General features: G+C 41.9%; 1 protein-coding gene across 1 annotated transcript; it reads right to left on the bottom strand.

Annotated features, from left to right (window-relative positions):
- Positions 1 to 24,616: 24,616 nt before the first annotated feature.
- LOC132893358 (sodium- and chloride-dependent creatine transporter 1-like) lies at positions 24,617 to 124,496 on the bottom strand. The gene is made up of 13 exons (XM_060932408.1): positions 123,415 to 124,496; positions 81,815 to 81,946; positions 78,588 to 78,852; positions 71,731 to 71,863; positions 65,664 to 65,798; positions 62,979 to 63,082; positions 61,875 to 61,999; positions 45,703 to 45,815; positions 40,875 to 41,003; positions 40,570 to 40,672; positions 38,665 to 38,765; positions 35,043 to 35,213; positions 24,617 to 30,323 (listed from the first exon to the last, which is right to left on the bottom strand). The coding sequence occupies exons 1-13, from the start codon at positions 123,650 to 123,652 to the stop codon at positions 30,183 to 30,185; spliced, it is 1,890 nt and encodes a 629-aa protein (XP_060788391.1). The 5' UTR covers positions 123,653 to 124,496; the 3' UTR covers positions 24,617 to 30,182.
- Positions 124,497 to 134,057: the final 9,561 nt, after the last annotated feature.

Genomic DNA, 134,057 nt, shown 5'->3' with positions numbered 1-134,057 from the left:
TTGGTGGATTTATGGACTGCTACTTGATTGGCTAGAAAGTCAATAGTCACACTCGCAGATAGGAAAGAAACATTTCAATATCCTTTCTAAACGTATGAATTTCAACACCGGTGCTGACAGCACGATAGTCAGAAGTATTGAGAGAATCCGACCCATCATGTCCAGTCAGATTGACTTGCCTTGAGGTTATAAATGATCAAAATAGCTCTTAAGATGTTGCCAGGGCTTCCTTGTTCCTGGATTGAGGTGAACTTTTCACAAAATATGATCTGCGATTGATCATCCTGTTCTCAAATTTGCACTCAGGGCTCGATTAGTTTAAAGCTGATGACATGGTATACGGCTGTATGCGGGGAAACCACAAGCAATGACTAAGGACTTGAATGAAAAAGCACTTTATACGAACAGTGCTTATGTGAGAAAGGAAGTTGTAACGCTGAGACAGTGCTGCTTGTGTAGGCCCAAGTGTAATAGTGTCGAGTAAAGCCAAGAAACGATCTGTTCATGACGAGCTAAACTCTCTCAATTAGAAGTTTGTTCTGTTGATTTTTATAATGAAGAATGAATATTTGGTGCTTGCTGTGCTCTAAAGTGCATCAGCTCTGAAGTGCTGAAAGTTTATGTCCATATTTGGGCTGGTGAAGAACCCTGGGGTAATAATGTGTCCTCTACCTCTGGACTACTGTGGAGAGGTTGTTCTGTTTATTGCTGGTTATTTAATGGAGTTTGTACTTTTATGGTTTGTTTACTCATTTTATAGCCTACATTGTGAAATTTTAAATGATCTTTAATTTTAAGCCTTTAATGTTGGTTCTCAGTCACAAAAAAATCTTCCTTTTTTTTGGTCTCCATTTATCTACCATGGGCTTGATGTACTGCTCATACATCATATGATAGCTGAGAAGATTTTGGAGGAGAATCTTCACTGAGGTAATGTATGCCAATGTGTTGGCTACCAACTTATTAATCTACATCAAGATGGGAAAATGCCATTTCTTCTCCAAACAAGAGAGCAGGGGTAATTGAATTACACTTCTGGCCCTGGTTAGTGCAGTTATAATGCACAAGACCGTTGTACCACTTGGAAGCACTGTTTATCGTCCTCTTGTATGAGTGATTGCTCAGTGATTTTAAGACGTTGGACTCCGGATTGTAAGGTTATAAACTGAAGGGCCAAGATCACCAAGCTGCCACAGTGGGCTCCTTGAGCCAAGCCAAGAAGCCTTTATTTGTCACACGTACACTCAAGCACAGACTTAAGCACACAGTGAAATGATGTCTGTCTTAACTCTCAGTTGTATCCTGTCTCAACTGCATGTCAATTTGGACCAACACCTCAGCTATTTGAGTAAATGAAATAATTAAAGGCTCAAGAGAATTTCCTTGTCTGATTTTATTCTACTACAGAAGATGCTGACCAAACTGCAAACCGTTCTTCATGCAAGCCATTCATCTTCATGCTGTCTAAAATGGAAAATTAATTTTACCCTACGGAACAGTACATCGGCTGTCCATCGCTAACGATGATGACTGCTTCATCAGGATGTGCAGAAACGCAGATGGGCCGCAAGGCCCACACCAGAACAACAGCGTCGTCTGCAGTAGTGGCATGAATGGCCTGGTTGAGCTGCTATGGAATGTCTGGTTTCGTGAGCTCTCATATACTCCCTTTGACACTTGTCTTCAGTTGTAGACACTGAGCTTTTAATTATGCTTCGCCATGTTGCTCTATCCAAGGCATCCCTTTCCAACGTCTGGTCAATAACTCTTGCATTCATGTTCCTCTTCAAAACATCTTTGTACCCCAGTTTCTGTCCTCCTTGTCTCGTCTTTCTTAGGCTCCGTTCTCTGTAGAAAACTGCTTTGGGTAGTCGCGTGTTAGGCGTGCGCCAGATGTATCCAACCCAACAAAGTTGGGGGGCTCTGTTAAGGGCTTCAATGCTGACTGTTTTGGCTTGCCTGAGGACTTCTACATCGGAGACCTTGTCTTGCCATCTTATTTTGAAGATTTGATGCAGGTGTCAGAGATGTAGCCTGGTCAGTTTCTTGAAGTGTTTACAGTAGCGCGTCATGCATTCGGTGGCATAAAGTAGAGATTGTAAGACTGCGGCGTTGTATACTTTCAACTTGGTGGTTCTCTTGATGTCATGGCGAGACTATAGTTGCTTTTGTAATGCACTGAAGGCTTTAGTGGCAGCTTGAATCCGGTGGTCTACCTCCAAGTCTGGTAAGTACAGTAGATGATGAAACTCTCAGAACGCCTAAGAGTTGTTCCACTGATCAAAACAGCATTGTTTGACATTGCCCATGGCTCAGATGAGGGTTGGTACAGGAGTTCTGTTTTGTGGTATTGATTCTCAATCCAAAGAGGGTTTCAGCTGTGGCAAAGCGATCAACGATTTCCTGCATGTTGTCCAAATCTGTTGCTCCAAGTGCAGAGTTGTCTGCGTACGGCAGTTCTCGCATGCAAATTTGCCAAGTTTTGGTTGAGGACTTGAGTCTGGCAAGATTGAAGAATTTGCCTTCTGATCGAGTCCTGATGTAGACTCCTCTATCTAGGCTAGTGCCCATAGTCTCTAGGACTGCTGTAAACGCATCCCTGTTTGACACCATGATTGACAGGAAAAGCTTCACTAATGTCTCCTTCGATCAAAATCTTCCCAGACATGTTCTCATGGAAGAGCTTAATGAGTTGTACCAGTCTTTCTGGGCACTTCTAGTACCTTCCGAAGCATCTCTCGGTCAATAGTGTCAAAGGCCTTTGAGAAGTCTACAAAAGCCACGTACAGAGGTTGGCGTTGCTCGATGGCTTTCTCTTGGAGTTGTCTCGGGGTAAAGATCATATGTGAGGTGGATTTGCCAGCCCTGAAACTGCACTGACTTTCTGGAAGTACATCATCTGAGATTTTTAACTCTGTTTAGAACCATCTTGACCAGAATCTTGCCTGCAATGGAAAGTAGAGATATGCCACAGGGGTTTCCACATTCACTCCTTTCTTGTTGTAAATGGTCACAATTAGTGCATATTTGAAGTCTTGGGGAAGACGCCTGTTCTCCCAACATGCATTGTACAGTTTTAAGAGTGCAGCTGTTAGGCTGGGGCTGCCTCGCTTCAACACATCAGCTGGGATGCCGTCTTGGCTGGGTGTTTTGCTGCATCTAGTATCCTTGAGTGCTTTCTCAAGCTCATCTGATGTGATGGGTACACACACGTCTCTTGTTGGTCTTCTCTCAAGCCAGCAACATGCCTCAGGATCAGCTGACCCTTGCTGGTTTAGGAGATTTGAAGAAATGTTCTTTCCACCTTCTTTTTATGTCTTCCAGATTTGTGTGGAGTATACTTCCATCAGCACTTTTCACTGGTGCCACTACATTGCTTTTCGGTCCTTAGAGAGTTGTGTTTGGCGAATAATCCATGGCAGTCCTTCCTGTCTGCCAGTTCTTGCAGTTCCTCAGCTTTCTTGCACCACTATCTGTCTTTCATGGCTCTGATTTCTTGTTGCACTTTCGCTTTATCTTTGAAAGCTTTCATGCTTCTATCGGAGTTCTCTTTTAGATGTAGTTTATAAATTTTTTGCTTTTTTTCTTCTAACAAAGCTTGGATAGAATCAGCGTTTTCTTGAAACCAGTCTGGTGTACTTTTATTCTGCTGTTCAAATATATTACTTGCAGTTCCTTATTGCCCTTGCCAAATTTCTCAATAGTACCTCTGTATGCGACGTGATTTACCTACTCTTGCTTTAAAATCTCCTTGGAACAGAAGCTTCTCTACTTGAGGTACCCTGTCTACCACATCAGCTAATTCATAAAAGAAGGCTTCTTTTTCTTCATTAGGATAGGCCATGGTAGGTGCATACATATTGATCAGGTTTAGAGAGTGATCATTCCCTGTGGGTACTTGTAAATATGATTCGCTCAGATATTCCCACTGGTGGTAATGGCAGTTTGCCAGCTATCTTGTTCGAAATGGCAAAAGCGATTCCTGGATTTTTTTTTTTCCTTTCTGTCCATACTCCCACTCCAGAAGGTGCATTTGCTCTCTTGCACTTGTCCTTGGCCTTCAAGCTTTGTCTCTTGGAGTGCGTCAATGTTGTAGCTATCTAGTTCCTTTGCAGTCAGAGCTGTTCTATGCTCAGGTCTCTTCTCATTGTCCAACATATTGCAGACATTTCAAGTTCCAACTATCAATTTCATATACTTCATCTTTCTGCCACTATTATGGAGACCCGCTGGCCATGGTGAGCCAGCCAGGTAAGGACTGGGCAAGCTTTCTTTACCCCACCTTTTCTAGGGGCTTCCCTTTCCAGGATGGGTAGTGCTCTCCCTAAATAGGGCTGCCTGGACACCTGCAATGCTGCCTCAGCCCGCTGTTACCCAGAGCTTCAGCTAGGCTGCGACCATCAAATGCGAGCTGCCTGTGTTCTTGCTAGCAACTTCCAGCCTCTCAGACCTGCTCCCACCGCATTTACTTCATTGCCACAGGGCTTTCCTATTTTCTTCTTGTAATAAAGCACAATAAGGTAAGACAAACAATGATGTGCCCCATCATGTTGTCTCTCTGGACCTCCAGATCTGATGCCAAGTGGTGCACAAAAGTGCCACAGACCTGACAGGTATGGAAGTTGCCCTGCAATGACCACTGACTTGCCGAGTGATGCCATTCATTGGCAATTTGAGTGACTCTTCCGCATGCCATCTGGGTGTGCCATTGACCCTGTTGGGTTCTTCTGCCACATTGTTCCAAAAAGCACCCTGTTGCCAGTGCCTTATTGCTGATGTACTATTTAACCCATAGCTGGAACCCAGGCAGGTGCTACCACTCCGGGTCAGAGCGGACCTGGGAGCAATAGTGATTAAGGGGTAACTCCTACTTTCCCCAATACTCAAGTCCTCCTGGACCTGAGACTCCCCACCAGTTGCAGTTTAAAGTCCTACCCAGGACTAGAAATGACAGTATAATGCATTTTGGACAGGAATGTAGGATGGACCAGGATAAATTAGGAGAGAATAGAACATGGAGAATAGAATGTATGGTCACAGAACAGAACATGACAAAATGGTATAGGATGGACAATTAGGACAATATAATATAATACATTATAAGAGAAAAGGTGGCAATATGACGGAATGAGATAGAAAGCATTTTGAAGATGTAGAAAAGAATATGACAAAATACTGTACATATTCCTATGTAGTTTGTAGAATAGCATAGACGGTCATGACAATACAACAGAATAAATTAAAAGAAAAAAGAAGGGAATATGACAGAATAGAAAGTGTTATGAAGATACAGAATAGAATATGACGAAATACTAGACATTCTATATAGAATAGTTATGCCGTAACAGAATACATTATAGGAAAAAGAGTGGAATATGACAGAATGGAATAGAACAGAATAAAAAGCATTATGAAGGTATAAAATAGAATACAACAAAATACATATACATGTATTGAATCAAATGAAAATAGAATTATCACCTGTAAAGAATAGAAAGCACTGTGGCCATATGGAATACATCAAAATACTAGACATTCTATATAGAAGAGAATGGTCAGTTATGATAATACAGTTTAGGAGAAAAGAAGGGAATGACAGAATACATATTCTGTACATAATTCTATGATATTGTCATCCAATTATCACTGTATAGAATAGGATAGAAAGCATTATGAAGATATAGAATACAACAAAATACTATTGAGGTATTTTACCTGACGTCACAGGGTCACGTGACGCCCCGGTGTCCACCATTTTGGACGGCAAGCTAGCTAATGTCAACAACAGTAGCTAGTATGTTACTGTAGCAATATTTACGTTCAGTCATTTGGATGACTGTTAAAACCTTTCAGTCTCAAGTTTTTCCTTTACTGGATTTACTAGTTTACTGAGCTAGCGCGCGATGGCTCCCGGCTCGGCCGGAGAGCGCGCGATGGCTCCCGGCTCGGCCGGAGAGCGCGCGATGGCTCCCGGCTCGGCCGAGCGCGCTAGCTCAGTAAACTAGTAAATCCAGTAAAGGAAAAACTTGAGACTGAAAGGTTTTAACAGTCATCCAAATGACTGAACGTAAATATTGCTACAGTAACATACTAGCTACGATGTTGTTGACATTAGCTAGTGCTAACAGCTAGCTGCTAGTACACTGCTACAACACAGACACCGACCCTAATAATACAGTTCTTGGTCATTGCCTGGTAACAGCAAATTTATAACGGGCCATGTCTCAACAGACTAAGAAGTTATTTCAATGACATTTAATAACATTTTGTTTATCCTGAGGACCGAAAGTAAATGAAAATGTGAACAAACCTTAGCTGTAATAAGATGGCGACCACCGGCTCCAGGGACGACCCACTGATGTAGGCATGTTACCCAGCCTGACAAAATATTTGTAGGCATCCAAACTCTTATACGCTTTCAGATCAATACCTGTGTATGGCAATGGGTTTTTAACGACATAGGTATACAGATCATGTGGGCCGAAGTCAGGTAAAGACGAGGGCTTCGTGTACTTCCGTACGTCAGTGAACAATCCTGGTGGAAGCAGGTAAACGTCGTTCTCTAAGCCTGCTAACCTCAATTTTTGCAAATACCTCTCCCTCTGCTCGCCCTGTAAATGCCCTACGTCGCTGGATAGTGAAGGTGTTTTCTGCATCTCGCTCCTTTTTCTTTTATGTTTTTCGTTTGTCGCCTTCCTCGCATTCAAACTGATTCGAGCCGTGCCGTCCAAAATGGCAGCATCACATGACTTGGTCACGTGAGTGAAATACCTCAATACATATTCTATATCGAATAGACAGTTATGACAATAGGAAAAAGAAGGGAATGTACAATTTCCTTCACTGGAACTATATTGCCCAAACCTGTTCCAGCATGACAATGCCCCGAGGCCTTTACTCCATGCAAGATGCCATAAAAACCTCAGTAAGTACACACTGTTTTTCCTGTCACTCTGGCGTTCCTTTTCTCTGAATGATTCTGTTCAAACATGAGTCAGTTTTTAATAATGGTGTTTCAGTGAAAGGCTACTGTCCAAACATGAGTCAGCTTTCAACAATGAACGCACCATTGGGTATATTTCTTGATCTGTTTGACACTAAAACACAACCCATCTTGTTCACTGAGCATAACACTGTTTCTAGAAGCTTATTTTCACCATCTGTAGTGATGCAGCAAAGTGTCTCGAGCTCATATGATTTGAATCTGAGATGGTATGGAGTACAGACAGGCCTCTGCTTAAAATATGAAAGGGGCAGTGTGTTGAGCACTCCATGGCAGCTGTATTGCGAAAATAGCCATGCTGGTTAAGGTGTAAGGAGAAAAATAATGATAAAGGTGATACAGAAGAGATTTGGTTTACTGTAGATTAGCTGCATGGATTTAATCTGTGATCACGGATCATCGAAATACTGTATGATTCTGCAACAGAGACTATTGAAAGTCAGCACTCTGGCTAATACTTTTACCAATACAGCTTTCACTTGAGCCTGATAGAAATGATTGATTTGTGAAATGTTGGGGGCGGCTTAGCTTAGCTAAAGTGCAGGGAACTCCTCATCTGGAGGAATCCTGAATGGGCAAAACACAATGGCTACTCTACCCTAAGCATTGCTCTTCATAACCACTCTAGTGTAAATGCATAAACTGAATTGATTTGATTTAGCTTCTCCATTTCATGACACACCTATCCAACTTGATCGAAGAGTGACCTGCACGGTGTGAGGAAATCAAGGTATTAGACACTTTTTAATGCAGATTGACTGTTTTTACCACCACTTTTGTTAATCTGACTCCTTACCCAGTATGATCTATCCATGAGCCATCATTCTGATTTTTTATTTTAATTTTTTTAACCATCTTATTTGGCTTATTCAGCCATAGTGGTGTCCGATTGCGTTGGGTTTTCCCCAGACCACCACGAAGTAACTGAGAGTCAACACAGGATTGGCTTGCTCAACTCTTCCTCATCAACTCGACCTTATTGGTGAAGGATTTTCATAAAGTCCTAACCATGATCGTTGAAAGATTCTTTGGATTCATAAAGCTCATTAGAAAACTTCCTGCTGTAGATTTCTAAATCCAACCATTAAATGTTCCCCACAAGGAACAAGCTAAAGAGCTCTTTCTGGTTCTTATTCACGAAACCAAACAAACAAGGTTAACTGTTTTTCTAGGAATGTACCTCGTCTTCATGCTAGCAACATTATATTACTACAACACCAGGGGTGCCGATCCGATGTCAGGATTGGGGGGGGGGACACAAAAGCAATTTTTTTTTTTCTCCTGTATGCAACTCATACCATGCAACCATAAATCACAACCTCGTAGAGGCTTGCCACATCATTCAAAAAGTACTGCACAGGGAATAATTTGTCTGGAAATACATTTGTTTGTACAATTTTGAATAATTTAGGGGATTTTTATTGGGGGGGACAATTCATGTTTTTCAGAAATTGGGGGGGGTGGGGGTTATGTGTCCCCCCCCCCCCCCCCCCCCCCCCCCCCCCCCCCCCCCCCGGGATCTGCACCCATGAACAACACGTAGAACCATCATGCTTGATGTATTTACTCTGAGTACTTTTAGAGAGCTTGCTCTCTGACATTTACTTTCCCAACAGTGTTCCCTGGACTGGATTGTCACACTGATAAGCAAAGTTAGTTTTCAGATGTGTTTTTTGCTTGGGCAAGGTTAACTCGAGCCCTAAAAATATTTGGTTGGTACCTTTTAAGGCAATGCTTCCTGAAGCATTTTGGCCAAATGTATATTATTCAGAGAACCCCAAGCTTGGACGTTTTTGATTCTTTATTTCCTGTCCTGTTGTTTCTTGTCTGTTATTTCCACTGAACTAGTCATTCCATGTTGTCGAGGCACCTAGTGGAGGTCATATTTTGAGAAATTTGTAGATTTTTATCGCTACTAGTAGTACAGTGTGTAATGATGGTACAAAGGATAAGCAGAATGGTGCACAGAAGTTGCATTTCAGAACAGTAACGCAGTCTTCATAGTCATGTGATAGCAATATTAATTGGTGAAATAAATGAATAAAACGGAGGAGACTGTGTTTCCCTTATGACACTATTTGTAAATCAAATGACTCCACATCTGGTTGAGAGCCCTAGTTTGGGAATCCCTGCTGTATTAGAAGATCTATTTAGGACCTTATAAGATGAGCGTTTTCACTGAAGGATCCAGAAGCCAAAACCCCCTAACTTTCCACAGAATTATTAAACACTCAGTTATGAGCTGCTAGTTGTTCTCGAACACTTGCTGTACTGGAGACCTAACTGTCTGTACAGCTGCCACATTGGTGATGAAACTGAATCCCACCAAATGATTTGGCACATTTCACATCACAAATGTGTGGCCTTCTCTCTTTCAGCTCTCGTTCCTCTCCATGATTGATTTCACAGCATGTCTCTAATGGCAAATAAGTAAAGGCTCTCACCTCACCGTGTCATCTGGCTTACATATCGCTGTGGAATGTTTGAGGGGAACCCGGCCAGAACGCAGCCAAAACTCAGCTTGGATTGGACTTTTATTTTATTAAGATGAAAATGCTAAATATTTTTAGCCCAGGTTCAAGATTTTTAAATGTAGCTGAAGAAACACTGTTGGCCCACAATGCCACAACAGGCCATTATGTACTTAAGCTCAGTCATGTTTGGCTATCTGGCGTTCAGAGAAATCCTTAAGATGGCCAGTAAATGTGTGCGTATGCCTCATATAGCATGTACAGTGTGGTGTTCGAATGGTGGAGATGGTGGAGTCAGCATCAGCTCAGGGTTTCAGCTGTTTGTCTAGAGATCCACTGTGGTTCAGAAATAGAGCAGAGTGAGAAAGCTAAACATAGACTTAACAGACTGTGTGACAGTGGGCCAGTTCCTGAGCTTAATATGGCAGCTGCCTTCCTCTTACAAACAGCCTTTATCTGGAAAACCAGTTTAAACTGCACCAGGCGGAGTGCAATGCACAACCAACCACCAGGCACATCTGCATGGTGAAAGGAATTAATTCAATATTCTTGTGTGTATGATAATTTGTCATGATTGCTTATACTTGAGTGCTTCCCAGTTCTCCAGGCAATGCCTCCTCAATTCTTTAAACACACAAAAACAGAGGAACAAGAATCTGTCTTTTAGAAAGGATACAAACTCTACTCACCCCTGTTAAAATCGCAGGGTATTGTAATGTAAAAGAAAATACAGCCAGGATAAATAATGTCATTTTTTCCCCACCTTTAATGTGATAAAGCAACCAAAAAAAAAAAATTACAATGTATAAACCAGGTTAAGTATGCACACCCCTTAACGAATACTTAGTTAAAGCACCTTTTCCTTGTAATACACCACTCGGTCTTTTTTGGGTAAGAGTCTCACAACAACTTGGCACATTTTGATTTAGAATATTTATTCCCCTATTCTAAAATGCTCCTGATCTATAAAAATTGCAAGGTGATTTCCTGTGCACAGCCCTCAAGTCACTCCACAGGTTTTTGATAAGATTTAGATCTGAGATCTGACTGGGACATTCCAAAAACGGTATTCTTTTTCCGCAGAAGTCATTCCCTTGTTGACTTTGTGCTTTGGGTTGTTTTCATGCTGGAAAGTGGTTATTATTTTTTATTTAATCTTTAGCTGTCCAACAAAGGCCTATAGAATTCTTTCTATCTTGACTAGAGTCCTAGTTGCAGCTGAAGAAAAGCAGCCAGGGAGCATGATGCTGCCACCACCATGCTTCATTGTGGATGTCAAGTCAACTTTATTGTCAAATATGCTATACATGCTCGACATACAGCACAGATGAAATTTCAGTCCTCTCTGACCCACGGTGCAAACAGGCAATGCAATAAATAAAAATAGAATAATTGAAAAAACAAACAATATAAACAGTATAAACACTCTAGATAGGAACTAGACATAAACTAAACACTCAGACAAACAATATAAACAGTATAAACACTAGATAAGAAGAACTAGACATGGACTAAACACTCAGACAATATAAACAGTATAAACACTCTAGATATGAACTAGATGTAGACTAAACACTCATACATACATATATACACACACACACATAAATTGGTTCAAATAAACAAACAGTCAAGGGCACTTGAGGTATAGCAGGTAAACATGAAATAAGCAGTATAAACAAACTAGCAGCTGTTAAGATGAGGTAGTGTGGAATAGTGCAAATGAGCGAGGTAAAGTGAGATGTGCGGTCCCTGAGTTCAGTGTGTGTTTGGCGGGGGGGAACTGTGAGGATGACATGTCAGATGCTGAAGGGGGGCAGGGGGGTGTGCAAGCAGAATCTGTGGCAGGGGGGGAGGGGGGCCAGAACAGGGAGGGAGTTGAGCCTCCTTACTGCCTGGTGAAAGAAACTGTTCTTGAGCCTGCTGGTTTTTTCCTGGAGACTCCGCAGTCTCCTCCCTGATGGCAGCAGGCTGAAGAGGCTGTGAGATGGGTGGGTGGGGTCACCTGCAATCCTGATGGCTTTGCGGGTGAGGCGGGAGTTATAAATATCCATTAGAGAAGGGAGAGAGACACCAATGATCCTCTCAGCTGCTCTCATGATGCGCTACAGAGACTTGCAGCAGGACATGGTGCAGGCGCTGTACCACACGGTGATGCAGCTAGTCAGAATGTTCTCGATGGTGCCTCTGTAGAAAGTGTGCATGATGGAGGCTGGGGCTCTTGCTCTCTTCAGTTTGCAGAGGAAGTACAGACGCTGTTGGGCTTTTTTGGCCAGTGATGCGGTGTTGTTGCTCCAGGACAGGTCTTCAGAGATGTGCACACCCAGAAACTTGGTGCTGCTCACCCTCTCCACTGCAGCACCGTCGATAGATAGTGGAGCATGCTGGGTGTGCTCTCTCCTGAAGTCCACAACAATCTCCTTCATCTTCTCCACGTTCAGACGGAGATTGTTGTCCTTGCACCACATGGCCAAGTGGCTCACCTCACTCCTGTAGATTGTCTCATCGCCATTGTTGATGAGACCCACCACAGTCGTGTCATCCGCAAACTTAATGAAGAGATTTGAGCTGGATGTTGGTGTGCAGTCGTGGGTCAGCAGAGTGAAGAGGAGGGGGCTTAGCACACATCCTTGGGGGGCCCCCGTGTTCAGTGTGATGGTGCAGGAGGAGTTGCTGCCAACCCATACAGCCTGTGGTCTCCCCGTCAGGAAGTCCAGCAGCCAGTTGCACAGGGAGGTGTTGAGTCCCAGCTGGTCCAGTTTATGAATGAACTGCTGAGGAATGATTGTGTTGAATGCTGAGCTAAAGTCTATGAACAGCATTCTGACATACGAGTCTTTTGTCTCCAAGTGGGTGAGGGCTGAGTGGAGGGCAGTGGAGATGGCATCATCAGTTGAACGGTTGGACTGATATGCAAACTGGAAAGGGTCCAGGGCGGGGGGGGAGGGCAGACTTGATATGTCGCATGACTAGCTGCTCGAAGCACTTCATGAGGATGGGAGTGAGTGCGACAGGGCGGTAGTCATTGAAGCAGGAGGGAGACGGCTTCTTTGGGACTGGGATGATGGTGGTGGTTTTGAGGCACGTGGGGACAACAGCCTGGCTCAACGAGATGTTGAAGATGTCTGTAAAGACATCTGTGAGCTCCTCAGCACGGTCTCTCAGGACACGACCAGGAATGTTATCAGGAATGTTATCAGGACCCGGGGCTTTTCGTGCATTTGTCGTCCTGAGAGCTCTCCTCACGCTGTCTGGGGACAGCGTCAACACCTGGTCGCCGGGAGGTGGTGGGGTCTTCTGTGCCGTGGTGCTGTTGTCTGCCTCAAAGCAAGTGAAGAAGTCGTTCAACTGATTGAGGAGAGACGTGGAGTTGTCACAGGTCTGCAGCGAGGGCTTGTAGTCTGTGATGGTCTGAGTCCCCCACCACAAGTTTCTGGCGTCTCTGCTGTCGTTGAAATGGTCAGCAATGTGCCTGGAATACTGTCTCTTGGCCACCCTGATGCCTCGTGACAGATTGGCCCTAGCTGTCCTCAGGCCCACCTCGTCCCCAGCTCTGAAGGCGGCGTTCTGAGCCCACAGGAGCCTATGGATGTCCTCTGTCAGCCATTGCTTCTGATTGGCCCAAATGGAGATGGTTCTGGTGACCGTAACATCGTCCATGCACTTCCTCATGTAGGCAGTGACAGTCTCCGTGTACTCCTGGAGATCTGTGGAGTTGTTGTAGGTGGCCGCCTGTCTGAACATGCTCCAGTCAGTGGTGGAAAAACAGTCCTGGAGTGCCTCTGAGGACCCCTCTGGCCACACACGTCTGTTTTGTAGCTGGTTTGGTGACTTTAACCAGCGGCCTGTATGCTGGCATTAGCATAACAGTAGAGTGATCTGAGGCCCCAAGGTGGGGGAGGAGTAGGGCTTTGTAGGCGTCTTTTATGCATGGTGTAAACATTGTCCAGAATATTGTTTCCACGTGTGGGAAAGTTGATATGTCCATAGAGTTTTGGAAACACGCTTTTGGGGTTTGCATGATTGAAATCCCCAGCCAGGATGAGGAAAGCATCTGGGTGGGCTGTCTGCTGCTCACTGATGTGCTAATAGAGTTCATTCAGTGCTTCACTCCTGTTGTTATTGGAGCCAGGAGGGATGTATAATGCTACCAGCAATATGGCTGTAAAGTCCCTCGGCAGGTAGAATGGCCGGCACTTAATCATAAACTCCACCAGTGGTGAGCAGTGTTTGCAGACCACAACAGCATCACAGCACCAGGCATCACTGATGTAAACACAGAGTCCTCCGCCGCGAGTCTTTCCCCCCTCGACTAGCGCTCTGTCTGACCGGTAGCATGTTAGCCGGGCTAGCTGAATGGCACAGTCCGGGACGCTGTCATTTAAGCCATGTTTCCACAAACACAAGGACACCACACTCACTCACAGACTTAAAAGATGAGCAGAGAAGGTGGACATAATCCAGCTTGTTGTCCAGCGAGCGTACGTTGGCCAGAGTGATGGTAGGGATAGCTGGCCGGTGAGGGCTAGTCGCTAGCCTAGCTTGGATACCTCCGCGCTTGCCTCTCTTCTGCATGTTCCGCCTGTGGCGCTTCCACTGCGGGCTGGATGCAGGAGTGGGGGTCGGTGGTTGAGCAGGCCTCCGGAGCAAACCGTAGCCGCATAGGTGTTCACCGTAGGATATGGTGTTTTCAGTGATGAGCACCAAACAGTGTTTTTTAGAATTGTGCCCTAAAAGCTCTACTTTAGTCTCATCAGACTATCACACATTCTGCCACACATTTTTGTATTTTTGGCAAAATTTAGGTGGGCTTGGATTTTTTTTTTCCTCATGAAAAGGGGCTTTCTTCTAGCCCTGAAGAACACAAAAGATTGTTGTTTCAGCTCCTTTAATGTTACTGTAGGTCTCTTGGCAGGCTCCATGATGATTTTTTTTCATCTTGTCCTTTCATCAATGTTGGAGGAATATCCTGTTCATGTTAGTCACTCTGGTGCCCCATTTCGTCCATTTGTTTTTCATGGCCTTCTTGGTGTTCCATGGAACATCTAATGCTCTGTTTTTTCATAAAACCCTGCAATTTTAACAGTGGTGTCTCAGTCTTTTTGGTGTATTTAATGGTGTGTAAAGGTATTGTGATGGCCACAGCCACACAGGATAATATCATCTCACATTCTACCTCTGCATTTTATTAGTTTGCTGCAGTTTATCATTCATAGTCATCTATACGATCATACTCAAATAATTGACACAACACAGTTTGTTTGATTTAAGGAAAGGAGCAAAGTCTGTCAGACCTGGTAGCCATTCTCTGTGCACACATGGGACAGCAGGAGGCCTGAGATGAGAAGCACAAAGAAGTAGCTGCAAGACAAAAACAGCGGTTTTGGATGCTTCAGTTAGAGGTACAAGCACGAATGTCCCCACTGTCAGATCCTCCACCAACCGATTCTAATCCAGATCCAGAGGCCCTTCCATCCAGCAGATCTCATTCTCATGCCCAGGTTGAACCTCCCATCATGACTGATCCAACTATGGCTGCAGCAAGTCAGGTTCACTCACACCATGTGCCTAGATTGGAAAAATTAACTGACCATGATGGCACTGAGCATTTTCTCACTGCATTTGAATGTATTGCTGTAGCCTGCAGATGGCAAAAGTAAGATTGGGTTTTTCACTCGATGCCTTTACTAACTGGCAAAGCTAGAAATGCTTATGTGCATATGGACATTTGATGAGTCCCTCAAATATGACAAGGTTAAATGTGACACCCTCTCCAAAATGACCTTAACCCTGAGAATGACAGGCGAAGATTCCGCTCTCTAGAAGTGAACCCTGATGAGAGCCCCAAGGAGTTGTATGTGAGACTTAAAGGTCGTAGGCAATGGTTTTAATTTTATGCACATTTGAAACTTTATATGTTGTTAAACCCTCTGTAATTTTCTTCTGGTTCCAAAAAGTATTGTTAATAAGTAATAATTAAAATAAGTTAGCGTGGATCGTGGCGAATTTCTGTTCAGCTATTTTTGTGACCACTCGGCGCGTGACGTCATTTAAGACTAACAAACCGCTTGAGTTGAGTCCACTTCCGTTTGCTTACATTCCCGTTCAGCTTGAGTGTGGACGTGCGTTCAGGAATTTCCAAAAAAAAACCATGCCTTATTGTTGTGCAGTGAACTGTAACAACGGGACCGGTTCAGGAAGAAGTTTTTGGCTTTTTCTGAAAAAGGAGAAGAGGCAGAGCAAGTGGGTTGGCTTTTTCAGGAAAAGGCGGAGAGAGTGGATTGTGTGTGTGAAGCCAGAGGGTTGGCTTTTTCCGGAAGAGGAGACGAGGCGGAGAGAGTGGATTGTGCGCGTGAAACAAAATCAAGCAGTCAAAGAAGAAACGGAGCAGCAATGCTCAAGCAAAAAGGAGAAGGTTGGAGGTAAACATTTTTACTTTTGCTTGCAATTGACAAGTCAAGAATCCTGAGGGATCCTGGACAGTCATTGTGTAAATGAGACAAAGGGATATTTCCTCGCTTAGAGTCGGCTATAAATAGTATAATGGCGCGGATGGCAGGCTAATGTGGCCTACTGGCGCACTGTCAAGTAATCGTTACCTATATCCACTAGGGAGGGCGGTTTAATTATTCTTCAAAAGGGCTCTTATTTAGTATTACGACAAAAGTAGGAATTTATCATAACTACCAGGATAAATCGTTTGGGTGCGAGTCTTGTTGAGATCCGGGGTCACCGCGATCAGGGTCGGCCGAGTCGCTGTCCGATTCCGAGGCCGCACGGTCAAACCAGTGAGTCACATTCACCGATTGCTTCACAACGGCCATAGGTTCATACGTATATGGTTTCACCTCTTGATATTCAATTTGGAGAGTTCCTACTTCAAAATCACTATCGCTTTCAGACATTTTACACAATCTCTCATGACCAAAGTCCGTACACGTGTGCTCAGTTCGCAGGTAAACACAGAACTGCTCCCAGTCTGTTTGGCTTAAACGATGTCATGACAACTGTCCCCTGGCGGTGAAAGTGCGCATAAGCGAGATGTAAACAAACCTTTGGAAATTGGACAAAACAGTATATTTTAACCGTTTTATTAAATTGTAAGGTGCAAATTAGACACTAGGAAGATTGAAGTCGCTTTTTGGGTCGTTCTTCTAGACAATAAAGTTGATATTCTACATTTCACCTCCAACTGTTACCTATGACCTTTAAGGAGCTCTATGGAAAGTGGATACAGCCAAAAGGTACAACCCCGATTCCAAAAAAGTTGGGACAAAGTACAAATTGTAAATAAAAACAGAATGCAATAATTTACAAATCTCAAAAACTGATATTGTATTCACAACAGAACATAGACAACATATCAAATGTCGAAAGTGAGAGATTTTGAAATTTCATGCTAAATATTGGCTCATTTGAAATTTCATGACAGCAACACATCTGGAAAAGTTAAAGATACAAAAAAGGAACAGCTGGAGGACCAAATTGCAACTCGTTAGTCAATTGGCAATAGGTCATTAACATGACTGGGTATAAAAAGAGCATCTTGGAGTGGCAGTGGCTCTCAGAAGTAAAGATGGGAAGAGGATCACCAATCCCCCTAATTCTGCGCCGACAAATAGTGGAGCAATATCAGAAAGGAGTTCGACAGTGGGCGGCACGGTGGTGTAGTGGTTAGCGCTGTCGCCTCACAGCAAGAAGGTCCTGGGTTCGAGCCCCGGGGCCGGCGAGGGCCTTTCTGTGTGGAGTTTGCATGTTCTCCCCGTGTCCGCGTGGGTTTCCTCCGGGTGCTCCGGTTTCCCCCACAGTCCAAAGACATGCAGGTTAGGTTAACTGGTGACTCTAAATTGACCGTAGGTGTGAATGTGAGTGTGAATGGTTGTCTGTGTCTATGTGTCAGCCCTGTGATGACCTGGCGACTTGTCCAGGGTGTACCCCGCCTTTCGCCCGTAGTCAGCTGGGATAGGCTCCAGCTTGCCTGCGACCCTGTAGAAGGATAAAGCGGCTAGAGATGATGAGATGAGATGAGATGAGTTCGACAGTGTAAAATTGCAAAGAGTTTGAACATATCATTATCTACAGTGCATAATATCATCAAAAGATTCAGAGAATCTGGAAGCATCTCTGTGCGTAAGGGTCAAGGCCGGAAAACCATACTGGGTGCCCGTGATCTTCGGGCCCTTAGACGGCACTGCATCACATACAGGCATGCTTCTGTATTGGAAATCACAAAATGGGCTCAGGAATATTTCCAGAGAACATTATCTGTGAACACAATTCACCGTGCCATCCGGCGTTGCCAGCTAAAACTCTATAGTTCAAAGAAGAAGCCATATCTAAACATGATCCAGAAGCACAGACGTCTTCTCTGGGCCAAGGCTCATTTAAAATAGACTGTGGCAAAGTGGAAAACTGTTCTGTGGTCAGACGAATTAAAATTTGAAGTTCTTTATGGAAATCAGGGACGCCATGTCATTCGGACTAAAGAGGAGAAGGACGACCCAAGTTGTTATCAGCGCTCAGTTCAGAAGCCTGCATCTCTGATGGTATGGGGTTGCATTAGTGCGTGTGGCATGGGCAGCTTACACATCTGGAAAGACACCATCAGTGCTGAAAGGTATATCCAGGTTCTAGAGCAACATATGCTCCCATCCAGACGACATCTCTTTCAGGGAAGACCTTGCATTTTCCGACATGACCATGCCAAACCACATACTGCATCAATTACAGCATCATGGCTGCGTAGAAGAAGGGTCTGGGTACTGAACTGGCCAGCCTGCAGTCCAGCTCTTTCACCCATAGAAAACATTTGGCACATCATAAAACGGAAGATGCGACAAAAAAGACCCAAGACAGTTGAGCAACTAGAATCCTACATTAGACAAGAATGGGTTAACATTCCTATCCCTAAACTTGAGCAACTTGTCTCCTCAGTCCCCAGACATTTACAGACTGTTGTAAAGAGAAAAGGGGATGTCTCACAGTGGTAAACATGGCCTTGTCCCAACTTTTTTGAGATGTGGTGTTGTCATGAAATTTAAAATCCCCTAATTTTTCTCTTTAAATGATACATTTTCTCAGTTTAAACATTTGATATGCCATCTATGTTCTATTCTGAATAAAATATGGAATTTTGAAACTTCCACATCATTGCATTCCGTTTTTATTTACAATTTGTACTTTGTCCCAACTTTTTTGGAATCGGGGTTGTAAAACAATTCATGAAATTGGTGAAATGATCATATTGGAACAGTATTTTGAGAGTGGTGTCCCCTGAGCTTTAGGTCTGGATCCAAGAGCATGACCCAGGTTCTGCAATGGAGGCTGCTAAGCTTGCTGATGTCTTTGTGGCAGCATAGAAGAATGGACAGCCATGGAGTTACAACTCCTGGAAGACAAGACAGCCGTAAAACCACCCAGAAGTACCATCAGAAGATGGTGGGGGTAAGCCTCCCACATGGGAGAATCAGTCTGCTAGTAGGCTATTGAAACCCTCAGGTAGAAAGCTGATCTGGTATCTTTGTGGAGTAGAAGGCCATATGAAGCCCATGTGCCTTAAAAATACAACCCCAATAAAACCGGTAGTATTTGTCGGCGTAGAATTAGGGGGATTGGTGATCCTCTTCCCATCTTTACTTCTGAGAGCCGCTGCCACTCCAAGACGCTCTTTTTATACCCAGTCATGTTAATGACCTATTGCCAATTGACCTAATGAGTTGCAATTTGGTCCTCCAGCTGTTCCTTTTTTGTACCTTTAACTTTTCCAGCCCCTTATTGCCCCTGTCCCAACTTTTTTGAGATGTGATGCTGTCATGAAATTTCAAATGAGCCAGTATTTGGCATGAAATTTCAAAATGTCTCACTTTCGACATTTGATATGTTGTCTGTGTTCTATTGTGAATACAATATCAGTTTTTGAGATTTGTAAATTATTGCATTCCATTTTTATTTACAATTTGTACTTTGTCCCAACTTTTTTGGAATTGGGGTTGTAGTCAAGTTAACCCACATGTGTTGTGCCATGCCCTCATGCAGAATCTGTTCTAAAGAATGACCAGGCTATTAAAATGATTGATGTTGAAGTTAATGGAACTGCTCTCAAAGGCTTGATTGATACTGGGAGTGATCAGACACTTGTGCGCAGGAAGGTTGCACCATCCAATGTTATCTGTACCAGAGACACCATCCCTATCTGTTGTATACATGGAGATGAAAAGAGCTATTCAACAGCTGTCACACACATGTTTTATTTATATATAAGCTCAAACATATCTCTTAAACATTGTGGTTGCTGATAAATTGCTTTATCCTGTTGTGCTAGGACGACACCTCCCAGTACTCTTTGATTTGTTGGAGCCAGACAGGAGCCAAAAATGTTACACTGTTATTAGGGGGCAGGCTAAGAAGACTCATGGGCATCTGGAGATTCTCAGTACTATGCCATTCTACAATGATGAGTTGGAGGCAGCACCCAGGAAGTTTTGGAAAACTCAGGCAGAGAAGGTGGGAGAAATTCCTTCATCAAGTTGTGAAACCACCAACAAATACTGAGCTAGAGTTGCTGTTAGGATTCTAGATGCCAGGCAAAATTGCTGACATGCAGAAAACTGATCCATTTCTCTTTCAGAAAGCCAAGGAGAAGGAGCCAGGAGCTGAGCTTGGATGGTAACAGAGAGGAGTACATACTGCAAATTGGCATTCTCTACCATCTGCAGGGGTCAATTTTGCAGCTAGTGGTTCTCCAAGCAGATAGAGGCACCATACTTGTGTTGGGGCATTCTGTTCCCTGGGGTGGCCACTTAGGTAAACACAAAACCACAGCTTGCATTAGACACCACTTTCACTGGCCTAGACTGCACAAAGATGTTGCACAATTCTGAAGAAGTTATCCTCAGTGTCAAATGGCATCTGCTAGTCTTCCCTCCAGAGCTCCACTCCAACCACTCCCCATTATAGGCACTCCATTCAAATGCCTCGGAATAGACATTTTCGGTCCTGTGGAGAAGAATAAGGCTGGGAACCATTACATGCTGGTCATAACAGATTACGCAACCAAATACCCAGAGATTTTTCCATTGAAGTCTATAAAGGTGAAATCTGTTGCTTTTTATCTCGTGAAGTTCTTTTCTAGAGTGGGTTTCCCTCATGAAATACTGTGGAACTAATTTTATGTCAACTCTGTTGAAGCAGGTCTACCAGTTGCTTGGCATTAAGAGCCTGAGAACCATGCCTTACCACCCCCAAACTTACGGGCTGACGGAACGCTCCAATAAGACACTGAAGCAGATGCTGCGGAAGTTTGTGAACAACAGTGATACAGACTGGGATCTCTGGCTGCTGTATCTCCTGTTTGCATATAGAGAAGTACCCCAAGCCTCCAGGGGTTTCTCTCCCTCTGAACTTCTCTATGGGCATGAAGTCCAAGGGCTTCTTTCTTTGCTGAGGGAGATTTTGGGAAGGAGACCAGGGGAGAGGGGATTCTGTTAATGTTGTATCCCATGTTGTGCAGATGAGAGATTGGTTGGAAAGGATGAATGAGCTTGCCCATTCACACATGGCAGAGGCCCAGCAACAGTAGAAGTCCTGGTACGATCAGTCAGCCCGCCAAAGATCCTTCAGCTCAGGACAGAAGGTGTTGGTGCTTCTCCCCAGTGATGACAAATTGTTGGCAAAGTGGCGTGGACCATTTGAGGTTCAGAAGAAACTTGGGCCTACTGTGTACCTGATATTGACCCCAGGTCAGTCACGCTTCAGTAGGGTACTGCATGTAAACCTCCTGAAGGAATGGGTGCAGTGACCTTAAAGAAAAAAAGAAGTATACTGGAAGAGGAGGAATTGGATCAGCAAAACCCTTGCTGCTATTCCAGTGGACTTTGACCTTGGCCACCTCTCTGAAGACAGACAGCTCCAGGTGAGGTCGATCTGTAGTCTTGAAGTATTCCAGGAGAATCCTGGGAGGACTGAGCTTGTTGAACATGATATTGTCCTTCAAGAAGGTGCTTCTGTGAGACAACTTAGTTACAGGGTCCCTGAGTGCCTGCTGACTGCACTGAAGGAGGAGGTGGATCTGCTGCTGTCCCAGGGTATCATAAGCCTTCAGAAAGTGAGTGGTGTAACCCAGTAGTCCTTGTGCCGAAAAATGATTGCAGCATAAGATTCTGTATTGATTTCACTCTCACTCTCCTTTTAACGTCTGCTTCCACTTCTAGTGGGTAAGATGCTGCATAGTATTTCTTTAGCAGTCTTCTCCACTCCTTTCTGTCAGTTACGTCCATAGCAGTGAGGTCTGTTAAACGCAGATTGCCTCCATCCAAGTTTTTCGAGGTCTCCCTCTACACCTGTGACCATCCACCTGGAAATCTTGGATGGTGTTGACACAGGTTGACCTACATGGAGTATGACCAAACCAGCACAGGCACCTCCATCTGATTTCTGTCTCAAGATCTGCTAGTTTAAGCCTTGAACACAAGACGTTTGAGCTTACGTCATCCGTAGGCTTCATGCCGCACATCCACTACAGCATTACTCAGTCATTCCTCTCAAGGCATGCCAAGTCTGTCTTTTTCATAGGCCAACACTCACTGGCAAAGAGCGTGGCACCTCTGATGCAGCAGTTGTATACTCTGCCACATGTATGGAGAGATGGGGCCTTGTTGGTTAGCAGGGGCAAAAGTTCTCTAAACTTGCCCCATGCAGCTCTAACTCCTGTGATGGTGGCAGTTTCACAGCCCACACCAGCACAAAGAGTGCCATCTAGATAACAGTAAGTGTCCACCACATCAAATGGTGTTCCTCAACCATCAGTCATTTCAGGTACCTGAATTCAGTTTCTCAGTTTGACTCCTATCCAACACTAGGGATCAATGACTTGCTTGAATGACTAGAAAAGGTGAAATCCTTGACCACAATTGATCTCTCTAAAAGTTACTTGCAGTCCAGAGAGCTGATGGGCTTTCAGACTCCGTGGGGCCTATTCCACTTCACCATGCTACCATTTGGACTTCATGGGGCCCCAGCCAGTTTCCAGAGGCTCATGGACCAGATATTCTGTGATTTTTCTCTTGGTTTGCAGTGGCTTATCTTGGTATTGTCCTTTACAGTGATAGCTGGGATAAGCACCTGGAACTTCTGCGCATTGTCTTGGGCCATCTCCATTCTGCTGGGTTGACTGTAAATCCTGCGAAGTGTGTCTTTGCCACATCTGAGACTGAGTACCTGGGACACATCATTAGCAACAGGATGATATGACCACAGGTCAGTAAGGTCCAGGCTATTGAGTCATGTCCTTTGCCACAAACAAGGAAGCCACTCCGTTCCTTTTTGGGGATGGCGAGCTTTTATCACCGTTTCATTCTGCAGTTCTTCACCAGGGTGGCTCTGCTCATAGACTTGACTGGATCCCAAAGTCACAATCAGGTCCAGTGGACAGAAGAGGCCGTGGCAGCTTTCCATGATATCTGACAGTCATTGAGTAAGCAACCAGTTTTATGTACTCCAAACTTTGATCCCTTCATTGTGCAAACTGATGCTTCTGACAGGGGCTTGGAGATTGTGCTTCTTCAGGAGCCACCTGATGACTGCCATTCTGTTGCCTGTATCAGCAGGAAACTGTTTCACAGGGAGGTCCGATATTCGATGGTGAAAAAGGGGGTGCTGGCTTTTAAGTGGGCCCTTAACGCTTTCCATTACTACCTCTTGGATAGAGAATTCACACTGGAGACCGACCATAAAGTGCTGCAGTCAGAAGCTAGATGGAGAAGATGAAGGACACCAATAGAAGAATTACCTGGTGGTACCTGGTGCTCCAACCATTCCGTTTCAGTATCCAGCACATCCCAGGGAAAGAGAACCTAACAACTGATTACCTATCTTTCTGTGTCAGCAAGAGTCCTGGGGGGTGACGGCCACAGCGGGTAATATTATCCCACATTCTACCTTTGCACTTTATTAGTTTGCTGCACAGTTTATCCTTTACGGTCATCGATACAATCACACTCAAATAATTGACACAACAGTTTTTGATTTACAGTTTATTTGCTTTCACCTTACATTGTTTTATATGGAGTGCACACATTTTAACACTGTAGGGTTGTGAAAGCTATGTTTGTCACTAATCATATGTTTCTTTGTTTGAGTTTTCTTTGAGTTACCTTGAGCATTGTGGGTGGTCCCTTCCTGGTTGGGCAAAAGGCGTGGTTGAGAGCTGAGGAGATCCAAATCTTGGAGCCCGCTCATTAGGCTGTACCACATCTCACCATGTGCCCGAGGGGGATTTTGGCTTTAGTTAGTTTTGCTTTATCTGCTTGTAGTCAGTGTTTATTTTTGTTTACCCCTTCGGTGTTGTTTGATTTGGCCAAGCCACTATATATGTTCCCTTTTGTTTCATTGTGTCAGGTCAGTTTGTTCAGTTAATGTCATGTCTGTCTCAAGTCAAGCTATATTTTATTTTGTTGACCTCTTTTGTAGGCCTAGTTATTATTAATTTTGGTCTTTTTTGTCAACGTTTTAAGGCTTTTGGGTAAATAAAACCCTGCTTTTTGAACCAAAAACTCCTGTGTCCTTTTGCCTCATCTTGCCTTGGTTCCTGTCAGGTATATAAAGTTTGTAGAGGGTTCTTAGCTTCATGAACTGGTTCTCCTGAATAACCTTCTGTTTTTGGGTTTTACAAACTCTGTCTGTATGAACAGTACAATCAAACATTATGGCTGAAAGTTAATTCAAATAAGATGCTTTTACAGGGGGTCTGAAATGTCTTGTAGCTTAGGACACCTTCCAGTGTCCAAAAAATAAAAACTTCTCATGATCCCAACACACATTTATTTAATGAATGTAATCACTCAAATTAAAATGATCCAAATATGAAGCATATACACAATCTGGTGTAATCTGAACCTCAAAATCCTCAATTAATACCTCAAGAAAAGAAGCAAGCTGTAAATGATGTCAACTTGAAAATAATGAAAATGGATAGGAATATGAAAGTTCCAGAATAAAAAGCACTAAGGCATCAATAGAGTATTATAATACACAGTTATAGAACACCTGTGTTGATATTAACACTATATTATTGAATGAGAGAGCTGAGAGCTCTATCACGCTGTTGCTACATTCACTAATACAAAGGAAAGACGAGACGCGAGCGTGTTGCCATGGAGTTAGTTTTATTGCCAGTTGTTGCTGTGGTATGGGTGAGTGGATCTTCAGCACACAGTCACAGTGGTATAAAGCATGAAGCCCTTTATACATCAACATCTTCAATGATCAACTCCTGCATGAGCAATGACTTTTACAGCATGAGTCGTTATGTTATTACTACTTCAGCTTACGAATGGAAGACTGTGGTTACAGCTCACAGCATGTCACAAAGCACAACGATGAAAGAGTTAATCACTAAGTTATCTATGTTAATAAGCGAGAACCTTCGAGACAGTAACCTGACCCAAAGCTTTAGTGTTTGTCTACCTCTAAGATAATATGCTCTAATATTGTTTAATGAAAAGTTCATTTCTCGACTTAATGTTTCTTGATTTAGATTCGAATCGAATCAGTACACTTTAAAGAGTTCACAAATTGAAAAAAAACCCCATTGCTTTGTTAGATTATACATTTTTTTATTTAAAAAATTGTTACTGCTGGTTAATTTAACTTCAAAAACGTTTGACAGATTTTCATTACAGATTTATGTTTAAGTTTTCAATTTATAGAAGAGTAAAAGTTATAAGTTCATTTCAAAATAGATTTAATTCACTGATACTTGATTTCTTTTTAATCAATTAATTGATTAATCAATTCATTTAGTAATGCAAACAATTACTGATTAAAGAAAACATCTTTCCATACTTTTCTATATTTTCTACAAGCCTCAGTTTTTCTAATTTAGCATTACTTCATCTAATTAACTAGGCCAAACTCCAGTTCGTTTGCAGTGAGCAAGTCTTTGGGACAAAGCTACTGTCAAGAACAACTTTTTTTTTTAATGTTCATGTGTCTTCTTTTCTACATACAATGACTAAACATTTTATCAGCTGACCATCCCAGGGTGCTGCTGGATGAAGAGGAATTCGAGAAACTCAAAAAAAAAAAAAAAAAGGGAAATAGTTCAGATGCTAAACCTGTGATCAGTGATCATCACTGGCAGTTTTGTTGGGCTTGGTTTTTGGTTTAATTTGAGAAATGAGAACCAGATTCTCAACTCAAAACTAAACTACCAGAAGGTGCTTTTGGTTCTGGGATCAGCCAATCATGTGGCTGTGCGTAAAATCGTATAGCTCTGGGTTAACAGCTTCAGTTAATGTTCACATCAGAATGAAGAATAAATGTGATGGTGACTTTGACTGTGGCACAAGTGTTGTAGATGAGCTGGTTTGAGTCTTTCAGAAATTGAGTGCCTCTTGGGATTTACATGCACAACACGTTTTATAGTTGTAACCACTCTTTACAGCCATGCTAAGCAGAAAAGTATCTCAGAATGGGGTCCACACCTGTTCCTAATAAACTGATCATTAAGTGTACGAATGTTTTCTTTTATAAACCTGGTTAACGCATTACATATGTGACCTAGAACACTTGATAATTGCAGGCAGTTTTGCTGGTTTTGGTCTCATGAAGTTAGAAGTCTTTGGGATTAATACTGCCTGGAAGGTGTTTTCGAATGCTGTCTGCTTCAAGCAATTAATCAGATTAATTTGATTAATCCAAAGTCACTGGTTCCATTACAATATATTATTTTCACATAGATTGAACGAGCTCTGAATGTGTCGTAATGAGCTGCACGTGTGATCTGTGATCAGCTTCACTGCTTTCAGTTTGATTAAAAGGTTTTAGGAAACGAGCACGAACGTCACAGAAGCTGCTTCAATATTCTGAGTTACTCTGAGAGATTCTTAGATCGGATTAATTGCTGTGCATGCAATGCTCAAGGGGGTAGAGTGAAAAAGTTTGCATCCCCTGTGTTTTCTGGATGAAAAAGAAGGCTGGAGGCAGTTACACAATTTACCAAGGAATATTACAATCACAAACTTTTGAATGGATCATTTTGGGGTTATTAATATCTTAACATGCACTTGAAGGACTTTTGTTACGTTTCTAAGGAAGGGATATCTACAAAACCTAACACACTATACAATTACATACAATGAAGTTGTCTTAGTCTTGTTGTTCCAAGGGTGTACAAACTTTTGCACTCAGCTGTACAGTATCTTGTGTGTCTGGACGTGAGATATTTTCACTTTTATTAATAAAACTACAGGTAGATGAGATGATCATATAACTACAATACTGTATTGGTCCCTGGGTGGTCAGCTGACAATATTGAAATCTAACACAGACACACACACACACACACACACCCTTGATACTTATAACAGACAACATAATGTGCTGTCTTAACATTTCTCTCTGTAACGCCGTTGACTATCATTAATAACTATCGGTCCACAGTCATAGCTTTATCAAAAATTCATCCTGCAGCAAACTTTTAAAATATACCTCACAGATATTCAGTATGGATATTTATACTTGTGTATCACACAGACACACGTGTGCATATACATGTACACACGTATGTGTGTGTGTGTATAAACACAACCAAATAAAAGCCTTCACAAAATAAATCTCTGGCTTCTTTCACGTTATGTAAAACAAAAGTTAAGATTAAAATTTAACATCTATTTTTTTTTTTTTAATTCTCATGGTATGTACATGTTGATAGTGTTAGAAAGGCTTAGAGTAAGGTACACTAGAGTAAGGAAAGAAGGGCAGAATTCCCACAGTGCACTTGGACTTAATATACATTTAGAAATTAATGGGCTCTTACAGTGAAACAAACAATAAAAGGCAAAGTTTGGCAACTGTAACCCGTCAACTCAGGCTGTACATCACTTCCGCACAGACCTTACACTAACAATCCATTATTCACTACTATTACATGACTGGAGTGTTCTCTCACTCCATTAGTTAACACACTAAACCTCAATGTTAGCAAAAAGCCACTTGCTGTGGTTTTTCATTTGCGTTGAAACCCAAACCATTTATCAAAATGTTAAAAAATCCTGCATATCAACCAACCTCTATAAGGTTTCTAGTGTAATCATTTTAGTTTGATATTTAAGGAATACTCTGCTGTTTTTCAACCTAATTCAAATCCACCACAACTGTATTCTATGTGTCATTACCATGAATGCAATTTTTAAATATTTACTTTTAAATGTTTTCTACTGAGGAAAAAAAATTAACTAGCTGGATAATAAAAGTCTAAGGGCAGATGTCAAAGGGTGGCAATAAACATTTTGAGTATAAATATGCCAGCGATTATAGGAAATTATGTGCGCTGATTGGTGGAGAAATTCGGACTATTTCTCGATAATCAGCTTGAGCGACTCAGCAAAATGGCGGCCAATCGCTTTGTCACTGTGAGTGAGGACAAACTATGAAAGAAAATGCTGTTCCTAAAAGCACCAAAGATGCTATGAAGTTTGGTTGAAAACTATTCAAAGGTAGAAGTGTGATTTATTTTTATTTTCAAAACAAAGTATTTTATGTGACACGGCAGAGATAAGTGACAAGTCGGTGCCACGCCTTTATTACATTTGCATGTCACTTTTGAAGTTTGAAATACATTTTTTTTAATATGATTTTTAAAATTTTTTGAGATAATCACCCACCTCAGGATCAGTGAATATCGGTGAATAATAACCTTGACTTCATCTCGGTTATTATTCACTGATATTCACTTCACCTTCAGTGAATAATTTTAAATACCAAACATTTTAGCACGGGCGGCACGGTGGTGTAGTGGTTAGCGCTGTCGCCTCACAGCAAGAAGGTCCGGGTTCGAGCCCCGTGGCCGGCGAGGGCCTTTCTGTGTGGAGTTTGCATGTTGTCCGCGTGGGTTTCCTCCGGGTGCTCCGGTTTCCCCCACAGTCCAAAGACATGCAGGTTAGGTTAACTGGTGACTCTAAATTGACCGTAGGTGTGAATGTGAATGGCTTCTATGTGTCAGCCCTGTGATGACCTGGCGACTTGTCCAGGGTGTACCCCGCCTTTTGCCCGTAGTCAGCTGGGATAGGCTCCAGCTTGCCTGCGACCCTGTAGAAGGATAAAGCGGCTAGAGATAATGAGATGAGATGAATGAGATTTACATCTGAATAAATTGTATGGGTTTTTTTTCCAAAGAGAGAGACACAGTAAAAACAAAAACTTCAGAAAAACATTGATAACCAGAATGTGTTTTGCTATACTGCACCAATTTGCAGAATTGAATGAAATAATAATAAAATTTCACAACTAAATAAGTCTCGTGTCCATCTCATCATCGTTGGAGTGTCCTGGCAGTTATTTTAAACTTATTCTATATACGTTTTACTATAAACACAGTTTACTGACTGCCCTGACAGCTGCCCTTTAGATGCCTACTGTAAATGAAGTTTGATTAAACAGGTTCTCTCATCACAGGGAAATATGATGAAATCCGTCTCCATGGTAACCAGACATAATGCTCCAGATATGATAGAAAAAGCTGATGTTGAGAAAAGGCTGAATTACTCCTTCTTTAAGTCCTCGTCCTCACTGTTATCACTTATTTTCTGAGTACAGTATCGAGTTTATTCAGCATTACAGTATAACTGTTACAGACTGCTTTCACTCTTTACCCCTTAATGACGACCCCGTGTATATCCCATAATGACGACATATGACGCCTTGTCTAAAACCTTGTCTTTAGACTTTTTTTCTTGTAAATATGTTCTAAGGGTGAACAGTATATACATATACAAGGGCGGCTGTAGCAACTGCTTTAAGGGGTAAAGAGTTTAAATGAAGCCAAGTTTGAATTTAGTGTTCAAAAATCTTATATTTATAAAAATCTGATTTTTTTTAAAGAAAACAAAACAAACAAAAGCAAAATGCAGAAGTTTTATGGCAACGAGTCCTTCCTGTCTGAGTGAGATGAAGGAAGCATTTGTGTTTGGCACACAAACTGAGTTCTATTTTTTTTTTTCCAGCGAAATAAAAAGCTGACATTTTGTACAATTAAAAAAATAAATGAATTGTTCAATGCACATCAGTGGTCAGTTAATAAAAAAGATGAAAGAAAGACTATTTTCTATTCTCATGTTCAAACTAACACATTAATATATTGATCTAAATATACACCAAATACATTGTTTTATACGTAGAGTAATACTAAATGACAGAATAAAGAAGGGAGAATGCAATGATAGAGCATCCATTTTGGCCTTTAGTTTCAAATACAGTGGACCCAATTGCTATGTCTAAACAGGCGTTAATTACCATGGAGTCAAATGACACATCCATATTTATCCTCCACATATCGAGCACACGCATAACTTTTATCCGTGCCAAGCTGAACGAGGAGGATTGTGGGAATTCTGCCCTGAGGAGGTGATGGTAAGAAAGACCTACTCCAAGCTAGACTCCCTCTCATGCTGTGCATCTCTATCTGAACCAAAGACAAGCTAATAGTGTGCTGCTGAAATGGAGTGAAGTAGAAACAGCAGCGATTTCAACCCACGTCTTCTGCCTGATCAGATGACATGATTGAGTCATGGACTTCTTGTAAACTCATTCTCACAGCTAGTTGCTATTGAATTGCGGCTTTTAATTCAGGCAAGTGTAAAACTGAACTGGAATAAAGGCAGCGGCATTATCAGCTTGTCTTCAGCTTCAGTGCGGATCCGCCATCTTCACGGCTACATGCCGGTCTCGAAGATGATGACCATGTTGTCTTCGGTACCTGGGGAGAGCGATGACAGACTTCTGTTGTCTGCGTTAGGTTCCATGTACTCCAAATGATGCACACCCCACACGGGTTTGGTAAGACTCTCCCAGCGCTACGGATCAAGAAGAAATAAACACAACTCAGACGCTTGACTTAGATGTACACTCTGCCTCTAACTGTTTAGTTCTTCAAATATTTGTATATGTATTGAATTTAAACCAGAAGTCAGCGTGGCCTCTCTCTTTTTTTTTAACCACAAAACTGTAAAAGTCCCAGAAGTAGAAATGGTAACACTATCACCATGGTGTGTGAATTCTAGCTCTGACAGTTCCTCAATCATCTACATCACTCCAGGACATGATTGGTCTCAACTAGTGATATACCGAGGACATTTTTTAAAATCTCGCTCACGCAGTTATTATTTGTCTGTGTATCTGCTGGAGATATTTTCTTCCAATTAGTTGCTTCTGTTTCTCAAAATATAAACAAACTTAGCCGAAGTAAACCATCGCAACCCTGACCAGGCGGTTACTAAGGATGCTGTAGTGTAAATTCAAGTCACTCGGGTTATGCCGCATGTTCGTTTCTTCATATTAATGAATGCTGTCTTTATTTGTCCCGCAAGCTTCATATCTAACCACTCACTCTCCGGCCAATGTGGAAGTAAAAAACCTTTCACTCATTCAATCTTCCAGCCTCAATCCACACCTCTAATATACACCATACAGTGTACTGCATGTCTATTTCTGATAGCTCAAATCTGTAACTATTTCATCATATAGAAGGTGGGAATCTCTGAGAGATTAGGTGCCATTTAGGTTGTTTTGTCTCATGGAACAACGGGGAGTCTTGGTGTTTTGAGAATGAGTTTTCAGAGCTGACAAATGGAGATTAGTGACTCTGAGAACTAGTTGAATTATTACCATCCTAACAATCCTCCCCACTACATACTTTTCCTCAAAACAGCTATAAATTCTACTTTATCTCCAGGCATTGCTCAATAAATAAACCAGGAATGAACAGTGAACAAGCAGGAGCTCGCTGTATTCAAACCTCTCTACGAAAGAATCAGCCTGAAAGAAAATTCTCTCTTTGTGAAATTTTTACACTCGCGCCTCAACCTCGAGTTTTTCCTATTCCTAATCTGGAAGGATCAGAGCTAATGAAAAATTCCTCCTTCCTCCATTTTTTCAAAACACGCCTGAGGTGAGCGAACAGTTCGAACTGTTCTCAATGCAAAAGGAGAAACTTTGGACTGCTGTACCATTTGGAAGCCTTGTCGAGTTGGTTTTCACCAAGAGTATTTACCTGACATGCTTCCTTGTGCATTACTCTGCGTCCCTGGACTGAAAAGTCGTTCTGTCCTATTTCCAGTGCAAATCAATGGAACGCCATTAGCCCATTTATCAGAATTAAACACGCTGCTTTCCTTCTTATGGCATTGAGTCAAAAGGAAACAGCTGACCCAAATGCAAAACTCAACCAAATGGCTCAGTTAGAATGGTGGCTCTGTGATGATTAGTGTACATTAGGATTTATTGTGTTGAGGATTTGACTTTATCATTACAAATAATGACAGTTTTACGATAACTGAATTCTCTTTTAACGTGCCAGATTTTACCCAATACACTCAGGCCACTGTTCTGTCCAGGAATGCCCTACTTCTTTGTCTGTTACATTGCTTAGCAACTAAAACTTACTATTAACATCATATACTGTATGGTGAATGATATTAATAACAAATTAAACAATTTATGAAAGGGGATACACTACTGTTCGAAAGTTTGGGGTCACCCAGACAATTTTGTGTTTTCCATGAAAAGTCACACTTTTATTTACCACCATAAGTTGTAAAATGAATAGAAAATATAGTCAAGACATTTTTCTGGCCATTTCGAGCATTTAATCGACCCCACAAATGTGATGCTCCAGAAACTCAATCTGCTCAAAGGAAGGTCAGTTTTATAGCTTCTCTAAAGAGCTCAACTGTTTTCAGCTGTGCTAACATGATTGTACAAGGGTTTTCTAATCATCCATTAGCCTTCTGAGGCAATGAGCAAACACATTGTACCATTAGAACACTGGAGTGAGAGTTGCTGGAAATGGGCCTCTATACACCTATGGAGATATTGCACCCAAAACCAGACATTTGCAGCTAGAATAGTCATTTACCACATTAGCAATGTATAGAGTGGATTTCTGATTAGTTTAAAGTGATCTTCATTGAAAAGAACGGTGCTTTTCTTTCAAAAATAAGGACATTTCAAAGTGACCCCAAACTTTCGAACGGTAGTGTATAGACCCCTTTCACTGACGTCACCCGAAACCGGAAGTAAACAGACCCTGCGCCATTTTGGAAGACCAACAAACTCGTGATTAGGGGGAAATAATGGCAGCGGTATGTGAACCCACGAGAATAAAGTGGAGTGGCAAACGACTTAAACAAACAAATCTGAGCTGTTTTATTTATGATTTATTGGCCCAACAGTAGACTTGAAAGAAACCTGTGTGAGACTTGGCAAAAAACTGTGGATATAATGGATAAGTCTGTGCATGATCTGCGGACACTTTGAGGTAAGCAAACGCAAGAAATTCAGATTTAAAACATGCTAAATTGGCCCCAAGTTGATAACTGTATGAGGAGCAAGCCTCCCAGACTTCTACAATTTAATAATAATAATAATTTAGGATGGTTTGGGGCTTGCTCGCTGCTGCCAGGTTGGTTGTTGAGTAGCCTGACTGTTTTTTTTTTTTCTTGCATGTGGTATCATTGTTGACACGAGGTTGTTTTATGAACATGCCAATGCGGACACGATTTCCCCTGATGAGTTATGACTTCAGACGCGATGCGTGTGTGGAGGTGTGGAGTCCGCGTGATATGTGCGTAAGATAGGCTTCTCATGTGTTTGGAGATCCACGCTCCAAGACAAGCGCAAGCGCCCCCCCCAAGGGAAAAAAAGGGACCCCCCGAAAATATCGGCATAGTTCGAACACTGAGTGTAGGCACTGGGTGTAAACAACAAATAGTTTACAATGTCTGGGTAGCAAACAGATGGCAGAACTGGTGTCAGGTCCTCCTTATGTTTCCATTCTCCCTTGCCGCGAGTCTTATCATATGGGTCAAACCCATCAATCACAGCCAGTTTCTCCACATACCGTGCCCTTTCTGCAGCTGGTAATGTACTCACATAACCCGAATTATCATCCATCGTGTCACTTTACTCTCGCTCGTACTTTGTTTTATATTGTGAGTGCATGTACTTGGTCTTCCAATATGGCGCCTAACAAAATCTCGCGGCGCGGTGACGTCATGTGAAAGGGGTCTATATTGTGAGAAAACTCACCTTTTCAGTATTTATACACATACACTCACCAGCCACTTTATTAGATACATGTGCTGTTTTATGTGGTTATCGATGTTCATTTCAAACATCAGAATGGGGAAAAGTTGTGATCTCTGTAACTTTCACTGTGGCATGGGTGTTGGTGCCAGATGGACTAATTTGAGTATTTCAGAAACTGCTGATCTCCTGGGGTTTTCACACACAACAGTCTCTAGAGTTTACACAGAATAGTGTGAAAAGCAAAAAACATTGAGTGGGTGACCGTTCTGTGGGTGGAAACAAATGCCTTGTTGATTAGAAAGGTCAGAGGAAAACGGCCAGATGGGTTCGAGCTGCCAAGAAGGATATAGTAACTCATATAATCACTCTTTACAACCATGGTGAGCAGAAAAGCATCTCAGCATGCAACAGAAGACGACCACATTGGATTCCACTCCTGCCAGCCAAGAACAGGAGTCTTAGAATCAAGAACAAGTTCTTATTAAAGTGGCCGGTAAGTGTATATTTATGTATCTGGAGCCTACCAACCCACAAACTCTGAAATAAGACATCCAGTCAGTTTGTTTTGTTCTGCCCATTTCAGAAAGCATGTGCTTCAACAAGCCGTTCAGATTTGGCTCCACCTTCCATGTCACAAGTGGAGCTCATTAGAATAATCCCACCTCCTCATCTGAATGTCTCCACTCATGGTTTGAGAACTGCCCTTGTGAATGAATATTCATGATGAATATTTTGATCAAAACTTCTCACAGAGATTTCATTAAGACCTCAGGGAACTGTATCAACTTGTGGAAAAAGGGTAGAATATGTCACCTTTAAATAATCACTTATTCTGAACATTTCGCTCAACACCTGCCATAAGGATTTCATTATTTTGAGTCCGGGGCAGCACGGTGGTGTAGTGGTTAGTACTGTCGCCTCACAGCAAGAAGGTCCTGGGTTTGAGCCCAGCAGCCGGCAAGGGCCTTTGTGGAGTTTGCATGCTCTCTCAGTGTCCGCGTGGGTTTCCTCCGGGTGCTCCGGTTTCCCCCAAAGACATGCAGGTTAGGTTAACTGGTGACTCTAAATTGACCGTAGGTGTGAATGTGAGTGTGAATGGTTGTCTGTGTCTATGTGCCAGCCCTGCGATGACCTGGCGACTTGTCCAGAGTGTACCCCGCCTTTCGCCCATAGTCAGCTGGGATAGGCTCCAGCTTGCCTGCGACCCTGTAGAACAGGATAAAGCGGCTACAGATAATGGATGGATGGAAGTTTTGAGTCCAATACTTTTCACAAAAGTGCTGAAATTCTTGCTCATGATCATCACAAATTACGGTATAAACGCAATATATTAATATGACCCTGAAAGCTGCTGAAGTCCACCTTCAACTACTTCATGAAATCTTGAAGTGTTCACAAGGGTCTACTGCATTCTAAGAGTTTATTGAGCTCTAATCAGAGAGAGAATGCTGTGTACACAAAAAGTAGAAGCCTTGCGTGGGCGGTACCTGTCTGAAGGATCCTTTGGCCATGATGAGTTTGTAGATGACAGTAAGAGGGATGCAGAGCATGGAGGAGAGAGCCATCCACCATCCGATCATCTCCCCCCACCATGGGTACACGTACGTATTGTTGTAGGTAAGAGGCTTGTAGTTCACCAGGTGGAACACGAATATTCCCTGAGATGTGGAGAGAGAGAGAGAGAGAGAGAGAGAGAGAAAGAAAGAAACAAGTCAGTTTCAACCATAACATCCACCCATACTGTGTCTGTGTTTGTGAGAGATGTGATCTCTGTGCACACTCTCTACATGAGCATGCTTTAACCCTTTGATGCAAAACATATGCACACCCCTTCTAATGCACAACATGGGTCAAAAATGACCTGCATTCATTTTCCAGGTTATTTCATGCTGACTGGGTTTTTCTTTGCTCTATCTTTTGAAAATCAATTTATTTTATGATTGAATATTCCAAGTATTCTTTAAATATCTTGTCTTTAATTACCACAAATCATTAATTTAATTTTTTCTTTCCTACATTATGAACAAAAATACTTTTTATATTAATACACATGGGTCATCCAAGTGCGATTTAAAATTCTCATCTCATCTCATTATCTCTAGCCGCTTTATCCTTCTACAGGGTCGCAGGCAAGCTGGAGCCTATCCCAGCTGACTACGGGCGAAAGGCGGGGTACACCCTGGACAAGTCGCCAGGTCATCACAGGGCTGACACATAGACACAGACAACCATTCACACTCACACCTACGGTCAATTTAGAGTCACCAGTTAACCTAACCTGCATGTCTTTTGGACTGTGGGGGAAACCGGAGCACCCGGAGGAAACCCACGCGAACACGGGGAGAACATGCAAACTCCGCACAGAAAGGCCCTCGCCGGCCACGGGGCTCGAACCCGGACCTTCTTGCTGTGAGGCGACAGCGCTAACCACTACACCACCGTGCCGCCCGTGATTTAAAATTAAATGTCTTAATACTATAATAATAATTTGTTTCAAGTAATTACTTTGGCAGTGAATGGGGCCAGTTATTTATTTATTAACTATGTAGTTAGCTAAGTCAACTACAATAAAATTAGCTAACTAAAGTAGAATATGTCAACAGCTAGGTAGCTAATAGTAATTACTTGTAACTTTCTGACAAGTAATCTACTCACTCTCAAGGTAACCTAAACATCATCAATTTTTTTCTAAGGTAATGTTAGAACAATTGAAAAACATTACTTCCATGTATTAGATGGGCAAAGGGCGCTGTGCTGAGCTGTGAAATGTCTGACACAAGCACAATTCACAGTTCCCACCAAACGCTGTAGTAAATGCATGCGGGTCGGTTCTGACCCATGTGTGTAAACTTGATGTAGAATTACAAAAGCTGTGCTTGTTCATAACTTAAAGGAACAGTCCACCGTACTTCCATAATGAAATATGCTCTTATCTGAATTGAGACGAGCTGCTCCGTACCTCTCCGAGCTTTGCGTGACCTCCCAGTCAGTCAGACGCGCTGTCACTCCTGTTAGCAATGTAGCTAGGCTCAGCATGGCCAACGGTATTTTTTGGGGCTGTAGTTAGATGCGACCAAACTCTTCCACGTTTTTCCTGTTTAAATAGGTTTATATGACCAGTGATATGAAACAAGTTCAGTTACACAAATTGAAACGTAGCGATTTTCTATGCTATGGAAAGTCCGCACTATAATGACAGGCGTACTAACACCTTCTGCGCGCTTCGGCAGCGCATTGATACGGAGCTCAGATATCAATGCGCTGCCGAAGTGCGCAGAAGGTGTTAGCACGCCTGTCATTACAGTGCGGACTTTCCATAGCATAGAAAATCGCTACGTTTCAATTTGTGTAACTGAACTTGTTTCATATCACTGGTCATATAAACCTATTTAAACAGGAAAAACGTGGAAGAGTTTGGTCGCATCTAACTACAGCCCCAAAAAATACCATTGGCCATGCTGAGCCTAGCTACATTGCTAACAGGAGTGACAGCACGTCTGACTGCGTCTGACTGACTGGGAGGTCGCGCAAAGCTCGGAGAGGTACGGAGCAGCTCGTCTCAATTCAGATAAGAGCATATTTCATTATGGAAGTACGGTGGACTGTTCCTTTAAGAAAGGAAAAATAAAAATGATGATTTGTGCTAAACAAAAACAAGATATTTACTGCATATTTGGAAAAGTAAATGACAAAATGAATTTATTTCAAAAGTATATCATAGAAACACTCAGCCATACATGAAATAACCTGGAAAATGAACGCAGGTCGTTTTTGACCCATGTTGTGCATTAGGAGGGTAGTGATACAAAAAGGGGTTTTATTCAAAAAGTAAGAAAGGAAAAAATAAAATAAGGATGTATGATGATCAAAAACAAGTTAATTGAGGAATACTTTGAATACTGAATGATGGAATTAATTTATTGCAAAGATATAGAAGATAAAAACTCAGCCGGGTCACTTTTGACCCATGGTTTGCATCAAAGGGTTAATAATTAAACAAGACGGCATTATGGGTGTTATCCCTGTCCTTTACACACCTTATTGAACTTCTCTGCTAATGATCGAGCGTGAAAGGAGCAGGTTCAGGTGTTGATAAAGCAGGGTCATGTGCGCTGACATGCTAAATGTTTTTGCTCTCCCAGGGACTGGATATAGATGGTTTACAGTATCTGGTTGACTGGGAGGGTTATGGCCCGGAGGAGAGGTGCTGGGTGCCAGCACGTTTCATCCTCAACCCTGCGCTCATCAGGGATTTCCACCACAAGAACCCAGGAGCTCTGTCTGGGACACCCAGAGGCGTCCATAAGGCGAGGTACTGTCACGATCCAGCCCGGAACTTCCAAATCCTGACCTGCGCCTTTGCGCTCCACTTTGCGTCTTCCCTGTGCTGCGCTAGCACATCTGCTATGCATTTGCTGTTACCCACTCTATATAAACACTACGAAGAGAATTACATGACGTGGATAAATACTCGCTACTACATTTAGTCAAGCTCACGTTCAAGGTTTTTTTTTTTTTTTTCCCTTCTGCTGTCCTTATCCGGTTTCCTGACTTGGATTACGTTTTGGATCATGATTTTTTGCCCGCTGAGTTTTGGGATTTTTTTTGACTGGGACTTTGACTCAGGACTCTGTGTTTTTCCGGCATCATTTTTTGTTGGCCCTTTTTGGATTTCCCCTGGGATTATTGTGACTGTTACACTGTGTCTGCTCTGCCGCCCTTGGAACTGGCCAGGATATTTCAGACTGTGCTGCTGCGCCTGCTTCCTGCCTGTTCACCTCACATTCCTACTCATCAGATATGCCCAGTTCTCATCTGTAGTTTGGTATCTGCTCATTGGGTTTAGTCAGCACCCGTGGCCTCTGGGCTGTGACAAGTAGAAGAAGCAATAAAATCATTTTTAAATCAATAAAATCATTTTAAATCAATATTTCATAGAGTTTTATGAGAATAGAATCTTCAGAATTCTCCTATGGTGCTGAATGATGTATGACAATCTCAGGATTGCGCATCTAAGACAACAACATCACTACGGAAAATTACGGCACTGTATTTTCCAGCCACTGCAGTATTTCTGTAAGTTCAGAAGCAGAAAACAGATTCTCTCACCATGCAAACACATGGAGTAAGAAACGACCAGCACCACTTCATCATAGGGAAAGGCCGGTAACCGATCATACGGCCAATGTCATCCATAAACCTATCAGCACCTGCACACACACACAGGGTACACACTTTAATACACAGGCTTCAGATGAGCTTGTATAGCCTTTAATTTACTATACAAATTGTGGATAATGTGTGATCTTCATAATTATGTAATAAATAGAACAAAAAAAAGATGTGCTGTCATTGAACAATAATCAGTGTGATGCCAGTGTGATGTGAAATCTATCGTGAAGTTCATTATTTTCCACCCTGCAGTGCTTTTAATCCACTTACACCGCTTGCCAATGCTTATGATGTTTTATTAAGTAAAGAATGATAGGTTGGACAGTTACATATAAACACGTGTTAAAAACAAATTAGCTCCTGCGTTAGACTTATCTATTTCTCTCTCGACCTTAGTAAGGGTGTATTCAGACCAGGATAGTTCGATAGTTCACTTGCTTTGGTCCGAACCAAATGTTTTTTTTATTTTTTCATTTTGGTGCGGTTCGCTTTCACACTGTACATTTTAGTAAGCGGACCAAAATCTGTCAACAAAGCCACGCGCCCTGAGGTCGTTCAGCTATTGGTCAGAGACGACACGCGCACAAAGCGTCAAGTTCAAAAGTAGTCATGGAGGCTTTCCGTGCTGTTATTCTTTTTAATGTCATCAAAGCTATATGTTTTTTCCAGTTTTTATTGTTTTCACAATTGTGCGATTACTATGCTGTTGTACAAGTAATTTATCAACGACGACGACAAAGGGCAAGGCGGCTACGGAGGATAGCGCTGATGAGCGCACATCATGTTGTGACAGTTCTGGCTCTTCACGCAAGACGGAGGAGGTATGTGTTGGGATATTCGCCTTATCCATCGGAATAGATGAATTTCTTTTTTGTGTCGCGAGTACCGCCACTTTTTGAAAGAATGTCGCTGATTTTAATGTAGGTCTGACGGAGTTTCTTCACTTTTAGCCGACATTGTTCTGGGGAGCGCGTGAACCCCTACTCCTTCATTTTCTCACTGAATACAGCAAACACGTCGGCATTTTTGTGTGTTCTCTCCAAAAGCTCAGATATGTGGACATCTGCCCATATATCCACAAGGGTACGCGTTTCTTCCTCGGCCCACGTTTGCCCCCTACTCATTTTTTGTACTCTGTAGTCTAGCCTACCACTGGTCTGAATGACTGAACGACTGTTGTAAGGTTCCCTTGACAACCGAAACAGTGTTTGCACTTTGCGGTGGAGTGTCAAGACTCTGTTTCCCATAATGCTCGACAAACGACGGAAGCTCCCGAGGTACAAAAAAGCAAAACTGTCAGATTAGGTCCGGTCTGCTTTCACACCTCCAAAAGGTCCGCACCAGGGTTCCTTTGGTCCGGACCGAGTCCGACCTTGCAGCTCGGTCTCGGTCCGCTTGTTTGGTCCGGACCAGAGTTCGGTGGTTTGTATTCAGACCAACCCAAAAGGTCCGGACCAAGGGAAATTTGGTTCGTTTGGTCCGGACCAAACAACGTAGGTGTGAATACGCCCTAAGACGCATCTTGTCATGTTATCGAGAATCTCTGAAGCACAAAGTTCTCCGTCCTGAAGACACTGCAGACCCCTTTCCAAAAATCCTTACATCTTCACACACCAAACCTTGTGGACCATGTCCACAATTTAAAACTCCACGTTTATGTGGAGCGTCTACCATACAAGCCCCTGTCTAAGCTGTTACTATGGAAATGTATAACAATGAGCACATTAATTTGGATCCTGCAGCCAGAACTACTATCAGAGCTACTGTTATAGAAAACTACTGAGCGTTAAACAGTGATGTGTTATACAGCATTACAGAATATGTGGTGTTGGTGAGTCTTACCATAAACCCAGGCGACAACCACGCATTCCCAGAATGCCTGCCACAACAGGGTCATTCCACTGGCTGAATAATAGTCAAAAATCTGGAAGACATACATCCCTCCCTACACACACAAATGAACAGTGAGGGTCTACTGTAACAGCCTGCAATAATAATAATAAATTCTTGTGCAGCTTTAATGAAATGCATATTAAATACCTTGATAAATTATTATAATAATTTGCTGAAGATGATCCACAGTGTTCTTCTTTCAGTAACAGTCTATGGGAACTAAGAATGTTGGCTAAAACATTTGCTCCACTTACCTGTGTAACCATGGAGAGATCAATAACAAAGCAAAACGTGCAGCAGATCGCCACAGTGATTTCTCGCTTGCAAAACTTCTGAGGGAGCAGATCCAGGATGCCAGTTATAAAGCCTTCCACGCCAACAAACTACACGAGGAGAAGCAACACATCAAATTACACATGATTCTGACTGCTGGTGCTATCTCTGGCTCACTGAGTGATGCCTCGCACTTGAGGCATCATTGGGTTCATAACTGAAGCGCATAACATCACAGATTCAAAACACTGCTGAAAATTCTCAGTACTGCATTCACCATTAATGTTCTGTCAGGCTTTCTGGCCTGTTTCACAATCATGGTTGTCCTTTTGAATTACACCAGCTAACTCCTGCTACTAGGTCCAGTATATGCTGGAAAATATGCTGGAGTTCTTCTACCTTATTTTACAGGGACACACCAGCCCGACCTACAGCACTAATGTCTCTTATAAACTCTTATAAATATGTTTGTAAGAGTCAGATGTGAGCTCAGTTCTGACCTTATGTTCATTTCATTTAATTCTACTTTTATTATTCCACTTAGATTTTGCTGGTTAAATTCAGAATTGTATTTTTTAGCACTAACTAGGTTTTACTTTGGGCGGCATGGTGGTGTAGTGGTTAGCGCTGTCGCCTTACAGCAAGAAGGTCCTGGGTTCGAGCCCCGGGGCCGGCGAGGGCCTTTCTGTGCAGAGTTTGCATGTTCTCCCCGTGTCCGCGTGGGTTTCCTCCGGGTGCTCCGGTTTCTCCCACAGTTCAAAGACATGCAGGTTAGGTTAACTGGTGACTCTAAATTGACCGTAGGTGTGAATGTGAGTGTGAATGGTTGTCTGTGTCTATGTGTAAGCCCTGTGATGACCTGGCGACTTGTCCAGGGTGTACCCCGCCTTTCGCCCGTAGTCAGCTGGGATAGGCTCCAGCTTGCCAGCGACCCTGTAGAAGGATAAAGCGGCTACAGATAATGAGATGAGAATGAGGTTTTACTTTGGGATGTATACATACTTTCATTTGCAATAGAAAGCTATTCATCTCATCTCAACTCATTATCTCTAGCCTCTTTATCCTGTTCTACAGGGTCGCAGGCAAGCTGGAGCCTATCCCAGCTGACTACGGGCGAAAGGCGGGGTACACCCTGGACAAGTCGCCAGCTCATCACAGGGCTAGAAAGATATTCAAGTGGAAGTTAAATTTTTTTTGGTAAACTAAGTGCCTCTGATGGTATCCTTTATCTGTCAAGAATGTCCTCTCCGAAACGCATTGACCATATGATGAGGTTGTAAATGATGTTTTAAGAAAATATTTGTCTCTTTTGAAGCAGAATATATCCTCTGTTGTTGCACAGTAAAAAACAGGACTTGAAACAGATGTGACACATTTACAGCGGAGCTTCACATGTGATTGAAATGTGAGTCTGTCAAAAAGTGTCCTCTCTGGAAAACCACAAGGATCATCACCACTTCAGTTGCTATTACAGTTACCACAGTGTACGAACACCGCTGCACAGTATGTACTTGAAAATTTGTACATAAAATCACATCCATTTCAACAGTTTTTCACTTTGTATCCCTTATTCTTGTGGACTACAAGAAAGTAGGTCAGTTTTAGAAATACACTATATGCTGTCTTCTCAACACAAGTAACACGCCCAGTATATGACCTGTAGCTCTGAAATTCTACGCAGTTCATTTCCATTTCAAAAAGTCATTTTGGGCAGCAGAGAAACACAAACATCTGAGGTTGGATTTTTGGACTATTGTGGACCCAAAAAGTATACCCTGATTGTAAAACATCCCTTTTATGAACTCATCTGGCTGACAGGTGATGAACTTATGCCATCGTGTGTTGTCTGTCATCCATCCAACATCGTCCACCTCTCACGCAAATCGCTTCTTCTCTCTTAATTCTTCACTGATTTTTATTCTTTTTGGCAGGAAGGTAGGTCTGCCTGGGGTGCATATAGCTTCTACCCAAATTTGCATAATTGCAATTAATAATGCAGATATGGAGCAATTAAGCCTTAACGAGCAGTTTCCACACAAATCGCTTCTTCTCCCTCAAATCTTCACTGATTTTGATTCTTTCTGGCATGAAGGTAGGGTACCTAGGGTGCATATAACTTCTACCCAGATTTGCTTCATTACAATTAATAATGGAGTTATGGACTAATGAAGCCTTAATGAGCAGTTCAACAAAAATGGCTTCTTCTCGGTCAATTCTTCACCATTTTGGATTCTTTCTGGCAAATAGGTCGGTATTCCTACGGTGTGTATAGCTTCTATATATAGCTTGTATATAGTGCATATAGCTTGCAACATTTATTGCGCAAGGTGGCCAATTTAGATTGGTCCTTCTGGACTAGACAGGGCTGCAGTGAGTTACGCCATCATTGACGGTCTCATTTAAAGTGTAGCAAGGATTATAGGAACTGGTTTAATCCTGTTAATGACACATGTTCAGATACTATCAGAAATGCTATCACATCTAAGAGAAAAAATATATATATTTCTTAATGTCTTATTTACAATCCCTAAGCATGGACTAACTTTTACCATTTACAGTGTATATGCGCTCTCCGGCCACGTTATCACCTGCACAATGTATACAATCATAGAGCTACAGATCAAGAGTTGCAGTTCATTTTCACTGACAGGACTGCAGTGGTCTGCTATTGTAGGCCATTTGGCCTTAAGGTTTTGATATGCTGTGCATTTGGAGATGCTTTTCTGCTCATCACTGTTGAAAAAAGTGGTTATACAGTGGTGCTTGAAAGTTTGTGAACCCTTTAGAATTTTCTATATTTCTGCATAAATATGACCTAAAACATCATCAGATTTTCACACAAGTCCTAAAAGTCGAGATAAAGAGAACCCAGTTAAACAAATGAGACAAAAATATTATACCTGGTCATTTATTTATTGAGGAAAATGATCCAATATTACATATCTGTGAGTGCCACAAACGTATACCTTTGCTTTCAGTATCTGCTGTGACCCCCTTGTGCAGCAATAACTGCAACTACATGTTTCCAATAACTGTTGATCAGTCCTGCACACCGGCTTGGAGGAATTTTAGCCCATTCCTCCATACAGAACAGCTTCAACTCTGGGATGTTGGTGGGTTTCCTCACATGAACTGCTCGCTTCAGGTTCTTCCACATCATTTCGATTGGATTAAGGTCAGGACTTTGACTTGGCCATTCCAAAACATTAGCTTTATTCTTCTTTAACCATTCTTTGGTAGAACGACTTGTGTGCTTCGGGTCGTTGTCTTGCCGCATGACCCACCTTCTCTTGAGATTCAGTTCATGGACAGATGTCCTGACGTTTTCCTTTAGAATTCACTGGTATAATTCAGAATTCATTGTTCCATCAATGATGGCAAGCCATCCTGGCCCAGATGCAGCAAAACAGGCCCAAACCATAATACTACCACCACCATGTTTCACAGATGGGATAAGGTTCTTATGCTGGAATGCAGTGTTTTCCTTTCTCCAAACATAACGCTTCTCATTTAAACCAAAAAGTTCTATTTTGGTCTCATCCGTCCACAAAACATTTTTCCAATAGCCTTCTGGCTTGTCCATGTGATCCTTAGCAAACTGCAGATGAGCAGCAATGTTCTTTTTGAGAGCAGTGGCTTTCTCCTTGCAACCCTGCCATGCACACCATTGTTGTTCAGCGTTCTCCTGATGGTGGACTCATGAACATTAACATTAGCCAATGTGAGAGAGGCCTTCAGTTGCTTTGACATTACCCTGGGGTCCTTTGTGACCTCGCCGACTATTACACGCCTTGCTCTTGGAGTGATCTTTGTTGGTCGACCACTCCTGGGGAGGGTAACAATGGTCTTGAATTTCCTTCATTTGTACACAATCTGTCTGTCTGTGGATCCAAACTCTTTAGAGATGGTTTTGTAACCTTTTCCAGCCTGATGAGCATCAACAACGCTTTTTCTGAGGTCCTCAGAAATCTCCTTTGTTTGTGCCATGATACACTTCCACAAACATGTGTTGTGAAGATCAGACTTTGATAGATCCCTGTTCTTTAAATAAAACAGGGTGCCCACTCACACCTGATTGTCATCCCATTGATTGAAAACACCTGACTCTAATTTCACCTTCAAATTAACTGCTAATCCTAGAGGTTCACATACATGTAATATTGGATCATTTTCCTCAATAAATAAAATGACCATGTATAATATTTTCGTCTCATTTGTTTAACTGGGTTCTCTTTATCTACTTTTAGGACTTGTGTGAAAATCTGATGATGTTTTAGGTCATATTTATGCAGAAATATAGAAAATTCTAAAGGGTTCACAAACTTTCAATCACCACTGTATGAGTTTCCATAACCTTCCTGTCAGCTTGAACCAGTCTGGCTGTTCTCGTCTGACTTCTCCCATCAAAGTGCCCGCAAAGCTGAATGCTTTTTTGTTTTTCGGCATTCTTATGTTTGAGCATTCACTGAAGCTCTGCATAATTTTATTCTTTGCGTTAATGACACATGATTGGCTGATCGACCAGATGTATTATCCAGGTGCGTTAAAATGGACTGTAAATGTTTGTGGCTCAGACACTGTATATTGTAAAATATATGGTATATGGGAACCTGTCCATTAAAATGGGCAGGATAGGAGTTAATCCAGGACCAAGTTTGGTTTCAGTGTTTCCTTGAATGATCACATACTGATTAAACCCATCAGTTATATTATTAAGTCTGAAAATTGCTAAAAGACACACAAATTTCTAAGGAAGCAACAGCTTCATAGTAAATGTTAAATCTCACCATGTGACCCTGAATTACTGACCTGACTGTCCAGCCCCAGTGTCAGCAGCATGAAGAAGAAGAGTGCGGCCCAAAGTGGTGCCACGGGCATCATCGACACGGCTTTGGGGTACGCGATGAACGCCAGGCCCGGTCCTGCAAGCAGGAGAGCAGCATAAGACACATTCATCACAATAGACCAGGGGCAGGCCATGATACACACCAACACACCAACACACAACACCAACGTCACAGAGACAGAGAGAGCAAGACGGAGAGAGACTGAGAGGAAAAGAGAGATGAAGGTGCATCTGGATGTGATGACGTGTGTGAAAGAATTATTCTTGTGTCATTTTCTGGGTTGAGTAGGTTCTCTCTAGCGACAGCAGTGTTCACATTCAGACACATTAGTTACAACAGTGTTTTACTATAAATTTGTTTAGGTTTTGGCAAAGGGACGGTGCTGTTTGAGTTGTGTTTGAGTTAGCACATGGGTATTAAACAGTGTTGAATTTAGCGCCACTCTTAAGAAGGAACGAACCATTTAATTGTGCGCAATTACAGGAAAATAATCAACGATGGGTTGGTGGTTTTTTTTTTTTTTTTGCATGATGCAAAGCGGTTTTGCTCTTACCACCTCGAAGTTGATTATTTTCTTTATTTACATCCCGAAAGAGTTTTATTCTTCTTATACCACAGCAATTTGCTCGCAATTCTTTTTTCCTAATTGTTAAAACGTCATACTTTTTAGTTACATTTCAAGATGTGCAACTTTCGCAGTTAGCGTCTATTATCACTGATATTATAGTAGCTGTAAACAAACAGCCACTCCCTCTGTTTTTTTCATGCCCTTGAAATTAAAAAGACAAAAACAAAACAAAACAAAAAAAATCAGCTTATGATGCTGCATAGAACCATAAATCATGAAGTACTCCGTCCTGAAGACTTTACTGACCGTTACAAAGCACCGATGCTGGAGACTCCTTCTGCAGAAATCTTCAGCATATCTTTGATAAATGACACATTTTTTAATCTGTTTATTTTTAGTTTTAGATTACTTGACACATCCACCACCTGCAAATTAGCTGTAACTCTAGAAATGAAAACATAGTTGAATAATAGCATAAATATAAACTTGCAATCGATATTGTTGCTGAAAATTAATTAACAGCTGAATAAAACGGTGCTGTGGTATAAGCAGAGACAATTAAAACAGATTAACTGCACTAGTTACCTACCACTGAACACTCCAAGTCCACAATTATTTTTAGTTTAAGGTCAGACAAATTTAAACAGTTTATACAACTTCTTTACATTTGGAGAATGCAAATGATTGTTCACCAATTTCATGCCACTTGATCTCAATTTTCATTTAATTCAAATAAAATTATTAGATCTAAATAAATACCTTTCCTGAACATTTTGTTAAAGCAAAACTTGAGCGTTTTTTTTTTTTTTTAAATATTATTATTTTAATCTCTATTTTCAACATCTGTAGTAAATATGTGATGAACATAAACAGTAGTTTCGGGCAAATTTTGTTGTACTGAGAAAAGAACAGAGAACCTGTTTATTCAAAACTTTCTTATAATGGAATTAGCCTAAGGTTAGTCGTTGAGGCATTCAATGAATGTTTGTGCAATGAACTTTCAGGAATTCTTTTGTCAAAATACACTATATGGCCAAAGGTTATGTGGTTATGTGGTTCATCCCCAAACTGTTGAGGTACAAAACACACAATTATATAGAATATTTGTGTATTATTCTGTAGCGTTACAATTTCCCTTCATTGGAACTAATAGGGCCAAATCTGTTCCAGCATGAAAATGCCCCTGTGCACAAAGCACGCTCCATAAGGACACAGTTGACCAAAGTTGGAGTGGAAGAACCTGAGTGTCCTGCACAGATCCTTGACCTAAACCCCACTGAACACCTTTGAGATGAACTAGAACACTGACCGCACCTCAGACATTACTCCTCACCCAACATCACTAATTCTCTTATGGCTGAATGAACATAAATCCCCACAGCCATGCCCCAAAATCTAGTGGAAAAACTTTGCAAAAGAGTGGAGCTTATTATAACAGCAAAAGGGAACTAAACCTGGAATGTGATGTTCATTAAGCATATATGGGTATGATGATTAGATGTCCATATACTTTTGGCCATACATTGTATTTGCGACTAAGGCTCTAATTCTCTGTTATTTATCCTTTCCTTCTTTGTTGGAAGGAATAATTTGTGGTGCTACCAACATACATGCTTCTCTGGGTCTAACAACGCATGGTTAGTGCAAATCCTCAGGATAAACATACAGTACTGTGCAAAAGTCTTGGCACTTTTTTTTTAAAATACAAACTTTGTTATAGATTTCTACAACCCCAATTCCAAAAAAGTTGGGACGCTGTGTAAAGTGTAAATAAAAACAGAAGACGATAATTTGTAAAACATGGAAACCCGATATTTCATTGAAAATTGTACAAAGACAACATATCAAATGTTGAAACTGAGAAATTTTATTGTTTTTCGAAAAATTTATGCTCATTTTGAATTTGATGTCAGCAACACGTTTAAAAAAAGTTGGGACAGAGGCATGTTTACCACTGTGTTGCATCATCTCTACTTTTAACAACACTCTGTAAACGTTTGGGAACTGAGGAGACCAATTGCTGTAGTTTTGAAAGAGCAATGTTGTCCCATTCTCGCCTGATATACAATTTCAGTTGCTCAACTGTTCGGGTCTCCTTTGTCGTATTTTGCGCTTCATAATGTGCCAAATGTTTTAAATAGGAGACAGGTCTGGACTGCAGGCAGGCCAGTTTAGCACCCGGACTCTTTTACTACAGAGTCATACAGTTTTAATCTGTGCAGAAAGCGGTTTGGTATTGTCTTGGTGAAAGAAGGAAGGCCTTCCCTGAAAAAGATTTTGTCTGTATGGCAGCATATTGCTCTGAAACGTGGATATATCATTCAGCATTAATGATGCCTTCCCAGATGTACAAGCTACCCATGTCATGTGCACTAATGCACCATCATACCATTACAGACGCTGGCTTTTGAACTGTGCACTGATAACAAACCGGATGGTTCCTCTCCTCTTTAGCCTGGAGGACGTGGTGTCCATGATTTCTGAAAAGAATTTCTAGTTCTGATTCGTCAGACCTCGGGACAATTTTCCACTTCACCTCAGTCCATCGTAAAAGAGCTTGGGCCCAGAGAAGGCGGCAGTGTTTCTGGATATTGTTTATATCTGGTTTTAACTTGCGTTTGTGGATGCAGTAATGAACTGTTTTCACAGACGATGGTTTTCTGAAGTGTTCCTGAGCCCATACTGTGATTTCCACAACAGACACGTTTAATGCAGTGTCTCCTGAGGGCCTGAAGATCACAGGCATCCAATGTCAGTTTTCAGCCTTGTCTCTTGCATACAGAGATTTCTCCAGATTCTCTGAATCTTTTAATGATATTATGTACCATAGATGATGTGATCCCCAAATTCTTTGCAATTTTACATTGACGAACGTTATTCTTAAATTGTTGCACTGTTTGCCCACACAGTATTCCACAGAGCAGTGAACCCCTCCCCATCTTTACTTCTGAGAGACTCCGCCTGTCTGGGATGCTCTTTTTATACCCAATCATGTGACCGACCTGTTGCCAAATAACCAAATTAGTTTTTTTTTTAACATTACACAAATTTTCCAGTCTTTTGATGCCCTGTCCAAACTTTTTTGAAACGTGTTGCTGACATCAAATTCAAAACGGGCATAAATTTAAAAAAAAAAACAATAACATTTCTCAGTTTCAACATTTGATATGTTGTCTTTGTACTATTTTTCAATGAACTTTTTTCAATGAACAATGGGTTTTCATGATTTGCAAATTATCGCATTCTGTGTTTATTTACAGTTTAGACAGCATCCCAAGTTTTTTGGAACTGGGGTTGTATTTTATGACTTCTAGATTATCGAGTCAGTACCAAAAGATTTTAGAGTTCCAAACATTCGTTTTCCAGCACAAAATTAAAGGTTAAAGAAAAAAAAATGTTTGTATCTGAGCAGTATATTACATAGGAGATCACTTTTCAGATTGAAAAAGAAAACAGTGAAGGCTACCGGGTTTTGGTGCAAAATTAAACCTGGTAAACAAGGTCAGATAAGACCAGAGCACAGATGACTTGTGGTTGTTTGTTTTGCACAGGTTAGTATTTTTACTTATTAGAATTTTAGCATTTTATTACACCTATTAGGTGTTATTTATTCATTCTCTTATTTATTTATTTATTTATTTATTCATTCATTTTATTTATTTATTTATTTTAATTCACAATGTTTCTTGCACTTTTAGGCACCTTGTATGATATGGATGCGCATATCTATTTATTGTATGTTCTGTGTTGTGGCTGCAGCATGGGCGAATGGCCCAGAACAAATTTCTCACTTTGTGAGACAATAAAGTTAATCTTGATCTTGATTAAGAAGCAAGTGTGACAGTGTCCAGAAGAACTGTGGCTGGTTCTGCAAGATGCTCAGTAAAACCTACAGCTCATTTCCTTATAAAACTGCACTCATTGTACCTGAGACTACTATTTTTTTTTAAAGCAAAGGGTCGTCTCACATCAAATATTGACCGTTTCATTTATTATGGCTTACTGCTGTTTACAGTGTTTTTTAAATGTTGAAACATTTCATTTAATTATTTTTAGCCATTTTTGGTTGACAGCATTTCTTTACATGTGCCTAAGACTTTTGCGCAGTACTGTACGTCACTGGAACTTTACTGTATTGCTTCAGTGTTAAATTTGGATAAGATAAGAATAACTTTGGTAAAACATTCTTTCACATTGGTCTCATTTATCCAGAGTGACTTACAAAACATGCACACAGTTGAAGGTGTGGTGACTAAAAATAAAGTACTCAGAGAACCTGTAAGGACTGAAACTGGAAGCTTTGCAAAAGTGATAATAAAGAAAATCCTAGCAAGGCAGAAAGGAAAAATAATTTTACCATAAAAACCCTAGTTTATATATCGGTGCACACAACAGCCCCATGTTCACAGCATAAATGATAAATAACACATTCTACCTCGTACTTTTACCAACCAGAGACCACGGCCTCGTCCTCTTTCTTTCTGTTGGTCCTCAAATTGGAGTTTTGCGAATTGACAAGTTTACTTTGATAAACTTACAACAAGCAAATGTGCTTTTTTTGTTTTGTTTTGTTTTACATTCCGTGTCCTTTCTCTTTCAATTTGGCGAATTTTGAACTGACTGCTGCTTCATTTGAAAAAGTAGAAAAGCATACTATAGTTTTATCTTGTGTTCAAAATAATAAATGCTGAAACTAAACTGGAGACATTGGCATCTCTGAAATACCTGTCCATGGTAATCACACATCCTACAGATGCATAAAATAGAGATTACATTAAAACCCTCTGATGTGTTTATTTCAGATTTACAGTAATTATTCTGACTTGGTTCACTCAACAACAAAACTTACCAGAAAAAGATCTACATTTACAAATGGCACAATATTAGAACAAATTTATAGCTTAAAAAGAGATTAAATATCACAAATTACCTATGATTTACATCGAAACTCTACAAGCCTCCGATCTGGGTTTCGTTCAGTGGTTAGCATCATTAAAGCGTCATTATTTAAATGGCGTTTGGGTTTAGAGAGGTTAGACTAGCTTGCCAGTACACAGTCATTAGCATGCTTATATTGGGAATTTTATCTACTTGTGTTCTTGCTTGGATTTCCACAACTTGTATCAGAGGACAGCTCTACTGCTGGCATTTAGCTATACTAGGCTAAGCAATTCTAACGCTAAAGCTAATGCCAAGGTTGTGGCTGGCTGTGCTAGGCCAATGTGCACCCCACAGCAGTAGCTAGGCCTAACACATTAAGAGGTGTAAATGCTGACATTAGATATCAGAGGTTTACCTGCATCAGCTGTCAGCTCCAGGACCCCTCTTGAAATCGAGATGTGCACATCTCAAGAGGCAAAGCTCCTGGTTAAATAATCCTTAAATTAATACTTAAAGCCAAAATATAGATAATAGATAATATAAAATGAATAGATATGAATAACAAGAAAGAGAACGGGCCTGAAGACAATCAAGGATAACTGGTTAAAGAATCAAAGGTATAATGGAAAGATCTGGAAGAAGTCTGTTTAAAAAGGAAAAAAAAAAAAACCCTGTCGTTTTGGTAGGATGCGTTTTGGTCTACACAATGATGACATTTTTCCTCCCTTGAGCACATTCAGACAGAACAGCTTCACAGGATGTTAATATCGGACTTGCAGTCACGCTCAGGTTAGTCACCACAACAAGGACAGACAAGGGCTTTCACACAGCCAAAAATACTTCACAAACTCACCATACATTCTCTCTCTCTCTCGCACACACACACACGCACGCACAAAAAAATTAATTAAATAAATAAATAAATAAACAACAATGCACTAAAAGCACTTTGGATGAAACACTGCACTGGAACAGGACACAGCTTTCCAAACTTTCCACATTGTGTCACTGAGACTAACATTAGAATGAAGGTCATACTGCAAGGTGTCAAATGATACATCCTTTAAATCTCAATGTTCTGGTCCTTTTTAAAAAATGTATTTATTTTTACTATCGCCTTCACTTGCACGAAGATCAATTTGTGAGGTCTTCCATCATGATTAAAATTAAAACATTATGCGTACCAACAGCTATTAAACAAACGACCTCCATTCCGAAATCCAAATTTCATCTTCAAGCCTGCGCGTTTAGCATTTGCTCAGGTTATGCTGTTTTATTTCTTGTCCCGTTTTAATCAATGTACAGCAATTTGGTCAACTTGACATCACATCACATTATCTCTAGCCGCTTTATCCTTCTACAGGGTCGCAGGCAAGCTGGAGCCTATCCCAGCTGACTATGGGCGAAAGGCGGGGTACACCCTGGACAAGTCGCCAGGTCATCACAGGGCCGACACATAGACACAGACAACCATTCACACTCACATTCACACCTACGGTCAATTTAGAGTCACCAGTTAACCTAACCTGCATGTCTTTGGACTGTGGGGGAAACCGGAGCACCCGGAGGAAACCCACGCGGACACGGGGAGAACATGCAAACTCCACACAGAAAGGCCCTCGCCGGCCCCGGGGCTCAAACCCAGGACCTTCTTACTGTGAGGCGACAGCGCTAACCACTACACCACCGTGCCGCCCCGTCAACTTGACATGTTTTAGAAATAAAGTTTACTTGCATAATATTATTTCAAAGGTGAGCTCTGGAATATTCACCCTGTTGCGTTTAGCCAATCAGACAACAGCTTCATGAAATCCAAGGTGACAGAAATGATCAAATAACGGAGCAGATAGAGCATGTAGTGGCATGTACGTGCAAGCAGGCATGTACTCCAAGACAACCTTCTTGATCATTCTGTCTCTCTGCACTGAATCTAGAATGTGATGTTCTTTCTTTAGACGCAACAAATTCACGCAAACTGTTCAACACTGATATGAATTTTGATCTGGAACACTGAGTGCTCTTACAGCACACCAGGAGGACTGACCAAAAGAGCTGAAACACACCAAGGAGCTCAATCTTGCTCAAGATCTAACAGGAATATTAGGAATTCACATTTGCCATCACATCTTTCTCCAAAGCTCATGAGGCTGAGCACAGTCTATGCATAGAGGAGAAGCACACAACAGTCGAAACACTGAAAGAGTCCGAAACCGTTTTTGTTTTCAGCTAGATGGCCATTCAGTACTTATTCAGTAATTATTTGGCGGCAAACAATTATAATGGGAAATGTATCAATATCATTATCATTACCTGTGTGATTCTCTGTTCAATAGATTTTCCCATCGTTATTGTCCTTGTTCATAAATCAAACACAGAACAAACATCTTCAGCCGTAAAAACAAGATGAAACCTCAGAGAGGACTGAAATTTCATCTGTACTGTATGTCGAGCATGTATAGCATTATTTGACAATAAAGTTGACTTGACTTGACTAAACATTTTATTTGTAATCTTGAACTTTAACAGGAGTGGTGCAGTGGTTAGCACCGTCACCTCACAGCAAGAAGGTTCTGGGTTCGGACCTGGTGATTGACCGCGGCCTTTCTGTGTGGAGTTTGCATGTTCTCCTCGTGCCTGAGTGAGCTTACTCCCACAGTCCAAAGATATGCAGATTAGGTCAGCTGACTACTCTAAATTACCCGCGAGTGTGAATGTGAATGGCTGGCTGTCTAGACTGGCAACCTGCCCAGGGTGAACGCCGCCTCCCACCAAACGTCAGCTGGGATTGGTTCCAGCTTCCCCCATAACCCTAACAGATAAGCGGTATAGATAATGGATGGATGGATGACCTTTGATGGAAAATGGAATTAATGTGCTGTACATTTTCCCTTCATAATTGTTTCCCACCATATAATGAACAATAACTTCTGACTGGCCATTTGACTGAAAACAAAACAGAACTTTCTGACTTCTGCACATCACTGTATCTTCTTTCCCAGACAGAAGAGAGACAAAAGATCCGGATCCAGTGCAAAATAATATATAGATAATGTATCAGCATGTTTTCTAATGTCCTTGCTTCAAGTCAATCTGAATGGCTAATTAAAATCAGCTCATGCTTTATCTGATTTGATTAGCAAAACGTTGCTACTCTGGCAATCAAAAGCCAGACAAGAGGCATTTCCAAGTAGATGAATGCATCAGTGACTTTCTCACGAAAACTCAACATGACTTAGTCTCTTCAACTAAAGCTTCTTATCCACTGTAGGGCTGAAAGACTACCATGTGCACCATCCTGTGCCAGCGTGGACTAAGTGTGAACAGCTGGTTTTACTTTTCCCACGTTATAATGCTATTCTACTGCTCTGAAGAATGACACGGTGGAGGATTTGAAATGGTATGAGAGGTTTTTTTGCACTTCATGCACTACAAAGTAAAAGATTCATGGGGTGTTAATTCCTGTCCTTTCATACAGTATGCTTATATATTATCATGAGGAAACAGGACTAATAAAGTGGAATAAGGTAAGATACACAAGACAATTGCAATACTTGGCAAATTGCTATTGTTATTGTTCTACTGCATGTCAGTATATTTGTTCAGAACCAGCAGAGTTTATTCTTTCTGAAAGTTTCCTTACAAATGGAAGGTCAAAAGAGTCGCAGTTATTTTAATTTTTAATTTAAAATGTAAATATGCATGAACATGCACTCAGCCTGCTGAAGACAGATTACATCTGATAGGATATATTGCAATGTTTTATATTTCTATACAATACTATACTACACTCACTGGCCACTTTAATAGGAACTTGTTCTTGAGTCTAAGATTCCTGTTCTTGGCTGGCAGGAATGGAACCCAATGTGGTCTTCTGCTGTTTCATGCTCAGATGCTTTTCTGCGCACCACGGTTGTAAAGAGTGATTATATGAGCTACTATATCCTTCCTGGCAGCTCAAACCAATCTGGCCATTTTCCTCTGACCTCTTTTATCAACAAGACGTTTCCACCCACAGAACTGTTGCTCACTCATTGTTTGTTTTTCGCTCCATTCTGTGTAAACTCTAGAGACTGTTTCTGAAATACTCAAACCAGTCCACCTGGCACCAACACTCATGCCACAGCGAAAGTCACAGAGATCACAATTTTTCCCCATTCTAATGCTTGAAGTGAACATTAACTGAATCTCTTGATTTGTAGCTGCATGATTTGATGCATTGTGCTGCTGTCAAGGGATCAGCTGATTCGATAACTGCATAAAACAGCAGGTGTATGATGTTCCTAATAAAGTGGCCGGTGAGTGTATACTATTGTGAGTGAAATAAAGACAGACATTATTCTTTATCAGTTTATGGCTGTAGAGGTTCCAAGGTTCTCATAGCCAGAGGTGGCAGTGGGGACAAAGCTCCCCTGCCTATAAGGTGCTTCCACATGACATGCACCTCAAACAGCCTCCAACAACTAGGTGAAGCTCCTGGCCTGCTCGTGCAGCTTAGTCTCGAAGCCTGGCAGAACTACTTTTACTGACAGGAGAATGGGTGAGGGCAGGTCTCTGGCACCTTAAAACCAGTTGCTTCAGGTAGGTGGAGCTCGCCAGCCTGGGAAGGTAGTCCATCCAGGAGAAGGTAAACTCTGATCTCAAACCTCCGCTGCCTTGTGGCCATATCCAGTCATGGACAAAGCTTCAGGAGTAAACCTTGAGGAAAAATCCAGAGTGGGGCTCTTAAGGTGGCTGGATCGTGGACACCGACTTCCTTCTGGCAGCTCCTGCAGCCAAGCTGATGCCAAACATATTGCTCTGCTCTCCTTTGGACCACATTATTGAGGCCAACAGGGGATTCTGTTGACTGGGCACCACAGGATCTCCATACACTTTGCCCAGGCATGCACCCTGGAGAGGCCACTCCAGTGTCTCTGTTCTCAGTGTTAGAAACAACACGAGAGACAGCAGTTACGAGTTGTAAGTCCAGACCGATTGGCATAGGTTCGGGCACTATGGGCTGTCTCTGACGGTGGGAGGGATTATCGTAGTATCACTGGTCAGCTATCGCCTGCCTCAAGCTGGGCAGCTCCCAGCCAGTAAGGTGCTGACTTGCCACAGTCTGCCTGCTTTACTTGGTGCTTGGAGATATGGGTAACAACCGACAAGCAAACTGTAAAGCTCGCACCAGGCAAAGAAAGAAGAAGGAGAAAACCATCACTCTTGCGACTAGCAAGTTGAAATGTCAGAACAATGTGTCCTGGCTTCTTCGATGACTTACGTCAGGTTGATGACTTCAGGAAAACAGCTATCATCAACCGAGAGTGCAAAAAGCTCAACAGTGACATTGCTGCATTACAGGAGACCAGACTCCATTCAAATGGCAGCCTCAGAGAACAGGACTACACATTCTTTTGGCAGGGAAAGGAACCAGAGGAACCACGATTGCACGACATTGGATTCGCTGTGAGAAACTCTCTCCTGTCTTCAGTGGAACTGCCATCCAAAGGCACAGCTTGAATCCTCTCGCTCCGTCTCTCAACCTCCTCTGACACAGTGAACATCTTGAGCATCTATACTCCTACACTTTGCTCATCAGCCAAGGTGAAGGATGAGTTTTACAATGAGCTTAATCCTGCCATCAGAGGGATTCCTCCCACAGAACACCTGTACTTGCTTGTGGACTTCAATGCCCAAGTGGGAGCTGACCATGACTCCTGGCCCCACAACATCGGCCACTTTAGTGTTGGCAAGCTCAACGAGAATGGACAGTGGCTTCTAGAACTATGCTCCTACCACAACCTCTGTATAACTAACACATTCTTCTTCACCAAGCCGAACCACAGAGTATCCTGGCAGCACCTCAGATCCTGTCACTGGCACCAGCTGGATCTCATCACTCAAAGACCCTTGCTGAACTGCATCCTTGTTACTCGCAGCTACCACAGCACTGAGTGCGACACCAACCACTACCTGGTCGGCAGCAAGGTGTGTCTTCAGCCCAAACGAATCCACTGCTCCAAGCAGAAAGGATGTCCATGTATCAACACAGCCAGGACAACAATCCCAGACCTGTGTGAATGCTTCACTGACTCCATTGAAGAAGCCTTGAAGGACTGCCCCACAGGCAATGCCGAAAAGAGATCGAACCACATCCGTGATGCCATTTACAGCCCTGCCTTGGACACTTTCGACAAGAGAGAGAGAGAGGCAAAACCCAGACTGGTTCGAAGCAGGAATTGCTGAATTTGAGCCAGTAATTGCCACCAAGCATGCAGCACTAATCAACTACAAGTGAGAGCCCTCAGAGAAGACACTCACACTTAGAAAGGCCAGGAACGATGCCCAATGGATCACGAGACAGTGTGCCAACAAGTACTGGCTGAACCTCTGCCAGAGCATCCAACTCTCTGCTGACTGCAGCAACATACGTGCCATGTACAATGGCATGAAAAAAGCCTTCGGTCCAAGTTCCACCAAGATCGCACCCTTGAAGTCCATTTCTGGCGACGTCATAACCGACTAAAGCAAGCAGATGGAGAGATGGGCAGAGCATTACCTGAAGCTGTACTCCAAGGAGAACACTGGTCACTGACACAGCACTTGAGCATACCAATCCCCTGCCTGTCATGGAGGAGCTTGATGTTCTACCCTCTGTAAAGGAACTCAGTAAGGCCATTGACTTCCTAGCCAGGGGCAAAGCTCCAGGAAAGGATGGCATTCCCCCTGAGGTCATCAAAGCTGGCAAGAAGTCTGTTCTTCTGCACCATTTGCACAAGCTCCTACTACAGTGCTAAGAGGAAGGTACAGTGCCCCAGGATATGCATGATGCCAACATCATCATGCTGTACAAGAACAACGGCGAATGCAATGACTGCAACAACTACCACGGAATATCCCTCCTCAGCATCGTTGGGAAGGCCTTCACCCATGCAGTACTGAACAGGTTGCAGGCACTTGCAGAATGTGTATATCGTGAGGCACAATGCAGATTCAGAGCAGGAAGATCAACACTTGACATGATCTTTTCAATGAGACAGCTGCAAGAGAAGTGCCAAGAGCAGAGATGACCCTTGTATATCGCCTTCATTGACCTGACAAAGGCCTTTGACCTTGTCAGCAGGAAAGGCCAGTTTGGCCTGCTGCAAAGGATTGGATGTCCCCCCACAAGCTCCTGAGGATGATTACGTCTTTTCATGAAGACATGCAAGGTATTGTCCAGTACCTTCCTTGGACCCATTTCCAATCAGGAGCAGAGTGAAACAGGGGTGTGTACTTGCCACAACGCTCTTCGGCATAATCTTTTCCCTGCTGCTGCTCTTCACCTTCAGCCAGTCAGAGGATGGTGTATACCTCCACACAGAAGCAATGGGAACCTCTTCAACCTCGCTCACCTCCGTGCAAAGACCAAGCTGTGGACTGTCCTGATCAGGGAGATGCTGTTTGCAGATGCTGCTGCCTTGACTACACATGCTGAGGAAGCTCTACAGCGTCTCATCAACTGCTTTGCATGCACAAGTAGAGAGTTCGGCCTCACCATCAGCCTCAAGAAGACCAACATCTTGGACCAAGGTGTCAGCAGCATTCCAAGCATTTCCATCGGCAACTACACCCTCGAGGTGGTGGAGAACTTCACCTACCTTGGGTCTACCATTTCCAGCAACCTCTTCCTGGATGCCGAACTGAACACACATATCAGCAAAGCAGCAACAGCAATGGCTCGCCTTGCAAAGAGGGTTTGGGAAAACTCCATGCTGACCATCAACACCAAGATAAAGGTGTACCAAGCCTGCATGCTCAGCACTCTGCTGTATGGCAGTGAAGCATGGATCTTGTATTCCTGTCAAGAGCACAGACTCAATGCCTTTTGTCTGCATTGCCTTAGAAGGATTTTGGGCATGGCAAGATCGTGTCCCAAAGAAGAGCGTCCTGGCACAGGCAGGGATACCAAGCATGTTCGCCTTGCTGACCCAGAGGTGCTTGCACTGGCTTGGCCATGCCAGTCACATGCAGGATGGTCGAATCCCCAAGGACATGCTGTATGGCAAGCTTGCAGGAAGGCCTGTTCTTTGCTACAAAGACATTTGTAAATATGATTTGAAGGCAGGCAACATCAATCCAGCAGGTTGGGAAGCTGCAGACCGCAGCAGCTGGAGGCTTGCCATCGAGGCAGGCATTGAGATGAGTGAGCAAAGGAGAGAGGGGCAGTGGGAAGAGAAGAGAGAACGCAGACGGCAGCATCAGCACCCACAGAGCCAGGCACAGACTATGTCTGCAGCAACTGCAACAGAGCCTGCTGTTCCAGGATCGGGCTATACAGTCACAGCAGGCACTGCAACCCAACTGTAGACTAATCCTTGGTGCACACGCCATTGTCTTCCAAGACAGATGGATGCCAACAACAACAACAATGGTTGTAGAACATTTGCAAATATTTATCATCACTTCCATCATAACAGCTATAAATTTGTTAACAAGACAAAAAAAATCAGTTCTGGTGTAAAACTGGCTTCATCTGCGAACCTGATTCACATCCACTGTAGTTTATGACATTTAATAGAGTCGTACTCAATGTTGTCTCTCGTTTGTACCATGCGTTTTGGATCTGATTGTCTTCTCTGGCCCATGAGAGTTGTTTTTTCAGTCCACATGCACACTAACATGCCCACCAAGCTTTCTGTTGTCATTTTCTCATTGTGGATAAAGGGCATACAGATGAGTATCTGAATATCGGCACCTAAAAAGCTGATGAATACACACTCCTAGTTATAATCAGGATGTAGTTTAGGATACGTGTAGAGTGCAGGACTTTCTAAATACTGTACTCTGATCTGACTGTATAGAGACAAACATAAAGATCCACTTACGCCTATGAGACAGCACGCATGCGTGCGCACACACACACACACACACACACACACACACACACACACACACTTTCAAATTCACCTTATACATATAGATTCTCAAATATTCACACAGAAAAACTTCTAATGTTGCTTTCAGACACAAACACATACAATTCATTCAAAAACAAATTGACCAAATTCCATATCATGAACCACTGAATAATTAAAAAGTGAAATCTTCCCCAAAATAGTCAATTATTTCACTTATATTTTGGATATGCAATATAGTCTATTTTCAAATAGGTTAAAACAACTGCTTTAGTCAGATTCATCCTTATTCACTTAATACACCTAGGCACAGACTCACTCACACACACACACACACACACACACACACACACACACACACACACACACACAGATCTCTGTTAGTGCAATAATTCTGTCAGTTATTTGTAATTTAACACATTACATACAAATACAATAAACCTTCTGAATATAATGAAATAATAAACACACATTTAATTGCAAACATATCATGAAGAATATCAGCATGAACCTCATGTCCACAGACTTTATCCCTCTAAAGAGTGAAAATAAGTTTTATAGGTAGCACTGTGCAAAGAGTTACAACCTCTGACTTTCCTTCAGCTAAATTAGTTACCAATTTTACATGTACAGTACCAGTCTAAAGTTTGTACACCCCTACTCATTCATAGGTTTTTCTGTATTTTGACTATTTTCTACATTGTAGAACAATACTGAAGACCTCAGAACTATGAAATCATGGAACATACACTCACCGGTCACCTTATTAGGAACACCCATACACCTGCTGTTATCTTAATCAGTCAATCCCTTGACGGCAGCACAATGCATAAAATCATGCAGCTACAAATCAAGAGCTTCGGTTAACATTCACTTCAACCATCAGAATGGGAAAAATTGTGACCTCTGTGACTTCCACTGTGGCATGAGTGTTGGTGCCAGATGGACTGGTTTGAGTATTTCAGAAACTGCTGATTTCCTGGGGTTTTCACACACAACAGTCTCTAGAGTTTACACAGAATGGTGCGAAAAACAAAAAAAGCATTAAGTGAGCGACAATTCTGTGGGTGGAAACATCTTGATGATAAGAGAGGTCAGAGGAAAATGGCCAGATTGGTTTGAGCTGCCAGGAAGGATATAGTAACTCATATAATCACTCTTTACAACCATGATGAGCAGAAAAGCATCTCAGCATGGAACAGCAGAAGACCACATTGGGTTCCACTCCTGCCAGCCAGGAACAGGAATCTTAGCACCAAGAACAGGTTTCTATTAAAGTGGCCGGTGAGTATACATGGAATTATGTGGTCACTGTTTACCTTGATGACACTTTGCACACTATTGGCATTATCTTAAACAATTTCATGAGGTAGTCAACTGGAATTCTTTTCAATTATTGCCTTGTCAAAAGTTAATTAGTGGACGAGTTTCTTGCCTTCTTAAACACAGTAAATAGCCCTATTCCACAGCTGTAGTAATCCAAGGACCGCTCAACTAAGTAAAGAGAAACAACAGCCATCATTACTTTATGACCTGAAGTGACTTTTAATTAATAAAAATAAAGAAAAAACATTGAATTAGAAAGTGTGTCCAAACTTTTGACTGGTACTGTATGTATGTATCACAGGGACACTACTGTAAACTTTATACCCCTGATACAAAATCATGAACAGTTCTCAATTCCAGTAAATTCTCATCAGGAATTCAAATCAGGATTAAACTGTACAGGGCAGCCAGAAAGTCCAGAGTAAAGCCCATGCACACTGAATAAACATGCATTGAATACATTAACAATTACTGGACTCTTACCTGACTCTGCCACTTTTGAGATGTCCACACCTTGCTCAGCAGCCATGAAGCCCAGAATGGAAAAAACCACAAAGCCAGCGAAGAAACTGGTGCTGCTGTTTATCAGGGCCAACACAAACGTATCCCTGAGGATGACGGGACAAACAAAAGTCAGATGTGTCTGGGACAGACAGTACATTAACTCAAAAATAGACTACACTAAATCCTCTCTAATGCAATATGAATGTGATGCCTGCAAAGAATTTTACACAGTCTACAAAAGCTGAAAACTTGTCCCAAGTCTCCCCGCTCTCCCCTATGTGAGGCTAGCTAGCTGATTAGCAAATTAAATACTAAACAAAATGCTGGTTGTTATAGGGTTCGTGGGTTTTTTTTGGCTACTTTTAAATAAATCACTGAAAATAGGAAAATATAAATCCAGACTTAATCATTTCAACCTGGGATATACAGTATGTAAGCTAGTTTGCTAGCAATTAACATGTGAGTTAGCTTACTTACCACATGCTAGTCATTAAAAAAAGGGCTGGAATGGCATCTACACTGTTGAAAATATGACGATGCTATTTGAGATCCAGATACTGAAATTCCACTTGTGGGGCAAATGTGAGTTTAACTAGCAGTTAACTAGCCGGCTGGCTAAGTTAGCTAATATTATGCAATTACGCCACGGCATGTTTCCAATTTTACGCATCATCATATATCGTGGCACTTTTATAATGAAAGCAAAGGGGTCAAGATATGCCATTTGTACTAGTTTCTTAGGCATTATTAAAGAAAATATTATACACTTAATGAGTCAACACTAATTATTTTACTGGTTTAAAATGATCACATTTAGGAGTAATTTATGCCTCAGTTTAATATAATATTCAATAAGTGATCAAGTTCTCTCTTTACACTTACGAAGCTTCCCTTGAATTATGTCTTATGACCATTAAATGGTTGTCCTTCAGTGTGTTAAAGATTGTAGTTTGTTAAAACCATAATTCTGATAATGGAAAGTCATGCAACATAGAAGTAGAGACTGGGCAGTCACAGACACAACAAAAATAGAAAGAGAGAGAGAGAGAGAGAGAGAGAGTCCTTATAAAAAATGAAACTTACCTGTAGCAGTTGTTGTTGAATTGATTATAACTGCCAAGAGCAGTCAGGGCTCCGAGTCCGATGGCGTAAGAAAAGAACACTTGAGTACCGGCATCGATCCAGACCTGAATGATTGGACTTGTTTAGGTCTTGGAATGTTCCCCATTTTACAAATAAATTCACTCTTTATATGGAAACGGTGTTCATTTTAAGGAGTATTTCTATTTGGCTTTCCATTAAGCTGCTTGATGTGCAATTTGAAACGTGCAAACTTAAAACTGAGTAATGGAAACGTGAATTTTGAAAAACTCGCAAATATCACAAAGAGGTTTCTATGCTCGTATGAGGAGGTTTCTGAGACAATTTGATAAATTAATATTTCACAGAATTGAAATGGAAACACATTTTTCACATTGGAATTTACATTATCACGGCGATTGTGGTAGATGCAATCGAAATCCCATGCCAAATATCAGACCTCAGAGATCTGAATGACTCTCGCAAGGGAAGAAAACCTGCCTTTAACTGCATAACATCACTCAATTAAAACACAGACCATTCACTACTGTGTTTTGTTGACTTTTTTTTGCTTCTTTTTTGTGCAAATCTGCAATGGAAATCTGTCTATTCTTTGGGGCTAAACAAAGAACAGTGCTCAGCGTAAGTGAGTACACCCCCTTTGAAAAGTAACATTTTAAACAATATCTCAATGAACACAAACAATTTCCAAAATGTTGACAAGACAAAGTTTAATATAACATCTGTTTAACTTATAACGTGAAAGTAAGGTTAATAATATAACTTAGATAACACATTTTTTCAGTTTTACTCAAATTAGGGTGGTGCAAAAATGAGTACACCCCACAACAAAAACTACTACATCTAGTACTTTGTATGGCCTCCATGATTTTTAATGACAGCACCAAGTCTTCTAGGCATGGCATGAACAAGTTGGTGACATTTTGCAACATCAATCTTTTTCCATTCTTCAACAGTGACCTCTTTTAGTGACTGGATGCTGGATGGAGAGTGATGCTCAACTTGTCTCTTCAGAATTCCCCAAAGAAAATAATTTCTTTACACCACAAAGGTGAAGGCTACAAGAAGATCAGCAACGCTTTACTTATCAGTCAGAATACTGTAGCAAAAGTGGTACAAAAATTTAAGAAAGATGGAACTGCAACCATCTCACAGCAACATCAGGTCGTCCATGGAAGTTAACACCTCGACAGGAGCGTCTTCTGACGAGAAGGGTTGAAGAAAATCGACGTGCAAGTTCACCACAGTTATCTAAAGAAGTAGAAAGCCAAACTGGGGTGACCATCTCCCGTGACACAATATGGCGTACACTGCAGAGGAATGGCATGCATGGATGCCATCCACGAAAGAAGCCTCTCCTAAAGCCCAAGCACAAAAAAAGCCCGCCTAGAGTTTGCCAGGGACCATGCTGACAAAGATGAAGACTATGGGGACTCTATACTCTGGAGTGATGAGACCAAGATAAATGTTTTTGGAACTGATGGCTTGAAACTGTATGGCGTCGCTAAGGTGAGGAATACAAAGAAAAATGCATGGTGCCTACAGTGAAACATGGTGGTGGCAGCGTCCTTATGTGGGGCTGCATGAGTGCTGCTGGTGTCGGAGAGCTGCATTTCATTGATGGCATCATGAATTCACAGATGTATCGCTCTATACTGAAAGAGAAGATGCTACCATCACTCCGTGCCCTTGATCGTCGTGCACTTTTCCAACATGACTAAACACACATCTAAGGCCACTGTTGGATTTCTGAAGAAGAACAGGGTGAAAGTGATTCAGTGGCCAAGTGTGTCTCCTGATCTGAACCCAATCGAACACCTATGGGGAATTCTGAAGAGACAAGTTGAACATCACTCTCCATCCAGCATCCAGTCACTAAAAGAGGTCACTGTTGAAGAATGGAAAAAGACTGATGTTGCAAAATGTCTCCAACTTGTTCATTCCATGCCTAGAAGACTTGGTGCTGTCATTAAAAATCATGGAGGCCATACAAAGTACTAGATGGAGTAGTTTTTGTTGTGGGGTGTACTCATTTTTGCACCACCCTAATTTGAATAAAACTGAAAAATGCGTAATCTAAGTTATATTATTAACCTTACTTTCACGTTATAAGTTAAACAGATGTTATATTAAACTATGTCTTGTCAACATTTTGGAAATTGTTTGTGTTCATTGAGATATTGTTTAAAATGTTACTTTTCAAAGCGGGTGTACTCATTTACACTGAGCACTGTAACCCTAGAGACTGATATAAAAGCACACTTACTGTAAAAATAAGAAATAAACACTTTTTCCCTTCAAACATCACTGAGTAGGTGCAGACTTCCATTACTTATTTTCCGAAATATCCTGTCACCTGTTATATGGCGAGCATTAGCAGTGATTTATAAATACGTAATGATCCTTTCAGTAATCCTGTCAGGCTTGCTCATGCTATCTAGGTGACTAGCTACAGCTGTGAAAGATTGTGAACGTTTATAAATACTTAAAGATCTTATTCATTATTCTGTCAGGACCTCAGAATGGATGGCTTTTGCAGTGAAGCGGAACATTTAAATCCTCTCAGAAACCTTGTCATGTTTGCAGTAGCTGCATTTGGGCTAACTGAAAAATTGCATAAATTAGATTAGATATATATTTTTACAGACCCATTCCTTCAGTGCTCACCTGGGCCTCTTTAATCTTTGACCAGTCAGGCTTCAGATAGTACATGATACCATTATAAGCCCCAGGAAGGGTCACGCCTCTCACCAGGAGAATGATCAGGACAACGTAGGGGAACATGGCAGTGAAATACACAACCTGCAACACACATAAGCAACAGTTATGGATATTATATACAGGGGATCTGCTGAATATTAGTCCTTTTTTGTTCAAATACATGGAACACATTTGAGAAGGTTTAACAAATCCACTCTGGGATCAGTGGGCCAGTTATTCATTTTTCCCTCTTGCAAAGCCAAAGGCAATCTTTGGCTTATGGTGATACATTACAGTTCAGAAATATACAGCATTATCTACAATTCTGTAGGTTAGAATATGCCAGCAACACAATTAATAAGCAGTTTTAATACCAGCTAGTAGATGTGGCAACCAAAAAGACCCCTTTAATGATTTTATTATTTAAAAAGTGACAAACCTGGAATTTTTTTGAACAGACATTAATGACTCTCTACAGTGGCATATTAGGGCCATTGTAGGTAAAAAATAAAAATAAAAATACATTTAAAAAGGCGGCACAGTGGTGTAGTGATTAGCGCTGTCGCCTCACAGCAAGAAGGTCCTGGGTTCGAGCCCCGGGGCCGGCGAGGGCCTTTCTGTGCGGAGTTTGCATGTTCTCCCCGTGTCCGCGTGGGTTTCCTCCGGGTGCTCCGGTTTCCCCCACAGTCCAAAGACATGCAGGTTAGGTTAACTGGTGACTCTAAATTGACCGTAGGTGTGAGTGTGAATGGTTGTCTGTGTCTATGTGTCAGCCCTGTGATGACCTGGCGACTTGTCCAGGGTGTACCCCGCCTTTCGCCCGTAGTCAGCTGGGATAGGCTCCAGCTTGCCTGCGACCCTGTAGAAGGATAAAGCGGCTAGAGATAATGAATGAATGAATAAATAAAAAAAAAAAAAGGGGCCTGGGGGAGGGGAGTATTATTCCGAGAAAAAACTCGGAGATAAAGTTGAAAATTTTACAAGGAAAAAACAAACAAACAAACAAACTCAGAAATGATCTCATGCTTCCTGGCTTTCTGGCTACAATGCATTGTGGGAAATGTTGGAACAAATCTCTTAGTGCTTTATTCTTTTATATTGCATGATCCAGAAGGAGTGACTGCATTTCCGATAACTCGTGGCTCAGCCGTTTCAACGGAACAGAAATTTGGGTAGATTAGAATAATCCACACAATAAAAGTAACAGGAAACTGCTCTCGCACAATAAAAATGTATTTAAGAAACAGCTAAGACAAAAAAAAAAAAGGACACGAATAAACAAAGCTGTGCACTTCCTTTAATTCTCGACGTAGTCTGTGGTGTGATGACATTGATCCAACCTTACAAAGTGAAGCAATGTGGTTCTCTGACCCCAAAAAAAGAACCCCCCCCACCACCACCACCAAAAAACAAAACAGCAACAACACAGCAACAACAACAAAAAATCCACGACTTTTTTTCTTGCAATTTGTGACTTTTTAATCTGGGAATTTCTGAGTTTTTGTGTTCGCAAATTTATGACTTTATATTCTCAGAGGACATCCGAGTTTTTCCAAAGTTAAGACTTTAATCTCAGAAATTGAGTTTTTCTCAGAATATTACCTCTGTATTTCTTTTTAACCTACAATGACCCTAATATGCTGTTGTGCAGCTCACGTCCCAGCTGTTGATTATGTAAGTAAGTTGAGAGAACATGTTCAGTCGACTCACCATCTTGCCAGAGCCTGCGTTCCCAATCAATCACTGATCCTTAGCATTTATCCCACCCCCATGATTCTTTTCTTCTTGTTCATTTCAGACTTTCTGGCAATATTTATTATACGCTCGCTTTATTAGGATCACCCATAAACCTGCGGTTTTATGCAGTTAGATAAGCAGTCAATCCCTTGACAGCAGCACAATGCATCAAATCATGCAGATACAAATAAAGAAATTCAGTTAATGTTCACTTCAAACATCAGAATGGGGAAAAATTGTGATCTCTTAGCCCTTTTCCACCAAAGCAGTTCCAGGGCTGGTTCGGGGCCAGTGCTTAGTTTGGAACCGGGTTTTCTGTTTCCACTGACAAAGAACTGGCTCTGGGCCAGAAAAACCGGTTCCAGGGTAGCACCAGCTCTTTGCTGGGCTAGAGGAAAGAACTGCTTACGTCAGCGGGGGGCGGAGTTGTTAAGACCAACAACAATAGCAAGACCGTGAGAGGGCACCATTTTTAAATAAGCGACGAGATATCATGGATGCAGTAAAGCAGCAGTCATCCATTATTGTTGTTGTTGCTTCTTCTTCTTCTTCTCCGTGTTGTTGTTGCTTCGATGTTCGCGCCAAGGTTTATGCAAACGCAGCGACGTAACTGACGTATACAGTGACGTAATGACGTGGCTCCCCTTAGCACCCCGAGCTATGGAAAAGCAAACTGGTTCTCAGCTGGTTCACAAGTTGAACGAGTTGTGAACCAGCACCAGCACTGGCCCCAAACTGGCCCTGGAACTGATTTGGTGGAAAAGGGATATCTGTGACTTTCACTGTGGCATCTGTTGGTGCCAGGTGGACCGGTTTGAGTATTTCAGAAACTGCTGATCTCCTGGGGTTTTCACACACAACAGTCTCTAGAGTTTACGCAGAATGGTGTGAAAAATAAAAAACGCTGAGTGAGCGACAGTTCTGTGAGTGGAAACAAATGCCTTGTTGATAAGAGAGGTCAGAGGAAAATAGCCAGATTGGTTTGAGCTGCCAGGAAGGATGTACTAACTCATATAAATCAATTTTTCCAATTGTGGTGAGCAGAAAAAGCATCTCAGCATGCAACAGTAGAAGATCACATTGGGTTCCACTCCTGCCAGCCAAGAACAGGAGTCTTAGGATCAAGAACAAGTTCCTATTAAAGTGGCCGGTGAGTGTATATACTACATTTATGATATATTGCATAATAAAAGTGAGTAATTTCATTATTATTATTATTATTTTTTTTATCTGTAACCATTTCCTTCATGTCTATTTCCCTACCACTCACTATACCCGCTTTATTTTGTAAATACATAAATAGCTGTTTGACTCCATTTTGTAAAGAGTTAGTTTGTGGTTCAATGACTAAGGAACTCTTCTTTCTTTAAGAAACAAGTTATCATTTATGCTATTCCAAACTAAAGTGTCTTTAGAAAATCTCCCTGCTTCATGTAGGATGTTTTGATGTGCAAATTAGTTTATGACAAAATCTGTTGATTTCCAGGGACTTTCTGAGCATGCATTCACCCTGAAAAGATTTGGCAATAATACTGATATGATTCCCTTTGGCTATGAAGCATCCATGATCGTTCTACATTTCATGTAATGACTGGGTGAGTCACACATAGCGAGGACATAATACATTTGAGACAAAGTATACCGTAAAGGAGGTGCTTGGTATTCATTCAATACAATGCATCAGACAAAGTTCTGAATGATGTTTCCTTTTTTCTTCTTCCACTCATATGTTCTGCTGTGGTGGCTTTGTTTACGAGCTCACCCGGCAACAGCCCCCTCACGCACTCCAGCTCTCGCTCCAAATACACACCTCGGTATGCAGTGTCACATGTCCATGGGGAAATGATTCACACACCCTGTGTCTGTCCTTGGACATGGAAAGCTCAGGCTGGGTTGAATATTTCTCAGTGGCTCTCAGGAATGATGAACTTAGCTTATAATGTGGCTAGTGTAGCACAATGTCGCCCAGAGACAGGGCCGCTATTCAGGACGGACACTTCACACACTGAACCCACCAGGTCCCCAGTCACCTCCTGTGAATAAGTTCCTGTGTAATATATTGGCCCTGTGTTCTTGCTTTTTCATGTGATCATAGTACAGAGACTTTGAGGCTTTGAACCGTGCTGCCTTCTAATGAATCCTGACACTCGTTGTAGAGGTGGAACAATGACTCAACAAAGATGTGATTATGTGTCTCTTCTATGAGAGACAGAACTTCAATAAGTCTCTCTGGAGCAAAAAATCAAATAACAACTAAGTAGAAATTACAGCAGTTGTATTTATCAGTAGGTGAAAACGATGTCTTTCATAAGCAAGGAAAAGAAGGCTTCACTGTTTCAGATTCGTTTTTAGTTACCCACCCACAACGGTCACTGATATAGCCTGATCTTGAACTAAGCCTTACACACATTATATTACAGAAGCTCCAATGCACAGTCCGGCTGAATCCTAATTTTCATTTGGGTTGCTCTATGTCTAATCCCTTACTGCATCTAAATACGGTAGGTTTGGACTGAATGTGGGAAACTTTCATTCATGGCCTTGTCCTATTGTGTTACTGGATTCCTTGGAATCATTACTGCATTATAACTCTTACTCACTACAGTACCACAGGCCACAACACTGGGGTTCGAGTTAATGAAATAAACCCCCACAAAAGCTAAATAATGCTTCTTACATACACAATATTGGCAAAAGTTTGTGGACACCTGCCCATCACACCCATTCCCATTCCAGATTTAGTCCCCCTTTACTGTTATAATAACCTCCACTCTTCTGGGAAGGCTTTCTACTCGAGTTTGGAGTGTGGCTCTGGGGATTTGTGTTCATTCAGCCACCAGAGCATTAATGAGGTCAGGCCTTGACGTCGGGAAAGGAAGCCTGGTGCACAGTCAGTGTATCAATTCATCCCAAAGGTGTTCAGGTGTTCACTAAACTTGGCAAACCATGTCGCGCTTGGACCTCACTTTGTGCACGTCATGCTGGAACAGGTTCGGGCCTCTTAGTTCCAGTGAAATGAAATTACAGTGTGCTTAAAACTTTGTGGCAACAGTTTGATGAAGAACCACATATAGATGTGATGGTCAGGTGTCCACATACTTTTGGCCTTATAGTATACTTTGAGGGTGGCAAGAACTAAAAATATTCCTCAGCACTTTGTAAATAAACTCTACTTTCTATCCCACCTGATCCGTGAGATGTAGGCTAATCTGGTGCTTTGTTTCAGGGCCTCGTTTTATTTAATCAGATTCTGGAAAAAGCCAATTAGCTCACTGGGACACGAGCTTATGGCATGGGAATGCAGGCCCAGGGAGCTTTGTGAGCTCAAACTACTTCTTTTAAAATGACAAATAGGAGAAATCGGCGGCTGGCAGCTATTTTAGAGGGATTTTAAATGGCAATTTCCATTCCTTAACTGGAAATATTTGATTGTCTGTTTCTTTGTTGAGGCTGGTTTTAAGCTGATGGTATGTGAAACATAAGCAAGTGGTTGTAAAATGCGTGGGGGATGGAGGGTGGCTGTGTGAGACACCAGAAATAAACTCCACTCATTCTGATGGTGAGGATTCATGTGATCTCACCCACCCCCTACACTCCTCTCTTAGGAAGAGAAAGATGCTGGCTTGTGGCCGTGCACACGAGAGCCTAGTCACGTCCCACTGCAGAAAATCTTCCTCTAACCGACCAATCACGCTGCAGCTTTCAGACAGGATGCCCCGATATGAACAAAACCACTTCCCCTTTGGCAGATGACGTTGCCATAACGACTTCTCTCCCTCACTAGGGCTCTGATGTGGAGAACCAGCAGTGGGAGGGACTATGCAAATAATGGCTAGAGGAGAAAGTCACATTGAGATCTGGTTTGATGACGCAACCAGGATGTGTGCAAACGGCTATATGATTTATTAATGTGTTTATTCGATGCATTATTAAAAATGTAAATGTTGTGGAGTGTGAAATGTTTGATCACTATTACTGTACGCATTTCTGTTGAAGGATTTTCATATCATACATTCAGAATCGTGTGAGATGCAGATCTGTGTTTGCAGCACAACACAAATAGACAAAGAAAAGAAAGCAAGAGAGACAGAGAGAGAGAGAATGAGGGAGCAGGATACAGTGAGTGCTGGTTTTAATCAGCTTGTCACTGTCTCCACGTGATTGCTCGGCTTTTACCTGGAGTCATAACTGCAGCAGGGGTCAGTGGCCTCGCCAAGCTGCCTGTGTGCGCGTGTGTGTGTGTGTGTGTGTGTGTGTGAGAGAGAGAGAGGGAGACAGACTTTACAAGGGCCTGTACCTTTCCTGTCGACTTTACTCCCTTCCATACGCAGAAGTAAACCAACACCCAGACAGCCATCAGACACAGAACCATCTCCCAGTTAATCTGGCCTATATCGTCCAGGCCTTTGGAGATACGCAGCACCTTATTCCTGCAGAATGAGGGACAGAGAACACTGCCTGAAACAATGCAAAACTCATACACTCACACATCCTAACTAAAAAGTTAACAAATGTCCACACATCCTGTTTTTTGGAAAACAGAAGCTGTAAATCAGCTTTTTTAATTCAATTTTTAAACCATATTTTCCTAATGCTTCCCTATAATACGACAGCTACACCGTCAGACACAAAAGGGTGCTGTATGTTTTCCTGTTGCTCTGGCGATAACATTATTTTTGTACCTTTAATATGTATCTTTGACCTAGAAATTAAAGGTCAGTAGTCAGCGCTTTAAAAGTACTGTACTGTGTCCACCTTTCTAATTAGAAGATACATACAACACATACAGAATGTGTACATTTGATAGTAGATGAGGAATAATAGCCTTTTTTCTGACTATGAGAGCTAACACATGCTTCCTCTGAGACACACCAAGCTACTGCAACGTCTCCAAGTTTAGCACATGCTGCATCACAGAGTGTAAAATTCAATATAAATTTTATTTGTATAGTGCTTTCGACAGCTGAGAATGTCAGAAAGCAGCTGTAGAGAAATCAGGATGTAGATTTAAATTTAGATCTTTTAATGAGTAAGCCAGAGGTGACAGTTGGTGAGGAAAAACTCTGATGCATCGCAATATTTATGTTCATAAGCAGGGAGCCAGTAAAGGAAATGGCCAACATCTCTATAGAAGAATATCTGTAAAATTTACCTAATTCACCAAAAGAGCGATAGGGGTAGAACATTCAGATTTTAAAACATTCAGAGTTTTAAATGTTTAGATTTTGGTCCAGGTTATGAAAGTGCTGATGATCCCAGTATTGTGATGTTAAACTTACACAAAAGCTCAAGTAAAAACATTTTTATGTCTTTGTTTTTCCCACCTCAGGAACAAGGCATAAAATAGTTTTGGTTCAGTGAAATTACCTGGTCATTAGAGTTCTTTATTACATACTTAATTTGAATACTTGATTCTGATTGGTCAATTATGGCATTATATAGAAATAACAGACTGTTGTGAAAGAAACAGTCAAAAGTTTGAACACCTTGACTCATTCATAGGTTTTTCTGTATTTTGACTATTTTCTACATTGTAGAACAATACTGAAGACATCAAAACTATGAAATAACATCTGGAACACACACATACATACATATATATATATATATATATATATATATAAAATCTCATTATCTGTAGCCGCTTTATCCTGTTCTACAGGGTCGCAGGCAAGCTGGAGCCTATCCCAGCTGACTACGGGCGAAAGGCGGGGTACACCCTGGACAAGTCATATAAAATATATAATTTTAGATTCTTTAACGTATCCAGCGTTTACCTTGATGACGCTTTGCACACTATTTGCATTATCTTAACCAGTTTCACGAGGTAGTCACCTGGAATGCTTTTCAATTAACAGCTGTGCCTCGTCAAAAGTTGATTAGTGGACGAGTTTCTTGTCTTCTTAATGCGTTTGAGATCAAACAGTAAATGGTAGATAATAAACATACAGTAAATAGCCCTATTCAACACCACAACTGTAGTAATCCATATTATATCAAGAACTGCTCAACTAAGGCCAAGTTTACATTAGACCGTATCTGTCTCGTTTTCTTCGCGGATGCACTGTCCGTTTACATTAAAACGCCTGGAAACGCCGGGAAACGGGAATTCGCCAGGGTCCACGTATTCAATCCAGATCGTGTCTGGTCCGGTGCTGTGTAAACATTGAGAATATGCGGATACGCTGTGCTGAGCTCTAGCTGGCGTCGTCATTGGACAACGTCACTGTGACATCCACCTTCCTGATTCGCTGGCGTTGGTCATGTGACGCGACTGCTGAAAAACGGCGCGGACTTCCACCTTGTATCACCTTTCATTAAAGAGTATAAAAGTATGAAAATACTGCAAATACTGATGCAAATACTGCCCATTGTGTAGTTATGATTGTCTTTAGGCTTGCCATCTTTCCACTTGCAAGTGGTAAGTGACGCGCATGCCCGACATGCACTGAGATCACACACACAGCGGCTCAGTCCCGAATCACTGCTCGTGCGCTTCACTCGCGCGCTCTGTGAGCTGCGCAGGGCCGGAGTGTGCACCCTCCAGAGGGCACTCGCTGTTCAGGGCGGAGTGATTTGGAGCGCAGGATGCCTGCGGAGCCGAGCGTATCTGTGTATTGGCGTTGCTGTGTGCACACTAATCGTTTTAAAAACGTTAATCTGATGATCCGCTGATACGGTCTAATGTAAACCCCACCTAAGTAAAGAAAACCAACAACATCCATCATTACTTTAAGGCATTAAGTGACTTTTTTGACTGGTACTGTATGGATCATGTCATTAGCAAAAGCAATCAATCATTTTTCAATCAATATTTTATGTAAGATTATTGATTTCTTTCATTATAATACATAGGGCCAAATTACTCAATTCTGACTGGTCAATCAAGGAGGGCTTTTTCCCTTAACACGGGGCCGTATTTCTGAAATGCTATTGGCTAGTTCGTTGCTTGGTTACGGTTACAAAACCTAGCAAATTTTGTCAACAAGATGGCTGACTCTTCTGACTCAGCAATGTCGCGTTTCGCTATATTTGATGAAGAAATGATAAGCCAATTGAAAACTGCAAGCGAAAATGAAAATACCAAAAAAAAGGATGAATTTTTGGCTTTCCGTGTTTAAGAAATGGGCCGCAGAAAGACAAATAAATGACTCTCTAGTGGTATATGAATGCTGTGAGTTAGACAAGGTGCTATCGCAATTTTTTCGTGTCATGATGAAAGACGCTTTAGAAACTGATTCAAACGTGCAAGACAGTCTTGCGCCCTGATTGGTTCAGAAAACGTGAATGACAAATGTTGTGAACTTGAATGGCTTTGGAAGTATGAATTTGGCCCTATATATTATAAACAAGTAATCGTATGGTTCCTCGTAAAATTAGGGATCAATTTCACTCGTGATTTCAAAGTTTTGAAATTGCCCTCGTTGCGAATTTTCAAAACTTCGAAATCACTTGTGAAATTAATCCTTAATATTTTACTCGGCCTCATACAATTACCTATAGACCCATTTTCACGTGACGTCACGACAAACGCGGCCGCCATTTTGGACATGTACTACCAGTAGTTTACCACAGCCAACATTGAGGAACGGCAGCAAAGAAAGTTTTTACTTTCAGCAAGACTTCCATCATGCCACTATATTGTTGTGCACCTGGATGTAGTAACCATCAACAAACAAGGCAAGGTTTATCATTTTATCAGATCCCGACGGAGAAGATGGATAGTGGCCATTAACAGGAAAGATTGGCAGCCCTCGGCATACCAACGCTTGTGTAGTGACCACTTTGTTGGAGGTAAGACGAATAAAATTAGCCAGAAAAGGCATTACATTGCTGTTAACATTCTGTGGCGGCGAGTGTGTAACCAAATAGGTTAAAATAACCCATTGTAACCTCTTTGTTCTTCTGTAGTAGCTATTGTTGACTAGCTAATGTCAACAAGTAGCTAGTATGTTACTGTAGCAATGTTTACGTTCAGTCATTTGGATGACTGTTAAAACCTTTCAGTCTCAAGTTTTTCCTTTACTGTATTTACTAGTTTACTGTAATTATGATCCGGCAGCTATTTACACCGGATCCAGTATAAATAGCTGCCGGAGCCAACGTCCGAAGTTCCGGAGTGCGCTCCGGCTTGCTCCCCCTCAAATTAAGCAGCGCGCTCCGGCTTGCTCCCGGAGTGCTCCGGCCGAGGTTCCCCTCAAATTAAGCAGCGCGCGCCGGCTTGCTCCCGGAGTGCTCCGGCCGAGGTTCCCCTCAAATTAAGCAGCGCGCTCCGGCTTGCTCCCGGAGTGCTCCGGCCGAGGTTCCCCTCAAATTAAGCAGCGCGCTCCGGCTTGCTCCCGGAGTGCTCTGGCCGAGGTTCCCCTCAAATTAAGCAGCGCGCGCCGGCTTGCTCCCGGAGTGCTCTGGCCGAGGTTCCGGAGCACACTCCGGCCGAGGTTCCCCTCAAATTAAGCAGCGCGCTCCGGCTTGCTCTGGAGCAAGCCGGAGCGCGCTGCTTAATTTGAGGGGGAGCAAGCCGGAGCGCGCTCCGTAACCTCGGCCGGAGCACTCCTGGAGCAAGCCGGAGCGCGCTCCGTAACCTCGGACGTTGGCGTGTATGTGTATGGCGATGGGTTTTTAACGACATAGGTATACAGATCATGTGGGCCGAAGTCAGGTAAAGACGAGGGCTTCGTGCACTTCCGTACGTCAGTGAACAATCCTGGTGGAAGCAGGTAAACGTCGTTCTCTAAGCCTGCTAACCTCAATTTTTGCAAATACCTCTCCCTCTGCTCGCCCTGTAAATGCCCTACGTCGCTGGATAGTGAAGGTGTTTTCTGCATCTCGCTCCTTTTTCTTTTATGTTTTTCGTTTGTCGCCTTCCTCGCATTCAAACTGATTCGAGCCGAAGTCCACTACATGTCCAAAATGGCGGTCGCGTTTACGAAGGTCACGTGACTGAAAAGGGTCTATACTAAGCAGCTGTGTACTAAGCGTAATGTGTAATAAGTGTAATGACTTGAGGTTTTAAGTATAAGGGATAATGTACAGCAAGTCAGTCATTATTGCGAAATAAACCCCTTTAGGTTGATTCAAGACGTGCATCAAGTCCCGCATCACCCTATCAGGGTCTATTTCATGATAATGACTGGCTCGCTGTACATTATCCCTTATACTTTATGTTTTAAGTCAACTCGTGTTTCTATATCCAGTTAATTTGAACCCACAGTACTGCATATGTTAGCTTTCTAATCAATCTAAATACATTTTACAGGAAAAGGAAGTAGTTGTGATTATTCATTTGATTTACCCTTACTTCATTTGGTTGTGGAATTTCTACTTATCATCACAGCATAAACAAGCGGAGGCAGTCGTTTTCTTTAAAGCAACTCGCTGGGTGGCATCCATCCAGAAGACACAGAAGTGTTATTACTGTACACTGCTGCTCTTGCTATTTGTTTATTCTATTTGAAAAACATTTTCACACATTTGCCAGGAAACTTGAGTGATTTTAGAAACTCGTGCTCAGTTCAGTGACTCTTCCTTTGCTATTTAAAAAAGCCAAACACTTGCACCTTTAAAAACAATCTCTGCTTGGTGCTAACATGCCCAGAGATCAACGTTGCGTCTGAAATACACCGATTCTCATCAACATCACAAAGCCTGGTCTCTGGAGAGGTTTTACTTGGTACCTTTTTTGAACGGGAAACTGATGTCAAGTTATTTATAACCACGCTTTCTGTTATCACCCAGATGAAGATGGGTTCCCTTGTGAGTCTGGTTCCTCTCAAGGTTTCTTCCTCATGGCGTTTGAGGGAGTTATTCCTTGCCACCGTCGCCTCAGGCTTGCTCATTAGGGATAAACACATTTATCAGGGATAAAATTAGCTCATGTTTAAAGTCTTTATTTTTCTGTAAAGCTGCTTTGCGACAATGTCTGTTGTTAAAAGCTCTATACAAATAAACTCTACATGGGAGTTTTAGGGCTCTAGATTTAACATTTTTTTTAAATAAAAGCATAGCTTTCTAAAGGGGGCGGCACGGTGGTGTAGTGGTTAGCGCTGTCGCCTCACAGCAAGAAGGTCCTGGGTTCGAGCCCCGGGGCCGGCGAGGGCCTTTCTGTGTGGAGTTTGCATGTTCTCCCCATGTCTGCGTGGGTTTCCTCCGGGTGCTCCGGTTTCCCCCACAGTCCAAAGACATGCAGGTTAGGTTAACTGGTGACTCTAAATTGACCGTAGGTGTGAATGTGAGTGTGAATGGTTGTCTGTGTCTATGTGTCAGCCCTGTGATGACCTGGCGACTTGTCCAGGGTGTGCCCCGCCTTTCGCCCGTGGTCAGCTGGGATAGGCTCCAGCTTGCCTGCGACCCTGTAGAAGGATAAAGCGGCTAGAGATAATGAGATGAGATGAATGAGCTTTCTAAAGGAAATCTACTCTAAATCCTAACTGATAACTTTACTGAAAACTCGATTGTCATGTTCTACGTAAAGGATTAGCTCAGAAGGACAAACAACAGCAACTTAAAAAAAAAAAAAAAGGTTGAAGGTTCGAGATTTAACCACTTTTTAAAGTGTAACTTCGTAAAAGGGACTTACTCAGAACCCTCTCTGACAGGAACACTTTCTGTTGTAGAGTTCTACATAGAACCTTTACATGTTCCCCAAAGGTTTAAAACTGTAACCTTTAAGTAGTAGCTTCTTAAAGGGGACATCTGGGGAACCTTGTCTCACATAGTAGAACATCTACAGATGTCCTCAGAAGGACAAACCAAAGATCCCTGAAGGGTTTTAATTTTAATATTTTTTTTTTTTTACCCCCGAAAGTGTAACTAATTAAAAGGGACATACCTAGCATGCTGTCTGATAGGGAAACCTGGTTCTATGTAGAAATGTTAAGAGGTCATGCAGAGGGACAAACCAAAACACACAAGCACTCTTTCACGTGTATATTAGGTTTCAGTTATGTAAGCAGAAGAGAGTTTGTTTTCTGTGAAACTAGAGATGTTGAGCTAACAACCAAGTGGAACATCTCCATCACCAATCTGCTGTGTAAAACCTAAGGTTTATTTTCTAGGGCCTAGCAGCATCATTACACTGAATCACATTAAAAATCTCCATTGACCGATTACAAAGAAGCACTGAGATAAAATGCAAATTGCAAGAAATAAACTTACTCCCAAAATTCAATGATAGGAGACGTGGCGTTCTCTAACTCCTCACAGGTCTTGTTCATGAAGGTGTAGTTGCTGATGGTTCCGTTCTTGCAGGCGTCGTGGCGGAAGGTCTCGATGCAGTTCTCTGTGTTCCAGTAGTTGGTGCAGGTGGACCAGGGCAGTGTCTTAGTGAAGGACTGGAGGAGGTAATAGAAACTCCATGCCAAGACCATGATGTAGTAGGTGTTGCAGAAGAACACTATAACCGTCGAAGCATAGCCGAGTCCTGAGACACACAGTATAAAAGTGGAACAGGGAGAAATTTTACTTTCAGGTTTTTACAAACTGCATGCGTCTCAACAAATATAATACGGCCACATTGATTCAAAACAGCAGTCAGAACTGAACTCACATTCATTTCTGCATTGATAAAGATAGAAACAGCAAAATATATTACATCATGATTCTAGATATTTTCACAATACACAATATGTATTCTGATATTTAGCTTTGAAGTGCTAACAAAGTGCAAGAAGCAGAAATTAAGCACTTGAATAGGTTTTAATGTCCAGTCAGCTACAGGTCTGTTGTCGTGATGTTGTAACCGTTTTTCCCAGTGAGGATGGGGTGGCCTGTGTTCTTCGTTCTAGTTAATGAGACATAGCCTGTGTTTTTAGTCCTAATGAAGGAGGCGTGGCCTGTGTTTTTAGTACTAATGAAGGAGGCATGGCCTGTGTTCTTCGTCCTAGTTAATGAGATGTGACCTGGGTTTTTAGTACGAATGAAAGAGGCATGACCTGGGTTTTTAGCCCTTAGGAGGTGTGGCCTATGTTTTTAATACTAATGAAGGAAGTGTGGCCTGTGTTTTTAGTACTAATGCATGAGGCATGGTCTGGGATGTTAGTGCTAATGAAAGTTTTTGATTTGGGGAGACCAATCTTAAACACATTTTATCATGGAATTGTGGCAAGTGTTTTATTTTATGCTGTTGTATGCTGGGGAGGAAACATGACACTGGAGGACAGGAACAAATTAAATAAGCTTATTAAGAAAGCAGGGTCCATCACAGGCATATGTTTGAGTACAGTTGAGCAAATTCTAGAGGAGCGGGTGATGAGGAAGGTGAACAGTGTCATGTTGAAAGATGATCACCCACTGTACAGCCTATTTGTGAGGAGTGGAAGGAGTCAAAGGCTCCTTCTACCCAATTGCTCCACTGAACGGTTTAGGAGGTCTTTTATTCCTGCAGCGATAAGACTTCTTAACAAAAACTGCTAAGTACTTTTAATCTTGTAAGTATTCAACTGCGCTTTTAATGGCAGTTTTAGAAAATTGCTGTGATTCTTTGGGAGTTTTATGATGAACTGTTTTTATTTTTTATATCTTTATTTATATTTTTCCTTCTATTTATGATGTGGTTGTACTGTCTTACTGTTATGTGTTGTATGTATGGTCAGGTGGCGTTCAATTTCCCCCTTGGGGATTAATAAAGTTCCTCAATCAATCAATCAATCAATCAATCAATCAATCAATCAATCAATCAATCAATCAAAGAGGCATGGCCTGGGTTTTTGATCCTAAGGAGGTGTGGCCTATGTTTTTAATACTAATGAAAGAGGCATGGCTTGTGTGTTTTTAGTACTAATGAATGAGCCGTGGCCTGTGATTTTATTATTAATGAAAGAGGCATGACCTGTGTTTTTAGTACTAGTAAAGGAGGCATGGCCTGTGTTTTTAGTATAAATGAAAGAGGCTTGGCTTGCATGTTTAATACCAGCGATGGGAATAACGGCGTTAGAAATAAACGGCGTTACTAACGGCGTTACTTTTTTCAGTAACGAGTAATCTAACTAATTACTTTTTACATCGTTATAACGCCGTTCCTGTTACTTACAATAAAATACTATGCGTTACTTTATTAAAGCTGTTTTAATCTGGCACGCTGCTCGTTCAGCCTTTCTTTACTCTGCTTTAGTGTGGGGCGGGGAGACGCAAGACAACGGCACAGTAAGCCAATCAGAGTAGATTTGGACAACATACATAGGTAGGCCACGCCTACTGCACTACTGCGCACTCTTTCAATCAGAAGACAGCGATGGCGAGCGGTCAGCCCAACACTGCGCTTTCAAACTGGAAATACAGCCATTACTTTTCATTACTTGAAATAAAAGGCAAAAATGTGTACGTGCAATGCACATTATGTCGAGGAACAAAGCGTTTGTCCTCGTCAGTGGCCAGTAATTAGTAACAATTTTAATAACTACAAAAATATATTAAATTTGATAGATGTCTTCTCACATTGTCCCACAAAAATATTAATATAGTGTAGATAATGTTACTGATTGGTTCTGTTAAGTGTCCATTTCAGTCATTAAACACATTTAACATTCACTTTTATTATGATTACACTAACTGAATTTTATTTATTTATTTATTTATTTTTTGGGGGGGGAACAAAATGTAACGGAATAATTACTTTCCCTGGTAATTAGTTACTTTAATGACAAAGTAACTCCGTTACTAACTCAGTTACTTTTTGGGAAAAGTAACTAGTAACTATAACTAATTACTTTTTGAAAGTAACGTGCCCAACACTGTTTAATACGAATCACAGAGGCGTGGCCTGTGTTTTTACTCTTAATGAAGGAAGTGTTCCCTGTTTTTTAAGAGCTGATGAAGGAGGCCTTTCCTTTCATTTTTCCAATTCAAAAGGACGTCATTACTATCACACAGCTCTTTTGGTCCTGAATAATTAAGCAAGAGGTGACAGTGACATAGAAAAACAAACATATGAAGAAGAAAAAAAACCAAAACAAAACAGAAGAAACCTAGACATAAAAGGGCAACCTGATCTCTGGTAGACATACATAAGTAAAATGCATAACTTCGAATTTCTTTACATCATCTTGCTTTCAAGCACTGGCCATTTTTAACCACTTAAATTCCCAGTTTATTATTCATTCAGTCACATCTTGTGTATTATTCATAAATGAGTCTGAATTATTCAGTGAGTGCAGTGAAATTAACAGGATGTGTGTAATTGAAGTACAGTTGTACTGCACGTTTAAACCCTGGTAGTTTAAAGAGTTAAAATTTCTCTTTCATACATTGGATCACTCGCTGAATAGTAAAACACCTCTATATTGTATTGCATCTGTCATAAACTGGATAACTGTTCAGATCGAACTGGACCTCGAACCATCTCAGGAGGCAACATCTAGTTCTGCAAGCTAAGATGGAAGTCATACCTTGAAAGAGAGGAGCGATGTTCCACACAGCGATGCTTCCAGCCTTCATAAACTGGCCCAGAGAAATTTCCAGAAAGAAGATAGGAATTCCACCAAAGAATATGAACAACACATAGGGGATGAGAAAGACTCCTGTGCAGGAAACAGAGAGGGGGAAAAAGAGAAATAGAAAGATTTGGTTGTCGATTATTTTCCTGCAACAGCATGCACCCAAATGATTTAATCCTTAAATAAAAATATGGTTTATACAATTCACTTGTATAACATGATTTATACACTTCCATTTTTAATAACTGCATGTAAGCATGTAATGATATATCATGGGACGATAAATTGAGATACAAATTTATAACTATTCGAATCGATGTAATAAAAAATGAATTGTGATTATTATCATCAGGTTGCGTAATCTTCGTTTTTCCAAATGGTAATTGCATTGTTTAGACTGCAGAGGAATACATGTGACTTCACCATAGGCGGAAGTAACACAGCAGTAAAACAGCTCTTTAAAAAAAAAAAAAAACACACTAAAAAACAGATCTAAAATGGCAAAGAGCTGTTGTGCGATTGTAGAAATAGAATGAACAAGAAATCAGAGCTCTATTTTTACGGACTGCTGAAGGCTAAAGAAAAGAGAAGCAAATGGAGGCAGTACAAATGTTCATAGCTTTTTCATTTTTATTAAAAGGAATATTTTTGTTAATATGATGTTATATTTTAATCCATCCATCCATTATCTGTAGCCGCTTATCCTGTACAGGGTCGCAAGCAAGTTGGAGCCTATCCCAGCTGACTAGGAGAGAGAGGCAGAGTACACCCTGGACAAGTCGCCAGGTCATCGCAGGGCTGACACATAGAGACAATCAACCATTCACACTCACATTCACACCTACGGTCAATTTAGAGCCACCGATTACCCTAACCTTCATGTCTTTGGACTGTGGGGGAAACCAGAGCACCCGGAGGAAGCCCACGCGGACGCAGAGAGAACATGTAAACTCCACAGAGAAACGCCCTTGTCGGCCGCTAGGCTCGAACTTCTTGCTGTGAGACAACAGTGCTAACCACTACACCACCGTGTCGCCCTATATTTTAATCCAACCTTTACAAATGTGGTTAAATAATTATTGTTGGTTATTAAGAAAATGAAACAAAAGTTTTTTTTTTTTTTTTTTTTTAGATATTTTTTTGGGCTTTTTGCACCTTTATTGGATAGGACAGTGTAGAGACAGGAAATGAGCGGGAGAGAGACGGGAAGGGATCGGGAAATGACCTCGGGCCGGAATCGAACCCGGGTCGCCCACATTCATGGTATGGCGCCTTAACCACCTGAGCCACGACGCCCCCGAAACAAAAGTTTTTATTTAAATTTAAGAAAAGGAATTTTTTTTAAGTTGATAAATAGGAAAATAAAGGTTGCATTTTTTTGTAATAAAAGTTTCTTCATTTAATATTTTTTCAAACATATCACTGAAAAATTGAATCCTGAACCCAATATCGTGAATCAAATTCAATTGTGAATTGGGTGACTTAATTATTATTATTATTATTATTATTACTATATAATTACTATATTATATTTCAGTATTATATCATAAGTATTATATTAAGTATTGAGGTAAATGTATAAATAGTTATTTCAGATGAGTATTGTGGGATCATGAATGACACAACATAAGCCTGCAGGCTTTTTTCCTTTTCAAGGCAGCATGCACAAGGACACAATTTTCCTTTTGGCTCTGTGCATTTTCAGAGCTTTCCATTTCAGGTCAGAGCAGTGACACGTCACAAACAGACGACGAGGCAGCAGCGAAAAACGCCTCCAGCCGAGAGATCTGAGGGTGACAGCGGCAGCTGAAGCGAAACCTATTTTATTTATTTATTCATTTATTCAAAGGTGGGGGAGGGGCAAAAGCGGGGTGAGAGGGAGGAAAGGGGGGATGGGCTTCAATCATGGACCAATCAGCTGCAGCTGCATAAGCCTTAATTCAGACTGAAGAACAAATGATGAGCTGGACTGAATGAAGGTCCTGCTGAGAGAGAGAAGGACCAAGATGAGGGAAAAAAAGAAAGAGCGAGACAGAGCAAGAGCGAGAGAGAGAGAGAGAGAGAGAGAGAGAGAGAGGATTGTGCCAAGTGTCATCCTTGTGTAACATAGTCAGGCTGTACAGAATCATGGGAACGGCAAATTGCTCCCTATCGCATAAAGAAATTTCAAAATGGCTGGTGCAGCGATCAGAGCACTACAGTGAATTAGCATTCACATATTTTCTAAGTCAGAATCAAGACTGCATGGAACACATAATGAACACTATTGAGAACAGGGAGGGTTGTGAATGAGCAGGCAGCTTTGCCTTTCAGAAAAGCGAGCGCTATTGTTTGACACAGAGCCCTTTTGATAAGCAGCCGAGACGGAGGCTGAAAGCAGAGAACGTGCTGCGCAGTCATGATAATGACAGAGTGTGACGTTGGGAACCCCGGTGTGTGACGTTAGGACTGCTGCACTGAGCAAAGGCAGCTCAGGAAATATGCAGTGTGGGCTCAGAGAGAGAGAGAGAGAGAGAGAGAGATTGAGAGACCCAGAGAAAGAGAGAGAGGGAGGCTTATTTGCAAACAAAGAGCGTGTCAATGAAATGACTGCCGGTCGATGATGTATAAGAACGTGACTGCTGGCCTGCACTTACACACTTAGACAACACACAGACACATACACCGAGCCTCTCTCTCTCTCTTACAAGTCTGCACACTGCGGAGGCTGCGTCGTGACTGCTCAGAAAATGACAGGATTCGAAAATGAGGGGAAAAATAATGAACGGGTCTGAATGAGTCTGCATCAGTGCACTTTCATACAAGCTCAAGGGTTTCTGTTGAATAAAGAACGTCAACAGGCCCAAATATTTCTGATGTAAAATAAACACTATAGAGCGAGTCAAATTCCTTTAAAAGCAGAGTTTGATTTTTATTTACATTACAGGCATTTAGCAGACACTCTTATCCAGAGCGAAATACAACATACCCAGAGCAGCCTGGGGTTAGGTGCTTTGCTCAAGAGGACTTCAGCCATTCCTGCTGGTTCAGGGAATTGAACTAGCAACCTATTGGTCCCAAAGCTGCTTCTCTAACCATCAGGCCATGGGTTCCCCATGATTTAAAACATTTGTTCATTTAAATAACTATTCATTATATAATTTTTTTTATTTAATGAATAATAAAATCGATGGGTGGCATTGTGGTGCAGTGGTTAGCACTATCCCCTCACAGCAAGAAGGTTCTGGGTTCGAAACTCGTGGCCGACTGGGGCCTTTCTGTGTGGAGTTTGCATGTTCTCCTTATGCCTGTGTGGGTTTCCTCCAGGTGCTCCGGTTTCCTCCTATAGTCCAAAGACATGCGGATTAGATCATCTCTAAATTACCCATGGGGTGAATGCGAGTGTGAACAGCTGTCTGTCTCGGTGTGTTAGGCCTGTGATAGACTGGGTGTCCAGGGTGAACCCCAACCCTGCTTCTCACCCAAATTCAGCTGGCATTGGCTCCAGCTCATCTACAGCCCTCAATCGGAAAGCGGTATAGAAGATGAATGAATGAATGAATGAATGAATGAATACATTTGAAATCGAATGTATCGCAAGCTTTTTTTAATATGTAAAAAAAAAAAGATTGAAAATAAATAATGACTAAATGACAGGAGTAGTTTTGCTAAGAAATCATAATGTGGTCCAAGACATGAAAAAACTCCGATCCATTCAGTTGCATAAATAATTAGTAAAGATCAGGGCATCAGGAATCAAAATTAAATCGAATCACAAGGTTCCTAAAGATTCTCAGCCGTAAATTCTAAATGGAGGACAGAACTGTGTGAACCGTTCTTTCTCTCTCTCTCTCTCTCTCTCTCTCTCTCTCTAAGGTGATCCACAGCACCAACCATCTGGCTGCTAATGGCGTCTTCTGTCGCAGTCATTTAACTGAAGGCATTAAAGCATTAACGCTTTATGCATTTATGACAGAAGGAGACGAGACGAACTCGCATGCAGTAAACCATCCGTAAATAATATTAGCATTTTTGAGGAATTAGCTAATAGCTTTTTGTGACATGCAATTTTTGCAGGAACATGATCGTGTCCTCAGTGAGAGGGACTCACTGAGCGATACAAGCAGCCCATGAATTTTACATGATGTCACCTGTGTCGTCCAAGTGACCTTTCCCATGGAGGGTACACTCCTTGTGTGCCACTAAGCTTTGTCTATAATTAGTGTAGCAAATACCACTCAGGTATTACACACACACAAACTCCCCCCCCCCCCCCCCAAAAAAAAAAAAAAAAACCAGATGAGCGCGTGCTGAGCTTAGACTTTTCTGGAACGTTTGATTATGTTAAAGCTCACTACAGAACAGTCGCGTCCAGATCAACCATGTCCGGTCCGGTAATCACAAGGACTGATAACAAGCTGTGAAACAGGTGCGAAAAACGCAGTCTGACTCCAATCTCAGCAGGCGCTGTGATGACGACAGGAGGCTATAAATACCCACTGTGGCTCCGTCCCCAGTCTTATAGAACATGCAAAGTGGCACTGAATCAACATATTCAGCCCAGGGAGTCCTGTTGGTATTTGTAATTATAATTACTCATCCCTTGGCAAAAAAAAAAAAATCTGATCTATTGGCTTGGTTACATGTTGCAGATCGCAACAGCTGGTCCTCTCTGGATGGTCTAGACGCCAACAAATGAATTGTAAAAAAAAATAATAATAAATCTCTTGTGGGATTATCATTCAAGAGGATTATAAGACAGTTTAACGGGAACTGCTTTTACTTAATTGTGATTAATTCCAACACTGTTTCAACCACGCACTATAGACTAAACAGTGATTCCATTATTGCGGTGTGATTTAGTAACCCTTGTAACTCTTAAACGACTTTTTAAAAACGTTTTCAACATGGACTCTAAGAACACATACTAAACGTGTACATTTAACCAAAACCATGCACAACACGTGAAAACTGTGTCTAAAATTTCACTTGTGAATCCATTCCCATTCAAGTGCACGTGTGACTTTTGTGTAAGAGCAGTAATTCTGCTGTTCAGCATATCTATTACTGGAAGACAAAAATGTAATCACGATTTCAATGCGATTAAATGTGCATGCCCTACTATGCTTGTGCGGCACCATTTAATCAGAGTCTTCAGATATGATACTGAGCTAGACAAATATACAGCTGGCACAAGATCCCACGAGTCATGTGCTTTAGAGCTCCATTCAAGCAGTGCACATGAAAGGTGTGTTAACAGAAAGTAGCGTGCGTTTGTGCACGTATCACCTACAAATGTAAATATACGGTACTATCAAGGTCAAAGATCACTCAGGAAAGTGCATTCCCAAGAAAGGTGTTTCCTGATCCTGATTTGCTCAGTAAGAAAATCTAACCACGTAGTTAAATAAAGACAGTGATTCATGGGTTACTGAACCAAAATAATAGCAATAGTTTAAATGCACACTGTCACAGGTTTGAGCTCAATAAATTGTGTTAAATCATCTTGAAGGAAGAGTAAACCATCAACAGAGTAAAGAGATTTGAAGTTATCTAGCTAGATAACTAATAGTTATCTATAATTATTAGTTATCTAGCAAGGTATAAAAGTTAATAAGAGGTTCATAAATGCACGACAGCTTCAAAACACATCAAAAAGCTCCAGTATATTCGCACTATTCTGGCAAAAAAAAAACCCCCAAAAACAACAATATAATGATCCCATTATGGAAATAAACCAATGTTATGTTGCTTATGTTTCAGTATATGGTGCAGTTCTTCTTCTCTATATTCTGGCTCGAATATGTATGATTGGATATCACTGTGTAACAGTAACTCAGAAATCTCTTTCTCCATTGAGTCATTTCTGAGTAATTCATTCCATTCAATCCACTGCAATAATTTACTTCCAAAGCAAAGTGACCAGTTATTAGCAGTAGCCACCCAGCTATCTGGCTTCCCTGAACACACCATTATCTAAAACAAGAACAAGAAACCTTTATTTATCACATGTACACTCAAGCACAGACTTAAGCACACAGTGATGCATTTAACCCATCTGAAGCAGTGAACACACACATGCGAGCAATGAGTACACACCCATACCCAGAACAGTGGGCAGTTATGCTACAGTGCCCAGGGAGCAGTTGGGGGTTAGGTGTCTTGCTCAAGGGCACTTCAGCCCAACCTTCGAACCCAGAACCTTCTTGCTGTGAGGCGACAGTGCTAACCACTACACCACCGTGCCGCCCGGTGTAAACACTGCTCCCCGTTTCCTTTCTCTCCCCCATTCCCCTCCCACCAAAATATCCACAATAACCATTGTAGTTTTCCATGGTTTGCATCCACCTCCAAGAATGCCATCGGGGGGGTTGTCTAGTATTCAGTCCAGGAACTCTCACTATGGAGCCTGCTGTGTCATCGCTGAAGGTGCGAGTACACATGTTTACAACAGCTGGGTAAATTTAACGTTTTGGATGCGGTGTCCCTTTAAGCCAAATGATATCAGATACACACTGTGTAATTATTTTAAACATCAAACGTAACACAAAATGTGCTGTCCCAAAGCCGTCAAAAAATTCCAGCTTATTATATTATAGTTAGCCTATTATTAGCAGAGCTCTCGTGTGCAAGGCGTGCTGAGCTGAGCTACATGTTTCAGAGAATATGGTAAAGAATCGAACCAATTTTTGATGGCTTTTGTGACTGTACAACGTCCGTACATACGATGTCCGTGTACCGCCAGAAGGAACCCGATCATAAGTGCAAGGCAACGTATTTCAGAAACACAACCACCGGACAGCGAAATTTGTATTTTTATTTACATAAGATAGATGGGGTTTTTATCCAGTGCTTATTTTAAATTTTCTTTTTAAAAATAATGTGGGATTATTTACTAATACAGCTTACAGAAAATATTGATCAAAAAAAAATCCTGGCATTGTATGCTTTTTTTAACTGAATGATTTCTTACTCTGCACACTCATTTAAACATAATTATTGCATAGTTTAACAGCAATTATGAGCAGCTTCTCTTAGTTGTAGATAAGCTAAAACTGCAGCAGCTCGATATTGATTAGTTCTTCTGTCTGATAATATTGAATGGTAGCTACAGTATATAGTAATGATATAAAGTGAAAGCGCTGGTTCACTGCTGTCCACCAGGCACCCAGCAGAGTCACACCATAATAAATGTTGTGGTGTTGTTTCTGGCGCATGGCATGTAGTGTCAAAGAAAGGAATAAATATGTATTCGTAACTGCAATGTGCATCTCATTATTGGTATCACTGTTGCAAGACAATGCAGTGATTTACTGATGTAAAATACACGACATGACACAATTCGATGGTTCATATGCTTTAATATTATTATTCTATTCAGGTTGATCTTGTGCCCTTGTAAATATTTTGCTCATACACTCATCAGGAGCTTTGCTTTTAGGCAGTGCCTAAATATTATTATTATTATTATTATTCAGTAACTATAGTGACTGAACAGGGATTTCTATTAGCCAGTGAGGAATTAAGTCTCGACCCACTGATGAGTCATGGATGTTTTCAGGGTTTAACTGGACCCACATGCAAAAACCAAAGCATTTTTAACAGTTCTTTAAGGTTTGAGAATGTCGTAGAGAACATACAGTGGGGCAAAAAAGTATTTAGTCAGCCACCAATTGTGCAAGTTCTCCCACTTAAAAAGATGAGAGAGGCCTGTAATTTTCATCATAGGTACACTTCAACTATGAGAGACAGAATGGGGGGAAAGAATCCAGGAAATCACATTGTAGGATTTTTAATGAATTAATTGGTAAATTCCTCGGTAAAATAAGTATTTGGTCACCTACAAACAAGCAAGATTTCTGGCTCTCACAGACCTGTAACTTCTTCTTTAAGAGGCTCCTCTGTCCTCCACTCGTTACCTGTATTAATGGCACCTGTTTGAACTCGTTATCAGTATAAAAGACACCTGTCCACAACCTCAAACAGTCACACTCCAAACTCCACCATGGCCAAGACCAAAGAGCTGTCAAAGGACACCAGAAACAAAATTGTAGAGCTGCACCAGGCTGGGAAGACTGAATCTGCAATAGGTAAGCAGCTTGATGTGAAGAAATCAACTGTGGGAGCAATTATTTGAAAATGGAAGACATACAAGACCACTGATAATCTCCCTCGATCTGGGGCTCCATGCAAGATCTCACCCCGTGGGGTCAAAATGATCACAAGAACGGTGAGCAAAAATCCCAGAACCACATGGGGGGACCTAGTGAATGACCTGCAGAGAGCTGGGACCAAAGTAACAAAGGCTACCATCAGTAACACACTACGCCGCCAGGGACTCAAATCCTGCAGTGCCAGACGTGTCCCCCTGCTTAGGCCAGTACATGTCCAGGCCCGTCTGAAGTTTGCTAGAGAGCATTTGGATGATCCAGAAGAGGATTGGGAAAATGTCATATGGTCAGATGAAACCAAAATAGAACTTTTTGGTAAAAACTCAACTTCTTGTGTTTGGAGGAGAAAGAATGCTGAGTTGCATCCAAAGAATACCATACCTACTGTGAAGCATGGGGGTGGAAACATCATGCTTTGGGGCTGGTTTTCTGCAAAGGGACCAGGACGACTGATCCGTGTAAAGGAAAGAATGAATGGGGCCATGTATCGTGAGATTTTGAGTGAAAACCTCCTTCCATCAGCAAGGGCATTGAAGATGAAACGTGGCTGGGTCTTTCAGCATGACAATGATCCCAAACACACCGCCCGGGCAGCGAAGGAGTGGCTTCGTAAGAAGCATTTCAAGGTCCTGAAGTGACCTAGCCAGTCTCCAGATCTCAACCCCTTTAGAGGGAGCTGAAAGTCCGTGTTGCCCAGCGACAGCCCCAAAACATCACTGCTCTAGAGGAGATCTGCATGGAGGAATGGGCCAAAATACCAGCAACAGTGTGTGAAAACCTTGTGAAGACTTACAGAAAATGTTTGACCTCTGTCATTGCCAACAAAGGGTATATAACAAAGTATTGAGATGAACTTTTGTTATTGACCAAATACTTATTTTCCACCATAATTTGCAAATAAATTCTTTAAAAATCAGACAATGTGATTTTCTGGATTTTTTTTCTCATTCTGTCTCTCATAGTTGAAGTGTACCTATGATGAAAATTACAGGCCTCTCTCATCTTTTTAAGTGGGAGAACTTGCACAATTGGTGACTGACTAAATACTTTTTTGCCCCACTGTACATAAATGGTTCCAAAAATAGAGTGAAAGTTCAGTTCTTTTTTTCCTGATCCCTAAATCATCCTGAGGCAAGTGCTGGCTAGAAAAGGGATTAAAATGTTAACAGATACTATTCTAACTGATGGTGTTTGAGGCAAAGTGGTTCACGGTGTCCTATAGCTGACAACAGCACAGAACACAGTAATGTTTTCTCTAAATTCATCTCGGAATATATTATCGAGAGACATTAGGCAGGGTACACCCTGATCAGGTCATCAGACTACCTCATGGCTAACAGAGATGAACAACCATTCATACTCACACCTCTGGGCAATTTAGAGTAGTCAGCTGACTTTATAAGCATGTCTTTGGACTGTGGGCGGAAACCAGAACACTCAGAGAAAACCCACACAGGCATAAGGAAAACATGCAAACTCCACACAGAAAGGCCCCAGTCGGCCGTGAGGTTTGAACCCAGAACCTTCTTGCTGTGAGGTGATAGGGCTACCCACTGCACCACTGTGCTGCCCTTCTTAAAAATCTGTTTATTATATTCAAGTTCCTGTGAATGAGTTGTTACTATAGCAACAACATAATTGGTTATCGTGTTTACAAAACAGAAATCATCAAAACAGATCAGTATTCTTGAATCTGCAGTAATAATAAAATAAACGAGCGCTGAGCTGGCTGGAGTAAGAGAGCAGAGAACTGTAAGGTTTCCTAAATGCAGATATCCAAAAACTCGGCTCTGTGTGTGTGGATTGAACAAAATGCGGCTAAACTAGGGACGGTCAGATGGTTTTCTCTGCAGAGATCGTAAATTTACTGATGCGCAGGATGAAGAGCGAACAGTCTTCCTCACGGCTAAAAGGTAGACAGACTGTGACTGCATTTCACAGCTGACCTCACAGCCTGATGGAACTTTCAACCACGAGTCTGTGAGATTTATGGGCTTGTTATGTAAGTGTACAAAAGGAATGTGTTGATGAGTAATGAAACTTATGACTAAAGCATATGATTTATAGTATGGTTTCGACGTAATTATTAGGATGCTGGCTGGACAAGGCACTCTAATGTCTTTACAGTGAAGAAGGCAGCACTTACAGGCACTTCTCCTAACCCTAATGTACTTCTTATTAATTAGATGTACATACTGTATTAGGTTTCAGATTATATGGAAGAGTAACATGGCCTACAGTATGTGGCCGAAAATCTCCCGAGGTTGCTTTATCTCCTACAGAGGGCAGGAAATTATGCCAACCCCACAGCATATATAAGCATATATATATATAAGCATATATAAGCATATATATATATATATATATATAAAACACACCTACTGAATAGGCGGCACGGTGGTGTAGTGGTTAGCGCTGTCACCTCACAGCAAGAAGGTTCTGGGTTCGAGCCCCGGGGCCGGCGAGGGCCTTTCTGTGTGGAGTTTGCATGTTCTCCCCGTGTCCGCATGGGTTTCCTCCGGGTGCTCCGGTTCCCCCCACAGTCCAAAGACATGCAGGTTAGGTTAACTGGTGACTCTAAATTGACCGTAGGTGTGAATGTGAGTGTGAATGGTTGTCTGTGTCTATGTGTCAGCCCTGTGATGACCTGGCGACTTGTCCAGGGTGTACCCCGCCTTTCGCCCGTAGTCAGCTGGGATAGGCTCCAGCTTGCCTGCGACCCTGTAGAAGGATAAAGCGGCTAGAGATAATGAGATGAGATACCTACTGAATATAAGACTATGGTCAGGTAATGTAATGGATTTTAATGGTTTAAAGCAACACTGGTATCTTGCTATAGCTATGTGTCACTCGAAATAAAATAAAAATAAAAAGCTACCATTAACACGTCTATAAAAATGACCAAAAATAAAAAGCCCTTTTTTTTCTATTCCTCATATCGGCAAAGTCTCGGACAAAGTGATGTCAATCAAGTGTGCTCATTAGAATAGAGTATTAATCCACACCCACACGGACATCAGAACTATCTTGCTTTGTATACATTATTTAAAAAAGGTTTCTCTGGACCGCTTTGTAGATTTAGTATTTGGTACTTTTTGTGAACAGCAAACAATCTATTGTAGGATTCTCTATTGAAGCTATGAAGGTTCTAGTTTTCATGCTCTAAAGGCGTAATTTCTCAAGCGACCTTCTTTGATAGGGGAACTCAATTCTGCATTTCTCAATTCTACAAAAAGGTGGACAAACCGAAGAGACCCGAACATTTCTAGACTTCTGACCTTTTTGGTTTTCTTTAAAGCAACGTTTCCTAAAAGGGACCTATTCATAATCTTTGGGTTTTCCCAAAGGCTACAAACCAGAGAATGTTTACTGGTTTTTAAAGTGTAAACCTTTTTTCCTCCCTAAAAGCGTAAATCCCCGAACGGGACCAACTCAGAACTCTGTCTGATAGGATAACTCTGTGATCTAGGGTCTAACCTAGAAACTTAAAATTGTCATGCAGAGGGACCCCCCCCCCCCCTTTTTTTAAAAGATTTGCTGCCTAAAGGGTTGTACTTGGTATCTTTTTTAATACAGAACACTATATATAATTACAGAGAACTTACATCTGCAACTACAGATTTCCTTAAAGGTTGCTTATCGCCAGGGTGGTTTGAGGTTTTTCCCTCCCAGCCTATAAAATGCCCCAGTGGCTCAGCACAAAATATAGCCTCTGACAATCAAGTCCAGCTCCTCGCTTTCATGTGGCAGAACCGTTTCATACCAACAGGAGAAGGGGCAAAAGGCGGGTTTACTGGTGCTTTAAAAGCAGTTTTACTGTTGCTCTGGTTTCTTTTCCTTTTACTATCTCCTAATGTGCACTCTATTTCTCATCTCTTGGTTTGTCATCTTTTCGGTTCTGCTGGTTTGACTTGCTCCTTTGGAACCTAGTCTCTTAGAGGGTGTGAGTTCTAGGTTGGTGTTAGGAAAGGCATCCAGCTGTAAAACTCTGCTTGTTTATACCGTAAAATCATGGTAGTTTGTAGTAGTGTCAGTGAGAATGGGACTCCTTGCAATAGGAGCGTCATCAGTGGTAAGGTGATGGTCAACGGTCGTCAGATATGGGCACCACCAGATCGTCATCCTGTGACCACGTCAAAAAATTTTGCATTTAAACTTTGAATTTATCCGAAGAGCTCAGATTGAGTGGCCTCACTGTTGCAGATGCCCAAGATTGAATAAAGTGGAGGAGGAAACTATGTTCATACCATGCAGCATCAAACCCGCTCACCAGCAGTGGAAACTGATGTTAAATAGATAAACAAAGAGAGAGAGAACAAACCAAAGGACCCAACTAAAATCAAACCAAGAACCCAAAAGTGTTCGATATTTAACCTCCCCCCCCCCCCCCCCCCCCCACAAGTGCAGATTCCTATAGGGGACCTCCTCAGAACACGGTCAATTTGGTACCTTTTTTGATAGGGAAACACTCTGTTGTAAGGGTCTACATTTCCTTCCAGGGACAAGCAAAAATATTAAAGACTTTAACCTTTTCAAGAGTGTACTTTACCCAGGTCAAACCTCTTTAACATTTTAACAAACTATTAAAAAGCACCCAAAAGTTTTGAGATCATGTTGAAATCAGAAATCTGCTAAAAATATGCGGAGAATATTTCATGGAAACATACGAGCATTCTCTGATTTTATCTTTTAATATTTGACAATCAAAGTCTAGGACAGATGTAGGTATTCTTGAAACACGCAGAGGGATCACAGCCATAACCACAGGAACTACACATGAACACAGACACGGACTCTGACACGGAGTCATAACAAGGTCTATGGAACCACATTCTGGCCATGAAGTGCCATGAGTGAAACATGAACATTCAAATCAGGCTTTAACAGGTTACCTAAAAAATTTACACTACAATGGATCCATAAAGGTGAATTAGCCGTTATTAAGCCATTTAATATCCTCAGTTAGTACAGTTGGGTTCACTAAAGGGCCACAGAGAACTGCTAATGGCCACAGGTGGTAACGGCGCATCTCTGAGGAGCAAAAGAATTTAATTAAACCCAAAGACACGTTGAGGACACAGAAATGAGCAACAGCGTGACTGGAAAACGGATTCGTTCCAGGAGAACAATAACTGTAAATATTATTACAGGGATTGCCATCCTATCCGGGGTGAATTCTCCACTTAGTGACCAATGTTCCCAGAATCTGGATCCACCATGACCCTGACCAGGATGGAGCAGTTACTCAAGATGAATGAATGAATGATTACATGAGATCTACAATGAGAAAAGTTGCAAAGACAGCTCTGGGTCTTGTACAGAACCTTAAATCCTTAGTTACCTTTCCTTACTTGGTTGAAACCACCTACTAACAAACCACCCACCTTTTTTTGGTGGATGTTGCTATATGTAGATGGGTGACCAATTAAAGGAAAGACTAACATATAGTCCAGTATGTTGGTAGGGTTTCAGCCCATCATGAGTCACCAAAACTACTTTTTAGTGTACTGGAGTGACAAACATCGTTCAGTGGGTTTCCAAGTGATAGTGTTCAAACCTAGGGAATGTTTAGCGTCCATAATGCACCTTGAGGTTTATAGGAATTATGGAGTAGGGCACCACTTCCACTAAACAGTCAGCATGCAGTTAATGCTCATGTTAGTTTTCTAGCTCAAACTCATCCATTAACCCCTTCGGACATAATGTGTACAATTGTACGCATGAAGTTCCATAGCATTTTTCCTTGTGTCCGAAGGGGTTATATACACGTAGGACTGGATTTGAATCAGTGATAGAAATCAACTGTATCCAAGTACAGCAATACTTTTTAGCCAACCAACTATTTAAACCTGCTGCATGAAAACTGACAATAGGTATATGAATAACAAATAAAACTGTTGGCAAGAACAAGAACTGATCTTGTGAAGTAGATCTGACTGAAAGGAAAACACAGTAAACTCAAGGTAAACTGTACAAGTTTCAGCATACCAAATGTGAGGAGTATGTGAGAGCAGTCTTATTTAAACTAAGAGACTGCCTGGAAGATATCATTTGGGATGGTAGGACGTTTTGAAAAGCTTGTCCAGAATATATGTGTCATGAAAAACAGCTGCACCAAATGTGGCAAAGCGAATAAGGACAAACACATGGTGGTAACCTTAGCACTCCTCGTTGGGGGTAAAGCAAGTATTTGTGGAGAGACATTTCAGCGACTCGGACAATTCTCAGTACACACTATCAAGCATCTCTCTTTTCTCTATCTGGCAGGCCCCTGTTGAATCACTTATTGTTTTGGGAGAATTGATGCTCTCCATGCTATTTTCCCACCGGGTTGCTCTCTGTGCCCTCTGTTGGGGGCAAACCAAACCAGATCACTTCCCATCTATCCAAAGAGCAAGAAGACAACAAAAGCACGTCGTCCCATTCCATGCTAAAAGGAATGGAAACCTGAGTACTAGGACAACATTCAGTGCCTTGACCTTTCAGTCGCCTCAGGATAGCGCCAATGGAGTATACAGCGGTCTAATAAGTAGGCCGGCACATTTGGTATAAAAGTGTCCATGGGGCCAAGATAAGAATTGTTAAGGTTGTCTATGCAAAAAAATATAATCAACTCAGGGAGCAAAACTGTGAGACTAAATGTTACAAATTAAATACAGGAAAATATTTAGACTCCTATCATTCATGTTCCTGGAGCTGAGCTTTTAAAAATGGACATCGAACACCCTTCACTCAGAAGGAATTTGTTAGTCAAAAGGAACATATGTGAGTAGGAAAATCTTATCCTAGGTTAATAATGTGGGGTAGGAAAATCAGTCAATACCCAGCGCAGTGACCACATGGCTTTAGCTTGGCATTTTCATTATCTTATAGTTAAGGTCTAGTCCCAATCCTGGTTGTCTGTCATGTACATTTTAATATTTAAACTTGTTTACACGCCTAATTTAACTCAACAACTAATTAACAAGCATTTCCTGATGTGAGAATGCATGTGTTCGAGGTGAGGAAATAAATGAGTAGGATTAGAAATGTTTTGTGTCGACTGTTTGCCATATAACTTGAAATAATTGCAGGATTAACTAAAGACATGCCACACGTTAATCCTGATTTGAACCTTTATGTTACATTTAAAAGGACAAAGTTGCAGTGACAGTGACTCAGAGACAGACACTTCTGCTTCTGTTCTTTGATACAACAAATTCCCTATTCTAACACACCAAATCAGCTAATAAATTAAATTAAATCAAATTAAACTGTTCAATTTTATAATGCTATGGACCGCTAGGACTGGAGTATAATCCAATTCCATCGCGTGTGTGTGTGTGTGGGGGGGGAGATAAACACTAATCACTCACTAAACAGTAAAAGATTTCTGATTTTTAAGTTTAAAACACATTGCCTAATGTACGTACCAGATCCTATACCGAGAAAATGTTTTTCATGAACGGCTTTTTAGATCGAGTAAACATATCGAGTCACTAAAGACCATTCTCATTTTTTCTAGCACTGAACAAATCACTGCGACTCTGACTAACTGAATAAGAATTTCACATTACAGTAGCAGTGCACTGTGCGGCACATATAAACATATAAAATGAAATCCTTTTCGCGTAATGCTAAATTTATGATTTGTTAAGTGCTAAATCTTACATACGGATGCACTGGCTTACATTGGTTCATTAAGTTAGTGAGCTTTGGTGTCATTACAGGTAACTATGGAACACAAGTTATTTCTATTGAAGGTGTGCGACAAAATATTTAAACACAAAACCTTTTGTTCACCTTTTCCCCACAGCAATAAATTATAATTAATGAGTTGGTTCACACGGTCACAAAGCCAATGAGAAGAATGCTGTTTCAGTTAAACTGACAGTACAAGTCTATACATGCAGGGTGCGATTTGTCAAAAAAACAGAAGGGGGGATGGTTTTTTTTAACCATGAAACGTCACAAAATTAAGGTAACAATAGGCTAACAGCTCAATAACATCCGATGATATTAAATGAATAACACTAAATGAAAACGAACACTAAACCAGAGATAGTAAATTCATCTTCCTATCTCTCTGACTAAATACACGAACACTAACACAACAAAGTTCGCATTGCTTGTCGCGTTGCTGTGATGTTTCTCTCCCTCCGGATTAAATGGACAGTGACTCGAAAATCACTAAAATACATGAATACTAAATGAACAGTTTGCTCTGGTGGCGCAGTTCACATTGTGCGCAGCTTTCCGATTTAAACTGTTTTTTTCTCATCCTTATACTTCCTGTTTCATGGACTGTAACGGATTTGCTTATTTAGTAATTTTAATACAGAATTTACTTTGAAATTATAATCAGACACTCCAACGCCCCCGCTAAAAAAAAAAATCGGCCGTGAAAAAGGCGGCATCCGCCAAAAGGCGCGCTGTTTGCATCCCTGCAACGCAAAGATATTGTTATTATCTACAATGTATCTATTTGCTGGGGACGTTCGTGAACATCAAAGCTGCCACTTCGGGTCATTTTGAAAGTGAGTGCAATGTAGACCATAGAAAACTGTCACAACATGCCTGTCATGTCAACTTTTTTTTGGTTTGTTTGTTTTATTGACGGGGTTGTCCCCGAGGATTTTTTTTTCAGCAGAGATAAAAACCAGAGGGGGGGATGATCCCCACCATCCCCCCCAGCAAATCGCACCCAGTATACATGTATATATACACATTAGACTTGCAAAATATTTACAAGGGCACAAAATGAACCTGAATAGAATAATAATATTAAATCATATGAACCATCAAATTGTGTAGTGTATTGTATTTACGTCAGTAAATCACTGCATTGTCTTCCGACAGTGATACCAATAATGAGATACGCATCGCAGTTACGTATACATACAGTATTTATTGCTTTCTTTGACACCACATGCCATGCACCTGAAACACCACAACATTTATTACGGTGTGACTCTGCTGGGTGCCTGGTGGACAGCAGTGAACCAGTGCTTTCACTTTACATTATTACTATATAGTTACCATTGAATATTATCGGACATAAGAACTAATTGATATTGATCTGCAGTAGTTTTAACTGATCGACAACTAATTGCTATTGAACTACACAATAATTATGTTTATACGAGTGTGCCGAGTAAGAAATCGTTCAGGTAAAAAAAAAAAAAAAAAAAAAAAAAGAATACAGTGCATAGATACATTGATTGCTATGAAAAAAAACCCAGTAGGATAAAAACCTTCAGGGAAAAAAACCTACTGGAAAACATCCTCCCCGACTGAATGCAGCGTCTGAGCTCCGAGGGTTCGAACTGCGATCTTAATATTTCAAACTTGATCTCAAACAGTTGTCTGGTTACAACTGTCAAATGTCCAACACGCTAGTGAACTAATAAAACTGCTTTCAAAATGAGCGCTGGATAAAAACTCATCTGTCTTATGTAAATAAAGATACAAATTATGTTGTCTGGTGGTCAACTGTTTAGGAGATATATATTGTCTTGCACTTACGATCAGGTTCCCTGTGGTAGTACACGGACGTCGTTCGGTCACAAAAGCCATCAAAAAACAGGTCGACGCATTACCGTATTCTCTTAAGTATGGAGCGTCGTCCTGCACACGAGCTCTGCTATAACACCTGCTAAGATTAAAAAAAAGTAGATTTATCTCAAAATATACTGTAGTTATTAGGAATAAGGAGTAAAAAAATGACAAGGCGTGTTGTTAAAGGAAAAGTATTCATGATGGATGCGTGATACGGCTCCATGCAAAGCGGAGTTCCTGTTACCAGCCCTGACATCGTATAACAGCATGTGTTGGAGTGTTTTATTCGTTCAGTGAATGCCATTAATGAATGACGCATTCTTTATAAACACTTATCCAGTAATTAAATTTATTGTTATTTTACATTAACAAGCAAAGTTGGTTGCTGCTGCCACTTATGATACCACCTATAAACATTCAATAGACATTTATCCCATCCTGAAGATTTTCTCGTAGCAGGAAACTTGCTATTATAAAACACCAATATTGGAGACTCCTTCCATAAATATCAAATAAACATCAATTTACAGAAAGTTTCACCGTTCTGAGCATACAAGCTGTTGTAAATGAGTTACTATAGAAACGGTAACAACAGCAGCGTTGTGGCATAAACTGATGGAGCTAATGTGCATCTCTTCTTTAGGACGAATACAGCAAAACAAAATTCCACTGATGAAGTCAAAGTAAATCGGGCAATGAAGGCATAACGTGATATGGTTAGCATTTTTATGAAAGAGTGAAAAAAAAAATTCAATCAAAAAGTATATTTTTATATTTAAATTATATATATTAGTGCTGTCAAAAATGTCGCGTTATTAACGCGTTAACTTGACTCAATTTTAATGGCGATAATTTTTTTATCGCGAGATTAACGCTCTGTGACAAGATGCCACGCCCCGCACAGCCAGAGTCCTCTGCCCTCCCCCGAAGAGCCACGGTGCTCGGCTTAGGTTTCGTTTTCCCATCGGCGGCTCCAGCCCGACTTTGCAGTGGCTGTGACAAGACGTGTTATGCTCTGCAATAAAAAAAAAAAAAAACATTGGTACAACCAGTGTTCGAACTATGCCGATATTTTCGGGGGGGTCCCTTTATTCCCTTGGGGGGGTGCTTGCGCTTGTCTCAGCGCGTGGCTCTCCATCGCGCGCTCACTTCGGATATGCAAATGCTTCCCGTTACACACGATTGCTATGTCAATAAACATCATTTTGACAATATTTTAGAGACCCCCCAACATTTCCCAAGTCATGGGATCTCATGTCTGTTTCAGGGGATCTCGGATCCCCCGAGTACATCCCCCGTAGTTCGAACGGTGAGCAAGCCCATTCACTTTTTTATGTTGATAAGAGAATTACAATGGTTTTTCATGTGACAAAAATGTGCGATTAAATTGCGATTAATCGCGAGTTAACTATGACAGTCACGACATTAATCGCGATTAAATATTTTAATCGCTTGACAGCACTAATATATATATATATATATATATATATATATATATATATATATAAAATATTTTATTTAAATATACTGTATATTAAAAATATATACAGTACTGTGGAAAAGTCTTAGGCACATGTAAAGAAATGCTGTAGACCAAAAATGGCTGAAAAATAATGAAATGAAATGTTTCAACATAAAAAACAAAACAAAAAACAGCAGTAAGCCATAATAAATAAAACAAAGTCAATATTTGGTATGAGACGACCCTTTGCTTTAAAAAAAAAATAGCCTGAGGTACAATGAGTGCAGTTTTATAAGGAAATGAGCTGCAAGTTTTACTGAGCATCTTGCAGAACCAGCCACAGTTCTTCGACACTTTGACTGTCACACTCGCTTCTTAAGTTTGCACCAAAACCCAGCAGCCTTCATTATGTTTTCTTTTTCAATGTGAAAAGTGATCTCTTATGTAATATACTGCTCAGATACAAACATTTTTTTAAACTTTTAATTTTGTGCTGGAAAACGAATGTTTGGAACGCTATAATGTTTTTGTACTGACTCGATAATGTAGAAGTCATAAAATAGAAATTTATAATAAAGTTTATTGAAAAATAGGGCACCTAAAACTTTTGCACAGTACTGTATATCTAATTTTATCAAATAAACATTTGATATGTTTGATAATTTGTATATTAATTCTATTATTCAGGGTCAGGTTTATTGATGCGTCTATCAGAAACATCTACAATAGTAAATTATCTTGAGATATATGTGCTTTTATACAGTAAACCCTGCTTTGAGGGAAAGATTTCCATACAAATCCTCAGGCTTCTACAATGTCCTTTGTTGTGACATCTAACAGGCTGATGTTTATACTGCTTATCGAGCCATGAACTAACACGCTTACATGAATAGCAGGATTAGCACTGTTGATTCTCGATAAAATCAACAAGCACTACAAGCAAATGTGGCTTTTTTAGAACACATCACAGATAATGCGAAGCCTTGATGGCGTTATTGATTAGTCATTAATTCTTTAAACAAATCAACAGCCTTGATGTAAGAACTGACTGGCTATTTACTGATTTGCCAGTAACGCAGTAACTCATCATTTGGCCTTGACACACATTCCTCACTCTCATAATTACACAATCCATGATGATGTTTCAATGCAGTTCAGGCTTTCGTCTAAACGGGGGAACAGGGGCGCTGCGCCCTCTTACTCTCGGCGTGCGCCCCCTTACCGACTCCGTGAAAACATCCCAGCAACACTACGTGACAATGTGTCTGATCATCAAATACGTTATAATTGCTCCAAATATATTCCAATCATAGTAGATACACTGCCAGACGGTGCAAAAACAATCCGAATTGGCGTTTTCCAGACTGAGGCGCCATGTTGTTTAGTTGTTTACTTGTCGTGGCTGCTCTCACGACTTGTAGCGCGAGATTTCTCGAGACTGAATGACCTTTCACCCACCGGCAAGGGAGCTTTTGACAGAAGTAGTTCGCGAGTTGTTTTTGTTGACACTTGGGCATTTAAAGATGTCATCCCGCGGCACGAAGCGAAAGAAAGCCAAAGACTGTCCGGGGCAGAAGAAGATTAGGCCAAAAAAAAAAGTGTGTTTCCGGTAACCCGACTGATCGAGAATTTCCGCGTCGAAATTGCTGACTGTAAAGTTTTTATTACAAATTTCCCTCGATATTTTAGTGTAAGCGGCGTTAGTTTGTCATAATTTTTTGTTTCAATGCATTCAAGTTGTGAAAGAAACGATAAAAAGTAAAATGTTTCGTCACTTCTATCAGCCCTCCTCCATAAACTGAGCCGAGCCGCCATTTTGAATCCTCATTCAAGGCTGTAATGCAAATTGCTTCCTTTTCAGTATACAAGTGCACTTCCATGGCAGGGAAAAACACTACATTTTGCCGCCTATGTAGTCCCCTATTTATACAAATAGGAGTCATTCAGGATTCAGCCATGTTTTTGCTCGACCCAAGTTCTACAGTAGGCTAGGCTAGGCTAGGCCATCTGCTTTTAATGGAAGTAGCCTAGCCTAGGACGTTATTTTCACGTTATTTCTTGATGAGGTGTTTTCACGTTATTACATGAAAATATCATGAAATATCGCTTCCGTAGATCATAACTCGAACTCTCGCGATATTTTTTTTATTCGTTTAAAGATTTAAAACACTTATTTTATTATGATGTGTGGTATAAAGGATTCTGTGCCAAAATACTATTTTGTAAGATGTTTACTTGTGTTAATTTTTTCGAACAAAATAAAAAAAAAAATTAAGAAAAAAAAAAAAACTTTCCTACCTACCGACCTTATTTTAGTATTTCATGTTACCGGAAACACACTATTTTTTTTTTTTTTTGGTCTTACTTCTTTCTTTTTCAATGTTGACAGACAATTTGTTACAATTTCCCTCTCAGATAGCCTCAGAATGTCCCATTGGAGCATTTTTCAAAGGCTTTGCACGGCGGGGGGGAGACAACCGGCACCATCTCCCCGCCCCCTTCGCTCCCTCGCCATGGTGAGCGCCCTCATACTAAATTTTTCTAGAAAAAAACCTGCAGTTACTGAATAAATCATAGTACGGTAAATGACCTGTCAAGAGAAGATTTTGAAATTTTTTGGTAGATATAATTTTTAATTGCCGATTTGTATTTTAGATTTAGACATGAAAGGGACGTGAGACAATTTTGCACCATTTCCAAATAAATTAAAGGTTAAATCTAGAACCCTTAAGGCTTTTCTCATCAAAAAAACGTTAAGTTCTACTGTATACAAATTCTTACCACAGAGTTTCCCTATCAAACTAGGTTCCAAGTAGAATTCATTTCAGAGGCAAAGATTTTTAAATCATAAACACAACCTTTAAAGAAAGCCTTTTTCTTTAAGAGCCGACAAAATAGTATGCCAAAATACTATACCTGAATGTGGCTATGGTGAAAAAAAGGGTACTAAAAAAGGGTACCTGTTCTTGAAATTGTGGTACCCTTATCTTTTGTACCTTTTACAGTAAATCTATATGCAACCTTTCTTAGTAAAAGATATTCACACAAAAGGTGCACCCTTGAAGATACCACCCCAATGACAAGGAATAGTACATAATTAACAATTATTCACAGAAGGTGAAGTGAATATTGGTGAATAATAACTGGGACGAAGTCGAGGTTATTATTCACCGACATTTACAGAGCCTGAGATGGATAATTGTTTTAGTATAAATACACAGATGACTATTTTAAAAAATCGTATGAAAAAATTATTCCAAACTTTAGAAGCAGCATGCAAATGCAATAACGCCACACGCAGACTTGTGTCACTTATCTTTACTGAATCACATAAAATGCTTTGTTTTGAAGTTGATAAAATAAATCAATCACAATACCACCTTACCTTTGAATAGTTTTAGACCAAATTTCATAGCATCTTTAGTGCTTTTAGGAAAAGCACTTTCTTTCATAATTTCTAATTCTTCCTCACTTACAGTGATAAAGTGATTGGCAGCCATTTTGCCAAATTTCTCGAGGTGATTATTGAGAAATAGTCAGAATTTCTTGACCACTCAGCACGCACAATTTTCTATAATCACCTGTGTATTTATACTAATAGATATTAGTACCCTTTTTCTGGAAGTGTAAAGGGTTTGACAATCTCTACTAGGGATGTCCCGATCCGATCACGTGATCGGAAATCGGGCCCGATCACATGGTTTCAGACTCGATCGGAATCGGGCATTGCCTCCCGATCAGGGATCGGATATATATCTATATAATATATTCTCATTTTTAACACATCAATAGCTATGCCTCTTGTCTCAACACAGCAACATCAACGTGTGCGGCATGACATCACTTTGTAGCGGAGACACTATTGGTTATTGGCTGCCTGTTGCTGGCAAAGTTGAACACGGAAGCAGTTCGAAGCGGAAAGCAAAGCATGAGATCATTTTTTTTTTCGTTGGATGACAAAAGAAACGGGCTCAAACCTGAAAGGGTAGAAATGCTTGTTTTCATCAAGAAAAACGTTCATTTCCTTAATTGAAATTACTGTACACCACTGTGAGATGCGTTCTTAAAAGCAAATTACCGGCACTGTGGCACTTTATTTTTTTTATATGTTTACATTCCTGCCAGGTATTTTAAGGTTATTTTTTTAATTTGTTATTTATTGTTCAAACTGCCTCACGTAAGTGCTCTGTTTGCTAACGGAGTTGTTGGATGTTAAAATAAGGTGTTAAATAAAAAATGAGGAACATCCTGGATCTGTTTCTTTCCTCGCCTTTATTTTTTATGGATTATAAGAAGTATCAGATCGGGACTCGGTATCGGCAGATACTCAAAATCAAATGATCGGTATCGGATCGGAGGGCAAAAAAACCTGATCGGGACATCCCTAATCTCTACCCTAGTCTTTGGACCCAATTCAACTAATTCGCAAATTCACATCCTTTTCGGGGTTGGATCCAGCGTGTTAGAGAACGGAAAAATGCTAAAATGTGAAGCACAGAGTGTGTTCCAGGACAAAGAGTTGGGAACGTGTGACTTAAACCAAAATAAGTTGTGAAGTCTTCTTACGCTGATTCTCCTAAACTGTTTAAAAAAAAAAGGCATCTTTGGATGCGTCATTCTTCTCGAGTTTGTGAAAGAGAAGCCGTGTATTGTATCATGCCTTGACACTGGGATGGACAAGTACATTTGGTATGCATCCTTAACGTGTGAGTGTGTGGTTTAAGTCAACTGAGACGATTAATGAATGCTTGCACTACAACACCAGCGTCTTAATCTCAGACAACTGCTGTATTCCACAGCAGATTAAGTGACCGCTTGGAACTGGAGAGGAAGTAAATTTAAGGGCAGCTGCAGAGATCCTACTGAACTAGAAAACCTGATACAAGTCATCATCAACCCTTCATGAGGTTAAAACTGGAAATGCACAGAAAGACAGAATGACTGAAGGAGCAGGGCTGAGGAATCACCACTGTTAGAAATAGGAGTCCGTTTCTGTCCCCTACAGTACAATGCACCCCCTGTGGCTAATTATTAGATTTCAAGGTAGCTATTTGTACCTTTTTAGGGCCAAAAAGGTACATATATGGCCCCAAGCAGTATATCCATTCATCCATCCATTATCTGTAACCGCTTATCCTGTTCTACAGGGTCGCGGGCAAGCTGGAGCCTGGGTGAGAGGCGGGGTACACCCTGGACAAGTCGCCAGGTCATCACAGGGCTGACACATAGAGACAAACGACCATTCACACTCACATTCACACCTACGGTCAATTTTAGAGCCACCAATTAGCCTAACCTGCATGTCTTTGGACTGTGGGGGAAACCGGAGCACCTGGACGAAACCCACGCAGACACGTGGAGAACATGCAAACTCCATACAGAAAGGCCCTTGCCGGCCACTGGGCTCGAACCCAAGACCTTCTTGCTGTGAGGAGACAGTGCTAACCACACCACCACGGTGCCGCCCCCAAGCAGTATATAAAGGGTATAAATAAGTACCTTAGAGGGTACTGCGCCAGTGACAAGCCATTGTACTCTTAAATGTACACTACTGTACTTTATTTTCTGAATACGCTTGCTCTAAACCAGAGGTCCTCAACCCTCCTCCTTGAGCTCTATGTTCATGCGGGTTTAATCTCTAACTTAAATTGAACACACCTCATTTAGTTGCTCAAGAAGGTATAACAGCAATGAATGATTAGATGATAAGGTTGGAGCAAAAGACTTCAGAAAAAGCTACAGATCTCGAAGAACAAAGTTGATAAATAACATCCATCCATTATCTGTAGCTGCTTATCCGGTTCTACAGGGTCGCAGGCAAACTGGAGCCTATCCCAGCTGACTATGGGCGAGAGGCAGGGTACACCCTGGACAACCATTCACACTCACAATCACACCTACGGTCAATTTTAGAGCCACCAATTAGCCTAACCTGCATGTCTTTGGACTGTGGGGGAAACCGGAGCACCTGGACGAAACCCACGCAGACACGTGGAGAACATGCAAACTCCACACAGAAAGGCCCTCGCCGGCTCGAACCCAGGACCTTCTTGCTGTGAGGCGACAGTGCTAATCACGACACCACGGTGCCGCCCCCAAGCAGTATATAAAGGGTATACATAAGTACCTTAGCGGGTACTGCGCCACTGACAAGCCATTGTACCCTTAAACGTACACTATTGTACTTTATTTTCTGAATGCACATGCTCTAAACCAGAGCTCTATGTTCATGCGGGTTTAATCTCTAACCTAAAATCGAACAAACCTCTTTTAGTTGCTCAAGAATGTCTAAAGGCAAAGAATAGTTAGACAGGGGCGTAGCTGGGGGGGGTGGGGTGTCTTGGGGTGCCCGTGACACCCCCCCCTTTGTTGGATAATACATTTTTTCAATAGCTGCATAAGAATCTTAGAAAAGCGCCCACTGCAATTTTTCTAACATTTTTTTTTTTAAACTAGATTGTCACCTCAGCCTCATTAGGGTTTCTTTCACCTTGTATGGATTTCCTGTGGTTTGGGCGTGAAAACCCAGTTTTGCGCAAGCGCGACATGATCGCACTAGAAAGCATGGTCAAGCCGCCAGTGTTGCTGTAGTCTTTTTAGTTGTGAATTACGAGTATTTCCTCACGTGTTAATAATTCGCCATGTCAAAACAAGCGTAACTTTCCTCCTTCTTTCTACATGAAGACAGGTAAGCAATTTATTATATATTTTTTTTTCCATCAAAGTTGCATTTTGTGGCTTTGAAGCTAAGTTTTAGTGTGCCATTTCTAGAATACAACATCAAAAAAACGTGGAAGAAATAGCGATAATGGAAGAGCCAGTTTCTAAGCTACCTAAAACTAGCAATTTTAATTACAGTGGTATGCAAAAGTTCGAGCACCCCTGGTCAAAATTGCTGTTACTGTGAACAGTTAAGCAAGTTGAACATGAAATGATCTCCAAAAGGCATAAAGTTAAAGATGACTCATTCCCTTTATATTTTAAGCAAAAACAATTTTTTTTATTTTCATCTTTTACATTTCCAAAATGACAAAAAAGGAAAAGGGCCCGAAGCAAAGGTTTGGGCACCCTGCATGATTAGTACCTAGTAACACCCCCTTTGACAAGTATCACAGCTTGTAAACACTTTTCGTAGCCAGCTAATAATCTTTCAGTTCTTACTTGGGGGATTTTCACACATTCGTCCTTGCAAAAGGCTTCCAGTTCTACAAGTTTCTTGGGCTGTCTTGCATGCACTGCTCTTTTGAGATCTATCCACAGATTTTCAATGATGTTTAGGTCAGGGGACTGTGAGGGCCCGGGCAAAACCTTCAGCTTGGGCCTCTTGAGGTATTCCATTGTCGATTTTGAGGTGCGTTTTGGATCATCGTCTTATTGTAGGACCCGTCCTCTTTTTAACTTCAACTTTTTTACAGATGGTGTGATGTTTGCTTCCAGAATTTGCTAGTATTTATTCGAATCCATGCTTCCCTCGACCAGTGAAATGTGCCCTGTGCTACTGGCTGCAACACAACCCCAAAGCATGATCGATCCACACCCATGCTTCAGAGTTGGAGAGGTGTTCTTTTCCTGGAATTTTGCACCCTTTTTTCTTCCAAACATACCTTTGCACATTGTGGCCAAAAAGCTCTATTTTGATTTCATCAGTCCACAGGACTTGTTTCCAAAATGCGTCAGGCTTATTTAGATGTTCATTTGCAAACTTCAGACGCTGAAGTTTGTGGCTAGGACGCAGGAACGGTTTTCTTCTGATGACTCTCCCATGAAGGTCATGTTTGTTCAGGTGTCGCTGCATAGTAGAACAGCGCACCACCACTCCAGGGTCTGCTAAATCTTTCTGAAGGTCTTTTGCAGTCAAACAGAGGTTTTTATTTGCCTTTCTAGCAATCCAACGAGCAGTTCTTTCAGACAGTTTTCTTCATCTTCCAGACCTCACCTTGATCTCAACTGTTTCTGTTAACTGCCATTTCTTAATAACATTACAGTCTGAGGAAACAGCTACCTGAAAACACTTTGCTATGTTCTTGTAGCCTTCTCCTGCTTTGTGAGCACCAATTATTTTATTATTCAGAATGCGACGGAGTTGCTTAGAGGAGCCCATGGCTGTTGATTTTAGGGAGAAGTTTGAGGAGTCAGAGAATTTATACAGCTTTGAAACCTGCATCATCTGACCTTTCCTAATGAAGAATTTGAACAAGCCACAGCTCAATAACCTAATTAAGGTCTGTAACCTTGGTAAAAGTTACCTGAGAACTCAAATGTATCGGGGTGCCCAAACTTTCACATGGTGTTCCTTTTCTTTATTTCACTCTCCAGTTGTACAAAACAAAAATAATGCTTTGCAGTAAACGCTGAAAAGAAATGTCTCGTCTTTACCTTTATGCCTTTTGGTGATCAGTTCATCTTCTGCTCATTTAACTATTCACAGTAACAGACATTTTCAAGAAAGAAAACACAACTTTATTCATCACACACTTGTGAAATTTCCTCTCTGCATTTAACCCATCTGAAGCAGTGAACACACACGTGAGCAATGAGCACACACATACCCAGAGCAGTGGGCAACCATGCTAACAGCGCCTGGGGAGCAGTTGGGAGTTAGGTGCCTCGCTCAAGGGCATCTGAGCCCAAGGCCGTCCCATATTAACCTAACCTGCATGTCTTTGGATTGTCGGGGAAACCAGAGCACCCGAAGGAAACCCATGCAGACACGGGGAGAACATGCAAACTCCACACAGAAAGGCCCTCGCTGGCTCGAACCCAGGACCTTCTTGCTGTGAGGCGACAGTGCTAATCACGACACCACGGTGCCGCCCCCAAGCAGTATATAAAGGGTATACATAAGTACCTTAGCGGGTACTGCGCCACTGACAAGCCATTGTACCCTTAAACGTACACTATTGTACTTTATTTTCTGAATGCACATGCTCTAAACCAGAGCTCTATGTTCATGCGGGTTTAATCTCTAACCTAAAATCGAACAAACCTCTTTTAGTTGCTCAAGAATGTCTAAAGGCAAAGAATAGTTAGACAGGGGCGTAGCTGGGGGGGGTGGGGTGTCTTGGGGTGCCCGTGACCCCCCCCCCCCCCTTTGTTGGACAATACATTTTTTCAATAGCTGCATAAGAATCTTAGAAAAGCGCCCACTGCAATTTTTCTAACATTTTTTTTTTTAAACTAGATTGTCACCTCAGCCTCATTAGGGTTTCTTTCACCTTGTATGGATTTCCTGTGGTTTGGGCGTGAAAACCCAGTTCTGCGCAAGCGCGACATGATCGCACTAGAAAGCATGGTCAAGCTGCCAGTGTTGCTGCAGTCTTTTTAGTTGCGAATTACGAGTATTTCCTCACGTGTTAATAATTCGCCATGTCAAAACAAGCGTAACTTTCCTCCTTCTTTCTACATGAAGACAGGTAAGCAATTTATTATATATTTTTTTTCCATCAAAGTTGCATTTTGTGGCTTTGAAGCTAAGTTTTAGTGTGCCATTTCTAGAATACAACATCAAAAAAACGTGGAAGAAATAGCGATAATGGAAGAGCCAGTTTCTAAGCTACCTAAAACTAGCAATTTTAATTACAGTGGTATGCAAAAGTTCGAGCACCCCTGGTCAAAATTGCTGTTACTGTGAACAGTTAAGCAAGTTGAACATGAAATGATCTCCAAAAGGCATAAAGTTAAAGATGACTCATTCCCTTTATATTTTAAGCAAAAACAATTTTTTTTATTTTCATCTTTTACATTTCCAAAATGACAAAAAAGGAAAAGGGCCCGAAGCAAAGGTTTGGGCACCCTGCATGATTAGTACCTAGTAACACCCCCTTTGACAAGTATCACAGCTTGTAAACACTTTTTGTAGCCAGCTAATAATCTTTCAGTTCTTACCTGGGGGATTTTCACACATTCGTCCTTGCAAAAGGCTTCCAGTTCTACAAGTTTCTTGGGCTGTCTTGCATGCACTGCTCTTTTGAGATCTATCCACAGATTTTCAATGATGTTTAGGTCAGGGGACTGTGAGGGCCCGGGCAAAACCTTCAGCTTGGGCCTCTTGAGGTATTCCATTGTCGATTTTGAGGTGCGTTTTGGATCATCGTCTTATTGTAGGACCCGTCCTCTTTTTAACTTCAACTTTTTTACAGATGGTGTGATGTTTGCTTCCAGAATTTGCTAGTATTTATTCGAATCCATGCTTCCCTCGACCAGTGAAATGTGCCCTGTGCTACTGGCTGCAACACAACCCCAAAGCATGATCGATCCACACCCATGCTTCAGAGTTGGAGAGGTGTTCTTTTCCTGGAATTTTGCACCCTTTTTTCTTCCAAACATACCTTTGCACATTGTGGCCAAAAAGCTCTATTTTGATTTCATCAGTCCACAGGACTTGTTTCCAAAATGCGTCAGGCTTATTTAGATGTTCATTTGCAAACTTCAGACGCTGAAGTTTGTGGCTAGGACGCAGGAACGGTTTTCTTCTGATGACTCTCCCATGAAGGTCATGTTTGTTCAGGTGTCGCTGCATAGTAGAACAGCGCACCACCACTCCAGGGTCTGCTAAATCTTTCTGAAGGTCTTTTGCAGTCAAACAGAGGTTTTTATTTGCCTTTCTAGCAATCCAACGAGCAGTTCTTTCAGACAGTTTTCTTCATCTTCCAGACCTCACCTTGATCTCAACTGTTTCTGTTAACTGCCATTTCTTAATAACATTACAGTCTGAGGAAACAGCTACCTGAAAACACTTTGCTATGTTCTTGTAGCCTTCTCCTGCTTTGTGAGCACCAATTATTTTATTATTCAGAATGCGACGGAGTTGCTTAGAGGAGCCCATGGCTGTTGATTTTAGGGAGAAGTTTGAGGAGTCAGAGAATTTATACAGCTTTGAAACCTGCATCATCTGACCTTTCCTAATGAAGAATTTGAACAAGCCACAGCTCAATAACCTAATTAAGGTCTGTAACCTTGGTAAAAGTTACCTGAGAACTCAAATGTATCGGGGTGCCCAAACTTTCACATGGTGTTCCTTTTCTTTATTTCACTCTCCAGTTGTACAAAACAAAAATAATGCTTTGCAGTAAACGCTGAAAAGAAATGTCTCGTCTTTACCTTTATGCCTTTTGGTGATCAGTTCATCTTCTGCTCATTTAACTATTCACAGTAACAGACATTTTCAAGAAAGAAAACACAACTTTATTCATCACACACTTGTGAAATTTCCTCTCTGCATTTAACCCATCTGAAGCAGTGAACACACACGTGAGCAATGAGCACACACATACCCAGAGCAGTGGGCAACCATGCTAACAGCGCCTGGGGAGCAGTTGGGAGTTAGGTGCCTCGCTCAAGGGCATCTGAGCCCAAGGCCGTCCCATATTAACCTAACCTGCATGTCTTTGGATTGTCGGGGAAACCAGAGCACCCGAAGGAAACCCATGCAGACACGGGGAGAACATGCAAACTCCACACAGAAAGGCCCTCGCTGGCTCGAACCCAGGACCTTCTTGCTGTGAGGCGACAGTGCTAATCACGACACCACGGTGCCGCCCCCAAGCAGTATATAAAGGGTATACATAAGTACCTTAGCGGGTACTGCGCCACTGACAAGCCATTGTACCCTTAAACGTACACTATTGTACTTTATTTTCTGAATGCACATGCTCTAAACCAGAGCTCTATGTTCATGCGGGTTTAATCTCTAACCTAAAATCGAACAAACCTCTTTTAGTTGCTCAAGAATGTCTAAAGGCAAAGAATAGTTAGACAGGGGCGTAGCTGGGGGGGGTGGGGTGTCTTGGGGTGCCCGTGACCCCCCCCCCCCCCTTTGTTGGACAATACATTTTTTCAATAGCTGCATAAGAATCTTAGAAAAGCGCCCACTGCAATTTTTCTAACATTTTTTTTTTTAAACTAGATTGTCACCTCAGCCTCATTAGGGTTTCTTTCACCTTGTATGGATTTCCTGTGGTTTGGGCGTGAAAACCCAGTTCTGCGCAAGCGCGACATGATCGCACTAGAAAGCATGGTCAAGCTGCCAGTGTTGCTGCAGTCTTTTTAGTTGCGAATTACGAGTATTTCCTCACGTGTTAATAATTCGCCATGTCAAAACAAGCGTAACTTTCCTCCTTCTTTCTACATGAAGACAGGTAAGCAATTTATTATATATTTTTTTTCCATCAAAGTTGCATTTTGTGGCTTTGAAGCTAAGTTTTAGTGTGCCATTTCTAGAATACAACATCAAAAAAACGTGGAAGAAATAGCGATAATGGAAGAGCCAGTTTCTAAGCTACCTAAAACTAGCAATTTTAATTACAGTGGTATGCAAAAGTTCGAGCACCCCTGGTCAAAATTGCTGTTACTGTGAACAGTTAAGCAAGTTGAACATGAAATGATCTCCAAAAGGCATAAAGTTAAAGATGACTCATTCCCTTTATATTTTAAGCAAAAACAATTTTTTTTATTTTCATCTTTTACATTTCCAAAATGACAAAAAAGGAAAAGGGCCCGAAGCAAAGGTTTGGGCACCCTGCATGATTAGTACCTAGTAACACCCCCTTTGACAAGTATCACAGCTTGTAAACACTTTTTGTAGCCAGCTAATAATCTTTCAGTTCTTACCTGGGGGATTTTCACACATTCGTCCTTGCAAAAGGCTTCCAGTTCTACAAGTTTCTTGGGCTGTCTTGCATGCACTGCTCTTTTGAGATCTATCCACAGATTTTCAATGATGTTTAGGTCAGGGGACTGTGAGGGCCCGGGCAAAACCTTCAGCTTGGGCCTCTTGAGGTATTCCATTGTCGATTTTGAGGTGCGTTTTGGATCATCGTCTTATTGTAGGACCCGTCCTCTTTTTAACTTCAACTTTTTTACAGATGGTGTGATGTTTGCTTCCAGAATTTGCTAGTATTTATTCGAATCCATGCTTCCCTCGACCAGTGAAATGTGCCCTGTGCTACTGGCTGCAACACAACCCCAAAGCATGATCGATCCACACCCATGCTTCAGAGTTGGAGAGGTGTTCTTTTCCTGGAATTTTGCACCCTTTTTTCTTCCAAACATACCTTTGCACATTGTGGCCAAAAAGCTCTATTTTGATTTCATCAGTCCACAGGACTTGTTTCCAAAATGCGTCAGGCTTATTTAGATGTTCATTTGCAAACTTCAGACGCTGAAGTTTGTGGCTAGGACGCAGGAACGGTTTTCTTCTGATGACTCTCCCATGAAGGTCATGTTTGTTCAGGTGTCGCTGCATAGTAGAACAGCGCACCACCACTCCAGGGTCTGCTAAATCTTTCTGAAGGTCTTTTGCAGTCAAACAGAGGTTTTTATTTGCCTTTCTAGCAATCCAACGAGCAGTTCTTTCAGACAGTTTTCTTCATCTTCCAGACCTCACCTTGATCTCAACTGTTTCTGTTAACTGCCATTTCTTAATAACATTACAGTCTGAGGAAACAGCTACCTGAAAACACTTTGCTATGTTCTTGTAGCCTTCTCCTGCTTTGTGAGCACCAATTATTTTATTATTCAGAATGCGACGGAGTTGCTTAGAGGAGCCCATGGCTGTTGATTTTAGGGAGAAGTTTGAGGAGTCAGAGAATTTATACAGCTTTGAAACCTGCATCATCTGACCTTTCCTAATGAAGAATTTGAACAAGCCACAGCTCAATAACCTAATTAAGGTCTGTAACCTTGGTAAAAGTTACCTGAGAACTCAAATGTATCGGGGTGCCCAAACTTTCACATGGTGTTCCTTTTCTTTATTTCACTCTCCAGTTGTACAAAACAAAAATAATGCTTTGCAGTAAACGCTGAAAAGAAATGTCTCGTCTTTACCTTTATGCCTTTTGGTGATCAGTTCATCTTCTGCTCATTTAACTATTCACAGTAACAGACATTTTCAAGAAAGAAAACACAACTTTATTCATCACACACTTGTGAAATTTCCTCTCTGCATTTAACCCATCTGAAGCAGTGAACACACACGTGAGCAATGAGCACACACATACCCAGAGCAGTGGGCAACCATGCTAACAGCGCCTGGGGAGCAGTTGGGAGTTAGGTGCCTCGCTCAAGGGCATCTGAGCCCAAGGCCGTCCCATATTAACCTAACCTGCATGTCTTTGGATTGTCGGGGAAACCAGAGCACCCGAAGGAAACCCATGCAGACACGGGGAGAACATGCAAACTCCACACAGAAAGGCCCTCGCTGGCTCGAACCCAGGACCTTCTTGCTGTGAGGCGACAGTGCTAATCACGACACCACGGTGCCGCCCCCAAGCAGTATATAAAGGGTATACATAAGTACCTTAGCGGGTACTGCGCCACTGACAAGCCATTGTACCCTTAAACGTACACTATTGTACTTTATTTTCTGAATGCACATGCTCTAAACCAGAGCTCTATGTTCATGCGGGTTTAATCTCTAACCTAAAATCGAACAAACCTCTTTTAGTTGCTCAAGAATGTCTAAAGGCAAAGAATAGTTAGACAGGGGCGTAGCTGGGGGGGGTGGGGTGTCTTGGGGTGCCCGTGACCCCCCCCCCCCCCTTTGTTGGACAATACATTTTTTCAATAGCTGCATAAGAATCTTAGAAAAGCGCCCACTGCAATTTTTCTAACATTTTTTTTTTTAAACTAGATTGTCACCTCAGCCTCATTAGGGTTTCTTTCACCTTGTATGGATTTCCTGTGGTTTGGGCGTGAAAACCCAGTTCTGCGCAAGCGCGACATGATCGCACTAGAAAGCATGGTCAAGCTGCCAGTGTTGCTGCAGTCTTTTTAGTTGCGAATTACGAGTATTTCCTCACGTGTTAATAATTCGCCATGTCAAAACAAGCGTAACTTTCCTCCTTCTTTCTACATGAAGACAGGTAAGCAATTTATTATATATTTTTTTTCCATCAAAGTTGCATTTTGTGGCTTTGAAGCTAAGTTTTAGTGTGCCATTTCTAGAATACAACATCAAAAAAACGTGGAAGAAATAGCGATAATGGAAGAGCCAGTTTCTAAGCTACCTAAAACTAGCAATTTTAATTACAGTGGTATGCAAAAGTTCGAGCACCCCTGGTCAAAATTGCTGTTACTGTGAACAGTTAAGCAAGTTGAACATGAAATGATCTCCAAAAGGCATAAAGTTAAAGATGACTCATTCCCTTTATATTTTAAGCAAAAACAATTTTTTTTATTTTCATCTTTTACATTTCCAAAATGACAAAAAAGGAAAAGGGCCCGAAGCAAAGGTTTGGGCACCCTGCATGATTAGTACCTAGTAACACCCCCTTTGACAAGTATCACAGCTTGTAAACACTTTTTGTAGCCAGCTAATAATCTTTCAGTTCTTACCTGGGGGATTTTCACACATTCGTCCTTGCAAAAGGCTTCCAGTTCTACAAGTTTCTTGGGCTGTCTTGCATGCACTGCTCTTTTGAGATCTATCCACAGATTTTCAATGATGTTTAGGTCAGGGGACTGTGAGGGCCCGGGCAAAACCTTCAGCTTGGGCCTCTTGAGGTATTCCATTGTCGATTTTGAGGTGCGTTTTGGATCATCGTCTTATTGTAGGACCCGTCCTCTTTTTAACTTCAACTTTTTTACAGATGGTGTGATGTTTGCTTCCAGAATTTGCTAGTATTTATTCGAATCCATGCTTCCCTCGACCAGTGAAATGTGCCCTGTGCTACTGGCTGCAACACAACCCCAAAGCATGATCGATCCACACCCATGCTTCAGAGTTGGAGAGGTGTTCTTTTCCTGGAATTTTGCACCCTTTTTTCTTCCAAACATACCTTTGCACATTGTGGCCAAAAAGCTCTATTTTGATTTCATCAGTCCACAGGACTTGTTTCCAAAATGCGTCAGGCTTATTTAGATGTTCATTTGCAAACTTCAGACGCTGAAGTTTGTGGCTAGGACGCAGGAACGGTTTTCTTCTGATGACTCTCCCATGAAGGTCATGTTTGTTCAGGTGTCGCTGCATAGTAGAACAGCGCACCACCACTCCAGGGTCTGCTAAATCTTTCTGAAGGTCTTTTGCAGTCAAACAGAGGTTTTTATTTGCCTTTCTAGCAATCCAACGAGCAGTTCTTTCAGACAGTTTTCTTCATCTTCCAGACCTCACCTTGATCTCAACTGTTTCTGTTAACTGCCATTTCTTAATAACATTACAGTCTGAGGAAACAGCTACCTGAAAACACTTTGCTATGTTCTTGTAGCCTTCTCCTGCTTTGTGAGCACCAATTATTTTATTATTCAGAATGCGACGGAGTTGCTTAGAGGAGCCCATGGCTGTTGATTTTAGGGAGAAGTTTGAGGAGTCAGAGAATTTATACAGCTTTGAAACCTGCATCATCTGACCTTTCCTAATGAAGAATTTGAACAAGCCACAGCTCAATAACCTAATTAAGGTCTGTAACCTTGGTAAAAGTTACCTGAGAACTCAAATGTATCGGGGTGCCCAAACTTTCACATGGTGTTCCTTTTCTTTATTTCACTCTCCAGTTGTACAAAACAAAAATAATGCTTTGCAGTAAACGCTGAAAAGAAATGTCTCGTCTTTACCTTTATGCCTTTTGGTGATCAGTTCATCTTCTGCTCATTTAACTATTCACAGTAACAGACATTTTCAAGAAAGAAAACACAACTTTATTCATCACACACTTGTGAAATTTCCTCTCTGCATTTAACCCATCTGAAGCAGTGAACACACACGTGAGCAATGAGCACACACATACCCAGAGCAGTGGGCAACCATGCTAACAGCGCCTGGGGAGCAGTTGGGAGTTAGGTGCCTCGCTCAAGGGCATCTGAGCCCAAGGCCGTCCCATATTAACCTAACCTGCATGTCTTTGGATTGTCGGGGAAACCAGAGCACCCGAAGGAAACCCATGCAGACACGGGGAGAACATGCAAACTCCACACAGAAAGGCCCTCGCTGGCTCGAACCCAGGACCTTCTTGCTGTGAGGCGACAGTGCTAATCACGACACCACGGTGCCGCCCCCAAGCAGTATATAAAGGGTATACATAAGTACCTTAGCGGGTACTGCGCCACTGACAAGCCATTGTACCCTTAAACGTACACTATTGTACTTTATTTTCTGAATGCACATGCTCTAAACCAGAGCTCTATGTTCATGCGGGTTTAATCTCTAACCTAAAATCGAACAAACCTCTTTTAGTTGCTCAAGAATGTCTAAAGGCAAAGAATAGTTAGACAGGGGCGTAGCTGGGGGGGGTGGGGTGTCTTGGGGTGCCCGTGACCCCCCCCCCTTTGTTGGACAATACATTTTTTCAATAGCTGCATAAGAATCTTAGAAAAGCGCCCACTGCAATTTTTCTAACATTTTTTTTTTAAACTAGATTGTCACCTCAGCCTCATTAGGGTTTCTTTCACCTTGTATGGATTTCCTGTGGTTTGGGCGTGAAAACCCAGTTCTGCGCAAGCGCGACATGATCGCACTAGAAAGCATGGTCAAGCTGCCAGTGTTGCTGCAGTCTTTTTAGTTGCGAATTACGAGTATTTCCTCACGTGTTAATAATTCGCCATGTCAAAACAAGCGTAACTTTCCTCCTTCTTTCTACATGAAGACAGGTAAGCAATTTATTATATATTTTTTTTCCATCAAAGTTGCATTTTGTGGCTTTGAAGCTAAGTTTTAGTGTGCCATTTCTAGAATACAACATCAAAAAAACGTGGAAGAAATAGCGATAATGGAAGAGCCAGTTTCTAAGCTACCTAAAACTAGCAATTTTAATTACAGTGGTATGCAAAAGTTCGAGCACCCCTGGTCAAAATTGCTGTTACTGTGAACAGTTAAGCAAGTTGAACATGAAATGATCTCCAAAAGGCATAAAGTTAAAGATGACTCATTCCCTTTATATTTTAAGCAAAAACAATTTTTTTTATTTTCATCTTTTACATTTCCAAAATGACAAAAAAGGAAAAGGGCCCGAAGCAAAGGTTTGGGCACCCTGCATGATTAGTACCTAGTAACACCCCCTTTGACAAGTATCACAGCTTGTAAACACTTTTTGTAGCCAGCTAATAATCTTTCAGTTCTTACCTGGGGGATTTTCACACATTCGTCCTTGCAAAAGGCTTCCAGTTCTACAAGTTTCTTGGGCTGTCTTGCATGCACTGCTCTTTTGAGATCTATCCACAGATTTTCAATGATGTTTAGGTCAGGGGACTGTGAGGGCCCGGGCAAAACCTTCAGCTTGGGCCTCTTGAGGTATTCCATTGTCGATTTTGAGGTGCGTTTTGGATCATCGTCTTATTGTAGGACCCGTCCTCTTTTTAACTTCAACTTTTTTACAGATGGTGTGATGTTTGCTTCCAGAATTTGCTAGTATTTATTCGAATCCATGCTTCCCTCGACCAGTGAAATGTGCCCTGTGCTACTGGCTGCAACACAACCCCAAAGCATGATCGATCCACACCCATGCTTCAGAGTTGGAGAGGTGTTCTTTTCCTGAAATTTGGCACCCTTTTTTCTTCCAAACATACCTTTGCACATTGTGGCCAAAAAGTTCTATTTTGATTTCATCAGTCCACAGGACTTGTTTCCAAAATGCGTCAGGCATATTTAGATGTTCATTTGCAAACTTTAGACGCTGAAGTTTGTGGCTAGGACGCAGGAACGGTTTTCTTCTGATGACTCTTCCATGAAGGTCATGTTTGTTCAGGTGTCGCTGCATAGTAGAACAGTGCACCACCACTCCAGGGTCTGCTAAATCTTTCTGAAGGTCTTTTGCAGTCAAACAGAGGTTTTTATTTGCCTTTCTAGCAATCCAACGAGCAGTTCTTTCAGAAAGTTTTCTTCATCTTCCAGACCTCACCTTGATCTCAACTGTTTCTGTTAACTGCCATTTCTTAATAACATTACAATCTGAGGAAACAGTTACCTGAAAACACTTTGCTACGTTCTTGTAGCCTTCTCCTGCTTTGTGAGCACCAATTATTTTATTATTCAGAATGCGACGGAGTTGCTTAGAGGAGCCCATGGCTGTTGATTTTAGGGACAAGTTTGAGGAGTCAGAGAATTTATACAGCTTTGGAATCTGCATCATCTGACCTTTCCTAACGAAGAATTTGAACAAGCCACAGCTCAATAACCTAATTAAGGTCTGTAACCTTGGTAAAAGTTACCTGAGAACTCAAATGTATCGGGGTGCCCAAACTTTCACATGGTGTTCCTTTTCTTTTTTTCACTCTCCAGTTGTACAAAACAAAAATAATGCTTTGCAGTAAACGCTGAAAAGAAATGTCTCGTCTTTACCTTTATGCCTTTTGGTGATCAGTTCATCTTCTGCTCATTTAACTATTCACAGTAACAGACATTTTCAAGAAAGAAAGCACAACTTTATTCATCACACACTTGTGAAATTTCCAAAATAATTAGTTTTTCTTTTGTTTCAGACATGTAAAAGCTTTTTTACCTTTACCTAAAACTAATTATTTTGATTTAAGAAGAAGACATAATGAACGTAATATATTTATTTGTGAAATTTCCTCTCTGCATTTAATCCATCTGAAGCAGTGAACACACACGTGAGCAATGAGCACACACACATACCCAGAGCAGTGGGCAGCCATGCTAACAGCGCCTGGGGAGCAGTTGGGAGTTAGGTGCCTCGCTCAAGGGCATCTGAGCCCAAGGCCGTCCCATATTAACCTAACCTGCATGTCTTTGGATTGTCGGGGAAACCAGAGCACCCGGAGGAAACCCATGCAGACACGGGGAGAACATGCAAACTCCACACAGAAAGGCTCTTGCCGGCCACTGGGTTCGAACCCAGAACCTTCTTGCTGTGAAGCGACTGTGCTAACCACTACACCACCCAGGAAGGGTGCCCAGACTTTTGCATGCCACTGTATTTTTTGTTACATAATGTACTCCGTGTCGCTTTCAAAAATCCTAGCTATGCTCTTGTTAGATGATCAGGTTGGACCTTCAGGACAAGCTACAGATCTTGAAGAACAAATTAAGCTGGTGGAAAAAGATGGCCTTGAGAAGTTCTGAATCACCTAAAAGAAGTGTGTTCGAGTTAGGTTGGAGATGAAACCTGCGATTATGCCGACTGAAAGGAAGACGCTTTGGTGATCACACGTTCTAACCTGTCTCCTGGTATGAATGAACCTCATATTAGAGGATTTCCCCAGATAGATCATGCAAACTCCACACAGAAAGGCTCTTGCCGGCCGCTGGGTTCGAACCCAGAACCTTCTTGCTGTGAGGCGACCGTGCTAACCACTACACCACCCAGTAAGGGTGCCCAGACTTTTGCATGCCACTGTATTTTTTGTTACATAATGTACTCCGTGTTGCTTTGAAAAATCCTAGCTACGCTCTTGTTAGATGATCAGGTTGGACTTTCAGGACAAGCTACAGATCTTGAAGAACAAATTAAGCTGGTGGAAACCCTTACAGAAAAACCAAATGAACTTCACATGTGATTTCTCACATGTGAAATATGTGGAAAATGTGTTTTGCACATGGGAAACATGTCATTTTGGCCCAATTTTATGTGAATCACATGTGGGAATGTTTTACACATGTGGTAACGTTTTCCACATGTGCTCTACATGGTAACACATGTTGCAAAATCTGATATCATGTATTCCACATGTGGTAACATGTGATCACATGTGAAATACATGGGAAATTCATGTATTTTTTTCTGTAAGGGAAAAGATGACCTTGAGAAGTTCTGAATCACCTAAAAGAAGTGTGTTCGAGTTAGGTTGGAGATGAAACCTGTGATTATGCCGACTGAAAGGAAGACGCTTTGGTGATCACATGTTCTAACCTGTCTCCTGGTATGAATGAACCTCATATTAGAGGATTTCCCCGGACAGTTCATGCAAACTCCACACAGAAAGGCTCTTGCTGGCTGCGAACCCAGAACCTTCTTCCTGTGAGGCGACCGTGCTAACCACTACACCACCCAGTAAGGGTGCCCAGACTTTTGCATGCCACTGTACAGTATTTTTTGTTACATACGCTACGTTCACACTGCAAGGCTTAATGCTCAATTCCGATTTTTTTGTGAAATCCGATTTTTTTGTGAGGTCGTTCACATTAACAAATATATGCGACTTGTATGTGATCCTCAGTATGAACGAAAAGCGACCTAAAAGTGTTCCGCATGCGCATTGCAGGATACGACGACGTCACACGCAGTGAGCATGGCCAGTGTTTACGGAAGTAAAACCGCCCGGTTGCGGTATGACCCATCCAATTTAGCTTGAATAGCTGCATCCCCCCAAATGGAAATCAGCTCCCTAACCTCTGCGTCCTTCCATTGAGAAGATTCAGAACCTTCACAGCCTGAAGCGTCCCTCGCATTGATGTCATGCGCAGGGGCGCAGATACGTTTTTTGAACGGGGGGGGACAAAAAACTGGGGGGGACAAAGCTGCCAGCAAACCAACCCCAATATGCCTGTCAAACTTGTTGTGGGTTACCATAGCAACCAAGCTCGAGCTCGCAACCTGTGCAGTCTGCGCAGCTCAACCAACCAAATATCAGTCTTTGTTTTATGTGAGTTGTTGCAACTATGTATACACTGCCGTGCACCTCAATAAACCGAATGGTAATTAGTCTTTTGATTTTTCCGTGAGGTTTGCCTTATGCAAAGAAAGACAGCATAGACGTTTTTTCCTCCCTATAAGTGGGGGGGGACCGAACGAGGTGAATTTAAATCTGGGTGGGACGAGTCCCACCCTATCTGCGCCCGTGATTATGCGCCATGTTGTTGTAACTTTTTTTGAGAGACCCGCCGCCTACTTCAGCGCAGAATAGTGACGTTTGTGGCTTGTTGATGACGTGTAAGTCGGATGAATGCGACCTGGCGGTTCAGACTGAAGTCGCATATGAAAAGAGCGGATAGGAATCAGAATTAGGACCACATATCCAAACGGCCTGGGTCGGATTTGAAAAAATCGGATCTGTGTCGTTCATATTGTCAATAAAAGATCGGATACAGGTCACATATGGGCGAAAAGATCGGATTTGAGTCACTTCAGCCTGCAGTGTGAACGTAGCCATAATGTCGCTTTGAAAAATCCTAGCTACGCTCTTGTTAGATGATCAGGTTGGACCTTCAGGACAAGCTACAGATCTTGAAGAACAAATTAAGCTGGTGGAAAAAGATGGCTTTGAGAAGTTCTGAATCACCTAAAAGAAGTGTGTTCGAGTTAGGTTGGAGATGAAACCTGCAATTAGGTCGACTGAAAGGAAGACGCTTTGGTGATCACATGTTCTAACCTGTCTTCTGGTATGAATGAACCTCGTGTTAGAGGATTTCCCCTGACAGGATGTGACGTCAGATGGGGTATTGCTGATTTGTTTGTCTGTTTCTCTCTCTCTATATATATACATACATACATATACATACATACACACACACTCACCTCCACCATTTTTGTAGCACAGGTAAGGGAAGCGCCACACGTTCCCCAGACCAACAGCGAAGCCCACACAGGACATCATGAAGTCCATCGGCCGGGTCCATGTCTCTCTCTCTGGCTGCACACGCGCGGTGTCGCTGTTTGCGGTGATCAGAATGCCGTTAGCGGCCTCGTGTCTCCCATTGGGAATGAGGTGGCTTTTATTCTCTTTCACCTCTGCACTCAGTGCGCTCTTCTCCATCCTAAACACACACACTCACACTCACAGAGCCCTAACCAGACAACAACAACAACAACAACAACAAAGACGGAGTGGGGGATCAGTCAGTACCTCTGGGATTGGAAATAATCCCAACTCTCTTTGTTCCTTTTTATTTGTCTGATGGCTCGAGTCAGTTTCCTTTAAATGTCCTTCTGTTCTTCTTCTTCTTCTTTCTATCTATCTATCTGATATAAACCTGTAAGGGTTAACAGGATCTGGTCCTCTGCCTTTTATTTCTATAAAGGCTGTTTTTTTTATTTATTATTATTATTATTCAGAATTATTATTTAAAATATATGCTTTTTTTTCAGTCAGGCTTCTCAGGGAGGTGTTTAAAAAAATCGTCCGCAGAAATAACCGGAGGGAAATAAGATGCTTGAGGAGGCTCGTGCGAAAAATGAAAGAAAAAAATTATCACCGGATTGAAAAGGGCACCTTCAAAAACAATCCACGAAACACTTGAAGGTGAGTCTGAAGAATCGCATCGGCACGTATCTCTCGAAGAGGAGGCGGCTGTCTGGACGGAAAAACCGGGCGCTGCTCGCGCGCTCAGCTCACCACTGTAAAGGAATTACATTCACCGGTTCACACGCACAAGAAATCCGCTTCTCCTACACCATCTCTCCCTGTGCGGATCCTCTCCGACTGCAGAAATAACACAACAGGTGTAACAGTGCGCTCTCTCTCTGTGTGTGTGTGTGTGTGTGGGTGGTGCTGGATCTCTTCTGTCTCTATAGTCTGTGTCCCCCCGCAGCTGGTTCTGCTGGTTGTGTCGTAACGCGCGTCACTCTGAGCTCACACCCCTCCTTCCTCTTCTCCCCGCACGAGGACGCGGACATCACTATGGAAGGCCAAATGGATCAGAAACACGCATGGTTACAATTTATTTCGAAGTGATCGCCCAAGCAAGGGTGGTGGTGTTGCCATATATGCAGTGGCGGATTTAGCAAATTGGGGGCCCCAGGCGCAGGCCCGGCCCCTCAAAAAAAAAGGGGGCGTCGCACCCTTGTGGCTACAGCCCCGCCCCCTCAACGGAGACTCAGATCACTTGTTTTCTTATGAAAATATAATGTATTATAGACGTATTAATAATTTGCATTTTCAAATACGGGCGGCACGGTGGTGTAGTGGTTAGCGCTGTCGCCTCACAGCAAGAAGGTCCTGGGTTCGAGCCCCGGGGCCGGCGAGGGCCTTTCTGTGTGGAGTTTGCATGTTCTCCCCGTGTCCGTGTGGGTTTCCTCCGGGTGCTCCGGTTTCCCCCACAGTCCAAAGACATGCAGGTTAGGTTAACTGGTGACTCTAAATTGACCGTAGGTGTGAATGTGAGTGTGAATGGTTGTCTGTGTCTATGTGTCAGCCCTGTGATGACCTGGCGACTTGTCCAGGGTGTACCCCGCCTTTCGCCCGTAGTCAGCTGGGATAGGCTCCAGCTTGCCTGCGACCCTGTAGAAGGATAAAGCAGCTAGAGATAATGAGATGAGATTTTCAAATACGAAATATTAAGTTGTTGAGCATTGCACAAAAATACATTTCACATAAACAGGGATGTGATTTGGGGCTGGTGAAATTATCTGAAAATTTTAGCCGGGGGTCTGGGGGCCGCAGGCCCCCAGCTAGTCCAGGGCAGCGGCCTGGTGGGGGGACAAGGGGGGGAAGCCCCCTGAAGCTCCTGGGTTCTGGGGTTTTCTGACTTAAAAATTGTACTAAAATGGCAAGCAAACACACAAGAAAAAACTTGTCATGATTAACAAATTCAAGCCAATTTAATGGTCAACATGCAACTCTTACACACACACACTCTCGCTCGCTCACACACACACACTCACTCTCTCACACACACACCCCAAAGAACCAGCGCGAGCAGGGCCCGCTAGCCCCGCGCCTTGTGACGTAATTCGCCCCGAGGCGAGCCGTGGTTTTTCTCCAACCATTCCCAGCGGAACTTTTTTTTCACTATTCTGTCGATTTCTTTAACTCGATTTGCATCTTTACGCTCGATCACGGAGGCTGCCATCTTTCAACTCTTTGTTTGAATCGAGTTTACGTACAGCTATCTAACAAGCGCGTTCATTGGTTGTTACAGAGCGATGAGCCAATCACGTACCTCATTTCATCTCAATGACGTAGTTGCGTAAATGACGTAATTACGTCAATGAGATGAAACGAGGTACGTGATTGGCTCATCGCTCTGTAACAACCAATGAACGCGCTTGTTAGATAGCTGTACGTAAGCTCGCTTCAAACAAAGAGTTGAAAGATGGCAGCCTCCGTGATGGAGCGTAAAGATGCAAATCCGAGGCTGCCATCTTTCAAACAAAGTCAGAACAAATAGGATACAAATATGGATGAGGGAAAAATCGGAAAAAAATTTTTCTTCAAGTTTTGAGGTGAAAAAAGCGGAATTCCGCGAATTCGCAGAAAAATCACATCCCTGCATAAATCACTACTAAAACTGGCACGGTAGAACAAATCTGATTGGTTGTTATGATTCTTACGTTGCAATCGTAGAATTCAACTGTATTAAGGTAGGATTATTTCAAAAAGCCTGAATTTAATAATAACCCTGTTTTAGACATATGTATCAATCCTAACTACTGGGGACTACTAGTTATTGTGGGTGTATGTGTGAAATGCTGACACAGCCGCGTGCACACACAGACCTGTGATAAGGACAAGGGGAGGGGTTGTGCGGGCGGGGGTTTTACATGTAGTCTACACTTAAAAGTGCACTGTCTTTGCAATATCCTGTAATATGCAGTCAGTTTACGGGAGTAGTCTTTCCCCCTCCGAATTAAACGAATTCAATCACAATATTGTGAATCCATTTCCTTTCTTTGTAGGCTAAGTTTATCTCCGTTTATGTTGGTGTGTGTGTTCATATATGGTCCGCTTTGTGCGCAAATAGCATAAGAATATGTGTCGTTGACGTCACCCCCCATGCAGCGGGGGGGGAAAATTCATCACTTCAGAGTGTTTAGTCCCCTACACGCCTAAACTGGGATCGCGGATTAAGTGGTTAGCGTTACTTGCATTGACATTTTGTTTTCATGCCGCGGAGCTATTTGTATGTATTTTAAATGTAAAGGACTTGCCTGTAGGTTTGTGTGTGTTGTTTTATGTTTGGCATCTTTCCGGTTGTACCGCGTGTCTGTGAGAAAATTGGAGGGGAGGGGTAACAGGTGGGCACGGGTGTTGATAAAGCGCAACTGCCCTGGTAATATGTAATGATTTTCCCGGACTAAAGCAACCTTCGGGGCCGTGGTGGTTTTGTGGTCGGCGCAGTTAATTGTTTGAAACACGTTGTCAGACCGCCATCACTACTACACACTATATGAAAAATATTTGCCCCCTTGCGATTTCTAATTGCCCCCTTAGTAAACTGTTCCTGGCGCCGGGCCTGGGGGGAAGCCCCCTGAAGCTCCTGGGTTCTGGGGTTTTCTGACTTAAAAATTGTACTAAAATGGCAAGCAAACACACAAGAAAAAACTTGTCATGATTAACAAATTCAAGCCAATTTAATGGTCAACATGCAACTCTCACACACACACACTCTCGCTCGCTCACACACACACACTCACTCTCGCTCACACACACACACACACACACACACACACACACACACACACACACACACACACACACACACTCTCACTCACTCTCTCTCACACACACACACACACACCCCAAAGAACCAGCGCGAGCAGGGCCCGCTAGCCCCGCGCCTTGTGACGTAATTCGCCCCGAGGCGAGCCGTGGTTTTTCTCCAAACATTCCCAGCGGAACTTTTTTCACTATTCTGTTGATTTCTTTAACTCGATTTGCATCTTTACGCTCGATCACGGAGGCTGCCATCTTTCAACTCTTTGTTTGAAGCGAGCTTACGTACAGCTATCTAACAAGCGAGTTCATTGGTTGTTACAGAGCGATGAGCCAATCACGTACCTCGTTTCATCTCATTGACGTAATTACGTCATTTACGCAACTACGTCATTGAGATGAAACGAGGTACGTGATTGGCTCATCGCTCTGTAACAACCAATGAACGCGCTTGTTAGATAGCTGTACGTAAACTCGATTCAAACAAAGAGTTGAAAGATGGCAGCCTCCGTGATCGAGCGTAAAGATGCAAATCCGAGGCTGCCATCTTTCAAACAAAGTCGGAACGAATAGGATACGAATGTGGATGAGGGAAAAATCGGAAAAAATTTTTTTCTTCAAGTTTTGAGGTGAAAAAAGCGGAATTCCGCGAATTCGCGGAAAAATCACATCCCTGCATAAATCACTACTAAAACTGGCATGGTAGAACAAATCTGATTGGTTGTTATGATTCTTACGTTGCAATCGTAGAATTCAACTGTATTAAGGTAGGATTATTTCAAAAAGCCTGAATTTAATATTAACCCTGTTTTAGACATATGTATCAATCCTAACTACTGGGGACTACTAGTTATTGTGGGTGTATGTGTGAAATGCTGACACAGCTGCGCACACACAGACCTGTGATAAGGACAAGGGGAGGGGTCGTGCGGGCGGGGGTTTTACATGCACACTTACAAGTGCACTGTCTCTGCAATATGCAGTCAGTTTACGGGAGTAGTCTTTCCCCCTCCGAATTAAACAAATTCAATCACAATATTGTGAATCCATTTTCTTTCTTTGTAGGCTAAGTTTATCTCCGTTTATGTTGGTGCATGTGTTCATATATGGTCCGCTTTGTGCGCAAATAGTGTAAGAATACGTGTCGTTGACGTCACCCCCCATGCAGCGGGGGTGAAAATTCATCTGGGATCGCGGATTAAGTGGTTAGCGTTGACTCGGTGCGAGTCAGGAAGGCTATTACTGGTGCAGCCGCGGGGTCTGTTAATTTTTTTAAATTATGATTTTGGCCGCCGAGCCAAGTACCTTAGACTTGCATTGACGTTTTGTTTTCATGCCGCGGAGCTATTTGTATGTATTTTTAATGTAAAGGACTTGCCTGTAGGTTTGTGTGTGTTGTTTTATGTTTGGCATCTTTCCGGTTGTACCGCGTGTCTGTGAGAAAATCGGAGGGGAGGGTTAACAGGTGGGCACGGGAGTTGATAAAGCGCAACTGCCCTGGTAATATGTCACATGATTTTCCCGTACTAAAGCAACCTTCGGGGCCGTGGTTTTGTGGTTGGCGCAGTTAATTGTTTGAAACACGTTGTCAGACCGCCATCACTACTACAGACTATATGAAAAATATTTGCCCCCTTGCGATTTCTAATTGCCCCCTTAGTAAACTGTTCCTGGCGCCGGGCCTGCCCAGGCGAAGGTATGTATGGGCCCCCCCATCCGATCCGAAACAAAAAAAACCCAAAACAATGTACCGACTGCATGGTGGATAGCATAGTTCGAATTACGTGGGAGCCAATGGGAGCTGAGCTCCCATTCCCTCAGGCTCCCATGAAAGAAGCGAACTTAATTTTCTGTGGAAGTCTCTCAAATACGTCATATATCACCATAATAAGCTTGAATAGCCTATATCACCATATAAATATAAATAAAACTCATTTCATTTCCGATCACCATGCAGCCATAACTTTGTATTGAACGTGTTATTAAACCGCAACATGTACGGCTGTACTTCACCACCACACCACTATGCGCGCAAACTGAAATTGCAGCCTGCGAAATCGAATGTGAAGTTAAGTCCGAAGAAGACTTGTCCTCTATCTCACAACGATCTTCCTTTGTTTAACAATATATATATATATATAAAAAAAAAAATCTCCTTCTCACCCCCGGCGGGGGGGTGGTATCCATGTCATCCTCAAGCTCGGGTCCTCTACCAGAGGCCTGGGAGTTTGAGGGTTCTGCGCGGTATCTTCGATGTTCCTAGGACTGTGCTCTTCTGGACTGAGGCTTCAGATGTTGTTCCTGGGATTTGCTGGAGCCACTCTCCCAGTTTGGGGGTTACTGCCCCAAGTGCCCCCACTACCACGGGGACCACGCAACCCTTGACCTTCCACATCTGTTCCAGCTGCTCTTTCAACCCTTGATACTTCTCAAGTTTCTCATGTTCCTTCTTCCTGATGTTGGCGTCAGCTGGGATCGCTACATCTATCACCACCACCCTCTTCTGCTCTTTGTCCACCACCACTATGTCTGGTTGGTTAGCCAGGATCTGTTTGTCAGTCTGGAAGCTGAATTCCCACAGAACCTTGGCCCTGTTGTTCTCAGCCACCTTCTGTGGTATGGCCCATTGGGACTTGGGTACTTCTATTCCATACTGGTTGCAGATGTTCCTGTATACTATCCCAGACACTTGGTTGTGCCTCTCCATGTATGCTGATCCAGCTAGCATCTTACACCCTGCTACTATGTGCTGGACTGTTTCAGGGGCTTCTTTGCACAGTCTGCATCTTGGGTCTGATCTACTCTGGTAGACCCTGGCCTCTATGGCTCTTGTGCTTATGGCCTGTTCTTGTGCTGCCATGATTAGTGCCTCTGTGCTGTCTGTCAGTCCTGCATTATCCAGCCACTGGTAGGATTTCTTGATATCAGCCACTTCCTCTATCTGACGGTGGTACATGCCATGTAGGGGTTTGTCCCTCCAGGTTGTCTGTTCCTCCTCCTCCTCTGCACTCTCATCAGGGTTCTGCTGCCTGAGACATTCACTTAGCAGTTCATCCTTTGGGGCCATCTTTCTGATGTATTCTCGGATTTTCGATGTTTCATCCTGGACCGTGGTCTTGATGCTCACTAGCCCTCGGCCTCCCTCTTTCCGCTTAGTGTATAGTCTCAGGGTGCTGGACTTGGGGTGGAACCCTCCATGCATGGTGAGGAGCTTTCTAGTCTTGATATCTGTGGCTTCTATCTCCTCCTTTGGCCAGTTTATGATACCAGCGGGGTATCTGATGACTGGTAGTGCGTACATGTTGATGGCTCGGACCTTGTTCTTACCATTCAGCTGACTTTTCAGGACCTGCCTTACTCTCTGGAGGTATTTGGCTGTGGTTAACTTCCTTGTGGCCTCTTCATGGTTTCCATTAGCCTGTGGGATGCCAAGGTACTTGTAGCTGTCTTGGATATCACCTATGTTGCCCTCTGGTAGGTCAATCCCCTCAGTCCAGATCATCTTGCCTCTCTTTGAGACCATCCGGCCACACTTGTCCAATCCGAATGACATCCCTATGTCATCGCTGTAGATCCGGGTGGTGTGGATCAGCGAGTCTATTTCTCGCTCGTTCCTGGCATACAGCTTGATGTCATCCATGTAGAGCAGGTGGCTGATTGTTGCCCCACTACGGAATCGGTACCCGTAGCCGCTCTTCATGATGATCTGACTGAGGGGGTTCAGGCCTATGCAGAACAGCAGTGGTGATAGCGCATCTCCTTGGTATATGCTGCACTTGATGTTGACTTGGGCAATGGGTTTTGAGTTGGCCTCTAGGGTTGTCTTCCACATTTCCATTGAGTTCTGGATGAAGGTCCTTAGGTTCCTGTTGATCTTATACAGTTCCAGACATTCCAGTATCCATGTGTGTGGCATTGAGTCGTAGGCTTTCTTGTAGTCAATCCAGGCAGTGCACAGGTTGGTCTGTCTCTTCTTACAGTCTCGGGCGACTGTTCTATCGACCAGTAGCTGGTGCTTGGCTCCTCTGGTGTTACTGCCAATTCCTTTCTGTGCCTCGCTCATGTATTGAGCCACATGCTTACTCATTTTTGCCGCAATGATGCCTGACAGGGCCTTCCATGTTGTGCAGAGACAGGTAATTGGCCGGTAGTTGGATGGGATGGGTCCCTTCTGGGGGTCCTTCATGATTAGGACTGTCCTGCCTTGGGTTAGCCATTCTGGGTGGGTCCCATCCCTCAGCAGCTGGTCCATCTGTGCTGCTAGGCATTCATGGAGTGCAGTTAGCTAGTGCAGTTAGCTTCTTCAGCCAGTACGTATGGATCATATCGGGGCCTGGTGCTGTCCAGCTCTTCATCTTTGACACTCTTTCTTGGACATCTGCCATTGAGATGGTTACTGGTTCTTGTTCTGGGAGGTTGCTGTGGTCAGCTCTTAGGTCCACTAACCATTGGGCATCGGTGTTGTGTGATGCCTTTCTTTCCCATATGTCTTTCCAGTATTTTTCCACCTCAGCTCTTGGTGGGTCTGACCGGTTGTTGTTTCCCTGCCACTGGTTCAGTGGAGAACAGCTTGTTTATTCTCCTGGCCTCTCCCTCCTTGGTGTATCTCTTCAACCGGGTGGCCAGAGCTGTTAGTCACTGTTTGGCAATTTCGAGTGCCTCTGGTATGGAGAGTGAGTTGTACTTCCTGGGTGCCCCTTTATTCACCATGTTCCCTTTCTGTAGTTCAGCTAGCTGGCTAACTTATCTCCGTGCTGCCTTTATCTTGGCCTCTAATCGTCTCTTCCATGGTGGATACTGTTTGTTATGTCTCGAGCCCACCTTGTGTCCAAGCATCTCCATGATTACTGTTGCTGTACTGTGTATCAGCTTGTTGGTCTCAGTGATGGTTCTTGTGGAGATTGTCTTCAGAGCAGCATTCACATCTACTAGTAGATCTTCTGAAGGTACTTGGCAACTCAGCTTCGGTATTCGTCGGGGGCTCCAGGTTTCCAGTTGGGTCACGATCTTCCTTCTCAGGTCAGCAGCTCTTGTGTTGAGGCTGTTAGCTGTTGGGGCTTGGTACCCAATCTCTGGTTGTGGGGATGATGATGACATCTCCCCGCTGACCTGTCTTCCTAGCTCCCCCTTGCCGTAGCATCGTCGTTGTATTTAATTCATCTCTAGTTGTGATAGTAGATTTCGATTACGGATGTTGGAACACTGGGCTAATAGCCTTTGTTAAAACCTTTGTTAGGTTTCAAAGTATCCAATGGTCCCACATTCGCTGCATGTATCCCCTCTCTCTGGGATTCCAGCAATTCCGTATTTTCTGTCCTCAGAAAATTTCTCATCAATTTCCCATTTCTCATCAGTTTGCCCTGGTTCCCTAGCAACCGACGCAGACCCGGGCCTTGTTGACCCAGGCAACGTCTGAGCCGGTATGACTCTATCAGTTATGTCTTCACTCATTCCTGAGGTAGGCTGATATATCATGAGGGGGTCTTGCCTAAGGACCCTTACTGGATGATGTTTTGCCCCGACCGGGATTCGAACCCCGATCTCCCGCGTCGTAGTCAGTGAGCATTACCACTGTACTATCCAGCTGATATACAATATATATATATATATATATAAATAATTTGTTTAACTATATATATATATATATGCATGCAACACCGTGTGTGTGTGCATGCGTGCCTGTGTGTGAAAGCTGTGCACTACAGTGCGCAAAAGTGCGCTGGTCCAGGAGAGTGAGTATGCATTGCTTTTTTTTTTTTAAATAGAGACCCCCATAGGGTCAAATTTATAATTCGACTCCTGGTGGATAGGCAGGTAAAGCTAATCTATAGGGAAGTAAAGGTTGGAGAGGAGAAAAAAAACATTCCCCTTTAAACCCTGCATACACTTCTTTACTCCAAAATGAAGATGGAAAGCAGAGAACACACAAAGTGTAGCACGACACAAACTAATCGTCATGATGGAACCCAACAGAGAACAAGATTTCAGATAAAATCTGTCTTTGCCAAAATGCCAGGAAAACCAGCACTGTTTATTTTTTTTAAAGATCAGAACATTTCAAACATTCTATAAATAAAACTATGTGCATGATTGTGTGTGTTTGTGTGTGAGTGAGTGAGGGGAGGTAAGAAGTGTGGACTGAGGAGAGATGAGGTGGCATTTGGCTCTAAGCAACTCCATATCCATGTGAATGTATGTGTCAGTGAGTGAGTGAGAGAGAATGAGACAGTGTGAGAGAGAGAGAGAGTGTTGTGTGTGTGTGTGAGACAGAGAGGGTGAGTGAATGAATGAATGAATGAATGAGAGAGTCTATGAGAGAGAAAAGAGAGATTGTTCTCCACATCACAAAGTCCTACTTGTTGATGTCTTCTCACAGGTCTTCACACGTACATGGTGCACAGCCAGATGTAGGAAAATGTAAAATAATAATAATAAAAAAACATTGTCACCAACTAACAATATGGTCATCATCATCGGTGTCAAAATGGCCATCACTGGATAACTCTTCCACCTCATTTGTGTCAACGTTGACACTGTCGGTGATGGAAGGTGGCAACAACGTGTCTTGCTTGATGTTATCCTCCTCAGCTAGTGCCACTTCACAGCAGCGAGCTGCTGCTGCTGCACCGGCATCATGTTCAGCATTTTGAATGATGTTGACGTTGTTGTCGCGGTCTCTATTGCTAACAGTAGTTGTAAAAAAGTTTCCCAACTTAGGCAGCATTGTCACATATTTCTCAGCGTCTTTTCGCTTTTTTTTTTTGATCCGCTTGGGTAACTCCTTTTA

This window comes from Neoarius graeffei, chromosome 10 (genome assembly GCF_027579695.1).
Source record: "Neoarius graeffei isolate fNeoGra1 chromosome 10, fNeoGra1.pri, whole genome shotgun sequence".
NCBI lineage: Eukaryota > Metazoa > Chordata > Actinopteri > Siluriformes > Ariidae > Neoarius > Neoarius graeffei.
The sequence above is the reverse complement of the archived record's forward strand: the minus strand, read 5'-3'. Positions and strand labels throughout refer to the sequence as shown.

What these genes read in the sequence shown, in the direction of transcription:
- LOC132893358 (XM_060932408.1), bottom strand. Translation starts at nt 123,652, where the DNA reads ATGGAGAAGAGCGCACTGAGTGCAGAGGTGAAAGAGAATAAAAGCCAC. An exon ending in CATCGCTCCTCTCTTTCAAG is followed by an intron (nt 78,853 to 81,814) that starts GTATGACTTCCA and finishes TGTGTGTCTCAG; the next exon opens with GACTCGGCTATGCTTCGACG. An exon ending in CCAAAGGATCCTTCAGACAG is followed by an intron (nt 30,324 to 35,042) that starts GTACCGCCCACG and finishes CTTGATCCGTAG; the next exon opens with CGCTGGGAGAGTCTTACCAA.